The sequence below is a fragment of the Tachyglossus aculeatus genome, chromosome 17, assembly GCF_015852505.1.
Source record: "Tachyglossus aculeatus isolate mTacAcu1 chromosome 17, mTacAcu1.pri, whole genome shotgun sequence".
NCBI classification, from domain to species: Eukaryota; Metazoa; Chordata; class Mammalia; order Monotremata; family Tachyglossidae; genus Tachyglossus; species Tachyglossus aculeatus.
The window spans coordinates 14,874,169-14,976,949 of NC_052082.1; the positions used below are offsets into that span (position 1 = coordinate 14,874,169).

General features: G+C 46.1%; 2 protein-coding genes across 2 annotated transcripts; one reads left to right on the forward strand and one right to left on the reverse strand.

Annotated features, from left to right (window-relative positions):
• Nucleotides 1-2,946: 2,946 nt before the first annotated feature.
• SLCO4C1 (solute carrier organic anion transporter family member 4C1) lies at nt 2,947-91,426 on the reverse strand. Its single transcript, XM_038758792.1, has 13 exons — nt 91,183-91,426; nt 81,333-81,596; nt 40,789-40,983; nt 38,924-39,020; nt 36,847-36,968; nt 34,272-34,387; nt 31,939-32,083; nt 31,307-31,502; nt 27,610-27,763; nt 24,918-25,108; nt 18,240-18,304; nt 4,998-5,135; nt 2,947-3,374 (listed from the first exon to the last, which is right to left on the reverse strand). Exons 1-13 carry the CDS (start codon nt 91,424-91,426, stop codon nt 3,223-3,225), a joined length of 2,079 nt encoding a protein of 692 aa, XP_038614720.1. The 3' UTR covers nt 2,947-3,222.
• Nucleotides 91,427-91,667: 241 nt separating this feature from the next.
• Nucleotides 91,668-93,212, forward strand: LOC119939012 (proline-rich protein 2-like). The gene is made up of 3 exons (XM_038758793.1): nt 91,668-91,759; nt 91,849-93,055; nt 93,102-93,212. The coding sequence occupies exons 1-3, from the start codon at nt 91,668-91,670 to the stop codon at nt 93,210-93,212; spliced, it is 1,410 nt and encodes a 469-aa protein (XP_038614721.1).
• Nucleotides 93,213-102,781: the final 9,569 nt, after the last annotated feature.

Below are 102,781 nucleotides of genomic sequence, written 5' to 3' on the forward strand. Positions count from 1 at the left end.
ACTGAGGCACAGAGAAGTGACTCGCCCAGAGTCACACGGCTGGCAAGTGGTGAAGGCAGGATTAGGACTCACCACCTCTGCCTCCCAACCTCGGGCCCCTTCCACTAAGCCACGCTGCTAGGCCATGCAGCTTCTCAAGAACGATTGGCATCCAGCGCTTAGAACAGTGCTTTGCACATAGTAAGCGCTTAACAAATACCATCATTATTATGATTATTATTCTGTTATCGGCTTTAAAACGCAGAGGATGACCTGGAGACGTTTTGGGCTTAGCTTCCTACCTTGGGAAATGATCCTGGCTGATTGACAAGTCTCCATTTCTTCCCTTGGTGTTATGCAGGCTGGCGTTGAACCAGTGTGCCTAGGCAGTGAGAGCTGGATTCATCATCATCATCAATCGTATTTATTGAGCGCTTACTGTGTGCAGAGCACTGTACTAAGCGCTTGGGAAGTAGAAATTGGCAACATATAGAGACAGTCCCTACCCAACAGTGGGCTCACAGTCTAAAAGGGGATTCAGCTGCCTGGCCTAACTGCTGTGTCTTCTGTGGATTTTTCCCTTCTCTCCAAAGTTTCCCTGTAAGCGCCCTCTCCACTAGCAATGTTATTTGGAGTGACTGGCTCCGATGAGGTATAAAAACCCTATGGTATTTGTTGACTGCTTACTAGGTGCCGAATACTGTGCTAAGCGCTGGGGTAGATACAAGGTAATCAGGCTGGACACAGTCCCTGCCCCACATGGGGCTCATAGTCTAAGGGGGAAGATGTGTTAACTCCATTTACAGATGAAGAAACCGAGGCCCATGTACTTCCCAAGCGCTTGCTACAGCGCTCTGCACACAGTAAGCGCTCAATAAATACGATTGATTGATTGATTGATTCAGAGACTTGTCCAAGAAGTAACATGACCTAGTGGGGAGAGCCTGGGCCTCGGAGTCAGAGGACCCGGTTTCTAATCCCAGCTCTGTCAAATGCCTGCTGTATGACTTAAGGCAAATGACTAAAAGTCTCTGGGCCTCCGTTCTCCTGTTCTCCCTTCTACTTAAACTGTAAGCCCCACGCAGGGCAGGGCCTGTGTCCAACCTAATCAACTGGTATAATAATCATCATGGTATTTCTAAGCACTTACTATGAGCCACGCACTGTACTGAGCGCCGGGGCGGATTCAAGCAAATCAGGTTGGACACAGTCCCTTGTCCCACGCGGGGCTCACGGTCTCAATCCCCATTTCACAGATGAGGTAACTGAGGCACGGGGAGATGAAGTGACTTGCCCAAGGTCACGCAGCAGGCAAGCGGCAGGACCGGCATTAGAACCCAGACTCTCAGGCCCCTGATCTTGCCGCCAGGCCAGGCTGCATCTACCCCAGCACTTAGAACAGTGTTGGACATATAGTAGATTCTTAACCTGATCACCTTGTAACCTCCCCAGTGCTTAGAACAGTGCTTTGCACATAGTAGGCACTTAACACATGCCATCATTATTATTATTATTGTGAGTTCAAATCCCGGCTCTGCCAACTGTCTGCTGTGTGACTTTGGGCAAGTCACTCAACTTCTCTGTGCCCCTGTTCCCTCATCTGTAAAATGGGGATTAAAACTGTGAGCACCCCTTAGGACAACCTGATCACCTTGTAACCTCCCCAGCTCTTAGAACAGTGCTTTGCACATAGTAAGCGCTTAACAAATACCATCATTATTATTATTATTATTATTATTATTAACAAATACTTTAGAGAAAAAAAAGGCCACACAGCAGGCAAGTAGCAGAGCCGGAATTAGAACCCAGATCCAGTGGCTCGCAGGCCCTGTGCGCCACATTGTAGAATTGTAGCTCCAGAGGGATAGTTCGGTGGTTGTTTTTTGCTTTCTACCCCAGCAAACCAGCCTGACTTGAGGCAGCACGGGGCCGCCAAATGTACTGAGCGTTTCTGGCAACATAAACCACTGCCTCTAAAAACGATTGCCCAAACAAAGGGGAAACTGACCCATGGCCCACCCAAGAATATTCATTCATTCATTCATTCATTCAATCGTATTTATTGAGCGTTTCCTGTGTGCAGGGCACTGTACTAAGCGCTTGGGAAGTACAAGTTGGGAAGCACAATAGGAAGTATGAAGCCGCGACCTCTCCTCTCAGCTCCAGCTAGGCACCTATGTGTGAGCCAGCTGTACACATTTGTGGGTTGGAACATTATTATTATTATAACAAATCTAGACGGTGAGCCCGTTGTTGGGCAGGGACCGTCTCTATATGTTGCCAACTTGTACTTCCCAAGCGCTTAGTCCAGTGCTCTGCACACAGTAAGCGCTCAATCAATACGATTGATGATGATAACAAATCTAGACCGTGAGCCCGCTGTTGGGCAGGGACCGTCTCTATATGTTGCCAACTTGTACTTCCCCAGCGCTTAGTATGGTGCTCTGCACACAGTAAGCGCTCAATAAATACGACTGAATGAATAAGAATAATGGCATTATTATTATTAACAATAATAAAAAAAATTGTTGAATTTTTTAAAGCGCGTACTACGTACCGGGCATTGTACTGAACGCTGGAGCGGATACAAGCAAACTGGGTTGGACTCAGTCCCTGTCCCACATGGGGCTCCCAGTCTTAATCTCCATTTCACAGTTGAGGTAACTGAGGCCCAGAGAGGTGAAGCGACTTACCCAAGGTCACACAGCAGATAAGTGGCGGAGCCGGGATTAGAAACCCTGAGCTTCTGACTCGCAGGCCGGTACTTTGTCTACTGGACCACTCTGCTTCTCCAATTGAGCGCTTAATTAAGTACTTATAAACAGATTAGGCACCACAGTACATTCAGGGTTATCAGGTCGCACTCAGTCTGTATCCCACATGAGACTCACGTGCCGCCTTACCCCCATTTCACAGAGGAGGAAAGTGAGGCACAGAGAAGCTAAGCGACCTGCCCAAGGTCACACACAGCGGGCCGGTGGCAGAGCCAGGGCAAGAACTCAGGTCTCCTCATTCCCAGCCCCGACACATCCCTTTAAAATAAAAACGCGTACTCACGGGTGCTCCGTTTGGCTCCTTATATTTGAACGCAAAACCCAATGTCCCTTAAAAATTTGAAGAACCTAACCAGCTGCTACGTAGAAAACCTCCCCCTGCGGCATCGAAATCTTTCATTTCGGTTGATATTGGCGACGTGCCCCGTTGGCGCATCCGTCTTGCAAGACGCCTTACACGGTTTCGCCGTCACCCTGTGGGTGGTTGCTCTTGCCTTGGAGCTTTGGTGGGATCGACCTCCCCCGGCTGGGAAGCCGTCGCATTGTCCTTTTTGGGCGGGGGTCTGTACACGAACAGGGCGAGTCCGTTGAAACAGAGAGTGATCACTTTGCAAGCAGCGCCTGGATCGACAGACAAGCGCGGTTATTACGGCCGAGCGGCCAGAGCCCCGGGGGTCTGAAGGTCCCGGGTTCTAATCCCGGATCCGCCACTTCTCTGCTGTGTGACCTTGGGCAAGTCACTCGGGAGAAGCAGCGTGGCTCAGAGGGCGTGGGTTCAAATCCTGCCTCTACCAATTGTCAGCTGGGTGACTTTGGGCAAGTCACTTCACTTCTCCGGGCCGCAGTCCCCTCACCTGTAAAATGGGGATTAAGACTGTGAGCCCCACGTGGGACAACCTGATCTCCTTGTAACCTCCCCAGCGCTTAGAGCGGTACATATTTATTACTCTATTTATTTGACTTGTACACATCTATTCTATTTATTTTGTTAGTATGTTTGGTTTTGTTCTCTGTCTCCCCCTTTTAGACTGTGAGCCCACTGTTGGGTAGGGACTGTCTCTATATGTTGCCAACTTGGACTTCCCAAGCGCTTAGTACAGTGCTCTGCACACAGTAAGCGCTCAATAAATATGATTGATGATGATGCTTTGCCCATAGCTCTTAGTAAATGTCATCATTATTATTAAGGGTGCAACCATCTCCAATATAATAGGTGATGGAATGATTTCAGGGAATGGCCCTTTTTTTGAATAAAGTGTAGGGAAACAAATTTACAAATTCTAAGCAAGCTTGCGCTTTTAGACCGTGAGCCCACTGTTGGGTAGGGACTGTCTCTATATGTTGCCAACTTGGACTTCCCAAGAGCTTAGTACAGTGCTCTGCACACAGTAAGCGCTCAATAAATATGATTGATGATGATGCTTTGCCCATAGCTCTTAGTAAACGTCATCATTATTATTAAGGGTGCAACCATCTCCAATATAATAGGTGATGGAATGATTTCAGGGAATGGCCCTTTTTTTGAATAAAGTGTAGGGAAACAAATTTACAAATTCTAAGCAAGCTTGCGCTTTTAGACCGTGAGCCCACTGTTGGGTAGGGACTGTCTCTATATGTTGCCAACTTGGACTTCCCAAGAGCTTAGTACAGTGCTCTGCACACAGTAAGCGCTCAATAAATATGATTGATGATGATGCTTTGCCCATAGCTCTTAGTAAACGTCATCATTATTATTAAGGGTGCAACCATCTCCAATATAAGAGGTGACGGAATGATTTCAGGGAATGGCCCTTTTTTTGAATAAAGTGTAGGGAAACGAATTTACAAATTCTAAGCAAGCTTGCGCTTTTAGACTGTGAGCCCACTGTTGGGTAGGGACTGTCTCTATACGTTGCCAACTTGGACTTCCCAAGCGCTTAGTACAGTGCTCTGCACACAGTAAGCGCTCAATAAATACGATTGATTGATTGCACTTAGGTGAAAACATCATTGTACCACTCCTATAGCTGAACGGGCAATAAATCCCACACTCTGGATGCTCATTTCTAACTATGGATCGCATCAGTTACAACGACTGAAGAAGCCTATGTCTGTCTCCTCACACAAGTATTTACTCTTCAGAGAACCTTTTTACAATCCCTTTCCGCTGCAGATACGATGAGGGGAAAAACAGCCCACCGCAATCACCGTTTAAAGGGCAAGTCTGGTTAAATCAGCGGTTTAAATGGAGAAGACTTCGCTTACTTATTCCTATCAGCATGTAGGCCATCTTGGTATTGTCGTAAATCCAGCAAGCTCCTCTCATTCCACAATTATTCAAGTCCCACAGGGTGCAAGAACTGTCTATCGCTGCTCCAAACAGAATCGGCCCGGGAATGGTGCCTGTGGAATGGAATTGCGAATGGATGTCATTAAGAGGAGTCTCCAAAATTCCCCCAAATTATCCACCCCGTTAAACTAAATGATGCATTTCTGAAGGTCCTGGAAATCCAAGGCTCTGTATTAAGTGCCAAGTGCCAAGGTAATCAGGTCAGGGCATAGGTCCTGTCCCCTGGGGCCCGTAATCCAAGGAAGAATTGACCCGGAGGATTAAAAGACCCCCTCCTTTGAGAAGCAGCGTGACCTCGAGGATAAAGCATGACCTAGAGGATAGAGATAGGATAAGGACCTGGGTTCCAAACCCAGCCCCGCCACTTGTCTGCTGGGCCACCATGGGCAAGTCACTTGATTTCTCTGTGTCTCAGTGACCTCACCTGTAAAACGGGGATTGAGATTGTGGGACGGGGACTGTGTCCAACCTAATTAGCTTGTATCTATCCCATAGCTTAGAACGGTGCTTGGCACTTAGTGAACGCTCAACGGACAACACAAAGAAAAGAGAAAAGGCTCCTGGTGTTGGGAAGCGGCGGAGTGACAGGCAGGTTTTGGAGTAACCAGAGGGGATGATCTCCAGGTTCACTACGGAAAGGATGCCTACAAGTGGATCTCTGGATCCACTTACTAAAAACACATCACCTTCAAGAGGCTTTCCCTGACTAAGCTCCCATTTCCCCTATTCACCTCCACTTTATTTGCTCTGCATTGCCTATGTAAATCAATATGCGCCCCTTAAGCATTGATTTTTACTCCCGCCCCATAGAACTTATGCACGGATCCTTAGGTTCAGTCATTCCCCTACCTGTAATTTTTTCTAAGGTCTGTTTTCCCCTTTATTCATTCATTCACTCATTCAATCATATTTATTGAGTGGGATCTCTGGCTCCCACTCACCCACCCATTCTACTCCTCCAAGTCAGCGGAAGAGGCAGTGCTGCCTAGTGGAAAGGAAGCGCTTAGTACAGGGCTCTGCACACAGTAAGCCCTCAATAAATACGATCGAATGAATGAATAAATGAAAAGGGGGCTGCGTGCTCTTGGACAAGTCATTTAACTTCTCCTCACCGCAGTTCCCTCATCCGTCAAATGGGAATGAAAAGCCCGTTCTCTCTTCCTCTTAGGGTAAGAGCTCCAATCATTCAATCGCATTTATTGAGCATTGACTGTGTGCAGAGCACTATACTAAGCGCTAGGGAAAGTACAATACAACAATAAACCGTGACATTCCCTGCCCACAACGAGCGCATAATCTAGATCTCCATGTGGGGCAGGAACTAGGCCCATCAGTGGGGCAGAAGAAAAGTGGCAGTGCCAGGATTAGAACCCAGGTCCTTCTGGCTCCAAGGCCCGGGCTCTAGCCACTGAGCCATGCTGCCTGGGCCTGGGAATCAGAAGGACCTGGGTTCTAATCCCGGCTCCGCCACTTGTCTGTTGTGTGACCTGGGGCAAGTCACTTCATTTCTCTGGGCCTCAGTTACCTCATCTGTAGAACTGGATTGATATTGTCTTCCCTAGGTGGCACATGGACTGTCTTGCATCTCATCCCAGTACTTAGTGCAGTGCCTGGCTCATAGTAATCATTTAACAAATCCCATTAACAACAACACAAATCACACCTTCACCAGGAGGGATGGGTGAAGAGGATGGACAAAATAGGATTCCCCCAAAACAGTTTTACGATAAGCTGAGTGGGGTAATAATAATGATGGTATTTTTAAAGTAGTGACTGTGTGCTAAGCACCATATGATGTGCTCCTGCCTTACATGGGGCCCACATGATATTCAGTCAATGATATTCAGTCAATGATATTCACTTTAAGGAAACTCTAAAGGAAAGGGCCATTGCTCTAGCAGTAGATAAGGAGAGGAAGCTAGGAAGGTACCCTTAGGCCTGTCTAGTGATGGCTGTCTTTGGGAAAACACAACAGAGATTAAGGCTTCCTCTTCAAGCCAAGGAGTTGGTGGATAGGATGAAATCAATCAATCAATCAGTCAATCAACCATATTTATTGAGCGCTTACTGTGTGCAGAGCACTGTACTAAGCGCTTGGGAAGTACAAGTTGGCAAATATAGAGACAGTCCCTACCCAACAGTGGGCTCACAGTCTAGAAGGGGGAGAAATGAACTATTCCTTCAAAGAACTATGCTTACTAAAAACACATCTCCTTCAAAAGGCTTTCCCTGACTAAGCTCCCATTTCCCCTGTTCACCTCCATTTTATTTGCTCTGCATTGCCTATGCAAATCAATATGCACTCCTTAAGCATTGATTTTTACTCCCGCCCCATAGAATGTATGCACATATCCTTAGGTTCGGTCATTCCCCTACCTGTAATTTTTTCTAAGGTCTGTTTTCCGCTTTAGACTGGAAGCCCCTTGTGGACAGGGATCCTGTCTACAAGCCCTATGGTATTGTACTCTCCCAAGTGATTAGCGCTGTGCTCCCCACGCTGTAAGCTTTCAATAAACTGTGAGCTCCTTGTGGGGAATCAATCAATTGATCAATTAATCGTATTTATTGAGCGCTTACTGTGTGCAGAGCACTGTACTAAGCGCTTGGGAAGTACAAGTTGGCAACATATAGAGACGGTCCCTACCCAACAGTGGGCTAACAGTCTAAAAGCGGGAGACAGAGAACAAAACCAAACATACTAACAAAACAAATAAATAGAATAGATATGTACAAGTAAAATAGAGTAATAAATATGTACAAACATATATACATATAAACAGGTGCTGTGGGGAAGGGAAGGAGGTAAGATGGGGGGATGGAGAGGGGAACGAGGGGGAGAGGAAGGAAGGGGCTCAGTGTGGGAAGGCCTCCTGGAGGAGGTGAGCTCTCAGTAGGGCCTTGAAGGGAGGAAGAGAGCTAGCTTGGCGGATGGGCAGAGGGAGCAGGGCATTCCAGGCCCAGGGGGATGACGTGGGCTGGGGGTCGATGGCGGGACAGGCGAGAACGAGGCCTAACAGTGAGGAGATTAGTGGCGGAGGAGCGGAGGGTGCGGGCTGGGCTGGAGAAGGAGAGAAGGGAGGTGAGGTAGGAGGGGGCGAGGGGATGGACAGCCTTGAAGCCCAGGGTGAGGACTTTCTGCCTGATGCCCAGATTGATTGGTAGCCACTGGAGAGAAGTGAAGTGACTTGTCCAAAGTCACACAGCTGACAATTGGCGGAGCCGGGATTTGAACCCATGACCTCTGACTCCAAAGCCCGTGCTCTTTCCACTGAGCCACGTTGCTTCTCTAAGACTGTGACCACCCCCCCGTGGGACAAGCTGATCACCTTGTAACCTCCCCAGCGCTTAGAACAGTGCTTTGCACATAGTAAGCGCTTAATAAAGGCCATTATTATTATCATTATTATTCTCCGGGATTCGGTTACCCCATCTGTAAACGGGGATTCGGACCGGGAGTCCCAGGTGGGACAGGGGCTGTGTCCAACCCGATGAACTTGCATCAACCCCGGAGCTTACCAAGTGCTTAACGAATACCATAAAACCTGTACTTCCCAAGCGCTTAGTACAGTGCTCTGCACACAGTAAGCGCTCAATAAATACGACTGAATGGATGAATGAATGAATACAAAAGAGATAGAGAGAAAGAGAGGGAAAAACACACCTCTTTCCTAATATACCTCTTATTATTTCTTGATGAGCTGCGTTATAAATACAAAGTGCCACTAGATGGCACTGCCTCCCACAATGTAGGATGGAGACCTGCTTTGTTCAAGTCCCCAGTGATAATAATCATTATTATGATATTTTTTAAGCACTATGTGCCAGGAAATGTACTACTACTAACAATAATAATAATAATGTACTACTACTAATAATAATAATGGCATTTGTTAAGCGCTTACTATGTGCAAAGCACTGTTCTAAGCGCTGGGGGGGATACAAGGTGATCAGGTTGTCCCACGTGGGGCTCGCAGTCTTCATCCCCATTTTACAGATGAGGTACTTGAGGCCCAGAGAAGTGAAGTGACTTGCTCAAGGTCACACAGCAGACGTGGCGGAGCTGGGATTCGAACCCATGACCGCTGACTCCAAAGCCCTTGCTCTTTCCACTGAGCCCCGCTCCTTCTCTACTACTACTACTACTACTACTAATAATGGCATTTATTAAGCGCTTACTATGCGCAAAGCACAGTTCTAAGCGCTGGGGGGATATAAGGTGATCAGGTTGTCCCACGTGGGGCTCACAGTTGTAATCCCCATTTTACAGATGAGGGAACTGAGGCCCAGAGAAGTGAAATGACTTGCCCAAGGTCACACAGCAGACATGTGGCGGAGCTGGGATTCGAACCCATGACCTCTGACTCCAAAGCCCTTGCTCTTTCCACTGAGCCACGCTGCTTCTCTACTACTACTACTACTACTACTACTACTACTACTACTACTAATAATAATAATAATAATGGCATTTATTAAGCGCTTACTATGTGCAAAGCACTGTTCTAAGCGCTGGGGGGGATACAAGGTGATCAGGTTTCCCACGTGGGGCTCACAGTCTTCATCCCCATTTTACAGATGAGGTAACCGAGGCTCAGAGAAGTGAACTGACTTGCCCAAGGTCACACAGCAGAACATGTGGCGGAGCCGGGATTCGAACCCATGACCTCTGACTCCCACTGTTGGGTAGGGACTGTCTCTATATGTTGCCAACTTGCACTTCCCAAGCACTTAGTACAGTGCTCTGCACACAGTAAGCGCTCAATAAATGTGATTGATGATGACTCCAAAGCCCTTGCTCTTTCCACTGAGCCACGCTGCTTCTCTACTAAGCACTTGAGCAGATACAATCAATCAATCAATCAATCGCATTTATTGAGCGCTTACTGTGTGCAGAGCACTGTACTAAGTGCTTGGGAAGTACAAGTTGGCAACATATAGAGACGGTCCCTACCCAACAGCGGGCTCACAGTCTAGAAGGGGGAGACAGAGAACAAAACCAAACATACTAACAAAATAAAATAAATAGAATAGATATGTACAAGTAAAATAAATAGAGTAATAAATATGTACAAACATATACACATATATACAGGTGATATACATATACACAGGTAATTGGGTTGGACACAGGCCAAGTACAAGTAAAAGAAATAGAGTAATAAATATGTACAAACATATATACATATATACAGGTGATATACATATATACAGGTAATTGGGTTGGACACAGTCCCTGTCCCCCTGGGGCTCACAGTCTAAATCCCCATTTCACAGATGAGGTAACTGAGGCACAGAGGATACGTGACTTGCCCAAGGTCACCACAACAGTGGGAAATCGGCAACGGGTCGGAACTGCTTTCTCTCAACACGATCGCTGTTCTAGACCGTGAGCCCGTTGTTGGGTAGGGACCGCCTCTGTATGTTGCCAACTTGGACTTGGGGAAGCAGCGTGGCTCGGTGGAAAGAGCCCGGGCTTTGGAGTCAGAGGCCGTGGGTTCAAATCCCGGCTCCGCCACTTAGCTGTGTGACTTTGGGCAAGTCGCTTCACTTCTCTGGGCCTCAGTTCCCTCATCTGGAAAATGGGGATGAAGACTGTGAGCCCCTCGTGGGACAACCTGATCGCCTTGTATCTACCCCAGCGCTTAGAACAGTGCTTTGCACATAGTAAGCACTTGACAAATACCATTATTATTATTATTATTATTATTATTATTATTATTATTATTATTCTCTGGGCCTCAGTTCCCTCATCTGTAAAATGGGGATGAAGACTGTGAGCCCCTCGTGGGACAACCTGATTACCTTGTATCTACCCCAGCGCTTAGAACAGTGCTTTGCACATAGTAAGCGCTTGACAAATACCAACATTATTATTATTATTATTGTTCTCTGGGCCTCAGTTCCCTCATCTGTAAAATGGGGATGAAGACTGTGAGCCCCTCGTGGGACAACCTGATTACCTTGTATCTACCCCAGCGCTTAGAACAGTGCTTTGCACATAGTAAGCGCTTGACAAATACCAACATTATTATATTATTATTGTTCTCTGGGCCTCAGTTCCCTCATCTGTAAAATGGGGATGAAGACTGTGAGCCCCTCGTGGGACAACCTGATTACCTTGTATCTACCCCAGCGCTTAGAACAGTGCTTTGCACATAGTAAGTGCTTGACAAATACCAACATTATTATATTATTATTGTTCTCTGGGCCTCAGTTCCCTCATCTGTAAAATGGGGATGAAGACTGTGAGCCCCTCGTGGGACAACCTGATTACCTTGTATCTACCCCAGCGCTTAGAACAGTGCTTTGCACATAGTAAGCGCTTGACAAATACCAACATTATTACATTATTATTATTGTACTTCCCAAGCACTTAGTCCAGTGCTCTGCACACAGTAAGCGCTCAATAAATACGATTGAATGAATGAATGAATGCTGCTGTTCTCCATTGCAAATCTGTCATTTGTGGGCAAGGAATGTGTCTATGCATTTTACTTTCCCAAGCGCTTAGTACAGTGCTCTGCACACAGTAAGCGCTCAATAAATACAATTGAATGAATGAATGCTGCTGTTCTCCATTGCAAATCTGTCATTTGTGGGCAAGGAATGTGTCCATGCATTTTACTTTCCCAAGCGCTTAGTACAGTGCTTTGCACACTAAGCGCTCAATAAATACGACTGAATGAATGAATGCTGCTGTTCTCCATTGCAACTCTGTCATCTGTGGGCAAGGAATGTGCCTTATGCATTTTACTTTCCCAAGCGCTTAGTGCAGTGCTCTGCACACAGTAAGTGCTTAATAAATACTATTGATTCATTCATTCAATCGTATTGATTGAGCACTTACTGGATGTGGAACACTTACTAAGCTTTGGGAAAGTACAATGCAACAGAGTTGGTAATAATAATAATAATGGCATTTGTTAAGCGCTTACTATGTGCAAAGCACTGTTCTAAGCGCTGGAGTCCCTGCGCAAAACGAGTCTATAGTAACTGCAATCAGAAAGATGGCTGGGCTCCTGCATTGCAATTTTAGTAGAGTTTCTGTGTAGAACCCTGTCTATTATTATCATTATTATGACTAGTAGTAGTATTTTTAAGCTGTTATGATGTGCCAAACACTGCACTAAGCACTGGGATAGATATAAGATAATCAGTTAGGACACAGTTCCCATCCTGAATGGGGCTCACGGTCTAAATAGGAGGGTGAACAGTCATTTATTTATGTGTACTGGGTATGTGTGTGTGACACTGAGTTTGTGTAGGCATGTGTGTTGGGGGCTGGATGTCCAGGGGCAGGAATTGAGAGGAGGAGGAAGGCGGGAGGAATTTTAAAAAGCGGGGGTAACGTTTTTAGAACAGGTTGAAAAGGTTATAAATCCCTGATCTGAATTTCACTTGACAACACAGTCCAAAGGAGAAGCAGAGTGGTTTAGTGGACTGACCATGAGCCTGGGAGTCGAAAGGACGTGGCCTCTAATCCTGGCTCCGTCAAGTGTCTGCTGTGTGACCTTGGGCAAGTCTCTTCACTTCTCTATGCCTCAGTTATGTCATCTGTAAAATGAGGATTAGGAATGGGAGCCCCATTTGGTCCATGGACTACGTCCAACCTGATAGCTTGTATCTACTCCTGGACTTAGTACGGTATATGGCACATAATCATCATCATCATCATCATCATCAATCGTATTTATTGAGCGCTTACTATGCGCAGAGCACTGTACTAAGTGCTTGGGAAGTCCAAATTGGCAACATATCATCATCATCATCATCATCAATCGTATTTATTGAGCGCTTACTATGCGCAGAGCACTGTACTAAGCGCTTGGGAAGTACAAATTGGCAACATGTAGAGACAGTCCCTACCCAACAGTGGGCTCACAGTCTAAAAGGGGGACACAGAGAACAAAACCAAACATACTAACAAAATAAAATAAATAGAATAGATATGTACAAGTAAAATAAGTCGAGTAATAAATATGTACAAACATATATACATAGATACAGGTGCTGTGGGGAAGGGAAGGTGGTGAGATGGGGGGGATGAAGAGGGGGACGAGGGGGAGAGGAAGGAAGGGGCTCAGTCTAAGCACTTAGCAGGTACCATAAAAAAAAATCACCTTACTGACCTGCACTAGTGATCTACTCTACCCTAGTAACAATAGCTAAAGTACTGAGCTTGACTATTACGTGAATAGACATAGCTGCTTTCAGGTTGAAGACCAAGTCATATGACGCTGATAAGATCTTGAGCGACTGACAAGACTAGAACTCCCTTCCGCCCTGTGGGTGTCAAGATCGCCCCTTTCTGCACTCCTGTACTTGTTACGGAAGTTGCTGGGGTTTTAGTTCCTTCCTCTCGATGTCAAAATCCTCTCAGAGCCGCTGCTCCGAGATGGCCTATTTCTCGGAAAGGGACGTCGTTGATTTTAATTCCGAGAGAACCTGGTCCCGAAGGTATAGTGGGAGAACCGGTCTGAAATCATGACCACAATTCATTCTAGACCGTGAACCCGTCTTCTAGACTGTGAACCCGTCGTTGGGTTAGGATTGTCTCTATTTGTTGCCGAACTGTACTTTCCCAAGCACTTAATATAGTGCTCTGCACGCAGCAAGTGCTCAATGAATACAACTGAATGAATGAATGAATGAATGAATTAATTAATTAATTAAAACAGTTTTTTAAAGCAGCGTGGCTCAATGGAAAGAGCCCGGGCTTGGGAGTCAGAGATCATGGGTTCAAATCCCGGCTCTGCCAATTATCAGCTGTGTGACTTTGGGCAAGTCATTTCACTTCTCTATGCCTCAGTTATCTGTAAAATGAGGATGAAGACTGTTTTCCCTCCTGTGGGACAACCTGATCACCTTGTAACCTCCCCAGTGCTTAGAACAGTGCTTTGCACATAGTAAGCACTTAATAAATGCCATTATTATTATTATTGTTATTATTATTAAAAATGAGAATATTTGCCAGGAAAAAGGCTGAATAAAGGGTCTATAAAAACCTGTCAAAAGCCAGAAGACGGTTAAAATTTGCCCATTAGAATCTCAGGGAGGATTGGGATCCCAGATCAAAAATGGAGAAAGAAAATGTCCATGGCAAGGAGCTGCAGCGTGGCCTAGTGGATAAAACCTGGAAGGATCTGGGTTCTAATTCTGACTCCACCACTTTCATTCATTCATTCTTTCATTCAATTGTATTAATTGAGCGTTTACTGTGTACTAAGCGCTTGGGAAGTACAAGTTGGCAACATATAGAGACGGTCCCCACCCGAAGCAGGCTGACGCTTGTCTGCTATGTGATGTTAGGCAGGTCACTCTGCTTCTCTATGCCTCAGTTGCTTCACCTGTAAAACCCACTCACTGTCCCTCGATCTCGTCTCTCTCGCCACCAACCCCTGGCTGACATCCTTGCTCACATAAAGCAGCATTGTGTAGCGGGTCGAGCACAGGCCTGGGGCTCGGAAGGTCGTGGGTGCTAATTCCAGCTCCATCACTTGTCTGCTGAGTTAAAGGAGTTATTAGGAACGGGTTGAAAGAAAGCTCTCCCCTCCCATGCAGACCACAGGCTCTTGGGATCAAGGACGTGATGAGTAATCTGAGCTCCACCGACTGACAAAGCGGGAAGTCCAGCCCAGGGACAAAGCCCCCTTTCTGGAGTTTGTGGGGGGGGGCTAGAGAGGGATGGATTCTGATCCTGGCTCTGTCACTTGTCGGCTGTGTGACTTTGGGCAAGTCGCTTCACTTCTCTGGGCCTCACTTCCCTCATCTGTAAAAGCGGGATGAAGACTGCGAGCCCCACGTGGGACAACCTGATCACCTTGCATCCCCCCAGCGCTTAGAGCAGTGCTTTGCACAGAGTAAGCGCTTAACAAATACTATCATCATCATCATGGATGGGGAGTGGGAGCGGTGAGGTGGAAGGAGGGAGGGGAATGCAGCGAAGGCCAAACTGGTGGCAGATCCTTGGGGAAGAAACCCTTTACCTTGACCTCCCTGAGTCTGGGAAGATGCAGCGTGGCTCAGTGGAAAAGAGCCCGGGCTTTGGAGTCAGAGGTCACGGGTTCAAACCCCGGCTCCACCAATTGTCAGCTGTGTGACTTTGGGCAAGTCGCTTAACTTCTCTGTGCCTCAGTGACCTCATCTGTAAAGTGGGGATTAAGACTGTGTGCCCCCCGAGGGACAACCTAATCACCATGTAACCTCCCCAGCACTTAGAACAGTGCTTTGCCAATAGTAAGCACTTAATAAATGCCATTATTATTATTATTATAAGCCAAGCTTTCCCCACGCCAGATATCCGCTGCTGCTGCTCAACAAATGGCTCAAACTCAGGCTGTGATTTGTCCCTCCCAATCAATCCATCCATCAATCGTGTTGCCAATTTGTACTTCCCAAGCGCTTAGTACAGTGCTCTGCACATAGTAAGCGCTCAATAAATACGATTGATTGACCAATCAGTTCGATTTATTGAATGCTTACTATGTGCAGAGCACTCTACTAAGCGCTTGGGAGAGCACAGTATGACAGAGTCGGTAGACACGTTCCTTGCCCACAACGAACTTACAATGTAGAGGGGGAGAAAGACAGCGATGTAAATAAATAAATTATGGGTCTGGACATAAGTGCTGCGGGGGTGAGGGAGGGGAGAATAAAGCAAGCAAATCCAAGCGCCAGAGGGATGCAGAAGGGAGTGAGAAGAGGTGATGGGGGCCAGGTCGGGGAAGGAGATGTGCCTTCAGTAAGGCTTGGAAGGTGGGGAGAGGGATCGTCTGTCCGATATGAAGAAGGAGGGCGTTCCAGACCAGAAGTGGGACGTGGGCGAGAGGCGAGATAGACGATATCGAGGCACAGTGGATGACATTAGAGGAGTGAAGTGAGCAGCCTGGATCGTAGTAAGAAAGCAGTGAGCTAACATGGAGACTCAAAAACGTTATTAAGTGATAACCCTGCCAGTGTCTCCAGAGAGGGTGGCAAACCAAAGCGGAGGTTGGGCTTTGTGTAGCTGAGGGAAGCACAGCCTTTTACCACCTTTTCATTTCTTAGCCGCTGGCACTGTCTTTAAATCATCATAATAATAATGATAGCATTTATTAAGCGCCTTTTCATTTCTTAGCCGCTGGCACTGTCTTTAAATCATCATAATAATGATGATAGCATTTATTAAGCACTTACTATGTGCAAAGTACTGTTCTAAGCGCTGGGGAGGTTACAAAGTGATCAGGATGTCCCTCAGGGGGCTCACAGTCCTAATCCCCATTTTACAGATGAGGTAACTGAGGCCCAGAGAAGTGATGTGACTTGCCCAAAGTCACACAGCTGACAGTTGGCAGAGCCGGCGTTTGAACTTATGACCTCTGACTCCAAAGCCCAAGCTCTTTCCACTGAGCCACACTGCTTCTCTGCCGCTGGCTCGGTTTATGTTCCTCTAGACTGTAAGCTCGTTTTGGGCAGGGAATGTGTCTGCTAACTCTGTTGCATTGTACTACTCTCCCAAGTGCCTAGTACTGTGCTCTGCATGGGGTAAGTGCTCCAAAAACGTCACTGATTGACCGAATGACGTTCCTTTCCGTGGTAACATTGTTCTTTTTGTTGTCCAAATGCACAGTAGTTGCCGAGGGAAGATAGGGAAAGCAGAAAGGAAATTACCAGAAAGGAAAGGATCAGTAGATTTCCTAAAATGTACCTCTTACATCTCTGGACTGAACCGTGTGGATGTTCTGTAAATATTTATTGCTAGAGAACAGGAGGAACCTTAAATAATGAATTGTCAATTGAGTTTCATGAATCTGGACATTTGATTAAAAAAGCTATCTACTGCAAATAAGCCATTTTACATTGGAAAATCTAGTCTCTTTTGCTCTATTAGCAAATTGACTGGTTTGGCATTTTGGCATTGTTTTTCTACAAACCAGTTTTTTGTTTTTAGAGTGTAAAATTCAACTCTAACCAGGTTTGATTTAGGTGATCTTTCCATCAGGTGATGGAAAAACTAAACCCCAGATAATTTTCTTCCAAAATTAACAATTAGGAAACTCGATCTTAATTCACTGGAGCTTGAATGATGCCACTATTCACATTATCATACATCAATCAATCAATCAATGGTATTTATTGAGCACTTACTGTGCTGGGAGAATACAACACAACACAATACAAGCACAATACAATGTCCTGCCTTCTAGGAGTTTGTGATCCAGAGAGGGAGACAGACATATATGTATATATGTTTGTACATATTTATTACTCTATTTTACTTGTACATATCCTATTTATTTTATTTTGTTAATATGTTTGGTTTTGTTCTCTGTCTCCCCCTTTTAGACTGTGAGCCCACTGTTGGGTAGGGACTGTCTCTATATGTTGCCAACTTGTACTTCCCAAGCGCTTAGTACAGTGCTCTGCACACAGTAAGCGCTCAATAAATACGATTGATGATGATGATAATGATTAAAATAAATGACAGATACATACCTAAGTGCTATGGGGCTGAGGGTGGGGTGATTATCAAGTGCTTAAAAAGGTTCAGGGGCCTAGGAGATGCAGAAGGGAGAGGGAGTAGGGGAAATGAGGACTTGGGTTCTAATTTGAGGACCTGGGTTTTAATTCTGGCTCCACCACTAGCCTGCTGTGGACCTTGGTCAAGTCACTTAACTTCTTTGGGCCTCAGTTACCTCACCTGTAAAATGAGGATTAAGACCGTGAGCCCTACGTGGGACAGGGACTGCGTCCAACCCGATTAACTTCTCTCTACCCCAGAGCTTAGTACAGTGCCTGGCACATAGTAAGTACTTCACAGATACCTTAAAAACAAATGAGGGACAGGGAAGACCTCTTGGAGGAGATGCAATTTTAGTAAGGCTTTGAAGGGGGGAGAGTAGTGGTCTGTAGTAGTACATAAAGGGTAAAGGGAGTTCCAATTCAAAGGAGCGGGTGGCAATCTAGACAAGACTGAAGTACAGTGAGTAACTGGCATTAGCAGAGCAAACTGTGCGGGCTGGACACGGGAAATCAGTGAGGCTTGGTAGAAGGGGAAGAGCTGATTGAGGCCTTTAAATCCGACAGTAAGGAGTTTCTGTTTGATGCGGAGGTGGATGGGCACCTGAAAGAACAAACTGATACAATAAACTGCTGCCAACGAATGAGAAAATTGGCCTTACCCAACAGTCGTAGAAACACAAACTGCACACCCAGGGCAAAAGAGCGCTGTTTGTCAGGCACACACCTGGAGGAAAATCAACACCAGTGATGCAATGGGACAAGTCGCAACACATTTTTCCACCCAATCCAAGGTCATTCCCCATCAATCACTTTTTATGGGTCATAACCAGTTACCGTTCAGATGAAAAAAACGTTTCAGGAAAATCATTAGAAGAGCCAAGAGGACGTTCTTTAGTTTGAGACAACAAGGAAGTGCAACAGAAGAAACTGGTTTGTACTTTAAGCTAAATGGATAACGCAGGAGAGGGTATTCATTCTTGGACGCTTTGCAGCATCTCAAACACGGGTCCCAAATTTGTACAGTTACACAGTTAGCCAAATTAACAATAATTATACAGTTTAGCAGAATCTGCAAAAATGTGCCAGGTGAGGAAATTCATTCATTCATTCATTCATTCAATCGTATTTATTGAGCGCTTACCGTGTGCACGGCACTGTACTAAGCACTTGGGAAGTACAAGTTGGCAACATATAGAGACGGTCCCTACCCAACAAAGGGCTCACAGTCTAGAAGGGGGAGACAGGTAACAAAACAAAACAGGTGGACAGGTGTCAAGTCACCAGAATAAATAAAAATAAAGCTAGATACACATCATTAACAAAATAAATGGAATAGTAAATATGTACAAGTAAAATAAATAGAGTAATAAATCTGTACAAGCATATATACAGTTGCTGTGGGGAGGGGAAGGAGATAGGGCAGGGGGGATGGGGAGGAGGAGAGGAAAAAGGGGGCTCAGTCTGGGGACCCAGACTTTCAGAGTTACCAGAAAGTGCGTTGCAATGACTCATTTTCCAGGCCTCTGACAGACCCTAAAGACAGTGGGTTCTCCATTCATTCAATCACTTATTGAGCACTTACTGTGTGCAAAGCACCGTACTAAGTGCTTGGGAGAGTATGATACCACAACAGACACATCCCTCAACAACAGACACATTCCCTGCCCAAAACGAGCTTATTGACATGGGCACCCCCAGGTCAAATCACTGGGCAGGATCCTTCATCCCGGGGAGGGGGTGGTGTGGGAAGGAAACACTTTTCAAAACATCCCAGAGTGGGGAGGAAAGGGAAAAGAGAAAGGACACGGGGGAAGGGGAGGGGCTGTATTTTCATTTTTCATCTTTCTCACAAGGATCTCTGTATTCTAGACAGAACTTCAGCCCCCAAATTTCAAGTCCATCTGAGTGCTTACCCAGAACACTACCAAAGAATCTTTGGAAACTGAAATGATGTCTCATAACAATACTAAGATTAGGTCTTCATTAGCCTAATATTTAATGATTCAGGCTGAAAAGAACCCCTTTGGGTCCTGTTGGCTGGAGATTTCAGGCGAGGCTATTTTCTTGGCTTTGTAGAAGCCCAGAGCACAAATTTTTCATCTGAATTAACCAGAGAATTTCCCAACCAAATCTGACCTCTGCTTAGGGACATCTGCAAAGGTTTTAGACGTGCAGGGCTAGAAATCATTAACTTTGAAGAAGAAGTAGAATTGGTAAGTACAAAGTAAGTCTGGCAAAAACTGAAGATATTCAGAAATTTACGGATACTCATTCTATTTAAATGGGCAGCAAGCAGCAACTTAAAAAGAATCAATCAATCCTATTTATTGAGCACTTACTGTATGCAGAGCACTGTATCAAGCATTTGCGGGAGTACAAGATAACAATATAAAAGAGTTGGTAGACACATTCCATGCCCACAGTGAGCTTACAGTCTAGAGGGGAAGACAGACATTAATTTAAATATATAAATTACAGATACGTACATACGTGCTGTGGGGCTGGGGAGTTGGGTGAATAAGGGGAGGAAATTAGGGAGATGTAGGAATGAGTGGGAGAAGAGGAAATGAGGGCTTAATCAGGGAAGGTTTCTTGTAGGGGAAGTGCCTTCATGGCTTTGAAGGTGGGGATAGCAACCGTCTGTCAGATATTAAGAGGGAGGACATTCCAGGGCAGAGGCAGGACGCGGGCAAGAGGTTGGCGACGAGATAGACAAAACTGAGGTTCAGTGAGTAGGCTGGCAGTAGGGGAGCAAAGAGTGCAGGCTACATTGTAGTAAGAGAGCAGCGAGGTGAGGTAGGAGGGGGCAGGGTGATTGAGTGCTTTGAAGTCGATGGTAAGAAGTCTCCAGATGTTAAAAAAATTGGATTAAAAACAAAACAAGGCTCTGTCTAAACAGGCCAAATGCACAGCTTTCAGAAAAAAATACACACAAAGTGTTGCTTATGCGACACGCTGAGGGAATAGGATATCCTAGTTGTGCCTCTAGACTGAAAGTTCTCTGTGGGCAGGGACCATGTCGACCAACTCTGTTATATTGTTCTCTCCCTAATAATAATAATAATGATAATGATGACATTTATTAAGCGCTTACTGAGTGCAAAGCACTGTTCTAAGCGCTGGGGAGGGTACAATGTGATCAGGTTGTCCCACGTGGGGCTCACAGTCTTCATCCCCATTTTACAGATGAGGTAACTGAGGCACAGAGAAGTGACTTGCCTGAAGTCACACAGCTGACAAGTGGCGGAGCCAGGATTTGAACCCATCAAATCACTCTGTACAGTGCTCTGCACTCAGTAAGCACTCAATAAATACCATTAATTGATTCCAACTGTGGGTGGGGGGAACAAAAAAGTCAGGATTAGCCAACAGGGGAGCTTCCCCACTAACACAGAGGACTACAGTCTTCCCCCTCCCCCTAAGCCCTAGAGGGGCAGGAAGGACTGTTTGCTAATCACATTAGCAGAAGAGCAAACCCTGTTTTGACTCGAGGACTCCAGGGGATTTGCTTAATCACTGCTTGCTGATCAAATTAGTGGGTAGATTTTTCCTTCAATGGAGCTGGATGGAGAAAAACTGTAATTAGCTTCAGGGGCTAGGAGTCAGATCGTGTCCATGATTGTGACTTGAACAGGTAGCAAATCCTGAATGTGGAGGAAGAGGTATTAGCTGGAGAAACAGATATTAGGCGCCTTGGGGACAGGGAGCTCACTGACTGGCTGGAGGAAGCTGTTTGCTAATCCCATTAGCAGAGAGTTTATGCAGATGTCCCAAGGAATAAACTTCAACCGTTTGGACTTCCCAGGGATCAAATGGCCAGGATTAGCTTTGAATAGGATATCTCTGAAAGGTTAGTAGAGTTTGATGGTAAGGTATTGCATAAAGAGTTTTACTGCACAAAGTATTCTTTTGGAGGGGGGGCGGGCAGAAACACCATCTGTTGTTACTTAATCTGTTATTTAATGGCCAGCCTCATTGGGAATTTAATAATAATTATAATAATAATGGCATTTATTAAGCGCTTACTATGTGCACAGCACCGCTCTAAGCGCTGGGAATTTATAGTGCCCGCCTCACTGGGAATCCAATGAAGAGGAAATCAATCAATCGTATTTATTGAGCGTTTACTGTGTGCAGAGCACTGGGAAGTACAAAGTTGGCAACATATAGAGACAGTCCCTACCCAACAGTGGGCTCACAGTCTAAAAGGGGGAGGCAGAGAACAAAACCAAACATACTAACAAAATAAAATAAATAGAATAGATATGTACAAGTAAAATAGAGTAATAAATATGTACAAACATAGATACATATATACAGGTGCTGTGGGGAAGGGAAGGAGGTAAGATAGGGGGGATGGAGAGAGGGACGAGGGGGAGAGGGAATGGACCACAGGTACTTTCTCCAAGCGAGCATAGACCTTGTATGTTCATTCAATCGTATTTATTGAGAGTTTACTGTGTGCAGAGTACTGTACTACAGCCTTGGGAGGGGACAATACAACAATAAACGCACAGCTTCCTGCCCATAACGAGCTTACAGTCTAGAGTCTAAAGCTTACAGTCTTACGGTCTGTTTTAATGGGCCTGAGCCCCTGTATGACGGTCAGCCAGCTAATAATAATAATGATAATAAAGGCATTTATTAAGTGCTTACTATGTGCAAAGCACCGTTCTAAGAGCAGGGGAGTTTACAAGGTGATCAGGTTGTCCCACAGGGGGCTCACAGTCTTCATCCCCATTTTCCAGATGAGGGAACTGAGGCCCAGAGAATCAATCAATCAATCAATCGTATTTATTGAGCGCTTACTATGTGCAGAGCACTGTACTAAGCGCTTGGGAAGTACAAATTGGCATCACATAGAGACAGTCCCTACCCAACAGTGGGCTCACAGTCTAAAAGGGGGAGACAGAGAACAGAACCAAACATACCAACAAAATAAAATAAGTAGGATAGAAATGTACAAGTAAAATAAATAAATAAATAAATAAATAAATAGAGTAATAAATATGTACAACCATATATACATATATACAGGTGCTGTGGGGAAGGGAAGGAGGTAAGACGGGGGGATGGAGAGGGGGACGAGGGGGAGAGGAAAGAAGGGGCTCAGTCTGGGAAGGCCTCCTGGAGGAGGTGAGCTCTCAGCAGGGCCTTGAAGGGAGGAAGAGAGCTAGCTTGGCGGACGGGCAGAGGAAGCAGGGCATTCCAGGCCCGGGGGATGACGTGGGCCGGGGGTCGATGGCGGGACAGGCGAGAGCGAGGGACGGTGAGGAGATTAGTGGTGGAGGAGCGGAGGGTGCGGGCTGGGCAGTAGAAGGAGAGAAGGGAGGTGAGGTAGGAGGGGGCGAGGTGATGGACAGCCTTGAAGCCCAGGGTGAGGAGTTTCTGCCTGATGCGCAGATTGATCGGTAGCCATTGGAGGTTTTTGAGGAGGGGAGTAATATGTCCAGGGCGTTTCTGGACAAAGATAATCCGGGCAGCAGCATGAAGTATGGATTGAAGTGGAGAGAGACACGAGGATGGGAGATCAGAGAGAAGGCTAGTGCAGTAGTCCAGACGGGATAGGATGAGAGCTTGAATTAGCAGGGTAGCGGTTTGGATGGAAAGGAAAGGGCGGATCTTGGCAATGTTGCGGAGTGAAGTGACTTGCCCAAAGTCACAGAGCTGACAAGTGGCAGAGCCGGGATTTGAACCAATGACCTCTGACTCCAAAGCCCGGGCTCTTTCCACTGAGCCACGCTGCTAGTGGATGGGCTGTATTCACAGCCTCCCTACTTTCCTTTCCTCCTTTCCCTCCCTCCCACCCCTGGATGCCGGCTTGCCTGGATTCTGGAAGGCGCTGCTCTACCCCAGAAGGGCACCAAAGATGGGAACAGGGAATGCGGACAGGAGGACGTCTCTAGACTGCCAGCTCCATATGGGCAGGGAACATGTCTTCCAACACTGCTTCCAATACTTCCCCAAGCAGCATGTAAAAGCAGCATGGAGTAATGGATAGAGCACAGGCCAGAGAGTCAGAAATTCACAGGTTCTAATCCTGGCTCCACCGCTTGTCTGCTGTGTGACTTTGGGCAAGTCACTTTACTTCCCTGTGCCTCGGTTACCTCATCTGTAAAACAGGGATTGGGACTGTGAGCCCCAAGTGCGTCAGGGACCGTGTCCAACCCAAATTGCCTGTATCCACCCCAGTGCTTAGTACAGTGCCTGGCACGTAGTAAGCGCTTTACAAATACTATAATTATTAATATTACTATTATTGAATGCTAAGTTCAGTGCTCTACACACTTTAAGCGTTCAATAAATACCATTGATTGATTGGTTGATTGACACCTGCCCATCAGAGCAGCCTGGGGTGGGCTTGCAGGGTGTGGCGGATGGAGTCTGCCCACCCGGAGCTCCCAAAGGCTGAGAACCTGCACTAGTCATGGGGCAGCCCAAGAGGGGGGTGCTGTGGTTTACCCAGATAATGATAATAATAATTAATAATTATGGTACATCGTAAGTGCTTACTGTGTGCCAAGCACTGTTTTAAGCTCTGGAGCAGGAACAAGTCAAATCAGGTTGGACACAATCCCTGTCCCACCAAAGGGCACACTCTTAATCCCCATTTTACAGATGAGGTAACTGAGGCCCAGAGAAGTGAAGTGAATTACCCAAGGTTACACAGTAGACACCTGGTGGAGTTGGGATTAGAACCCAGGTCCTTATGACTTACCAGGCCTGTGCTCTGTCCACTAGGCCAACACCACCTAGATGTTTCCCCTATGCAAACAGCCTCCTAGAATAGACAGGAAAGCAGTGTGGCCTAATGGATAGCGCACGGGCTCCACCAATTGTCTGCTGAGTGAGGTGGGGGCAGGTCGCTTCACTTCTCTGGGCCTCAGTTATCTCAGTTACCCTGTAAAATTGGGATTAAAGACATGAGCCCCATGTGAGACAGGCATTATGTCCAACTTGACTAGCTTGTATCTCCCCCAGTGCTTAGTACAGTGTCCAGCATAAAGTAAATACTTTGCAGATGCCATAAAAAAAAAGCCATGGCTGAAGAACCACCCACATAAAACAGAGCATAGACTATATGACAAATGCCCACCTTGTAAGATCCCCAGCGCTTAGAACAGTGCTTTGCACAAAATAAGTGCTTAATAAATGCCATTATTATTATTATTCTGTAACTTGGATTCCCTGTAGCCTTAAACAAGAGACTTTTACCAAACAAACGGGTACACACTCTCCAAACAAATCTGAACACCTCTTTCCAATGCAATTGACACTTTTTATGGAACATAGGCACAGGAGAATGGAAAACTACAGTCCGCATGAGAGATACATACCTGAGGACAGCCACTGTAATTGGAGTAGCTGCCATAAAGGTAAAAACCACGGTAAAAAAGAAAAAGCCAAGGAATAACGGCAAATTCTTGCATTTTGTTTCACATTTCCCAGCTTTAGCTTCATAGGTTTCATTTTCTGCACTCTCTAACACAGGATCTGCTTTTCCAACACAGGAGCAGTTATAATACATCTAGGAATATTACAAAAAAAAAAAAAGACATTCACCAACAGCCGTCACAGGGAAAGATTCATGAAATAGTACATTTTGAAGACATACAAATAGGCCAAACAGTTTCTAGTCCTAGAAATAAACTAGGAAGGAAGTTAAGGTAAGGAAAAATGGCAAAAAAAATTAGAGATTTTTCCCCCGCCCCAGAACCCTTCCTTATTTCCTGGACAGAACTTGCTTTAGCCAAGCTTTGGTGTTCATTGTACCTTTCTTCCAAGAAACTGGCAAAAAGCTCCCTCTCTGAGCAATTCTATTTCTTGATGCTTGGAAGGACCACAGGGTGATCATATTTTGACAGAGCTCAGAGTATGTCAGGAGGCAAGGCCCAGGGCTCATGAGCCCAAGTGGGACTGAAATGGAGAGAGGTTGCTGGGGGTGGAGGGGGGCATAGGGAGAGTGAGAGACAGAGAAAGACAAAAATGGAGAGAGAGAGGGGAGATAGAAAGAATGTGAGGAAAGGGGATGAACAGAAAGACAGAGACAGAAAAAGAGAAAAAGACACAGAGACCGAAAGACAGAGAAAGGTGGGGGGTGGTGTCTGGGGGACAGAGAGAAACAAGGAGCGAAAGAAAAGGGATAGAGAAGCAGCATGGCCTAGTGGACGGAGCACAGGCCCAGGAGTCTGCTGTGTGACCCTGGACAAGTCTCTCAACTTCTCTGTGCCTCAGCTACCTCATCTGTAAAGTGGGGATTAAGACTGTCAGCCCCGTATGACACAGGGACTGTGGGCAATCTAGTTAACTTGTATCTATTCCAGAGCTTAGTACAGTGCCTGGCACCTAGTAAGCACTTCAAAACTATCCTTAGAAAAAAAAGGTTGGGGAGGAACTAAAATACACACGCACACGCACGCACTCGATCTATCATTTTATCTTCCATGCTGCCACTGCTTGGGTCAGATGGGGATTGGGGTAAGGGGGAAGAGGGATGTTCCAGATGCCAACACCACCCAGATTTTGGTGGTGGGCCTTCAGACAATTCTACCAACTTGTGAGCTGAATCTTGGATGTTTCCGGTGTAGCTGAAGCGGTGACATGTTCATCCTTGTCCCTCCAGAAACCTCCTGGGACTAGCCAGGTAGCAGGAATTTCAGCCACATGGCTGGGGGTGGGGAGGTGCAGGGAGGCAGTGAATTAGCGTGGGGATAATTGGGGTGTGGGGATGATGAGGGTTGTAGAATTGAAGACCAGACCCTCTGCAGGCCTGGATCACTGCAAAAGGTAACTTTGGCTGAGAAAATTTCCAGGGAATGGACCTCAACTGATATAGTCCCCGCTTGCAACCTGGACAACTCAGCTTTCCCCAGTGTTGTAATTGAGACTCTTAGGGCATTTCAGTTTTGCACGTGTCTATGAGAATGAGCAAAAAGGTATGGCGGTGGGTGGGTGGAGGAGGGGGGAGAGACACAGAGAGAGAGAAAAGGAGAGACAGGGACAAAATTCCTTGTCAACTTCATAATACACGGACGTCACTCAAAAGCTAAACAAAATATTAAGCTGGGTGCATTGGGCAATTCCCCAGGTGGGGGGGTCTACCGTCCTGGGAGTCAAGGGGGTGAGGAGGGACAGATGAAGGGGCTCAACTACTTGCAGACTACTTGGTCTTTAAACTGCCTCCTCCTCCAAGCCCAGGCTTGGGAGTCAGAGGTCGAGGGTTCAAATCCCGGCTCCGCCACTCGTCAGCTGTGTGACTTTGGGCGAGTCACTTCATCATCGTCATCATCATCAATCGTATTTATTGAGCGCTTACTGTGTGCAGAGCACTGTACTAAGCGGTTGGGAAGTGCAAATTGGCAACATATAGAGACAGTCCCTACCCAACAGTGGGCTCACAGTCTAAAAGGGGGAGACGGAGAACAAAACCAAACGTACGAACAAAATAAAATAAATAGAATAGATATGTACAAGCAAAATAAATAGAGTAATAAATATGTACAAGCATATATACATATATACAGGTTCTGTGGGGAAGGGAAGGAGGTAAGATGGGGGGGATGGAGAGGGGGACGAGGGGGAGAGGAAGGAAGGGGCTCAGTCTGGGAAGGCCTCCTGGAGGAGGTGAGCTCTCAGCAGGGCCTTGAAGGGAGGAAGAGAGCTTCACTTCTCTGGGCCTCAGTTACCTCATCTGTAAAATGGGGATTAAGACTGTGAGCCTCACGTGGGACAACCTGATCACCCTGTATCCTCCCCAGCGCTCAGAACAGCGCTTTGCACATAGCAAGCGCTTAACAAATGCCATCATTATTATTATTATTACTCCATCCCCAGAGACAAAGCCTTTTAAACCCCTGAGCGATAGCTCAATCAACTATCTCTGCCTCTTGCCAAGTGAGACAGGGCACAGACTCCCATACCCCCAGGGGCCCGGGACCCGGGCCAATACCCTGCTTCACCCTAGGCAAGCTCTGGCTTTTGATCACGTGCCTTACTGAAATGAAAAGCGGAGGAATGAGAACCGCATACCCTTTGGTGATCGCTCGTTATCTGATTGGTGCAGCCTGCAGTACACGGAGAGAAATACTGGACATCGTCTTTCCCACAGACGGGATAGTAAAAGGAGCGAAGGCAGCTGCAGTTGGCATTGCACGGGGCCTCCAGCTTTCCCAGCTTTCCTGTTCTGTAGGAAACCAAACGAACACGTTATACACGTATCTTTCGTCATCATCGGGGGTCACTTGTTGAGCGCTCACTGGGTGCACAGCAGCACTTGCGAGAGTACAGCATAACAGAGTTGGTAATCTTGTTCCCTGCCCACAGTGAGTTTATGGGCTAGAGATGAGATTACCTAGTAGCACGCTTGGAAGAAACCGCAAATTTCCTTCTACCGGTAAAATCGTTACTCGGCATTAGTGCCAACAACTTTACCCTTGTGTACTACAAAAAAAAAAAAAAAAAGGATTGCAATGGGAATGTGCAACGTTCTTCATTTCCATTTTCCTCTGTTATTTGCCATCTTGGGTAGGTGGTAGAAAATCCAAATATAATAATAACAATAACAATAATAATAATAATAATTGTGTTTGTTAAGTGCTTATCATCATCATCATCATCAATCGTACTTATTGAGCACTTACTGTGTGCAGAGCCCTGTACTAAGCGCTTGGGAAGTACAAGTTGGCAACATATAGAGAAAGTCCCTACCCAACAGTGGGCTCACAGTCTAAAATGCTAATCATGTGCTAAGCATTGTTTTCGGCATTAGGATATATATATATATATATATATATATATATATATATACAAGATAATCAGATCAGACTCAAGTCCCTGTCCCATTTGGAGCTCACAGTCTAAGAAGGAGGGAGACCAAGTATTGAATCCCCATTTTACGGATGAGGAAACTGAGGCACAAGGCAGTTAAGTGACTTGCCCAAGGTGACGCAACAGGCAAGTGGTGGAGCAGGATTAGAACCCAGGTCCTCCAACTTCCAATGTGATACATCGCCAGATAATTTATTACTAATTTGCCACTTTTTCCCCCGACACCTGGCCCCTGAATGCACAACTGAGAATGGGGCTGGTCCTCAGGAACGAGTTTCACGTGCCAGATTGGATGAGCTTTGTAAATGCAAAGTACGTCGCATATTTCAGCTGCTTACCGTAAGCAGGAAAACCTTTCACTGTTTTCTCAGACCGTCTTTGCAGGACTCTGGCCTTATTTACAGGTAAACCTGAATTGACCTGAAGACCGCCCAGCTATCGGACAGATCGCATCCCCGAGCGTCTGCTGATTGCTTTAGGCTAAAACTTATCCTAGTTGGCTAGTGCCCAAGGTTCCGCTCCGAAGGCTATTAAACGCCCTGCATGTTTTGAATGGAGAAGAGAGACGCGGGTCAAGCACGTCTTTGAGATGATGGTCAGTGATTTGCACAAAGGCACGTAGCTGCATGGTGGTTGGAGCTGGGACTCGAACCCAGATCTTTTCTTTTTTTTTTTTTGAGCACTTATTGTGCGCAGACCACTGTACTAAGCGCTTGGGAAGTACATGTCGGCAACATATAGAGACGGTCCCTACCCAACAACGGGCTCACAGTCTAGAAGGGGGAGACAGACAACAAAACCAAACAAGTGGACGGGTGTCGTCATCACAATAAATAGAACTAAAGCTAGATGCACATCATTAACAAAATAAATAGAATAGTAAATATGTACAAGTAAAATAAATAGAGTAATAAATCTGTACAAACATATATACAGGTGCAGTGGGGAGGGGAAGGAGGTAGGGCTGGGGGGGACGGGGAGGAGGAGAGGAAAAATGGGGCTCAGTCTGGGAAGGTCTCCTGGAGGAGGTGAGCTCTCAGTAGGGCTTCCCAGTCCTGGGCTCTTCCCATGAGACTGCCTACAAGGAATCAATCGATCAATCAATCATATTTATTGAGCACTTACTGTGTGCAGAGCACTGTACTAAGCGCTTGGGAAGTACAAGTTGGCAACATGTAGAGATGGTCCCTACCCAACAGTGGGCTCACAGTCTAGAAGGAAGCCACATGGTGTAGTGGATAGACCCCGGGAATGGGAGTTGGAAGGTCCCGGCTTCTAGAGAAGCAGCGTGGCTCAGTGGAAAGAGCCCGGGCTTGGGAGTCAGAGGTCACGCATTCTAATCCCGGCTCCGCCACTCGTCAGCTGTGCAACTTTGGGCAAGTCACTTCACTTCTCTGTGCCTCAGTTTCCTCATCTGTAAAATGGGGATTAAGACTGTCAGCCCCATGTGGGATGACCTTGATTACCTTGTATCCCTCCCAATGCTTAGAACAGTGCTCAGTAAATAGTAAGCACTTAACAAATACCAACATTTCTAGACTGTGAGCCCACTGTTGGGTAGGGACCGTCTCTATATGTTGCCAACTTGTACTTCCCAAGCGCTTAGTACAGTGCTCTGCACACAGTAAGCGCTCAATAAATACGATCGAATGAATGAATGAATTATTATTATTATCCTGGCTCCGCCACTTGTCTGCTATGTGACCTTGGGCAATTCACTTCACTTCTCTGTGCCTCAGTTACCTCATCTGTAAAGTGGAGGTTAAGACTTTGAGCCCCTCACGGGACAGGGACTGTGTCCAACCTGATTTGCTTGTAATCCACCCTAGCGCTTAGAACAGCGCTTGGCACATAGTAAGCGCAATCATATTTATCGAGTGTTCACTGTACTCTTGCAAGTGCTTAGTACAGTGCTCGGCACATAGTAAACACTCAATAAATATGACTGACCAACTGACTTCCATTCTCCCTCTTACTTAGACTGTGAACCCCATGTGGGACAGTGACTGTGTCTGACCTGTTTAACTTGTATGTACTCCTGTATTTAGAACAGTCCTTGACACATAGTAGACATTTAATAAATGTCACAGTAATAATGATGATGATGATTATACTACTACTACTACTACTACTACTACTAATAATAATAATAATAATAATAATGATAATAATCATCTCAGCAACAGCCAACAGAGACCAAACCGGGAGAAGCTCCAGGGTCCCAATGAGGAGGTTGATCCCTCAATCAATAAGCAGCACAGTAACTGAGGCACAGAGAAGTGAAGTGACTTGCCCACGGTCATACAGCAATCTACTGGATAGAGCATGGGCTTGGGAGTTAGAGAACTTGGGTTCTCATCCCAGCTCCACCACTTGTAACCTTGGGCAAGTAACTTCACTTCTCTGTGCCTCAGTTTCCTCATCCACAAAAATGGAGATTGAGACAGTGAGCCCCACGTGGGATATGGACTGTGTCCATCCTGATTGGCTTATATCTACCCCAGCGTTGAGTACAGTGCCTGGCATATGCTTAAAAAATAGATTAAAAAATACAAACCAAACAAAAAAAAATAACTCAGCTGAGATCAAATCCCGCCGGCCAAATGAGAGGGCTGTCTGGAGGCAACTTTGCAATCTCTCCTTCCCCTCATGGGTCATGCGATCATGGAACACACATACTTGCCCACTTCAAAATTAGTTCTCCCTTGTGCTAAATCATGCCCGTTCATCTTCTCCCCCATCTCGCCCTCCCTCTTTCCACGAGAGGGAAAAGCTGAATGATGCGGAAAGACTGATTTCATTAGGGATCACGGTTGGATCTCAGTTGCGTTTTTCTCTACCGTACAAACCCACATGTCGGGGCTCTGATGGGATCACATCGGCAGTAAAATATATTTACCCATTATATGCTTCGGAGACGCCGGCAAATGGCTCGTTTCCACATTTAGCGAAAAGAAAAACAAAACTCAACAGAAGCGACATTGCCGAGGAAGCCAGTGCAAATTTCATCACGTTCTGACAGTTCATTTTGCTCTTGGAGGCGATGGCACCACCCAGAACTTGCCCAAGAGCTGCTCCTGGAATTAAAACCAGCCCTAGTGAGGAAGAGAAAAGCCACTGTCAGAAGGAGGTTCGAGATGTAACGAATCACGGAATCCTGTGTTGCGCAGTATTGCTGACAAAATAACCAAAAAACAACTACAAAACTATATGTGTTCTGACAAGCTGAAGTCATTTCCCTAGTTGGGGAAGCTGGGAATTAACTATGTAATGCGTTTCAAAACAGCACAATTACAGCAAATGAAGACTTGGAGGTACTGAAAGATTTGTGAATTTTTGATTTTCTTAATTATCTGGGGTTTGTATAACTGAATCTCTTATTCACTAAACCTTTTAGGATTTCCAGAAAATAAGAAGATGGTGGCAAAACCAATGGGGCTTGGGCTAAGAGATTGAAGGGTTCTAGAGAATCTCATTGCTTCTAGAAAAAAACTCTAAAGGGAAGTTTAGTTTTGGGGAAGAGGAAACTACCTCCAAGAGTGGCAGCGGTGCTGGATGACTTTCCAAATTGGTTTTCTATAAATTTGGGTAAAAACGTAGCAAATCCAGTAGTAATTAAGGCTTCTGTGGTAGTGGATATAACTAAGCTCACAAACACAGGATTTTTCAGCAGGATCTGGAAAAAAAAACCCAAGACAATAAATCTGTTTATTTATTGAGCTCTCACTGCTTTTAAAAATAAAACCTATTTGTTAATACGTACTAAGTGCTGGGGTAGATACCAGCTAATCAGGTTGGACCCAGTTCATATCCCACGTGGGGCTCGCGGCCTTAATCCTCATTTTACAGATGTGGTTACTGAGGCCCAGGGAAGTTAAGTGACTTACCCAAGGTGATAGAGCAGACAAGTGGCAGAGCAGACAAGTTGGTAGAGAAATTTCCCGCCTACGAGGAGCTTACAGACTAGAGGATTAAGTAGTTCCTTTTTTAAGAAGAATAACTGGATTACTGCTCTGCTGGTAGATACTAAAACCTAGGGAGAGCTCAGTAAACATCAACAGTCTTCCAAAGAGATCTAATCCCTAAGGTAGGGAAAAAGAGGAGAGGGAGGAGAACCTTGTGCACCTCAAAAGCTGCTCAGCTCGGTCTCCAGAAGCCAAGCCCCAGAGGACTCCCTTCCCAGCTCCATTCTCAGTCTCCTTCCTGGACTCCTCCTCTGCCTCCTTCCCCCTAACTGTGGGTGTCCCTCAAGGTTCAGTTCTGGGTCCCCTTCTAATCTCCATCTACACCGACTCCCTTGGAGAACTCATTCGCTCCCATGGCTTCAACTACTACCTCTATGCTGATGACACCCAAATCTCTATCTCCAGCCTTGATCTCCCTCTCTGCAGTCTTGCATTTCCTCCTGCCTTCAAGATGTCTCTTCTTGGATGTCCTCCCATCACCTCAAGCTTATCATGTTCAAAATAGAACTCCTTATCTTCCCACCAAACCCTGTGCTCCCCATGACTTTCCCCCCATTGTCGACGGCGCCACCATCTTTCCTGTCTCACAAGTCTGTAATCTTGGCGTCATCCCTGACTCCTCTCTCTCATTCAACTCGGATATTCAATCCAACACTAAATCCTGCCGGCCCCACCTTCACGACATTGCTAAAATCCACCATTTCTTCTCCATCTAAACTGCTACCACGTTAATACAATCGCTCATCACTCATTATTATTAGTATTACTTCATTTGGGCAGGTATGACAATGCACATCTACAGCTGAAGCAGCCACTGGTTGGGAGAAGACAGGGGCTTCCATTTCAACCTGAACTACCTGCCCATCCATGGCACATTCCCAGCCATTCCAAAGGGCTTTGGACACTTCCACATTTTCTCTGATCATTCAAGGTCAGCCCCTCCTCAGCCTTTTTTCTATTTCCAGATACCTCACCTCTAAATCAAGTTTTACATACACACACACTCTCTCTCTCTCATTGCCTGCCATCACTGTTCCTGACAACCCACATAGAATCAGCCAGAGCTTCCATTATTGTCTTAACTGGTTGGAGATTAGTGGGTGGAAGGGGAGAAGACCAAGAAAGAGAAGGGAAAGGAGGAAGAGAGAAAGGAAAATGAATAATGAGGAGGGGGAGAAGAAGAAAAAAAGTACGGAAGAGGAGGGAAAAAGAATGAGGAATGGGTAGAAGGGAGGAAGGAAGGAATGACGAGGAGGAGAGGAAGGAGGGGGAATAGAAGTATATAATGGCCAGACTTCCCTACAATAGATGGGGTGACCACAAATTGGGGGATTCTGTCCTGCCAACTGCAAAGTCTTAGGTGGGTCTCAAGTTAGCTGGGGCACTGGAAGAAGACAGTCCAGTGTTCTCCTCTCTTCTTTAATGGCATGAATAGCTGGTCATCTTCATCCAGACAATTAGGTGACTGTTATGTCAGTGTGTGGTCCGGGGACAAGGATTGCTGAGTAAAGACACTAGAGGAGATTGGAGACAAATAGCAAAGGAAAGAGCCTGAAGAGAAAGGAGGAAGAGAGACTGAAGCAAGATGGAGGATGGGAGGAGATTCTGTCAGCCCTTGGCCTCTCAATTCACCAGAATTTGGGGGTTCAGTATCATGGGCCCAGCATATGGATGCCCCAAGAGTTTGAGCTGGACCAGTGGTTCCCCAAGGACTTGCTGCCAAGACTTTTGGGAATTGGAGCCCATCCCTCTCCACAAAGACTTCCCGGTGTCCTCCAGGACAGGGGGACCTCCCCATCGCCAAAAAACTGGCGTTTCATCGGTGCTGATTGTGCAAAGGAAGAAATCCACTAGGAAAGAAGCTTGTATCAGTCTCAGTCTGAAATGGTTTTACTTTACCAGAAGAGCCATTGGAAAATCTTTAAAACTCTCCCCAAAATTCTCATCTGTGACCATGGTGACGCTTCTGTCCTGATGGGTCTGAGAAACTTTGGCAGCCTGAATCATCGCCGTACCTACAGAACAATAAATGCATCTTACCACATGGGCATGAGACAGAACTCAAGGTAAACACTCTGCTTTATTAACCCAGCCTAAGTTCCCTTGAGAGATGAGTTCTCAGAGCCTTGAGAATGAGCCAAATGTGGAGGAAAGTTACAGTAATGTGGAGGCCTTAGCAGGGGCCACTCAGGAGTCAAGGTGGCTAATCTAGAAGGAGATGAGGCTCTCTAGGTGTATGAGAAAGGACTTAATAATAATATAATAATGATGGTATTTGTTAAACACTTACCAAACAGTGCCAAGCACTGTTCTAAGAGCTGAGGCAGATACAAGGTAATCAGGTTGTCCCATGTGGGGCTCACAGTCTTACTCCCCATTTTACAGATGAGGGAATTGAGGCTCAGAGAAGTTAAGTGACTTGCCCAAGGTCACGCAGCAGATAGGTGGCGGAGCTGGGATTAGAACCCACGACTTCTGACTCCCAAGCCTGGGCTCTTTCCACTAAGCCACGCTTGTTCCCTAGGACTTCACAGGAGTGGCGTGGCCTGGTGCATAGAGCATGGGCCTGGGGGACAGAGAGATCTGGTTCTAATCCTAAATCTGCCACTTATCTGCTGTGTGACCTTGGGCATTCAACTTCTCTGGGCCTCAGTTACCTCATCTGTAAAATGGGGATGAAAACAGTGAGCCCCAGGTGGGACATGGACTGCGTCCAACCTGATTCACTTGTATCCACCCCAGCGTTCAGTGCAGTGCCTGGCACAAAGTAAAGACTTAAAAAATATCATAAAAATTAAACAAAACTTCTGAGCTGGTGAACATTAGCTGTAGTTCGGTCCTTTCCTCTATAAGGGTGTTCCGTGAATCCAACTCTATGCTTCATCTACTTCCCATCCTTCTCTTGCTCCTCTCTAGAAAAGATAATCCCTAATGAAAGCTCATTACCATCCTTCCTTAATAACTTTGGTCCTGCTACAGGCAATGATATTCATGCACTGGGAATCCATAATTCTCCTGCTAGCAGTACAGTGAAGCAAACAGAAGACCACTTAGTTCAAAAACAGTGATTCAGGGTTTGGTTTTTTTTTGTTGTTGTTGTTGTTGTTGTTAAGAACTTACTATGTGCCAGGAACTGTACTAAGCACTGAGGTGGATCCAAGCTAATCAGGTTGGACACAGTCCATGTCCCACATGAGATTCTTAGTCTTAATCCCCATTTTACAGACAAGGTCAGTGTAGCCCAGAGAAATGAAGTGGCCAAGGCCACAGAGAAGATGAGTGGCAGAGCCTTCTGACTCCCAAGCCTGTGCTCTAGCCTCTGTGCCATGTTGGGTTTTCCAAGAAATGGCTCAAAACCACCCAGTCAACACTGCCTGAAACAGACTTGCTAGACTGGAGCTTCCCCTGTTCAGATACATTAAGCTCAGTAAGATTTGGAACCATAGAGGGAAAAATCAAACTTTTCATAGCTTTTTGGAAAGCCAATGTGGGGATTTGGTAAAAACAAATTTGTGATGATTCCAGCAGGTTGTAAAACAATTGAGAAATCCAATAGTGTTTGGGTTTTCTATTGGAAGTTGAATTTTGCTAAGAAGATTCAACTATAACCATGAGGGAGTGACTGAGTGTTTCTGAGTCCTGGGCATGTATAAAAAGCAGTAGTCCAGAGAAGCAGCGTGGCTCAATGGAAAGAGCACAGGTTTTGGAGTCAGACGTCATGGGTTCATATCTCGGCCCTGCCAACTGTCAGCTGTGTAACTTTGGGTAAGTTACTTAACTTCTCTGTGCCTCAGTTACCTCATCTGTAAAATGGGGATTAAGACTGTGAGCCTCCCATGGGACAACCTGATCACCTTGTAACCTTGCTTTATTAAGTAAGTGCTTAATAAATGCCATTATTATTATTATTATTATTAAAAAGCAGCCAGAGCAACAGCATCAAATTTACTAATGAAAAATTGATGAACCAGTAGAGTAATTCTTAGCATCTATAGAGTAATTCTGTTAGTCACCTTTTAGAGGCAAAAGGAGTGAGGAGAACAATAAGAAGAAGAAGAACTGTGGTATTTGTTCAGCACTGACTTTGTGCCAATCACTGTACTAAACATTGGGGTGGATACAAGCAAACTGGACGCAGTCCCTGTCCCACATGGGGCTCACAGTCTCAATCCCCATTTTACAGTTGAGCTACGGAGGCACAAAGAAATGAAAGGAGTTGTCCAAGGTCACACAACAGACAAGTGGCAGAGTCGGAATTAGAACCCATGACCTTCTCACTCTCAGACCTGTGCCCTATTCACTACGCCATGCAGCTCCACGTACAGAATGCCGCACAGTTTTCCTCCAGAGATCACGGTTATGGTCTTATCCCACCTGGGAGACAGAAGCAGTGATCCTAGGAGCCACAGCCCCAGAAATAGCCCATGCCTTGCCTCACGAACGATTCAAAGTCACGACTCTCTTCTACACTTACCTGGTAAATGCTTGGGAAAGCAAGAAAAGGGCACAATCAGAGACCAGGCCAAGATCCAGGACAGAAGAAAGGCTATCCACCAGGCCCCCAGCCACCGGGGATCATCCTCATTAATGTCAGTTCTGTGATAAGAAAATGGCCAATCATTCCAGATCCAACTCTTCAACAGAAAAACTCAACATGTAAGAAGAAAGAAAAAACAACCCTGGCTTTATTTTGATTCCCCTGGAGGGAAAAGAAAAAGAAAGGGCACCTTCCTGAAGGAATCTTTCATTCATGGATGGAAACATGGATGGCTAGGAGTCACCAAAGCGTTCTGGGATTGCAATCCCTCTCTAATAATAATAATAATGATGATGATGGTATTTGTTAAGTGCTTACTATGTGCAAAGCACTGTTGTAAGCACCGGGGAGGTTACAAGGTGATCAGATTGTCCCACAGGGGGCTCACAGTCAATCCCCATTTCACAGATGAGGTCACTGAGGCACAGAGAAGTGAAGTGACTTGCCCAAAGTCACACAGCTGACAGTTGGCGGAGCCGGGATTTGAATCCAATACCTCTGACTCCAAAGCCCGTGTTCTTTCCACTGAGCCATGCTGCTTCTAAAGGCGAGCAACCCAGTGAAAATGTTACAAACGCGGGAAGCAGTGTGGCCTAATGGAAAGAGCACAGACCCGGGAGTCAGAGGACCTGGCTTCTAATCCCTGCTTTGCCACTTGTTTGCTGTGTGACCTTGGGCAAGTTATTTAACTTCTCTGTGCCTCAGTTTCCTCATCGGTAAAATGGGGATAAAGACAGTGAGCCTTATGTGGAAGAGGGACTGTGTCCAAACTGATTATCTTCTATTTACATTGTATTTACAGTGCCTGGCACATAGTAAGCGATTAAGAAATACCATAATTACTAATTAACGAATATGTATCTTTCTGACCCAACCTTGGCTTCCTTTTTGGATCCTGCCTTCCCCAAGTATTGCATTCCTTGAGAGTGATTTCCCCTGCACACAGCGCATGTACAAATCTACTGAGATAGTGGAACTGCCATTGTTAGAAAAGGTTTGAGTGTGGTTTTTTATGGCATTTGCTAAGTGCTTACTATATGTCAGGAAGCAGCATGGCATAGTGGCTAGAACACGGGCCTGGGATTCAGAAGGCCATGGGTTCTAATCCTGGCTCTGCCACTTCTCTGCTGGGTGGCCTTGGGCCAGTCACTTGACTTCTCTGGGCCTCAGTTACCTCACCTGTCAAATGGGGATTAAGACTGTGAGCCCAATGCAGGACAGGGACTTTGTCCAACCTGATTTGCTGTTTAAGTGCTTAGTACAGTGCTCTGCACACAGTAGGCGTTCAATAAATACGACTGAATGAAGTGCTGGGGTAGATACAAGTGAATTAGGTTGGACACAGTCCCTGTCCCGCATGGGGCTCACAGTCTAAGTAGGAGGGAGAACAGGAAAACCGAGGCCCAGAGAACTGAAGTGACTCACCCAAGGTCCTACAGCAGACATGTGGCAGAGCCAGGATTAGAACCCACATCCTTCTGACTCCCGGGTCTGGTCTCCATCCGCTACGCCATGCTGCTTCCCAGACTTCTAGACTGTAAGCTTGTTGTGGACAGGGAACCTATCTACCGACTCTGTTACATTGAACTTTCCCAAGTGCTTAATACAGTGCTCTGCACACAGTAAGTGCTCAATAAATATGATTGATTGGTTGATATTTCTACCTAACGGCGATGTTATGGCATGATCTCTGTTACCTTAAAACCATCGCCTCACTACATATTTTTCCCTGGGAAAGCAATGGTCAAAAGCACGGGAGTTGATCAAACATTAAAAAAGTGAGCAATGCTTTTGAAATAATAAAATAAAGGAACTGGGTCCCGTCTTGGGATTTTCTTCGGGATTAAACCTCCGGATAAGTAACTGATTGAGCACTAGCACTCGACTGCGATAGGGTTAGTAGATAAAATAGGGGGAAGGGCTACTTTAGGATAGTGAGTGCAGAGCTCTGGGAATTGACCCCGAGAGGCCCGAAGGGAAAGAAAAGAATGGAAAAAAAACCCATGTGGCATGCCTTGTACTTCTATTGATATCAATATACAGGGTGAGCAGCTGTCCTCCCAGTACATAGCCGATCGCCGGACCCAGGATCGACATGGCGTAGCCGATTCCTACAAGGGAAAACGAGCAGAGTTTGACTTTAAAGCTTTTCTGCGTAGTTGATATTTGCCTCGGGAATCTCCTTAATTGAATCTAAGGGGACCGTCAACTGAAAATGTGGGCTATCGCACTAGTTGCCGTTCATTTAGTGCTCTTGAAAATGACAGATTGTCATCAAAATTCGTGAAAGTACAAGTGGGCCTCACTGAGGTTGTCTAAAATTGCATGAGCTGACTAGCAACGTTAAACAGCCGAGTCGTTTAGATGTAGAGAACAAGTGTCGAGCTGAAGTAGACTGTGAGCCCGCTGTTGGGTAGGGACTGTCTCTATATGTTGCCAACTTGTACTTCCCAAGCGCTTAGTACAGTGCTCTGCACACAGTAAGCGCTCAATAAGTACGATTGAATGAATGAATGAATGAAAGTGGAGAAACATAGCGGAAGGCCGACCCGAGGCTGGATGAGATCTAGAGAGAAGCGGCCTGAGACTTCTCTTCTGGGGGCGGGGGGGTCCTGGGGTCTGTGCAGCAACATGGCCCTCCCTCTCCCACCCCCATTGCAACATGGGGAAGCCCCGGGAAAACTGCTAGAGAGGAGGAAACTGGGCCATAGTTGACCCCGATGGAGGGCTGAAAAACCTAGAAACTTCCTGTAATGGTAACGTCCTGCAGTCCCTCCTCTTTTGGGGGTGCGAGTCTTAATTGACTGTTTGATCTTTGTCTATCAGGTTGTTTCTTTTCTCGTGTGACTGTTGCCGATCCTCCTCTTCCTCCTCCTCCTCTGCAGCCATGGTGAGAACCCAACAACCCCCTGCGGCCCCCACGGTGCCTCTGGGCATCTATATTCCTCTCCCCCTCGTCCCCCTCTCCATCCCCCCGACCTTCCCTCCTTCCCTTCCCCACAGCACCTGTATATATGTTTGTACAGATTTATTACTCTATTTATTTTACTTGTACATATCTATTCATTTTATTTTGTTAGTATGTTTGGTTTCGTTGTCTGTCTCCCCCTTTTAGACTGTGAGCCCACTGTTGGGTAGGGACTGACTCTATATGTTGCCAACTTGGACTTCCCAAGCGCTCAGTACAGTGCTCTGCACACAGTAAGCGCTCAATAAATACGATTGACTGATTGATTGATTGACCCTCTGTGGGCTGGCAGTTGGGGAGGTAGGTGAGGGGCCTTAGAGCTCTGGGAGTTAGAGTCCAGGGAATTTTCAGGGTTACGCCTCACGGGAATGCCAGAGACATCGGATGGGGCCCTAATGAATCCCCTCGGGGTCTAGGACAGTCTTCCCAGATGACCTGTGGCAGACCTGTAAGCTCACTGTGGGCAGGAAACGTGTCTGTTTATTGCCCCAAGTCATTAGTACAGTGCTCTGCACACAGGAAGCGCTCAATAAATACGATCGAACATGTCTGCCGCCAGTTCTAGCCTTTGATGGAGTGGAAGTTCTCCAGTTTATCAAGCCAGGCTCGGAGATGAGGTCCCAGGATCGCTTCACTCTTAGGTCAGGGTCCGTTGTGGCCAGTGGCTACTCAGCTTCCTCAAACCCCTCTAATGGTACCCAGACACTCCAGTACTAGAGCCACATTAATGGAGGCCCAGCAAAATCACCACCGGTCCACAAAATAGTACAGCATTTCGTCCCTCTAGAAAGAAGTGCCCGCCAAAGCCATCGACTGGCTGACGGTAGGGTTTTGCAAGATCGAATCTAAAGAAATTAAGGTCCAAACCCGATAAAGAGGCTGCCCGGTATCATCGCAGGAAGTGATCTCACCTATGTAGAGGGAGGACTTGTGAATGGCCACGCTGTCGTCGATGAAGGCCGTCCCGAGCGTGTAGAGTGGAGTCCCGCCCACCCCCAGCATCAGCTGCCCCAAGACGAAGACGTACAGGTAGCTAGAAAGTGATGAGGTGATGCTGCCTGAACACTTGTTTTGGCTGCTGCTATTTACCGGGGCTGGACAGGTATCTTTGGGGGGGAAAGAAAGGAAAGTTTGGAATTAGTTGGGTCGCAAACTTGAATCGGTCACATGCAGAACTTATTTGGTAGGCATATATACTTTGACTGCTCCCTTCACTGATTTATCTTCTAGTAAAAATCAGTCATTTGACGCTAGGCTTAGAGCTCCTACCATCTAATGCTTTTCAAAAGCCACGAGAATCCAGCGGTCACGGTGGTTGTAAAAAATTGTCCACGTAGTTTCAACCAACATTACCCTCCACTTCTCTTTTCGGAAGAGAGTCATATCCTAACCCCGAAATAAAAGGAGCCTCCTCCCCCACCCCCATACACACATCCCACGCACGAATTGTCATCCTGCCACATGACCTCTCTTCCAATTCGGCTTTCTGACCATGGCGGGAGCAATATGGCTTAACTTTTTCATGACCACTGACCTGAGGCATACTAGTCAGAGAGCTAAGGCACAGCACTGATCTAAGACACACAGATCTCTATATAGCCCGGCCTAGTAAAAGGAGTTCAGGCTTGGGAGTCAGCCTATTCACTGTACCTTGATATCATCAACCCCCCACCAACCTCTCTCCCACATCCTGCCTCTGTCGTGGAACAGCCTCTCTCTTCATATTTTTTTTTATGGTATTTGTTAAGTGCTTGCTATGTGCCAGGCACTGCACTAAGTACTGGACACAGTCCCATGTCCCACATGGGGCTCGCAGTCTTAATCCCCATTTTTCCGATGAGGTAACTGAAGCACAGAGAAGTGAAGTGATTTGCCCTAGGTCAAAGAGCAGACAAGTTGTGGAGCTGGGATTAGAACCCAGGTCCTTTGTCTCCCAGGCTCTCGCTCTATCTACTAGGCCATGCTGTTTCATATCTGACAAACCATCACACTCTCCCCACCTTCGAAGCCTTATTGAAGGCATATCTCCTCCAAGAAGCCTTCCCCAGCTCGGCCCTTATTTCCTCTTCTCCCAGGCCCTTCTGCTTCACCTTTACACTTGGATTTTCACCCTTTACTCACCCCTTCCTCAGCCCCACAGCACTTATGTACATATCCGTAATTTAATTATTTCTATTAATAGCTACCCCCTCTAGACTGTAAACTTGTTGTGGGCAGGGAACGTGTCTACCAACTTTGTTATATTGTACTTTCCCAAGTGTATAGTACAGCGCTCTGCACACAGTAAGTGCTCAATAAATACGATGGATTGACTGATTTAGCCCGAGGATCAGAGTTTTAACTTTACTCCCCTACTTGTTTCCTGTGAAACCTGGATCCTAATCCCAGCTCTGCCACTTGCCCGTGGGGTGACCTTATTTGTTTATTCATTCGTTTTATGGTACTTGTTGAGGGCTTTCTCTGTGTCCAACACTGTCCTAAGTGCTGGGGGAGACACAAGTCAATTAGGTCAGACACAGTCTCTGTCCCATGTGGGGCTCAGTCTTCAGTAGGAGGGAGAATAGGTATTGAATCTCCATTTTACAGTTGAGGAAACTGAAGCACAGAGAATTTAAGTGACGTTGGGCATATTGACACATAGTGAATGTTTAACAGATACCATAAAAAGATGGTTTAAGATCAAGGCTGCTGGACTCAGTCTAAAATTGATGACATTTAAGAAAAGCATTTTGCATCACTATGAACACCTCTGGAGAGACAGTCTTCTCTTTAAAGAGGCTGCAGTTCAGCTGAAAAAAGACCCACCGGTTTCCACCCTAAAGGACAGCAGAACCTTCAGTGGGTACTTTATTAAATGATGAGAAACAGAAAAAGAAACCCTGAAGCAATTGTATTTGGTTCTCATGAAATCTATGTCTACAATAATTAACTATAGCCCAAAGTCCAAATTAATTTAGTAAAAATACTGATATAAAAGTTACTGGTTGTCTTTCAGTCACCTCTCTTTTGTGCCTCAAGCTTTGAACCAGCAATCTGTGACAAGTGAGACACCAATATCCATTCTTATTTTGCTGCAGGCAATCCTTAACTTCTGATGCTTCTGAGTTAAGGAACAGCAGTTACCACATTTCTCAATTTACAGCTGTTTCAGCTTTAAAACACCTTGATAGCAACTTCACAACACTAGCTTTGTTTTCGGCACTAGCATTGGGGATGAGGTGAGTGGGGGATCTATGGGAGCCAACGGAATAATAATAATAATAATAATAGCATTTATTAAGCGCTTACTATGTGCAAAGCACTGTTCTAAGCACTGAATTATCTTAAATTCTCTAAAAAGCCGTGATGTGGGGACGGAAGAGGAAGTTGCATTACCTGACTGCCAGACAAGAGTCACCAGGAAGGCTCAGCACAACCATTATACTTCAGATGAAGTAAAAGTTAGCTATCTTGGAACCTCTCAGATTCAATAAATACATTAGTCTGGCTACATTATGTGTCCATAATTTCAATGGGGTCAAACTTCCAAGTAATTCTGAATAGAGTATTTAACCTTGATTCAGGTCCCAGGGCCCCCTTCATAACGAGGCAAGGAGAAGGAAGAATTATTTTATTTTACAATGAGGAAACAGAGGCACAGAAAAGTTAAGCAACTTGCCCAAGGTCACCTTTCAGGCAAGTGGCAGAGTTGGAACTAGAACCCAGGTCTCTTGTCTCCTAAAACTGAGTTATTTCCACTAGGTCATGTTGCCTCAATGCCTGTCAATCGATCAACCAGTAGCATTGGTGAGCACTTACTACGTGCAGAGCACTGCACTAACTGCTTGGGAGAGCACATTACAAAAGAATTAGCAGACATGTTCCCTGTCCATAATGAGCTTATAATCTAGACAACCAATGTACTTAGTACTACATAACATCTCCTCTAGACTGTAAGCTGTCTGTGGGCAGGGAATGTGTCTACCAACTCAGCTTTATTGTACCCTCCCAAGCATCTGGAACAGTTCTGCACACAGCAAGCGCTCAATAAATACGACTGATTCGTAGCACTGTTCCTATGAGAAAATTGGTTCTGACTTTCAAAGTGTTGACTTTTAAGATGCAATTTTCAGGAATCAATTGTGTCACATGTCCGAGGACCGCTGGACTTTTCTCGTGAAGTGGCTGAACCACAAATCACAAAGGTCATCTGCCTAAACGTGAATTACCGATCAATTAATCTTTCAACCTTCCACTGACAATCAGATTGCCAAGAAAATAATAATCCTATCCTATGATCTCCAGTGCTTTCATTTTCAATCATTTCATTTTATCCAAACAACATCACTGTGAGGCAGGGCGAGGGAGGCATTATCTCAGTTTACAGATGTGGAATTGGAGGCACAGAGAGGTTAAGCAACTTCCCTAACAGGCTGGTGGCAGAGCTGGGACTAGAATTCATGTCTCTTGTCTTCTAGAATCAATTAATGGTATTTATTGAGTGCTTACTATGTGCAGAGCACCGTACTAAGTGCTTTATTTCTAGAACCGAGTCATTTCCAATAGGTCATGTTGTCTTACGGCCTATGAACTTAGTAGTATATAACATCAGTCTTCTTGAGGCTAACTGTCAATCGATAGTCCTTTGCTGGCTGAGAAGTGGCTCTTAATCATCTGTATGTCTCTGTGTGTGTGGCTCCCAATCAGTCATCACCAAATATGTGCTCCTTTTTGAATGATGGAATTGTTGTGATGACATTTTTAGCCTCCATCTGCGTGTTCAGATAGGAGAAAAGTTTCAGAGATGTGTCTTCTGACCATTATTCTCTAATTGATGTTGGCAAACATGGTTGGAAAGACCAATGCATGATTTGCGATCCCCTCCATAAAGCGTGTAGATTAAGATTATCATTCCATGTTGCATTCGTTCATTCATTCAATCATTTATTGAGCACTTACTGTGTGTAAAGCACTTTACTAAGTGCTTGGGAGAGTACAGTATGCTGCTGCATGTGCTACCCGTGGTGTCTGGCTTCACTTCTGAGTCTGCCTTTGATGGTGTGCTGTGAGTCCTCCGCTCTAAGGGACTCATCCCTTTTCAGATTGCTTTACACCACGCTAGTTTGTCTTCTGCTGTGTCTCCCGGCTCTCCAATGCTAGGCTACAACACCTGAAATTTTGATTTTCCAAGTTCTACGAACGTTCTTTCACCACCCCCATCATCAGATCCTCTATTTTGGCATCCAGAAAGCAGCTGTTGGGATATCTGGCTGTCACCTACTTTTTTAGTTTGATAGTATTTGTTGAGCACTTACTGGGGGTCCAGCACTGTTCCACAGCACCTGTATATATGTATATATTCTTGTACATATTCATTACTCTATTTATTTATTTATTTATTTTACTTGTACATATCTATTCTATTTATTTTATTTTGTTTTATTTTATTTTTATTTTGTTTTGTTTGTATGTTTGGTTTTTGTTCTCTGTCTTCCCCTTTTAGACTGTGAGCCCACTGTTGGGTAGGGACTGTCTCTATATGTTGCCAACTTGTACTTCCGAAGCGCTTAGTACAGTGCTCTGCACACAGTAAGCGCTCAATAAATACGATTGATTGATTGATTGATTGATTCCAAGCTCTGAGCTTTGGGGCAGATACAAGTTTATCAGGTTGGACACACTCCCTGCCCCACATGGGGCTCACAGTCTAACGTGGGGAGGAGGATTAAACCCTCATTTTACAAATGAGGTAACAGACTCAGAGGAGTGAAGTGACTTTTCCAAGTTAACACAGCAGACAAGGAGCAGAGTCGGGATTAGAACCCAGGTCCTTCTGACTCCCAGCCTGTGCTCTATCCACTAGGCCATGCTGTTCTTCCAGGCATAATATTGACACTATCAGAGGCAGAGTACTGGGCTAGAAGGACTACTTCTTTGACCCTGAAGATGGGCTGATGGTCTAAGACAATTAAACAGACCAACAGAACAAAAATCGGGGAGAAAAATCAGTGACATAAAATGGAAGAAAGGAAAATATCTTGAGAAGAGAGAAAAAAGCAGTGTCTATTCCAGGTAAATTTCTGTAATAATAAATAGATATGTATGTATATAAAAATACAGATTGAGACTGCAAGCTCTTTGTGGACAGGAAACATATCCACCAACCTTGTTGTACTGTACCCTCCCAAGCCCTTAATAGAGTGCTCTGCACACAATTAATGGTATTTACTGAATGCCTACTGTTTGCCGAGCACTGTACAAATCGCTTGGAAGGGTACAGTACAACCAAGTTGGTAGATACCTTCCCTGCCCACAACGAGCTTACAATCTAGAGGACTATCTGGTGAAATGAACAAGCTTCTGCGTGTCAGACATTCCCCTCTCGTGAGCATATACGGACAGTACTTGGCCACGCTGTTGTGACTGCCGCTTGAAAGGCTTGTTGCTGTTTACTAATCTTTCCGCTCCCTCAATCTTTCTGAAATCACTGGGAAAGATGAGTAATCCTTCTCTTGCTTTCTGCCTGCCTGCTTGTTTATTAGATCGGTTAATAGAGACTGAGCTTTGAAGGCTTGTAGGCCTAACCTGTTGTAAGAAGAAAACGAAATACCTTTGTGGGTTGATTTCCTTCCTGGTCCCTCGGCAACGAGGTGAATGTTCAGAGCTGGGCCAGAAAAGGGAAGGAAGCCCGGGGTGCATTCGGCAACGTTCAGGTCACGGCTAGGGTTGCCCTCTCCTACCTGCCCAGTTGCCACATGAATCGAGAGAGCAAGGAGGATGGGGAAAAGACCCTCCTTCCTCCCCACCAAGGGACAAGCCACTTGACCATGGGCAAGTCATTTCGCTTCTCTGGGCCTCAGTGACCTCATCTGTAAAATGGGGATTAAGAGTGTGAGCCCCATGTGGGTCAGGGACTGAGTCCAACCTGATTAACTTTTATCTACCAAGTGCTTGGCACATAGTAAGCACTTAACAAGTACCATAATTAATATTACAACACTACAACCACCACCAATCTGCCCTTCCAAAAGGGTCCCTCAAGGCAAACAGGAGAACTGGGCCCAGCTCCGGGACAGCAAAGGTGGGAACGTAATGGCAATGTCTGCTTTGGGGGCTACTGTTAACCAGTCAGTAATATTTATTTAGACTGTGAGCCCACTGTTGGGTAGGGACTGTCTCTATATGTTGCCAACTTGTACTTCCCAAGCGCTTAGTACAGTGCTCTGCACACAGTAAGCGCTCAATAAATACAATTGATTGATTGATTATTTAGCACTTACTGTATGCAGAACACTGAGCTAAGCACTTGGGAGAGTACACTGCAACAATATAACAGACACTCCCTGCCCACAATAAGCATATAGACTAGAGGGGGAGACAGACATTAATCTAAATAATTACAATATTGATAATAATAATAATGGCATTTATTAAGCTCTTACTATGTGCAAAGCGCTGGGGAGGTTACAAGGTGATCAGGTTGTCCCACAGGGGGCTCACAGTCTTAATCCCCATTTTACAGATGAGGTAACTGAGGCCCAGAGAAGTGAAGTGACTTGCCCAAAGTCACGCAGCTTGCAAGTGGCGGAGCTGGGGTTTGAACCCATGACCTCTGACTCCAAAGCCTGGGCTCTTTCCACTGAGCCACGCCGCTGCTTCTCTAATTACGTACACAAGTGCTGTGGGGCTCGGAGCGGGGATGAATAAAGGGAGTACAACAGGGAGACAATTCAGAAGGGAGTTGAAAAGGAGGAAAGGGCTTGTTCGGAAAAGGCCTCTTGAAGGAGATGTTGAGATCTTGAGGCTTTGAAGTGAGGGAGAGTCGTTGTCTGTTGGATATGAGGAGGGAGGGTGTCCAGGCCAGAGGCAGAACGAGGGCGAGAGGCCAGCGGTGAGCTAGATAATAATAATAATAATAATAATGGCATTTGTTAAGCGCTTACTATGTGCAGAGCACTGTTTTAAGTGCTGGGGGGGATACAAGGTGACCAAGCTGTCCCACGTGGGGCTCACAGTCTTAATCCCCATTTTACAGACGAGATAACTGAGGCTCAGAGAAGTTAAGTGACTTGCCCAAGGTCACACAGCAGACACGTGGCGGAGCCGGGATGTGAACCCATGACCTCTGACTCCAAAGCCCGGGCTCTTTCCACTGAGCCACGCTGCTTCTCTAGATGAGATGGAGGTACAGTGAGAGGGGTGGCATTAGAGGAGCCAAGTCTGTGGGTTGGGTTGTAGTAGGAGATTAGTGAGTTAGTAGTGAGTTTAGCCCACACTAAACTGATTGGCGAAATGAAAGGCCACTGGGCTGGAGATAAACACAGCAGCTGTTGTCTGGTGCCGGGATTTGGGGACAGCTGCCCAGATACCAGAAAGAGCAAACAGTTTGTAGCCCAACTGGGCCAATATCTGACCTGTGGCAACCTTACCGCATCAAGGAGGAATAAGTCAGCGGATTCCAAAGCAGCATGTCGCCGTGGATAGAGAATGGATGGGCCCGAGAGTCAGAAGGTCGTGGGTTCTAATCCCAGCATCACCACTTGTCCGCTATGTGACCTTGAGTAAGTCGGTTCACTTGTTTGTACCTCAGTTACCTCATCTGAAAAATGGGGACTGAGACTGTGAGCCCCATTACTCTATTAATTTATTTTTTACTCTATTTATTTATTTATTTATTTATTTTATTTGTACATATCTATTCTATTTATTTTATTAGTATGTTTGGTTTTGTTCTCTGTCTCCCCCTTTTAGACTGTGAGCCTGCTGTTGGGTAGGGACTGTCTCTATATGTTGCCAATTTGTACTTCCCAAGCGCTTAGTACAGTGCTCTGCACATAGTAAGCGCTCAATAAATACGATTGATGATGATGATGATGTGGGACAGGGACTGTGTCCAACTTGATTTGCTTGTATCCACCCCAGTGTTTAGTACGGTGCCTGGCATAATGTAAGTGCTTAAATACCACAATAATAATAATTATCACATTAACGGTTCAGCGGAGTGGGGGATTTTTTAGAAAATTTTGAAATGGTAGATGTTTTGTATAGAGAAGTAAAGGATGCTAAGTACTTGCTTTAAAGAAACTTTTACAATTTACGCAGGGTAACCCAATACAATCTAGTTCATTCTGGACAGCCCTTACGAGCCATGCAATCAAATTCTGTATCCTCATAAAGGGCCACTCTCGGGTCACTAATATGACTCCTGAATTCATTTTTTTTAAATGAAGAAAGTAAACAGGTTGGCTCTATGTTTTAAAGGAAAAGAAACAGTAGATGGCCTTAATCCTTATCTTAATAATAATGATGGTATTTGCACAGCAGAGTCTTGATACATGGGCACAAGGGTAGAAAAGGAAAAGGATTTTCTCTCTCTGCTGTCCAAAAACAATTGCCTTCACTAAATCTCTTTTGCAAATACAACTTAGAGGCCAAAAGGTGTAGTAAACTCCGGTTAGGAGGAAGATGTAATTTAATAATTCCAATTTGGGGATTTTGTAATAAAACGAATGCAGGGATGGCTTTCTTCACCATACCAATCGATTTTTTCAGAGCGCTGCTGAGTTAAACAAACCCAATCTTTACAAACTTCCTTCTGGTGTTTTTATTTGACTGCATGCTGACATGAAATCACTTCTTTTGAACCATTCTAGGTTCCTGGAGAAAAAATATTTCTGATTCCCCCTAACAATCTTTTGACAACGCCATCCATGTCAAAACCCAATAACAGTAGTAATGGCATTTGTTAAGACCTTAATAATAATAATATAATAATAATAATAATAATAATAATGGAATTTATTAAGCACTTACAATGTGCCAAGCACTGTTCTAGGCATTGGGGAGGTTACAAGGTGAACAGGTTGTCCCACGGGGGGCTCACAGTCTTCATCTCCATTTTACAAATGAGGGAACTGAGGCCCAGAGAAGTTAAGTGACTCGCCCAAAGTCACACAGCTGACAAGTGGCAGAGCTGGGATTTGAACCCATGTCCTCTGACTCTTTCCACTGCGCCACACTGCTTCTCTTAATGTGTGCCAAGAGCTATTTATACCATATAATCAGGTGGGACACAGTCCCTGTCCCCCATGGGGCTCACAGTCTAAATAAGTACTTGGGAGATAGCGACGTCGGACTTCTAATATCTTCGGGGGCAGGCCAAAGGAATCAACTTTCGAAACAGGAAAAAAAAAGTGCTACCGTGAATACTGTCAAGAATTTTAACCACCATTTCTTCCCCAAAGCTATCCTAACATTTAAATTAGGACTCATCTAATTCCAGCTCGCTATAACTATATGATAAAGCTTCAAATCCCAACCCGTGATTTGTATTTTTCTTCTTCTATTTCATCATTTTAAAATGAAAAAAACCTACTCCTTTAGAACCCCTAATTGGATGAAAGTAATAACCAAACCCAAACATATTCCCATTATTACCTATTTGGTTCCATGTCATTACTATTGTTTGGTCTTGTTCATTAATAACTGAGGTATTTGTTAAGCGCTTACTATGTGCCAGGCACTGTACTAAGCACTGGGACACAGTCCCTGTCCCACATGGGGCTCAGAGTCTCAATCCCCATTTTACAGATGAGGTAACAGGCACAGAGAAGTCAAGTCTCCCCATCCCCCCTGCCCTACCTCCTTCCCCTCCCCACAGCACCTATATATATGTTTGTACAGATTTATTGCTCTATTTTACTTGTACATATTTACTATTCTATTTATTTTATTAATGTGTATATAGCTATAATTCTATTTATTCTGATGTTATTGACACCTGTCTACTTGTTTTGTTTTGCTGTTTGCCTCCCCCTTCTAGACTGTGAGCCCGTTGTTGGGTAGGGACTGTCTCTATATGTTGCCGACTTGTACTTCCCAAGTGCTTAGTACAGTGCTCTGCACACAGTAAGCGCTCAATAAATACGATTGAATGAATGAATGAAGTGACTTGCCCAAGGTCACATAGCAGACAACAGATTGGTATCATTATTCCTTTACTTAAAATGCATTTTTAAATTCACAGGCCCAAAAGCTTACCAGAAAACAGTTAAAGGATGGAAAGAGCGCTGTGAATAATGGTGACTTTAAGCGGGATTGAGGGTAGTGGAAACACACATGCAGTCCAGTGTCAAATGTCGAAATTTCATAAACCGTTGTTTCTTCCTACCAGCGGCTGGGCTTCCTTTGTTAGGAAATAGAAACCTTGCTGATTCATTTGAAAAAGCCCAGATCCATTTTGTAAGGATAACTGAGAGTTGCATACAGGAAGACGCTCATTTGAAGAGCAACGAAACACAAAAAGCAAGCCCCAGGACCCCGCAGGTCATTTTCCCGTCGGATTTTCTGGCTTCGATGACTTCACTCGTCCTGAAGTCCCAGTAGCCCTGCCAGCCAAAAGCTGATGGCTGCCTCGATTGTTTGTTCCTCAGAGCAGACATCATCAGCCCTCCAGTGGGATGTGGGGTGCGCTCCCCTCGCCCTCAAGATGCGAGCCCCCCTCGAGAGACAGGGCTCATGCCTAATTCCCTCCTGTGTATTCTTTCCCCACTTCTTAGTGCTCTCTGCACTCCATAAACACTTAATAAATACTATTACTAAATCAGTGGACTTGGGTTCTAATCCCAGCTCCACCACACGTCTGCTGTGTGACCTTGGGCAAATCACTCAACTTCTCTGTGCCTCATCCGTAAAGTGGAGATTCAATCCTACACCCTCCTACTTAGACAGCCCCATGTCGGACAGAGGGTGGGTCCTATCAGATTCTCTTGCATCTACCCCTGCGCTTATTAGAGTGTTTGGCACAGTATAAGTTCTTAACACATTCCATAATTGTTATACGGTGTCTGTGGTAGCCTCATGACAAAAAAAAAAAATAATTCAGTCAAAAAAAAGCGGGGAATCTCAGTTTCTTGGCATGCCTTCGGTTTAAGGTGAACCTCAGGGCCGTAATGGCCCCTTAACTCTGTGACGGAACCTGCAAAAGCCTTCATGATCAAACTTTCTACCTCCTTCTCTAGCTGAGAATCATTGTTCCCAGGTAACAGAATCCAAAGAAAACATTTAACTCTATTTATTTATCTTACCTGTACATATCTATTCTATTTATTTTATTTTGTTAGTATGTTTGGTTTTGTTCTCTGTCTCCCCCTTTTAGACTGTGAGCCCACTGTTGGGTAGGGACTGTCTCTATATGTTGCCAACTTGGACTTCCCAAGCGCTTAGTACAGTGCTCTGCACACAGTAAGCACTCAATAAATACGATTGATTGATTGATTTAACTGTGTCTCTGGACTGTACACTTGATGTGGGTGGGAAAGTGTCTGCCAACTCTCTTCTACTGTACTTCTCCAAGTGCTTTGTACATTGTTCTGCAAAGAGAAAGTGCTTAATAATAATAATAGTGGTATTTGTTAAGCGCTTACTATGAGCCAAGCACTGTTCTAAGCACTGGGGTAGGTACAAGCTAATCAGGTTGTCCCACATGGGGCTCACAGTCTTAATCCCCATTTGACGGATGAGGTGACAGGCCCAGAGAAGTGAAGTGACTTGCCCAAAGTCACACAGCTAATAAGTGGCAGAGCCAGGATTAGAACCCACAACCTCTGACTCCCAAGCCCAGGCTCTTTCCACTAACCCACGTGATGGTGATGTCACTGATTTAGATGGATGATTAGGGGTCGGGTTGACCACATTCAGGCTGATGATACCTTGTATTTGCTTAGCGCTTTTGTTACTCCAGAGCACTTGCACATCAATTACTTCATTTTAATCTTACAACATCTTGAGGTGCTGAGTTCACTGAATTGCCTCATACCACAGCAAGCCCACGGTGGAGCTGGGACTCGAATTCGGGTCTTCTGATTTCCAGACCCGAGCTCTTTCCACTAGACCCAGTCACCTTGGGGTTTAGTAATAGTAAAATAATCGTTATTATCATGGCATTTGTTAAGCACTTGTCCTACGCCTTCGAGTCGTTTCCAATCCATAGCGACGCGACGGACACGTCTCTCCCAGACCGCCCTGCTCTCCATCTGCGATCGTTCTGGTAGTGGATCTGGAGAGTTTTCTTGGTAAAAATACAGAGGTGGTTTACCGTTGCCTCCTTCCGCGCAGTGAACGTTGAGTATATGCCCTCGACTCTCCCGTGCTGCTGCTGCCCAGCACAGGAGAGTTTTGACTTGTAGCAGACTGCCTTCCACTAGCTAGTCACTGCCCAAGCTAGGAATCGGATGGTTATGCCTCTGCCTGACTCTCCCTCCCATAGCCGAGACTGGTAGAGTGCTGGAAACTCTCCAAGTGCGACCCTGAAAGGGGTATTAAGCACTTACTGTGTACCAAACACCGTACTAAGCTCTGGGATAGAAATAGTATATGCAGATTGGGTAATAATAATAATAATAATAATGGTGTTTGTTAAGTGTATATATATGTATATACATGTATATATGTTTGTACATATTTATTACTCTATTTATTTTACTTGTACATATCTATTCTATTTATTTTATTTTGTTAGTATGTTTGGTTTTGTTCTCTGTCTTCCCCTTATAGACTGTGAGCCCACTGTTGGGTAGGGACTGTCTCTATATGTTGCCAATTTGTACTTCCCAAGCGCTTAGTACAGTGCTCTGCACATAATAAGCGCTCAATAAATACGATTGATGATGACTAAGTGCTTACTATATGCCAAGTTCTAAGCGCTGGGGTAGATACAAGGTTATCGGGTTGTCCCACGTGGGGCTCACAGTCTTCATCCCCATTTTACAGATGAGGTAACAGAGGGCCAGGGAAGTTAAGTGACTTGCCCAAAGTCATGCCGCTGACAAGTGGCAGAGTTGGGATTAGAACCCATGGGCCTCTGACTCCCAAGCCCAGACTCTTTCCACTAAGCCACGCTGCTTCTCCCAAGGCAGAGACCTTGTTCCTCATGGGGCTCAGTCAAGTAGGAGGGGGAAAGAGGTATTGATTACAGATGAGGAAAATGGGGCACAGAGAAGTTACCTGATTGGCCCAAGTTCACACACAGCAAGCAAGAAGAGGCAGAGCTGGGATTTGAACCCAGACTCAAGCTCTTTCCACTAAGCCCCCCTGCTTCCCTACTTACAATCGACCATTGTTATTTGGTCGATTATTTGTTATTTGAGTGCTTAGTGTGTGTGCAGTGTACTATATGACCTGCTAGGGAGAGTAAAATACAATAATGATGGTTAAATTTGATTCCTAACTTCAAGGAGCTCAAAATCTAATGGAGGAGCTTCCAGCCTGAAGAAGAACATAATCTCACTCTTCTTCAGGCTGTCAACCCACAGTGTTTTGCTGGTTCTGAAAGGTGATTCATAATTATCTGGATGTCTTGGGTGTGTGCTTTCAAAGTCATCAATGTAAAGGAGTTACTACATGAGTGATTTAAAGTCTTTGGATGATGCACACTCTAGAGTCTGTTGAGGTTTTTAAAAAAGAAAAAAAACTCCCAGAGGCCTGGTACTGCATTCTGACAACACCTTGCAGAATCCTTGTTGCAAAGAGTGGATTGAAAAGGACTCCCCAGTTAAACCCTCTTTTCCCCTTACTCCCTCTCCCTTCTGTATCACCTATGCACTTGGATCTGTACCCTTCAAACTACTTGAGCCGGGCTCCATCACCTATCTGCTGTGTGACCTTGGGCAAGTCACTTAACTTCTCTGGCCACACGGTGACTCTGGGACAGCATCGCTGACGGTGTCCTTCAGCAGCCCGTCGAGGACGACTCCAGCTAGAACCTCGCAGGCAACAGAGAGCAGGGTGACGCCGCCACGATTTAGTCTCCCCTTTCTTCTCGTAGGCAGTCATAATGTTGGCATCCTTCAAATCCTGTGGCGTTCCCCAGCGCTCCATACTTTAATTGTGGCGTTTTGAGGAAGACCCTGAAGAGGTGACTGAACAGCAGGCGTCAGCTTGTTAGCTTCAGCTAGCTCCCATCATAACTGGGACTTTAGTCATTCGGCATTGGCTCTGACTGCAGTGGTGACTTCAAGAGTGAAGTATTACCCTTGTCTTCTCCCTTCGGCGGGCCAACTATGCTTTTGAAGTTCATCCTCCTTCATAAAGGCAGGAGATCATTAAGGTGCTCTTGTCATCTTTTTGGGATTACTTCCTTGTCACAAGGGTGGAACCTTCTCTATCATGATAGTCTATCATTTAGAGAACTAGGGTTTAATTCTTCTTGTACTAGAATCAATTTAGCTGTGCATGACATCATGTTTTGACTTATTCAGGATTTAAACCAGCATATCACTGGTTTCCCTTATACTAGCCCTTCCCTCCCACTGGCTCAGCCTAAACTGTCTTCCTCCATACACAATACTGTTATACCCCAGCACTCGGTACAGTACTCTGCACACAGTAAGTGCTCAATAAATGCAATTAACTGAAACAACATTAGCTTCAAGCAGCCTTAATTCCACACAGGATTATGAAACCAAGCTAATGGAAGGTCCTGTCCGGGTCTGGGAATTCTAACCCCCCATGTTCTCCTGACCAAAATATTTCCCCGTTTAAAACTGCCAAGTTTGCCAAGTTTCTGGTGTCCTTTGGGGACCTAAATGTCCAATGGGGAAAGCATTAAGAGGCCTGTCTTCTCGCTGACCCCCAATCAGGAGGAACAACGGCCATAAAACTCTGAGGAATTTTCTACTAGTGGAGGGAAGCACACAACATCTTGAGATGAATAAGTAGTATTACCAAGCTAGGGAATGTGTTTCCCTAGTTAATATACAACATGAACTATAACAGTGCTATAGTTTGCTATGAAACCACCGTTTGCATCGGAGAATCTAAGTGGAATTAATATGTACAGGCATATATCCCCTCCTGTTTTTTTCCATAGTATTTGTTAAGTGTTTACTATGTGCCAGGCACTGCGCTAAAGCGGTGGGGTAGAATCAAGCTAATCAGGTTGGAGACAGTCCCCTGTCCCACATGGGGCTCACAGTCTTAATCCCCATTTTACAGATGGGGTAACAGACAGAGAATCAATCAATCAATCGCATTTACTGAGCGCTTACTGTGTGCAGAGCACTGTACTTAAGCGCTTGGGAAGTACAACTTGGCAACATATAGAGACAGTCCCTACCCAACAGTGGGCTCACAGTCTAAAAGGGGGAGACAGAGAACAAAACCAAACATACTAAAAAAATAAAACAAATAGAATAGATATGTACAAGTAAAATAAATAGAGTAATAAATATGTACAAACATATATACATATATACAGGTGCTGTGGGGAAGGGAAGGAGGTAAGATGGGGGGGATGGAGAGGGGGATGAGGGAGAGAGGAAGGAAGGGGCTCAGTCTGGGAAGGCCTCCTGGAGGAGGTGAGCTCTCAGTAGGGCCTTGGTAGAGAAGTAGAGAAGTGAAGTGACTTGCCCAAGGTCACAACATGCAGCAGAGCCGGGATTAGAACTCAGATCCTTCTGACTCCCGGGTCTGTGTTCTTTCCACTAGGCTGTAATAACTTAAGCATTTGTTAGTACAGTGCTCTGCACACAGTAAGCGCTCAATAAATACCATTGATTGATTGATTAAGCACTTACTATGTGCTAGGCACTGTGCTACAATATCCCCTGATTCCACTGGAGCAGACAAAGGCAACGACTGTAGAAGCCAACCTTTTCCCTCTGACTGCAAGCTCATTGTGGGCAGGGAATGTGACTGTTTATTGTTACATTGTACCCTCCCAAGTGCTTAGTACAGTGCTCTGTGCACAGTAAGCGCTCAATAAATATGAGATGCCACGTCTAACTTCTAGAGCAGTTCACTCAGCTTTGCGACATTAAACGGCAAGATGGGATCACAAGCAAAAAGCAGAAGCAGTGCGGCTTAGTGGAAAGAGCATGGTTGGGCCTTGAAGTCAGAAGGTCATGGGTTCTAATCCCAGCTCTACCACTTGTCTGTTGTGTGGCCTTGGGCAAGTCACTTCTCTGGGCCTCAGTTACCTCATCTGTAAAATGGAGATTAAGACTGTGAGTCCCATGGGGGGCAGGGACTGCATCTAACCTGATTTGCTTGTAATCCACGCCAGTGCGTAGTACCGTATCTGTCATATGGTAAGCACTTAAATGCCACAAATTATTATTATTATTGAAGCCCATTGCCAGAAGTTTGTGCTTGGTGCAGCGGGAAACTGGAATCCATTGAAGGGCTTTGAGGAGAGGGGAGATGCATAATGTTTTTCAAAGATGATCCACACAGCAGTATATAGGATAGACTGCGGAGGGGTGAGGGAAGGGGGAGGTGGGAACCAGTGAGATGAATGATATAATAGCCTAGCCCAATATGAGAAGCACATGGACCAAGGGAACAACAGTGAGTGGAGAGGAATGGATGGAGGTGGGAATCAATCCACTGTATTTATTGGGTGCTTCCTGTGTGCACAGTATTGTACTAAGCACGTGGGAAATGTTGTGTACAATGTCGTGGACAGGGAAGAGGCAAGATTTAGCAGTAGCTTGAATATGAACCGAGAAGCAGCGTGGCTTAGTGGAAAGAGCACGGGGTTGGGAATCAGAAGTCGTGGGTTCTAACACCAGCTCTGCCACTGGGTGACTTTGGGCAAGTCATTTAACTTCTCTGTGCCTCAGTTACCTCATCTGCAAAATGGGGATTAAGTGCTTACCATATGGCAGACACTGTACTACGCACTGGAGTGGATCACAAGCAAATCGGGTTAGATGCAGTCCCAGCCCCACGTGGGGCTCATAGTCTTAATCTCCATTTTACAGATGAGGTAACTGAGGCCCAGAGAAGTGAAGTGACTTGCCCAAGGCCACACAACAGACAAGTGGTAGAGCTGGGATTAGAACCCATGACCTTCTGACTTCAAGGCCCATCCATACTCTTTCCACTAAGCCACGCTGCTTCTGCTTTTTGCTTGTGATCCCATCTTGCCATTTAATATCATAAACCTGAGTGAACTCTCTAGAAGTTAGACATGGCATCTCACATTTATTGAGCGCTTACTGTGTACACGTGGGACAACCTGATTATCTTCTACCACAGCACTTAGAACAGTGCTTGGCACATATTAAGCGCTTAACAGATACGATTATTATATGAGAGTCAACTGACTACAAGCTCATTATGGGCACTGAATGTATCTACTAATTCTACTGTACGCTCCCCTAAGCACTTAGTACAGTGCTCTGCACATAGTAAGCACTCAATAAATACCACTAACATTGAAAGGTAGTGAGTAGCTTCACTGGGCAGCCTAAGTTAGCAGAATGGACAGCCGCAAAATACACAGAGCTGTTCTACGGTAACCATATTCCAAGAACCACAGACTGGAAGGAGAGAAGACAGATTTTAAAGACAAAAATAAATAAACCTACATGTAGACAGCAGTAGGTGACAGACCAGGCTGGCAAACAGGCAATCAGAAATGGAGAGACACATGCATACAGGTTCCAAGAAGAATTAAGAAGCAGAACCAAAAACAGAAGGAAGCATTCTGAGTAGCTAACTGGACAGTGCATCTTTCTTGCAGACAATGCAGAGGGATGATGTACCAACTTTATCAGCCCCAAGAGCACATTGAGAAATTCCCACCCTTAGTAACATGATCTTCAAGACCTGAAAAGTGGTTAGATATTCTTTAGATGGTCACCTCCACCAGCATTTTTCCCACCAGCTGAATGACTTCCTCAAGGCTGCCGTCACCCGGCAATAATTTCATGTTGTTTCCCAACTTATCATTCGTCTTCACATTTAATCATTGTCTTTCATTTTACATTTCTTATTCTTTTAGGAGAACGTCTGTTGAAATTTCCCCTTAACTATCCTGCTGACACCTTCAACTCGGCATGTCCAAAACTGAATTCCTCACCTTACCCCCTAAACCCACACCCCGCCGTGAATTTTCCATCTCAGCTGCTAATACCACTATCTTCCCCAGCCCAGAAGCTTACAGCCTCGGTGTCCTGCTCAACCATTTGCCCTCATTCCTCATATCCAGTCCACTGCCAAATCCTGCCAATTTTTCCCACATAATACTTCCCAGTTCGGCCCCTTTCTCTCCACCCCAACTGCTATGGTCTTGCCGCAGTTAAACCATGGTATTGACCTCTTTGCTTGTATCCCAGACTCCAGTTTCTCCCCACTTCAATCCATACTACATGTTGCCACAAGGATCAACATCCTGATGGATCACTCAGTCCACATCTCTCCTCTATCCAAAAAGCTTCCAATGGCTCCCCATGTCTCTTCATATCAAACAAAAACACCCAGTTGGCTTGATTGAGTTGGTTTCAACCTCTTGGCCCTTTGGCTCCACCTTATCTATCCATTCCCCAACTCACTCTCTTCTTTCTCCACAATTCTGTCCCCCCAATTCTGAACTCCCTCCCCATATCAGCGTGGCTTAGTGGAAAGAGCAGGGGCTTGGGAGTCAGAGGACGTGGTTCTAATCCCAGCTCCGCCACTTGTCTGCTGTGAGACCTTGGGCAAGCCACTTAATTTACAGATGAGACAAAAGGAGGATTAAAACTGTGATCCCCACATGGGACAACCTGGTTACCTTATATCTACCCCAGCACTTAGAACAGTGTTTGGCACGTAGTAGACACTTAAAAAAGTCATCATTATTGTCATTATATCACAGTTCTCCCCATATCCACACACTTCCTTAGTCCCACTTCCTCCAAAGAGTTTTCCCCCCAATTAATTTCCCAGCACCTTAAGGTATATCATGCTTCCAATCAGCTCTAGCACTTATGGACTCTCTACTTGCAAATAGTTTCATATTTGTCTCTCCCGTTAAGAGTGAAATCTCCTTGTGGGCAAGGAACATGCCCTTGGTTATTCTGTACTTACCAAGTACCGAGAAGTACGGCAGTGCACCAAGTGAGAGATTTTTAGACTGTGAGCCCACTGTTGGGTAGGGACTGTCTCTATATGTTGCCAATTTGTACTTCCCAAGCGCTTAGTACAATGCTCTGCACACAGTAAGTGCTCAATAAATACGATTGATGATGATCAGTAAATACTAGTATTACAACTAGGATACATAACTTTTTTCAAGCATATGCAACAGAGCCCATGAACATGATCCAGTTCTAGCAGCCTGAATCCCTCTTCCTAAAAGAGAGGTGCAAAAAAATAACCCTGACAGAAATAAATGAATAACAATAATAATTATGGTATTTGTTAAGTGCTTACTATGTGCCAAGTACTGTACTAAGCGCTGAGATGGATAAAAGCAAGTTGGGTTGGACACAGTACCTTGTCCCACAGTGGGGCTCACAGTCTCAATCTCTATTTTACAGCTGAGGTAACTGAGGCACAGAGGAGTTAAGCAACTTGTCCAGCAGACAAATGGCGGAGCCAGGATTAGAACCCATGACAGTCAAATCAGTAAACTCCTGAATTTCACCTCCCAAAGAGAAGATGGAGCTTCCACAAATGGGCCACTCCCATGCAGACTCCCACTTTTCCATAACCCTTACACCTAGGAATACGGGCGACCGCAGGAATACCAGGAAAAACCATGCTAATAAGTAGGAAACTATTTTGGAAGTTATTGTTTTTAAGGTTGGGAATTCTTGGCCTAGCACCAAAAATAAAAAAAAAAAACCAACCTCTCACGGGGATATGGAAACACACTCTCAAGGTCTCAAGGTTTAAGATGAGTGGGCAAACAAACTCAAGTGCAGAATGAATCATAAAAAGAGCTAGCAACAGAGCCAGGCAGTTCACTCAAGAATGCCCATCAGTTATCCAAGGACCCAAGGTTCACAGTGTTCCAGCTTAGAAGCTCTAAGGTTTTACAAAAGTTACATTCCAGTATGTAACAATTTACAGATGAGACAAAAGGAGGATTAAAACTGTGATCCCCAGTTGGTCAAAGCCAGCCAAAGCCAGTCAAAGCCAGTATGATTAGCGAGACATAAGCAAACTTTAACCAATGTACTTCCCTCTGGAATTAAAGTCGAAGTCATTTTGTCTAGGGTAATGAGCTGCATAATAGTGCTGCCATCTACTAAGTGCTCCCAATGTGTGAAACATTGAGCTAACCCATTATTTCTTTTCTTTTGTCTCTATCCTCCTTATCTCAGCTCCCCAACCCCTTTAATTAAGAGGGTGATCTCCAGGGGGTCGGGGCCAGAGTCAATACTCTTGGACCTTTCTCTAGTATTTAGTTCAGTGCTTCACACAATGTAAGCTTAGAACATGTCATCACTACTACAGTGAGAAGCAGCGTGGCTCAGTGGAAAGAGCTCAGGCTTTGGAGTCAGAGGCCATGGGTTCAAATCCCAGCTCCCCCAATTGTCAGCTGTGTGACTTTGGGCAAGTCACTTAGCTTCTCTGGGCCTCAGTTTACCTCATCTGTAAAATGGGGATTAAGACTGTGAGCCCCCTGTGGGACCTGATCACCCTGTAACCACCCCCAGGGCTTAGAACAGTGCTTTGCACATACTAAGCGCTTAATAAATGCCACCATCATCATCATTACAGTGCACCAGTGTACTAAGCGCTTAATAAATGCCATTATTATTATTATTATTACCAAATGGGCACTAAATAAATACTACTACTATTACTGCTATTACCACCACCAGGGCTGTGCTAATTGTGAAACAACTTCAGCAGTCCTGAAAAATCTACAAAGAGCCAATATGGCTCTTGTTCAACCCAGATATTTGATTTCACTAAATCCTGTCAGTTTCATTATTGCTAAAATCTGGCCTTTCCTCTCCATCCAGATTGCTACCATACTGGTCCAAACACTTAGTACAGTATTCTGCACACAGTAAGCGCTCAATACGACTGAATGAATGAATGGTCATATCTCAACTACTGCACCAGCCTCCTTGCTGACCTTCCCTGCCTTTTGTCATTCCCCACTCCAGTCCATACTTCATTCACTCTACTGCCCAGATCATTTTTCTAAAGAAAAATTCAGTCCATGTTTCACCATTCCTCATGAGTCTCCAGTGGCTGCCCATTCACCTCTGCATCGAATAGAAACTCCTACCACTGGCTTAATCAGCTCACTCGCTCCTATTTTACCTGATTTCCTACAACCAAGCATGTTCACTTTGCTCCTAAAAAACCAACCTACTAACTGTACTCATTCATTCACACATTCAATTCTCTTTATGGGGCACTTACTGTGTGCAGAGCACTGTACTAAGGGCTTGGAAAGTACAGTTCGGCAACAGATAGAGACAATCCCTATTCAACAATGAGCTCACAGTATAGAAGATCTCGTTCATCTCGCTGCCGACCCCTCATCCACTTTCTGCCTCTGTCCTGGAACTCCCTTCCCCTTCTTATCTGACAGTCCACCACACTCCATAGATTCAGAGCCTTATTGAAATCACAACGCCTTCAAAAGGCCTTCCCAATTAAGCCCTGATTTCCTCTACTCCTCCCTTCTGCATCACTCTTGTACTAGGATTTTTTTGTCTAGGCTCAGTTTGACCCAACACCGAGTCCATACTGGCAGATGCCCAGGCCTCTAAAATTTACTTGCTTCAAGTTCTGGGGAACACATGGCCGCTTCCCAAGGTGTGCTGCCTCTCTCTTTGGACTGCCCCGACTCAAACCTTCCCAAGCTGTTCAGGACCCCTGAAGCTTTGCCTGCACAGTGGCCTTAGAGACTCCAAGATTTCTGGGGTGCTCTAGGTTCCCTATCTACACCACTAGAACTGTGGCACAACCTCCTGTCTGTGATCTTTAAACATTTGATAGTCGCCCCTCAGGACTGACGTACATATCTTTACATTCTACTTTATAAATGATGTATTCATACTAATGGCTCCCTCGCCTTCTACACTGTAAGCGCATTATGGACAAGGAATGTGTCTGCTAGTTCTATGGTACTATATTCTCCCAAGAGCTTAGTATAGTGCTCTGCACATAGGAAGCGCTCAGTAAATACCATTGATTGATGGATTGAGGTCATTTGGGATTACTAGAATGAGGAGCCCATCTGGGCTTGGTCTATCAACTAGGGGCTAAGAGTCCAGGCTCTGTTTTGTGGAACACGGGCACTAGAACAATAATAGACTTCCCAATACCAAGGACTAAAATGCTCAAAATAACAGTATTCTAGCTCAGTTCAATCCTATTTACTGAGCACTGTCTATGTGCAAAGCACTGTACTTTGTGCTTGGGAGAGTACAATATATCAACGGACACATTCCCTGCCGACAAAGAGCTTACAGTCTAGAGGGGGAGACAGACAATAATATAAAGAAATTACAGATGTGTACATAAGTGCTGTACATTCATTCAGTCGTATTTATTGAGCGCTTACTGTGTGCAGAGCACTGTACTAAGCGCTTGAGAAGTATAAGTCGGCAACACATAGAGACGGTCCCTACTCAACAACAGGCTCACAGTCTAGAAGGGGGAGACAGACAACCAAACAAACCATGCAGACATGTACATCAAAGGCGTCTCATCTCATCGGCATCTCGAAGCTTTGTGTTCATCATTGTTCCTAAATTATTCATCATCATCAATCGTATTTATTGAGCGCTTACTATGTGCAGAGCACTGTACTAAGCGCTTGGGAAGTACAAATTGGCAACACATAGAGACAGTCCCTACCCAACAGTGGGCTCACAGTCTAAAAGGGGGAGACAGAGAACAAAACCAAACATACCAACAAAATAAAATAGGATAGATATGTACAAGTAAAATAAATAGAGTAATAAATATGTACAACCATATATACATATATACAGGTGCTGTGGGGAAGGGAAGGAGGTAAGATGGGGGGATGGAGAGGGGGACGAGGGGGAGAGGAAGGAAGGGGCTCAGTCTGGGAAGGCCTCCTGGAGGAGGTGAGCTCTCAGCAGGGCCTTGAAGGGAGGAAGAGAGCTAGCTTATGAGTTGCTACTTCTAATTGCCCCTTCGAGGGCTCAGTGTACAAAAATGGTTCGAAGGAATACACAGGCCCCCAAAACAGTGATATAACATCTGCCCTCACGTCAAGAGCATACACTGCCAAGCTGTCCCGCTGACTGTTGACAACTCCAGAACACTGAGCCAGCAGGAAAATGAAGAGGACGGGTGCACGCTGAGGAAATCCCACAAGTCCTCTTCGCTGCTCTACTGCTTGGAAAAGATTTTGCCACCTGAAACTGGACATTCCTAGGAGATCTGGGTCAGGTGGTTGCATGGTTGCATGGCCACTTGGGGGTTGAGAAGACCGGTTGCCTTGGTCCGTCTTGGGAACCAGTACACAACGCGGCCACTCCTGGGAGATGGGCGGTTGGAGGCAGACCCTAAATGGCGGCTCCATGGGAGATGAATCCTGTCTTCAACCAGGGAAAGGCGGACAGTAGCACAGGGGGAGATTGAGGGATACAGATCAGCCATCTAGCTGAACCTCTAGCGTCACATCCTCCCCGGCACTAATTAATCCATTTACTCAATTCATCCTGGTCCTTGCTGAAGCTGCCGTTGGGCAACTCGTGAAATGATAAAACCTAATCACTGGTGCGGCCTTGCGTGATTTCAAGGTCTCAATAATTGTGTTAGCCTTGCTCTGTGTCACTGAGGCCGGTATGACAATCCTACCATGACACTGGAGGAGCAGCGGTTAAATCACATCATACAGAGTGCGAGCCCCATGTGGGACAAGGTCCAACCAGATTAACTTGTATCTACCCCAGCACTTAGAACAGTGCGTGACACATGGTGCTTAATCTAACAACAAGAAGAAGAAGCTTCTAGTCTAGAGGGGAATACTGCTTCTGACTGGAAAGTTTTTAAAAAGGAATTTGACTTTGAACAGGTGGGTGAATGGGACAAGGCAGGATGGGGGAGTGGAGAATTATAGAGAAGAAGAAGAGGGGCATAATAATAAATAAATAAATAAATAAATAATAATGATGGCATTTGTTAAGCGCTTACTATGTGCAAAGCACTGTTCTAAGCGCTGGGGGGGGATACAGTGTGATCAAGTTGTCCCATGTGGGGCTCACAGTCTTAATCCCCATTTTTACAGATGAGGGAACTGAGGCTCAGAGAAGTTAAGTGACTTGCCCAAGGTCACACAGCAGACTTGTGGTGGAGCATAATAATAATAATAGGTATTTGTTAAGCACTTACTATGTGCCAAGCACTGTTTTAAGTGCTGGGGTAGATATAAAGTAATCAGGTTGTCCCATCTGGGCTCACAGTCTTAATCCCCACTTTACAGATGAGGGAATTGAGGCCCAGAGAAGTGATTGGCCCAAAGTCACCCAGCTGACAAGTGGCAGATTTGGGATTAGAACCTATGACCTCTCACTCCCAAGCCCGGGCTCTTTCCACTGAATTCTCCGCCTTGCTCTGACTAGTCTTACCAGAAAACCGTCCTTTACTTGGGGCTGCAAACAGAAGCCAAATGCAAAACACATGACAATCACATTATGGGACATTAGAACGCCCGCGGCTATGAGATCAGCAGTACTTGTGGCAAATGAGCTAGTTAGATCAGGAGTCGATACCGCAGCAATGAGCAAAAACACCTTGATGGTGGTGGCTCCTTTCACTGGTGAAATCCTTCCTCTGAAGGAAAGCTCAGAGAAGTAACTCAGAGAACCAGCGTGGCTCAGTGGAAAGAGCCCGGGCTTTGGAGTCAGAGGTCATCGGTTCAAATCTTGGCTCTGCCACTTGTCAGCTGTGTGACTTTGGGCAAGTCACTTCACTTCTCTTTGCCTCAGTTACCTCATCTGTAAAATGGGGATGAAGACTGTGAGCCCCACGAGGGACAACCTGATCACCTTTTAACCTCCCCAATGCTTAGAACAGTGTTTTGCACATAGTAAGCGCTTAATAAATGCCATTATTATTATTATTAAGTAGGCTTTGCAATCAATTACGGACTCCAGCCTTCTCAACGTGGGACATTTCAAAGACATTAGCAAGCATATAGACTCTATGCCTGCCTCTTAAACACAGGCAGTGTGGTCTAGTGGATAGAGCATGGGCCTAGGCGTCAGAGGGACCTGAGTTCTAGTACCGGCTCCGCCACTTCTCTGTTGTGTGACCTTGGGCAAGTCGCTTAACTTCTCTGGATCTCAGTTTCCTCATCTGTAAAACGGGGATTCGATTCTATTCCCTCCTGCTTAGACTGTGAGTCCCATACGAGAGAGGGACTGTGTCTGATTATTTTGCGTCTACCCCGAGGCTTAGGTACAGTACTTGGCACAAACTAAGTGCTTGACAAATACCACAATTTTTATTATTGTAAGAATCTAAAAAGACTCACCACGGCAGTGCTGATAATCAACAAGCTGACTGTCACGGGAGATTTAAACCCATGAGAGATAGTGATACTGAAACAGATAAAAATCACCTAATATCAAAGTTGAAAGCTGAATGCCAATGGTCTTTACTAAACTCTTAATCAGCAGTGCTACATTTGCCTACTGAATAAAAACTGGACACCTAAGCCCAGGCACACTGAGTCTCCTGAAGGAGTTCTCGTTCCTGCTCATCTGTGGGGACTGAATGGTCAGCTGACTATCACTTGAAACATTACAAAATTATTCAGTACTAAAACCACTAAGCTATAAAGGCACGTATTTCAATCCCATAGGCAGCTAAATGTCAAACATGGAGACAAAGAAGAAATAAACAAGGAAATGTGCCCTCTCAGAGTAAGTTTGCTTCTATCAATCAATCAATCAATCGTATTTATTGAGTGCTTACTGTGTGCAGAGCACTGTACTAAGCGCTTGGGAAGTACAAGTTGGCAACATAGAGAGACAGTCCCTACCCAACAGTGGGCTCACCGTCTAAAAGGGGGAGACAGAGAACAAAACCAGACATACTAACAAAATAAAATAAATAGAATAGATACGTACAGGTAAAATAAATAAATAGTGTAATAAATATGTACAAACATATATACTATACAAACTATATATATATATAGTTAGTTCTACTAACTAGATTGGGAAATGGGCATTCCTACAAGATTCTGTCAACCCAGGAAGCTTGAAGGGAATGACTCAGAAATAAAACTAATTTCACCCAAGCCAGCAATGCCTCAACACATTATAGATTCTCATAACCCGAACCAAAAAGGGCCTTATTGAAAACCCCGCAGTAATATTGCAGAAAGCAGTTAGACCACTGGCTTTAAAGGAATGCTGCAGGGCAGAGCAAGAGAACCATGGATGAGAGCAGGCTACCAATCAATGATGGAGAAGAAAGTGGGAGAAGAGGGAAGGAGGGTCTAGTCAGGGAAGGAGGGTTTAGTCAGGGAAGTCTTCTTGGAAGAGATATGCCTTCAATAAGGCTTTGGAGATGGGGACAGTGATTGTCTAACAGATATTAAGAGGGAGAGCATTCTAGGCTGGAGGCAGGACTTGGGTGAGTGGTCGGCAGCAAGATAGAAGACATTGAGATACAGTGAGTAGGATGGCAGAGGAGCAAAGTGCACCGGCTGGGTTGGAGCAGGAGAGTAGTGAGGTGAGTTAAGAGGGGGCAAAGTGATTGAGTGCGAGGAGGTTTTGTTTGATGCAAAAAGTAAATGGGCAACCCCACTGGAGGTTCTTGAGGAGTGGGGAAAAAAGGACTGAACGATCTGTAGAAAAATGACCCAGGTAGCAGAGTGAAGCATGGACTGGATTGGGGAAAGACAGGAGGCAAGGAGGCCAGCAAGAAGTCTAACACAGTAATCAAGGTGGGATAGGATAAGTGCTTGGATTGCTGCGGTACCAGTTTGAATGGAGGGGAAAGGGCGATGTTGTGAAGGTTGAACAGACAGGATTTAGTACTAAACGGACTATGTGGGACGAATGAGAGAAAGGAGTCAAGGAGAAAGCCAAGGTTACGGGCTTGTGAGTCGGGAAGGATGGTGGTGCTGTCTGCAGTGATGGGAAAGTCAGAGGGAGGACAGGGTGTGGGTGGGAAGATAAGGAGTGCTGTTTTACACATATTAAATTTGAGGTGATAACAGGACATCCAAGTAGAGAAGTCTTGAAGGCAGGAGGAAATGCGAGACCGAAATAGAGAAACCAAAAAAAAAGGGTGGATGGAAGAAGCACTTCAAAGACCCTGTGAAGCAAATTCTAAAACAGATGCTGTAGCAATGGGGCAAGTGGCAGATCAGTAATCTTTAAATAAACACACAATGTGAAAGATATTGTTACTCACTCAAGAACTGTTACTCACAGGCCTTATCAGCCTCACCCCGACCCCAGTAAAAATTTCACGAAAGTAGTGTCATCTTTAAACCTGAAGTACAGCTATACATATATTTCATGGAATATAAACAAGATAAGAAGTTGTATTATGAACGACGGACTTCCATTCATTCATTCATATTTATTGAGCACTTACTGGGTACAGAGCACTGTACTAAGCTCTTGGGAAGTACAAGTTGGCAACATATAGAGACGGTCCCTACCCAACAACAGGCTCACAGTCTAGAAGGGGGAGACAGAAAAAACAAAACATGTGAATAATAATAATAATAATGATGATGATGGCATTTGTTAAGCGCTTACTATGTGCAAAGCACTGTTCTAAGCGCTGGGGGGGATACAATGTGATCAAGTTGTCCCACGTGGGTCTCACAGTCTTACTCCCCCTTTTTACAGATGAGGTAACAGGCTCAGAGAAGTTAAGTGACTTGCCCAAGGTCACACAGCAGACTTGTGGTTGAGCCGGGTGAATAGGTGTCAAGTCATCAGAATAAATAGAAGTAAAGATAGATGCACATCATTAACAAAATAAAATGGAATAGTAAATATGTACAAGTAAAATAAATAGAGTAATAAATCTGTACAAACATATATACAGGTGCTGTGGGGAGGGGAAGGAGGTGGGGGGTCGGGGGGGATGTCCAGGGGATCCAAAACTACGCATACTGAAACCAAACCAAGGACTTTAAAATATCCTTTCTGGTCCCTCATCCTCCCATCTCTCCCCGCTTTAGTCTACACTTCACTCTGCTGCCCGGATTATCTTTCTACGGAAACTCTCTGGGCATGTCATTCCCCTCCTCAAAAATCTCCAGTGGTTGCCTATCAACCTTCAAATCAAGCAAAAACTCCTCACTCTCGGCTTCAAAGCTCTCCATCACCTCGTCCCCTCCTATCTCACCTCCCTTCTCTCCTTCTACAGCCCAACAGGCACACTCCACTCTTCTGCCACCAACCTCCTCACTGTGCCTCGTTCTCACCTGTCCCGCCATTGACCCCCGGCCCACGTCCTACCTCTGGCCTGGAATGCCCTCCCTCCACACATCCACCAAACTAGCTCTCTTCCTCCCTTCAAAGCCCTACTGAGAGCTCACCTCCTCTAGTAGGCCTTCCCAGACTGAGCCCCCCCCCTTTTCCTCTCTTCCTCCTTCCCTCCCCATTGCCCCCCTCCCTCCCTCTGCCCTACCCCATTCCCCTCCCCACAGCACTTGTGTACATCTGTACATATTCATTACTCTATTTTTTAATGATGTGTATATAGCTATAATTCAATTTATTCTGATGGTATTGACACCTGTCTACTTGTTTTGTGGTCTGTCTCCCCCTTCTAGACTTTGAGCCCGGTGCTGGGTAGGGACCATCTCTATATTTTGCTGATTTGTACTGCCCAAGCACTTAGTCCAGTGCTCTGCACATAGTAAGCACCCAATAAATACGATTGAATGAATGACAATATCTCTGAAGGGTGCATGTGGACCCAAACCCTTGGCCACAGCACCAAAGAACCTGTTCAACAGATGCTTAGTTGGCTGTTTTTCCCAGAGCTTCTTCCTCAATGGTTGAAGCCAGTTAGAGAAATTCAGAAGTATTGTTGCAATTGCTTTAAAATTCCCTCTTTGTTTTTTGATGAAGATGAGTTATCTACCATCTGCCCTCAATAGTTTAGTTACTCACCAGCCTGCAGGCAGGGGACTGGACACGATCTCTCGTGCTCTAGAATTTTATCATCGTTGCCTTTCATGTCTTCATTTCCTTCTCTTTTTCTGTCTATCTCTCTTCACTCCTTCTCCTGGTTTCCTTTCACCTTCTTTTCCCTTAGCCTAAGCATGTTTGGACAGACCAGTACACACATAATGGGACTGTGGGATTCAATCATCTAGAGGCGGCGGCGGGGGCGGGGGGGGGGGGAGATAAAAAAAAAAAGACAGAAGGAGGAAAGATAGGAAGCAGAAAGAGGATAGGAAATAAGAAAAGGGAATGAGGTGATGAGTAAAATAAAGGAAACCTAAGAAGGAAAAGCAAAAACTGAAAAAATCCTTGTGGACGGGAATTATGTTTACCAACTATTTTATTGTACTCGCCCAGATGCTTAGTACAGTGTTCTACACACACAGACACACACACATGGGAAGTGTTCAGTAAATACCATCGACTGAAAACAGGTAATTACATGGGGGAGAAAAGCATAAAAGGAGAAAGGTATCAAAAGGTAAACCCACAGGCAAAGTCTCACAAGCCTGAAACCCTGGCATTATTCTTGATTCATCTCCCTCATTCCAACCCTCATATTCAATCTGTCACCAAATCCTATTGGTTCTCCCTTCACATCTCTAAAATTTGTCCTTTCTTCTCCAGACTGTTACCATGCTGATCCAAGCACATATCATACCCCTCCTTGCCTACTGCCTCAGTTTCCTGGCTGACTTCCCTGCCTCATTGTCTCCCCTCCCTCCAGTCTACATGCTACCTGGAACCCTTTTCTTAAACAAAAACAAAGAACATTGAGTCCATGTCTCCTCACACCCCAAGAACCTCTAGTGGATATAATAATAATAATAATAATAATAATAATAATAATAATAATAATAATAACGATGGCATTTATTAAGCACTTACTAGGTGTAAAGCACTGTTCTAAGCGCTGGGGAGGTTACAAGGTAATCAGGTTGTCCCATGTGGGGCTCACAGTCTTAATCCCCATTTTACAGATGAGGGAACTGAGGCCCAGGGATGTGAAGTGACTAGCCCAAAGTCACACAGCTGACAATTGGCAGAGCCAGGATTTGAACCCATGACCTCTGACTCCAAAGCCCAGGCTCTTTCCACTGAGCCACGCTGCTTCTCCAATGGTTATCCATCAACCACTGCACCCAACTTTTTACCAACGGCCTGAAGGACTCAATCATCTCACCCCCTTCCTGGAACTCCAGATCTACACACTGTACCTTAATCATCTCTCTCACCACCAACCTCTTGCCCATATCCTCCCTCTGTTCCGAGACCACTTCCCATTTCATGTCACTTTACTTCCTCAGGCACTTAGTACAGTGCTTTGCACACAGCAGATGCTCAATAAATACCATTCATTGACTGATGGACTGAGAAAATAAGGAAATAAAAGCAAAAGGCAGCACCAACAGAAGAAAAAGTCACTGAAGGAAAGAAGGGATTTGGGAGAGAATTCGTAAACTGAAAAGGGAAAGAGAGTGGATGGGCAGGAGAGAGTAGAGGGAATGAGGAGGGATGAGGGGTTTGTGACGGTAAATGGCTTATGATTTATCCCAGTAGATTAATCCCTGGGGACTTAAACAAATCAGCCTTATTACGGAGGCACCTATTCCTTCAGCCAGAGAGAACTGGTTTTATAGAATCCAAAATAACGAGAAACAAACTATCCACCACCACCACCACCACAAAGTCCCACAGAAATCTTTAGGTTGTTTTCTTCAATTTTGCAGCCCTTCACTGATCCTCAGGGTATCATCTGTAATTTGATATCATCACTCCTTGGAAGCGGCTCACTCCCAGCCCCACCACAAATACGCGGTTCTCTCCGATGGTCAGAATGGAAACCCAGCACCCATGCTAAAAGCTGGATGAGAGAAATGAAGAAAACTGGGCTGGCAAAATTCTAAGCTACCAAATTTTGGAGAACCAAGGTGGAACAGACATTTTTTCCATAGCTAAGGTAATTGTGTTGAAGTATCATTCCGAGAATCTCAGTGACTCCTTGAGTTCGAGAGCTATTTAATCAACTCTAGACCAAAATACTGGGTCAAAATTCACTCTTGAAAACAATTAAAGGGGTTCAAGCTATTGAAATAGCCAGTCTCTGTGCCAACACTCCAGGATGCCAGCGCTACTCAGTTGTATTTATTGAGCACTTACTGTGTGCAGAGCACTGTCCTAAGCACTTGGGAGAGTACATTATAACAGACACATTCCCTGCCCACAATGAGTTTACAGACTAGAGGGGGAGGCAGACATTAGTATAAATAAAATTACAGATATGTTCATAAGCGCTGTGGGGCTGGGAGGGGGCAATCAATCATATTTATTGAGTGCTTACTGTGTGCAGAGCACCGTACTAAGCGCTAAGTCAGGGTGATGCAGAGGGAGTAGAAATTTTACTCTTTCTGGAACAAAACAATGTCCAGTACAAAAAGCAATACTCAAAGATGGCCAGACCTAGAATACACTTAACGGTAAGAACACAGGAAAAACAAATGGACAAATCATGACTACTTGAAAATACTGTAGTGAAATGCAGGGAATATGAGAAATGAACGGGAGGAAGTGAGAGTCTTCGTTCAGGATCCATCTAATTGGAATAAATAATAATTAGGACACCCCTCCTATATGTAAAGGCGGGCTTAGAAAGGTATCACTTTTTGAGGAACCGCAGGCAAAGTCAAACAGGGAAGTGGTGCTTGCCTTGAATTGCGAAGAGAGTTTCACATGCTCAGAGGCCTAGAATTCAGAAAAAGGACAATGGGATGAGATTTCATGGGTTAAGGTAAAAGGGGAGAGGTGAAAGAAATAAAGGCAATATTAATGCAGGAATTTATTCTAGTCCTCCAAATTAGGAAAGGGAACAATATTATCTTCTTTGGTCAACTCAAAGCAGCATTGGGTCAGGACCTCATGGGAAAGGGACTGTAAGCTCCTTATGGGCACAGAATGTGGCTGCTAATTCTGTTGTATTGTAATAATAATAATGGCATTTATTAAGCACTTACTATGTGCAAAGCACTGTTCTAAGCACTGGGGATGGTACAAGGTGATCAGGTTGTCCCACAGGGGGCTCACAGTCTTTAATCCCCATTTTACAGATGAGGGAACTGAGGCACAGAGAAGTAAAGTGACTTGCCCAAACTCACACAGCTGACAATTGGCAGAGCTGGGTTTCGAACCCATGACCTCTGACTCCAAAGCCCGTGCTCTTTTCATTCATTTCTAGACTGTGAGCCCACTGTTGGGTAGGGATCGTCTCTATATGTTGCCAACTGGTACTTCCCAAGTGCTTAGTACAGTGCTCTGCACACCATAAGCGCTCAATATATACGATTGATTGATTGAGCCACGCTGCTTCTTTTAAGAGCTTAGAACAGTGCTCTACACATAGTAAGTGCTCAATAAATACCACTGATCCGTTGATCTCTTGGAAAAGCAATAAAGCAGGCCTAACTTTTGACAAATTAGTGGAATTATATAAGCATCACTTTGATGCAAAACAATAATTGTTTTAAAGTGGGAGACCATCTCTACAGTTGGAGGGTGTGTAGGATCCAGACCCACTGCAAACAGCAGCTCATTGTGGGCAGGGAGTGTGTCTGTTATATTGTTATTTGTACTCTTAAGTGCTTAGTACAGTGCTCTAGACACAGTAAGCTCTCAATGAATATGACTGACTGATTGAAAAAAATACCGAGCTCAGCACATGACCCTGGGCAGCAGCGGTATATCTTGAAAGCCACTTAGAAGTGGAACAAGAAGTTCCACGTATTCTTCCTTTCATCAAAACCACACTTCTAACCCTCTAAAGGAAGTCACCAGCAAAGTTGCTCAATCCATTGCTACACTTCAGGCTGCACTTGGTTAGACCTGGCTGGGTTGGCCGACTAAATCCATCAGTTAAACATTAAAAACTCAATGTCTTGGAGAAGCAGTTCTGTCTCAACTGGTAAATTAGCTGAACTGTCGAGGCGTTTTCGACTCTGAGGCTAGGGCTGTGTGCTTCATGGTGGTGCTCTTCTGGTCTTCCACATCTGGGTGGGCTTTTATTTTTATTTTTTGGTATTTGTATAGCACTTACTATGTGTCAAGCACTGTTCTAATTGCTGGGGAAGATAAAAGCGAATCAGGTTGGACATCGTCCCTACCCCAAATGGAGCTCACGGTCTAAGTAGGAGGAAGAAAGGGGATCCCTGTTTTGCAGTTGAAGAAAATGAGGTACAGAGAAGTTAAAGCAACTTGCCCGTGGTTGCAGAGAAAGCAATTGGCAGAGGTGGGATTAGAATCCAGGTCCTTCTGACTCCCAGGCTGCTAGGCCATGCTGTTTCTGCACCTTCCTCTCAGATACGTCCATCTGCAGGGCAGCTAGAAGTTCTGTTATGCTCTGAGTGTCTCTCCTTACTGTCCACTTGCATAACCTCTTCCCCTCTTCCCCCACACCAGGAGCTTTGTTAATCCCAGTGTAGGTTAAAGGCATCTTTCTTTGGATCTAAACCAACTTTCCTTGGGTAGCGGTAAAGAGTACAAAGGAAGGAAGGCGGCACTGGGTAAATCCTGGGTCCAAATGATCACAAATTCAGCAGACATGGGGTTCCATCTCTATGTGTTGCCAACTTGTACTTCCCAAGCGCTTAGTACAGTGCTCTGCACACAGTAAGCGCTCAATAAATACAATTGATTGATTGATTGATTTAATCAGCTTTGGATGTAAACCCAAGTCTGTTGGGGTTCTTTGCTTTTAATGCTACTTGCTGAGCATTTTGTACCAAACACCATACCAACTGCTGGGGTAAATCCAAGAGAACCGAGTTGGACACAGGCCCTGTCCCATTATGGGGCTCACAATAAGTATGAAGGAGTAGGACTGAATCCCCATTTTACAGATGAGGGAACTGAGGCACAGGAAAGTGACCACCAAGGGCACACAGGAGACAAGTGGTGGCGCCGTAATTAGAACTCAGGGCCTCTCTCTCCCGGGCCTGGGGTCTTTCTACTAGGCCACGCTGCTTCCCCATCTGCGTGGAAGATAGATGATTGTGAAGCCCCCCTACAAAGCAGGATTCCTGCCCACCCAGGGCTCTGAGGGTCACACATCCTCGGCGCAGGTAAGCCCCGAGGCTGCTGATACCTAGATTCCTGGCTGTACCTTGAGGTCCCTGGGAGTGGGAGGGCTGGCAAGTGAGAGAAAGGCTCTAACCCTACAGCCGACCTGCATACAGGGCACTTTAAGGTCCTGGGTCAAAGCAGACTTCTTTGTTCTCCCTCCCACGTCAGCCCCAAAGGGGTCACAGACAGCTGAGGCTGCCTAAGGGCCGGCAGAAGCAGCACGGACTAGTGGATAGAGCACGGGCCCGGGAGTCCGAAGGATCTGTGTTCCAATCCCAACTCTTGTCTGCTGTGTGGCCTTGGGAAGTCTTTTCACTTCCTTGTGTCTCCGTTTTCTCATCTGTAAAATGGGGATTAAGACTGTGAGCCCCACACGGGACACGGGCTGGGTCAACGCTCATTAACTTGTACGTACCCCAGCACTTCGTATAGTGCCTGGAACGTAGTAAATACTTAAATGCCATTTAAATAAAAAGTCGAGATTTCTGCTCTAATTTCTTATAGTTATGGACCAGAGTTATTTCACCATAATGGAATCCTCATTCATTCAATTGTATTTATTGAGCACTTACTGTGTGCAGAGCACTGAACTAAGAACTTGGGAGAGTACAACAAACAGAAACACCTAGAATCCTAGAAGCCTACAATGAGTTTATGTCTAGATGAAGGGAGACAGACATGAATACAAATAAAGTTACAGATTTGTACATAGTGGATTTGAGAAGCAGCGTGGCTCAATGGAAAGAGCCCGGGCTTGGGAGTCAGAGGTCATGGGTTCTAATCCTGGCTCCGCCACTTGTCAGCTGTGTGACTTTGGACAGGTCACTTCACTTCTCTGTGCCTGTTACCTCATCTGTAAAATGGGGATTAAGGCTGTGGGCCCCACGTGGGACAACCTGATTACCTTGTATCCCCCCAAACCCCCCAGTACTTAGAACAGTGCTTGGCACGTAGCACTCAACAAGTACCACCCCCTTCTAGACTGTGAGCCCGTTGCTGGGTAGGTACGGTCTCTATATGTTGCCAACTTGTACTTCCCAAGCGCTTAGTTCAGTGCTCTGCACACAGTAAGCGCTCAATAAATACGATTGATTGAATGAATGAATGAATGAATAAGTGGTGTGGGGCTGCAGGGAGGAGGAGGAAGAACAAAGGGAAGTCAGGGCAAAGTAGAAGGGATTGGGAGATGAGGAAAGGTGAGGCTTAGTCTGGGAAGGCCTCTTGGAGGAGAGGTGTCTTCAATAAGGCTTTGAAGATGCGGGGGAGTAATTGTCAGATTGGAGGAAGGAGGGCATTCCAGGCCAGAGGCAAGATGTGGGCGAGGGGTCGGCGACGAGACAGGCGAGATCGAAGCACAGTGAGAAGGCCAGTATTAGAGGAGCCAAGTGTGTGCCCTGGGTTGTAGAAAGAGAGAAGCAAGGTGAGGTAGGAGGGGGCAAGGTGATTGACTGCTTTAAAGTCAATGGTGAGGAGTTTTTGTTTGATGTGGAGATGGATGGGCAATGACTGGAGTCTTTTGAGGAGTGGGGTGACATGTTCTAAAGATTTTTGTAAAAAAAATGATGTGGGCAGCAGATTGAACTATGGACTGGAGTGGGGAGAGACAGGAAGCTACGAGGTCAGCAAGGAGGCTGATGCAGTAATCCAGGCGGGATAAAATGAGTGACTGAATTAACGTGGTAGCAGTTTGGATGGAGGGGAAAGGGCGGATTTTAGCGATGTTGTGAAGGTGGGACCGACAGGATTTAGTGGTGGATTGAGTGTGTGGTTTGAATGAGAGAGATGAGCCAAGGATAATGCCAAAGTTATGAACCTGTGAGACAGTGGTGCCGTCTAAGTGATGGGAAAGTCATGGGGAGGACAGGGTTTGGGTGGGAAGATAAGGAGCTCTGTTTTGGACACCTTAAGCTTGAGGTGCAGGCGGACATCCAGGTAGAGATATCTTGAACTCGGGAGGAGATGCGAGACTGGAGAGAGGGAAAGATCAGGGCTGGAAATGTAGATTTGGGGATCATCCGCATAGAGGTTGGGAGTTGAAGCTATGGGACCGAATGAGTTCTCCAAGGGAATGGGTGTAGATGGAGAACAAAAGGGGACCCAGGACTGAACCTCGAGTGCTAACGCCCACAGTTAGGGGGTGGGAAGCAGAGGCAGAGCCAGCAAAGGAGACTGAAACCAAACGGCCAGAGACCTCATGACATAAATCTGCATGAATAAAAGTAATCTTGAGTTAGATATCCCAGGATGAGGGGGCAACAATAAGTAAACGTCTCTCCCATCCAGCATCCACAGCAGCGGGCTTTTGCCAAATGGTCTTCATGAATCTATAGCCAGTCCATCCCCTCTTTGTTTTCTTCATGATGTCTAATCCACAACCATTTCTCAAAAAAAAAAGCCCTTCATTCATTAATACCTTCAGCAATTCCATCCAATTTAGATGCTCAACTTTTTTTGACAATTATACCTACATGCAAATGGATTAACCCTATTTAGAAAATTCTTTCCCAAGACTCTATAAATTCCTTCCCTCTTACAGTAAAGCAACCAACCTCTTTCAAAAACTTTGCTTTTCCACCTTTACAGAAGTCTTAATCCCCTTTATATGTTAGTCCCATTCCCCAGTGCTCATACATGGATATCAGATTACAAATCTTGTATTTTCTTCTCAACAAGTGTGAATACTCAGTTAATCTACCCATTCAGTCCATTTATCTCTGCTCTCTTCTTTGACGCAAGTTAGCTCAAAAAGAGGGAAAGAAAAAGAAAACAAAATGGACATTTCTGGGGGTGGGGGAGAAGCCAAGGGGGCAGAGTATACTTTATCTACGTACAATTTTCAAGGAGGAAAAAAATAAGGCCAAAAAAAAAAAAACCCCAAAAAACAGCTTCAGTTAAGCCAAACTAGTTCTAACCATGATTTTGCCCAGGGCTTAACTTTGCTCTCCAAACCATGGGCAAACTTGCATAGAGGAAGTTGTGGTTCCAGTTGCTTGTTAAATATCAGAAGTTAGAACAGTTTCTAATATGGCAAAATCCTACGGAGCATAGTAATGGTGTTCTCAGAGAAGACCTCATCTTCTAAAATGGTGTTTTCTGATCCCTGAATCTGATGTGGAATAGGGGTAGGTCCTCAGGGTCCTGTCCAGCCCAGATCGCAGGCATCTAACCCACCACCACACCCCGTCACCAGGGTTTTTTTATTGGTGGGTGGGGTAGGAAACTCAGTTCTGCCTGGTTCCTCTACAGTCTGCTTCCTGCCCAACAGTCAAATCTCTAGGGGAGCGTGATTCAATCTAGGGAGGGTAGGGAGATGGCACCCCAGGATCCTTCCAGCCCATTGCTACTAGGGTGGTATTGCTCCCAATTTGACATTGGGGCACTTTTCCTACCAACCTCAGAAAAAGACGGAGTAAAGTTATCCCGTTCTTGGCCGGGGGAGATCCCTGTCTAAAAGGCTGAACCTCTGGTCCACATTAACAGGGTGGGGGAGAGGAGATTGCTAAGACTCCTCCTTTCCCCAAGTCAACCCCACCTTTTTTCTAAATCACGGAGGCCTGTTCCATCCATCAAAATACTGAACTGCCAAACTGGAGAATGGACCGAGCTTAACACTGGTGAGGTAGTAATAGATGCCGAGGCACATGTAATCAACTGGGATTCTCCCATCCCATCCCTCTGAATTCAGTGGCCTATCTGGGTGCAGACTCAAAGCAACCCTGACCCAGGGCCACTTACCTGGTGGCCTAAACATATGCTTTCAGACGGTGCACACCAGTAAATGATACAACTGGAGGGGAAAAAAAAAAAGCCTAGGGCCAAAATTTTAAAAGGCTCTGGAAGTTCGTATTCCAAAATTAGGGAAGAGGAAACTGATGAGTTTTTCTAGGATGAGGAATTTTCAACTAGCCTTCATAAACAGTCAACCGGACTATAGACCTGCTCAGCTAAGTATCAAGAGTTTCCAGCTCACGACCAGATTTGAACATCTTTGTGGTTCTGGCAGAGTCACTTAGTACAGAACAAACTGTCCAGAGATTTTAAAACAAAGAAAATGTTCCAGTTATCACGTTGGGAGGACACAAATTACCCACTATTAGAGTGAAAAGAAATCCAGCATAGTGGATACATTATGTTCATTTAGATTTACAGCAGCAACAAATTTATTCCCCTGCCAGTGAAACTCTAGTGTAGCGCAGTGTAATAATAATGAAATATTTCTTCAGGGTGCTCTAGATCATGCACTGTGCTATGGGCTGGGGTAGATACAGAGTGATCAGGCCAGAAAAAATTCCTCTCCCATACAGAGCTCACAACCTAGGAGCAAACGACTAAGAAAGCTAACGTGAGCCCATTAGGCAGAATGAATTATAAAGCTGTAAAAGGTAAAAGGATCTAATGGCAGAAGGCTAATCTTACAGGCAGAAGGCTAATCTTACGATAATAAGATTATTGTTAATCTTACGTTAATGATCCATAATAATTATGGTATTTGTTAAGCACTGACTATGTGCCGGGCACTGTTCTAAGCGCTAGGGAAGATACAAGTTAATCAGTTTGGACACAGCCCCTGTTTCACATAGGGCTCACAGTCTTAGCCCCATTTTACAGATGAGGGGGCTGAAACCCAGAGAAGCTAAGTGACTCGCCCAAGCTCTCAAAGCAGACAAGTGGTGGAGTCAGAATTAGAACTCGGGTCCTCCTGATCCCAGATCCATGCTCTAGCCATTAGGCCACACAATTAATAATGATAATAATAATAATAATGGCATTTATTAAGCGCTTACTACGTGCAAAGCACTGTTCTAAGTGCTGGGGAGGTTACAAGGTGATCAGGTTGTCCCACGGTGGGCTCACAGTTTTAATCCCCATTTGACAGATGAGGTCACTGAGGCCCAGAGAAGTGAAGGGACTCGCCCAAAGTCACACAACTGACAGTTGGCAGAGCCAGGATTTGAACCCATGACCTCTGACTCCCAAGCCCGTGCTCTTGCCACTGAGCCACGCTGCTTCTCTGTGGGTAAACAGGGAATTAGAGGTGACGAGATATGAGTTTGTCTGGACTCTTTATTAATAAATGCCTCAGGTCACCACTTTGGTTCCTCTGTGGCTCAGCCTGCCAGGTTTACAAATGGACAATCCCGTGTTTCAACAATCTTAATTTATAGGTCTTAATAAGATGAAGAGAAATGTAGTAGGGGGCAGGCAGACAGGCGTGAAGGAAAGGTCAAGGATCCAATCACTCCGCCTTTGTTGCCTGTTAGACCTGGGAGTACAGGCTTGGCACTCCAGATTTCTAGCCTATTCGTAGCCAAATTAATTTTTTTTTTAATCAGCGTTCGACTCTCTGATCCCCTCAATCCCCAAACCTTGGTACGTTTTCTCGTCTGCGAACTTTATCCTGGCTATTTTTTCTTCATCTCTTCAAACCTGGCTGTTATTTCTAGACTGAAAGAAGTGCTTAAGGTTTTGTTGTATTATCCTCTCCCAAGCACTTAGTACAGTGATTTGCCCACGGTAAGCACTCAATAAATACGATTGAAAGAATGAATTAGCGAGCCCCAGTTTGATTGGTACTGGTGCTGCCAACCTAGGGGAAAGGCGGAAAATCTCCCGGGACTCAGGCAATGACTTGGAAGGTCAGAAAGGTGCTAAACCTACCGCTCGGTTCTTAGAGCATCAAAGATACTTTGAACTTCCCCCCCAAAACCTTGTCTCGCCAACTCTTCCCTCCTAACGCATACCCAGGAAATCTGGATAAGATGCCCTAGTCACCTTATAATAATCATACTGACATCACTTTATAATAGACATCACAATACTCATAATAATTGTATTTGTTAAGGCCTTATTCTCTGCCGAAAACTGGGCTAGATACAAGATCATCAAGTCAGGCACAGTCCCTGACTCACACAGTCCATACATAGTAAATAAGAGGAAGAATAGGTTTTGAATTCCCATTCTCCAGAAGAGGTAACTGAGGCCCAGCAAAGTAAAGTGACTTGTCCAGGGTCATTCAGCAGGCAAGCGACAGAGCCAGGCTTGGAGCCCAGGCCCTCTTTCCACTAGCCCAGTCAGCATAGACAAAGCACAGACTCAATTCTTGGAATCCATCCTTTAATAATAATAATAATAATAATAGTAATTGTTAAGCGCTTACCATGTGCCAAGCACTGTTCGAAGCATTAGCGTAGATACAAGTTAGATTGGACACAGTCCCTGTCCCACACTGGGCTCAAACTCTTAATCCCCATTTTTTTTTACAGATGAGGTAACTGAGGCCCAGAGAAGTGAAGTGACTTGCCCAAGGTCACAAAGCAGGCAAGAGGGAGAACCGGGATTAGAACCCATGACCTTCTGACTCCCCAACCCATGATCTATCCACTACACTGTGCTGCTTCTTTATGTCCATTCACACGTTATATGTAAGGAAAATGGCAACTTACCTTCGAATTTCGACCCATACTCATACGCTCCGGTCGTAAAATGCGGCAAACAAAATACAAGCGATCCCAGGCCTATCATGAAGGATGAAAATGCCAGCCATCTCGGTTTGTGCCCTCTTTCTCCATAGAAGGACACGAAGAGTGACAGCACACAGAACGAAATGTCGTAGCTTGAAGACACAAGGCCAGTCAGGGAACTGTTCAGTTCATACCTCTTCTCAATGGTGGAAATGCTAATGTTTACCAGTCCATTTACCACAATTCCTAGAGGAGGAAAAGGACAATTTATTCGTCTAGATTCTGCAGTCAATATGGAAACAAGTCAATGAAACTTTATAACCACTCAAATGACGAGGTATTTCATATCACCAATCCAAACTTCTAGATATGGACCTATTGAGTCGTGTTACCCCACAAGGCTTTCCTGAACATTGAAAGACAGGACCCCCAACATATTTAAGTTTACTATAGTCTTGGGTTGAACTGATAAAACTACTTCACCCAAGCCGCCTGCTAAATTGCAATCCCTAGAACTTTATACTTTATATGGACCAAGGTCATTTCCCAAGACTTTACATTCTTCAGGTGGGGGACAGAACTTACATTCAGGAAGGAACAATACCTTCTCCCAGGATCCAAGTAAATGTTAAAAGAAAAAAAAAAAGGAGGCCTCATCTCATCTTTCAACTAATCTTTCATTACAGGTACAAAGCAAAACAGTAACAGACTGAAATACTCTGCCAGTTACACCACCAACCAATGGTGGGAGCATTAAGTACATGTGGTCATGGACCATGGACTCCTTGGCCTGAAAAGACTTTTCTTTATAAATACATTTACGAGGTTTAAAACTTAAAATTTAAATTTAAAACTTAAAATGTGCATTTATCACCAGAGAAAAAGGTCAGAGAAACAGCGAGGCAAGAGTCTTTATGTCTTTATCCTTTAATTCACAGGAATCACTATGAAGTTCTTAGTCTTCAAGAAGTTAAAAATTACTGTTAGTAAGAATGATAAAAATTGGCGAGGGATAAAGTCTCTGTCTGCTTTGAGATTGGATTCTAGACTGCAAGCTCATCTTCTAGGCTGTGAGCTCCTTGTTGGCAGGGAACACTATTGTATTCAGCTCTCCCAAGTGCTTTGTACAGTGCTCTGCACACAGATAGTGTTCAATAAATACCATTACTTGATCATTCAGTTTGGTTGTTCCAAGGGCGGAACATCTCTCCCATCAAGAGACCTGGGAGCAAAGCCCTTCCTCATTCACTTCTTAGACCCAATTTTTTAACTGGGTAACAAAATTTGAGTGGGTTAGTTTTAGGGCTGAAAGTCAAAATGTCTTGGCTACCTCTCCCCAATGCCCCTTAAAAAGTATAATTTTCCAGGTCTTCGACTCTACCACCTGTCTGATTTAAGTCCTTACCTTAGCCCCCAGTGTGATTTAAACTTTTAGATCCTCATTGACTAGGGACTCACAAAGAATTTGCTCTCCATCAGATCCAGGCAAAGACTGCGAAAATATCATGCCCCCGTCCCTGTGCCAACCTCAGGCCTACCCACGTTCCTTTACGTGGCAATCTAGAAACGGGAAGCCGGGGTGGATGGGTTGGAGGATTTCTGTGGCTCACTGAGAGTGCTCTGACACGGAGGAGGCCTCTGATGAGGACCCCAGAGCTCGCTGGCCTCCCCACAAATTCAGCTAGAGACCCGCGGTGGCCTGGAGAGAAGGCCTGGGCCAGGCGGCTCCAGGGCCAGGGATGCAGGAAGATCAGCCCTGGGGGTGCTGGCTCTCTCCCCAAGTGACCCATAGCCTCGCTCTTCAACCCCAGGGGTCCTCTTAAATCTTGTCAGCCCAGCAGAAGGAAGAACTCTCATAAACTGGGGGCATGCTGCAGCAGAAATAATCACAATAAGCATAATCGTAATAATAATAATAATAATGGCATTTATTAAGCGCTTACTATGTGCAAAGCACTGTTCTAAGTGCTGGAAGGTTACAAAGGTAATCAGGTTGTCCCAGAGGGGGCTCACAGTCTTCATCCCCATTTTACCGATGAGGGAACTGAGGCACAGAGAAGTGAAGCGACTTGCCCAAAGTCACACAGCTGACAAGTGGTGGAGCCGGGATTTGAACCCGTGACCTCTGACTCCCAAGCCCGGGCTCTTTCCACTGAGCCACGCTGCTTCTCTAAGAATAATCGTAATAATGATAACAATAGTGGTATTTGTTATGCACTTACTATGTGCCAAGCACTGTGTTGGGGTAGATGCAATACAATCAGATTGGTCATAGTCCCCGTCCCACAAGAGGCTCACAGTCTAAGGGGGAGATAGAATGGGAAATGAATCCCTTCATTATAGAAGAGGAAACTGCTATCCTTACCTTGGCCTTTCCCTACCCACACGGGAAGCAGCATGGCCTAATTCATTCATTCAGTCGTATTTACTGAGCGCTTACTGTGTGCAGGGCACTGGACTAAGCCCTTGGGAAGTACAAGTCGGCAACATCTAGAGACGGTCCCTACCCAGCAACGGGCTCACAGTCTAGAAGGGGGAGACAGACAACAAAACATGTAGACAGGTGTCAAATGGATAGAGTGCATGCCTGGGATTCATTCATTCATTCATTCAATCGTATTTATTGAGCGCTTACTGTGTGCACAGCACTGTACTAAGCGCTTGGGAAGTACAAGTTTGCAACATATAGAGACGGTCCCTACCCAACAGCAGGCTCACAGTCTAGAAGGGGGAGATAGACAACAAAACGTATAAACCAAATAAAATAGAATAAACATGTACAAGTAAAATAAATAGAGTAATAAATACGTACAAACATATATACATATATACAGGTGCTGTGGGGAGGGGAAGGAGGTAAGGCGGGGGGGATGGGGAGGGGGAGTAGAGGGAGAGGAAGGAGGGGGATAGAGTCAGAGAACTTCTATCCCGGGCTCCTCACTTGCCTGCTCTGTGACCTTGGGCAAGTCGTTTAACTTCTTTGTGCCTCAGTTCCCTCATCTGTAAAATGGGGATTAAATCCTCTATCAATGATATTTACTGAGTGCTTACTATGTGCAGAGCACTGTAGTAAGTGCTTGGGAGAGAACAGAGTCAGCAGATATGTTCCCTGCCCATAATGAACTTACAGTCTAAATCTTCCTCCCTCCGACTTGAGCCCCATAGGGGACGGAGACTATGTCCAACCTGATTATCTTGTATTTATCCCAGCGCTTAGTACGGTGCCTGGCACATAGTAAGCGCTCAACAAGTACCATTAAGATGCCTGTGGGATTCCAAAGCTATCCAGGCCAGGATGAGGAATATAAACTGGGTTTTGGCTGTCAGGCAACTAGCCACCCTCAGTGAGTTGCCATCAGACTGAGGCAGCCAGAAATTCTGATTATCATCAAGGAAAGGAACTTTTGACATCCTTTCAGCTGAGGCCACAGATGATAAGCAGCCAATTTCAAGGTTTTAAAATTAAAAACTGTCCCAAAGAAGGGACCATTTATAGGAGCATCCTGCATCATTAGAACCAAAGTTAAACAACAGATCCTTTGGGCATTTAACCCCTAAAAAATAAGCCCTTCCTTCAGTTTTGAGCTAAATGCATACACTCTTGGGCACAGCAGGGACTATGTTTATTGTCGTATTGTACTCTCCCAGGTGCTTAGTACAGTGCTCTGCCAACAGTAAGCACTCGATAAATATGTTTGAATGAATGAATAATGGCACGTTAGTTCAATTCCCGGAAATTGACAATCACAGGCTTGGAGAGATGGTCCTCTTTTCTTGGCAATGTGGTACAGCTTCAGAACAGGACAGAGTTAACATTCATTCATTCAATCGTATTTATTGAGCGCTTACTGTGTGCAAAGCACTGTACTAACCGCTTAACAGCGTGGCTCAGTGGAAAGAGCCCGGGCTTGGTAGTCAGAGGTCATGGGCTCTAATCCCGATTCTGCCACTTGTCAGCTGTGTGACTTTGGGCAAGTCACTTAACTTCTCTGTGCCACGTGGGACAACCTGATCACCTTGTATCCTCCCTAGCGCTCAGAGCAGTGCCTGGCACATAGTAAGCGCTTAACAAATGCCAGCATTATTATTATTATTAACACAAACTGCACGTGTGGTCTTTGAATTAGGAAGTGACAGTTATTGAAGGCAAGTTAGGGAAAGGAGGAAAGTTCAGAGAAGGGACACACGCCTCATCTAGAAAGTTCTAGGAGAAGCACCATGGCCTAGTGACAAGAGCAAGGGCTTGAGAGTCAGAGGATGTGGATTCTGATCCCAGGTCTGCCGCCTGTCTGCTGTGTGACCTTGGACAAGTCACTTCACTTCTCTGTGCCTCAGTTCCCTCATCTGTAAAATGGAGATTAAGATTGTCAGCCCCATGTGGGACAGGGACTGTGTCCAAGCTGATTACTTCGAATCTGCCCCAGGGCTTAGAACGGTGCTCGGCACATAGTCAGCACTTAACAAATACCATAATTATTATAATTAATTATTATTCTGGCCGGCATGGAATTCATTCTCTGTTTAGACCAGCCATTAGACTGTGAGCCCACTATTGGGTAGGGACTGTCTCTATATGTTGCCAACTTGTACTTCCCAAGAGCTTAGTACAGTGCTCTGCACACAGTAAGCGCTCAATAAATACGATTGATGATGATTAGTGGAAAGAGCCCGGGCTTGGGAGACAGGGGTCATGGGTTCAAACCCCGGCTCTGCCACTTGTCAGCTGTGTGACTTCAGGCAAGTCACTTTACTTCTCGGTGCCTCGGTTACCTCATCTGTAAAACAAGGATTAAGACTGTGAGCCCCAAGTGGGACAACCTGATAACCTCGTATCTACCCCAGCGCTTAGAATAGTGCTTGGCAATCAATCAATCGTGTTTATTGAGCGCTTACTGTGCAGAGCACTGCACTAAGCGCTTGGGAAGTACAACTTGGCACATAGGAAGCTCTTAACAAATACCATCATTATTATTATTATTATTAGGGTAAAAATAGAAAATTTCTGAGCATGTTAAACATTGAATCTATTAAAGCACCTTGGAAAATGCCCCAATGTTGCACTAGAATCAGCTGTTTCTTCCAGACAACAAAACATGTGGACAGGTGTCAAGTCAGCAGAATAAACAGAAGTAAAGCTACATGCATATCATTAACAAAATGACCGTGCGCCCGTTGTTGGGTAGGGACCATCTCTCTATGTTGCCGACTTGTCCTTCCCAAGCGCTTAGTACAGTGCTCCGCATGCAGTAAGCGCTCAATCAATACGATGCAATAATAATAATAGTGATGGCATTTATTAAGCGCTTACTATGTGCAAAGCACGGTTCCAAGCGCTGGGGAGGTTACAAGGTGATCAGCTTGTCCCACGGGGGGCTCGCAGTCTTCATCCCCATTTTACAGATGAGGGAACTGAGGGCCAGAGAAGTGAAGCGACTTGCCCAAAGTCACCCAGCTGGCAATTGGCGGAGCCGGGATTTGAACCCACGACCTCGGACTCCAAAGCCCGGGCTCTTTCTGCTGAGACACGCTGCTTCTCCAATGAAAGCAGCTTCTAGACTGTGAGCGTGCTGTTGGGTAGGGACCGTCTCTATATGTCGCCGAGTTGTACTTCCCAAGCGCTTAGTCCAGTGCTCAGTCAATACGATGGAATGAATGGATGACTTGTCCTTCCCATGCGCTTAGTCCAATGCTCTGCACAGAGTAAGCGCTCAATCAATATAATGGAATGAATGAATGACTTGTACTTCCCAAGCGCTCAATAGGATGGAATGAATGAATGAATGAATGAATGAATGAAACCCCATTTTACGGCTGAGGCCCAGACTTGCCCAAGGTGTCAGAGCAGGCTGGGGGCGGGATTAGAACCCAGGACCTGCGGCTCAGCAGGCCGGGCTGTTTCCACGAGCCCCAGTACTTAGAGCAGGGTGGGAGCGGAGGGGCGGGGTGGGGGGGGCGGTACCTGGAGTCAGAGGTAATGGGTTCAAATCCCGGCTCCGCCAATTGTCAGCCGGGTGACTTTGGGCAAGTCACTTCACTTCTCTGGGCCTCAGTTCCCTCATCTGTAAAATGGGGATGAAGACTGTGAGCCCCCTGTGAGACAACCTGATCACCTTGTATCCCCCCCGTGTGCTTAGAACAGTGCTTGGCACATAGTAAGTGCTTAATAAATGCCATCATCATTAGTAGTAGTAGGAGTAGTAAGCGCTTAATAAATTTCATCATCATCATTAGTAGTAGTAGTAGTAGTAAGGGCTCAATTAATTCCATCATCATCATTAGTAGTAGTGAGTGCTTAATGAATTCCATCATCATCATCATTAGTAGTAGCAGTAGTAAGCACTTAATAAAGTCCATCATCATCATTAGTAGTAGGAGTAGTAAGCACTTAATAAATTCCATCATCATCATTAGTAGTAGTAGTAGTAGTAGTAAGTGCTCAATACATTCCATCATCATCATTAGTAGTAGCAGTAGTAGTAGTAAGTGCTTAATGAATTCCATCATCATCAGTAGCAGCAGTAGTAAGCTTAATAAAGTCCATCATCATCATTAGTAGTAGTAAGTGCTTAATAAATTCCATCATCATCACTAGTAGTGGCAGTAGTAAGTGCTTAATAAATGCCATCATCATCATTAGTAGTAGTAGTAAGCGCTTAATAAATACCATCATTATTATTATTAGTAGTAGTAGTAAGCACTTCATAAATGCCATCATCATTAGTAGTAGTAATAAGTGCTTAACGCCATCATCATTATTATTAGTAGTAAGCGCTTAATTCCATCAACATGATCATTAGTAGTAGTAGTAAGCGCTTAATCAATTCCATCATCATCATTAGTAGTAGTAGTAAGCGCTTAATCAATTCCATCATCATCATTAGTAAGAGTAGTAAGCGCTTAATCAATTCCATCATCATCATTAGTAGGAGTAGTAAGCGCTTAATCAATTCCATCATCATCATTCGTAGTAGTAGTAAGCGCTTAATCAATTCCATCATCATCATTCGTAGTAGTAGTAAGCGCTTAATCAATTCCATCATCATCAGTAGGAGTAGTAAGCGCTTAATCAATTCCATCATCATCATTATTATTCTTATTATCATCAATAAATAGGATGGAGTGAGTGAATGAATGAAGCCGCATTTCCGGGCCGCGGCCCAGAGTTGTCCAAGGTGTCGGGGTGGGCTGATGGGGGCTGTTGGGGGCACAGCGCTCAGCGCAGGGTGGGAGCGTCTGTCGGGTCCGTCCGTCCATCAATCAACAGGCTCTACTGGGCGCTCCCTGTGTGCGGGGAGCACCGTAGGAAGCTGTTGTGTGTCGTGGCTCAGTGGAAAGAGCCCGGGCTTTGGAGTCAGAGGTCATGGGTTCGAATCCCGACTCCGCCACATAGCTGTGTGACCTTGGGCAACTCACTTCACTTCTCTGGGCCTCAGTTCCCTCATCTGTAAAATGGGGATGAAGACTGTGAGCCCTCTGTGGGACAACCTGATCACCTTGTATCCCCCCCGGCGCTTAGAACAGTGCTGTGCACATAGTAAGCGCTTAACAAATGCCAGTTATTACTATGATCATCATCATCATCATCATCAATTGTATTTATTGAGCGCTTACTATGTGCAGAGCACTGTACTAAGCGCTTGGGAAGTACAAATTGGCAACATATAGAGACAGTCCCTACCCAACATTGGGCTCACAGTCTAAGAGGGGGAGACAGAGAACAAAACCAAACATACTAACAAAATAAAATAAATAGAATAGATATGTACAGGTAAAATAAATAGAGTAATAAATATGTACAAATATCTATACATCTATACAGGTGCTGTGGGGAAGGGAAGGAGGTAAGATGGGGGGGATGGAGAGGGGGAGGAGGGGGTGAGGAAGGAAGGGGCTCAGTGTGGGAAGGCCTCCTGGAGGGGGTGAGCTCTCAGCAGGGCCTTGAAGGGAGGAAGAGAGCGAGCTTGGCGGAGGGGAAGAGGGATTGGGGGCATTCCAGGACCGGGGGAGGACGTGGGCCGGGGGTCGATGGCGGGACGGGCGAGAACGAGGGACGGTGAGGAGATTAGCGGTGGCAGGGGAGCGGAGGGTGCGGGCTGGGCTGCAGAAGGAGAGAAGGGAGGTGAGGTAGGAGGGGGCGAGGGGATGGACAGCCTTGAAGCCCAGGGTGAGGAGTCTCTGCCTGATGCGCAGATTGAGCCCCTTCCTTCCTCTCCCCCTCTCCATCGCCCCCATCTTCCCTCCTTCCCTTCCCCACAGCACCTGTATAGATGTATATATGGTTGTACATATTTATTACTCTATTTATTTATTTATTCATTTTATTCGTACATATCTATTCTATTTATTTTGTTAGTATGTTTGGTTTTGTTCTCTGTCTCCCCCTTTTAGACTGTGAGCCCACTGTTGGGTAGGGACTGTCTCTAGATGTTGCCAATTTGTACTTCCCAAGCGCTTAGTCCAGTGCTCTGCACATAGTAAGCGCTCAATAAATACGATTGATGATGATGATGATATGTTTGTACAGATTTATTACTCTGTTCATTTATTTATTTTACTTGTACATATGTATTCTATTTATTTTATTTTGTTAGTACGTTTGGTTTTGTTCTCTGCCTCCCCCTTCTAGACTGTGAGCCCACTGGGGGGTAGGGACCGTCTCTCTATGTTGCCAACTTGGACTTCCCAAGCGCTTAGTACAGTGCTCTGCACATAGTAAGCGCTCAATAAATACGATTGATGATGATGATATGTTTGTACAGATTTATTACTCTGCTTATTTATTTATTTTACTTGTACCTATCTATTCTATTTATTTTATTTTGTTAGCACGTTTGGTTTTGTTCTCTGTCTCCCCCTTCTAGACCGTGAGCCCAACTGGGGGGTAGGGACCGTCTCTCTATGTTGCCAACTTGGCCTTCCCAAGCGCTTAGTACAGTGCTCTGCACACAGTAAGCGCTCAATAAATACGATTGATGATGATGATGATATGTTTGTACAGATTTATTACTCTGTTCATTTATTTATTTATTTTACTTGTACCTATCTATTCTATTTATTTTATTTTGTTAGTATGTTTGGTTTTGTTCTCTGTCTCCCCCTTTTAGACTGTGAGCCCACTGTGGGGTAGGCACCGTCTCTCTACGTTGCCAACTTGGACTTCCCAAGCGCTTAGTCCAGTGCTCTGCACACAGTAAGCGCTCAATAAATACGATTGATGATGACGATGGGTTCGAATCCCGACTCCGCCACATGCCAGCTGGGTGACCTCGGGCAAGTCACTTCACTTCTGTGGGCCTCAGTTCCCTCATCTGGCCCTGCTGAGAGCTCACCTCCTCCAGGAGGCCTTCCCAGACTGAGCCCCTTCTTTCCTCTCCCCCTCGTCCCCCTCTCCATCCCCCCATCTTACCTCCTTCCCTTCCCCACAGCACCTGTATAGATGTATATATGGTTGTACATATTTATCACTCTATTTATTTATTTATTTTACTTGTACATTTCTATCCTACTTATTTTATTTTGTTGGTATGTTTGGTTCTGTTCTCTGTCTCCCTCTTTTAGACTGTGAGCCCACTGTTGGGTAGGGACCGTCTCCATGTGATGCCAATTGGTACTTCCCAAGCGCTTAGGACAGTGCTCTGCACATAGTAAGCGCTCAATAAATACGATTGATTGATTGATTGATTGATCTGGAAAATGGGGATGGAGACTGTGGGCCCCACGGGGGGACCACCTGATCACCTTGCGTCCTCCCCGGCGCTAAGAGCAGTGCTGTGCGCGTAGTAAGCGCTTCACAAATGCCAGTTATTATTATTATTATTATTATTATTATTACCTTGGACGAGGGCGAGCAGGCTGTAGTGGAGGAGGTAGCCGCGCGGGTTGTTGCAGCGCTGCAGCGGGGCCGGGGCGAAGCGGCCCCAGCCGCACGGACCCTCCTCCTCCGCCTCCAACCGCACCGACGACGCCGACACGGACACGGACGGCACCGACACGGCGGGCCCGAGCCGGGGCTCCTCCCGGGGCCGGTCCCTGCGCGGCTGGCCGGGGCTGGACGGCACGAAGGCGGGGTTGTCCATCGCCCCCGGCCCGCCCTCCTCACGCCCGGCCGGCAGACCGACCGACTGACCGGCCGCCCGCCCGCCCTCACTTCAAGAGACGCGGGCCCCGCCCCCGGAACGCCCCGCCCACCGAAACGGACCAATCACAGAGAGGACACGCCCCCGCCGCCGGGAGTCCCCGCCCCCAGGCAACGGACCAATCGCAGTGCGGACACGCCCCCCGCGAGGAGGCCCCGCCCCCCGAAAACGGACCAGTCACATGGCGGACACGCCCTCCTCGGCGAGGAGGCCCCGCCCCCGGAACGCCCCGCCCACCGAAACGGACCAATCACAGGGAGGACACGCCCCCCCGCGAGGAGGCCCCGCCCCCCAGAAACGGGCCGATCACTGATTGGACACGCCCCCCTGCGAGGAGGCCCCGCCCCCCGAAAACGGACCAGTCACAGGGAGGACACGCCCCCCCACGGCGAGGAGGCCCCGCCCCCGGACACGCGCCATGCACTGAGCGGACACGCCCCCTGTCGAGGAGGCCCCGCCCCCCAAGCAACGGACCAATCGCCGTGCGGACACGCCCCCCTCGCGAGGCGGCCCCGCCCCCAAGGAACGGACCAATCACAGAGCGGACACCCCCCCGCGAGGAGGCCCCGCCCCCAAGGAACGGACCAATCACAGAGCGGACACGCCCCCCGCGAGGCGGACACGCCCCCCGCGAGGCGGACACGCCCCCGCGAGGAGGCCCCGCCCCCCGAAAACGGACCAGTCACAGGGCGGACACGCCCCCCACCGCGAGGAGGCCCCGCCCCCGGACACGCGCCATGCACTGAGCTGACACGCCCCCTCGCGAGGAGGCCCCGCCCCCAAGGAACGGACCAATCACAGAGTGGACACGCCGCCAGGAACGTCCCCACCTGCCGGAGGACCCGCCCCCCCGAAAACGGACCAATCACCGAGCGGACACGCCCCCCACCGCCAGGGGCCCCCGCCCCCCAGGCAAGGGACCAATCGTCGTGCGGATACGCCCCCCCCCGCGAGGAGGCCCCGCCCCCAAGGAACGGACCAATCACAGAGCGGACACGCCCCCCCGCGAGGCGGACACGCCCCCCGCGAGGCGGACACGCCCCCGCAGGAACGGGCCGATCACAGAGCAGACACGCCCCCGGGAACGTCCCCACCTGCCAAAGGCCCCGCCCCCCGGCAACGGACCAATCACAGGGCGGACACGCCCCCACCGCCAGGAGGCCCCGCCCCCCAGGCAACGGACCAATCGCAGTGCGGACACGCCCCCCTCACGAGGAGGCCCCGCCCCAGGAACGGTCCAATCACAGAGCAACCCCGCCCCCGGGAACTCCCCCACCTGCCGGAGGCCCCGCCCCCAGGAACGGGCCATTAAAAGAGCGAGCACGCCCCCACCGCGAGGAGGCCCCGCCCCCCTGGGAACGGACCCATCACAGAGCGGACACGCCCCCCAGAGAGGAGGCCACGCCCCCGGGAACGGACCAATCACGGGGCGGAGACGTCCCCTGGGAACGCCCCTACCTGCCGGAGGCCCCGCCCCCTGGGACCGGACCAATCGCGGGGCGGACACGCCCCCGGAAACGCGCCAATCACGAGGAGGCCACGCCCCCGGGAACGCCCCCCTGCGAGAAGGTCACGCCCCCAAAACGCCCCTACCTGCCAGAGGCCCCGCCCCCAGGAAAAGGACCAATCACAGGGCGGCCACGCCCCCAGGGAACGCCCCTACCTGCTGGAGGCCCCGCCCTCGGGAATGGACCAATCGCGGGGCGGTCACGCCCCCAGGAACTGACCAATCCCAGAGCGGGAACGCCCCTCCGAGAAGGCCACGCCCCCACGAATGCCTCTACCTGCCGAAGGCCCCGCCCCCCTCGAACGCACCAATCCCAGGCAGGCCACGCCCCCCGGGAACGCGCCGATCACAGGGAGGTCACGCCCCTGGGAACGCCCCCGCGACAAAGCCGCGCCCCAGGAACGCCCCTACCTGCCGGAGGCCCCGACCCCTGGAAAGCACCAATCGCAGGGTGGACAGGCCCCCCTGGATAGCGCCAATCACAGGGCGGACACGCCCCCGGGAGCGCCCCCCGCGCGAGAAGGCCACGCCTCCAGGAACGCCTCTACCTGCCGGAGGCTCCTTCCCCCGGGAACGGACCAATCACAGAACGGACACGCCCCAGGGAACGCCCCCATGAGGCCACGCCCTTGGAACGCCCCCAAGCAAGAAGGCCCCGCCCCCTTAGAACGCACCAATCACAGGGCGGACTCGCCCCCGGGAACGCCCACCGGCTATGAGGCCCCGCCCCCCGGGAACGGACCAATCACAGAGCGGCCACGCCCCCGGGAACGCGCCAATCACGGGGAGGCCACGCCCCCGGGAATGAACCAATCGCGGGGATGCCACGCCCCCGGAACGCCCCAACAAGAATAATAATAATGTTGGTATTTGTTAAGCGCTCACTATGTGCCAAGCACTGTTCTAAGCGCTCGGGGAGATAGAGACAAGGCAATCAGGTTGTCTCACATGGGGCTCACGGTCTTCATCCCCATTTTACAGATGAGGCAACTGAGGCCCAGAGAATGATGATATTGGTTAAGCGCTATCTTTATCATCAATCGTATTTATTGAGCGCTTACTATGTGCAGAGCACTGTACTAAGCGCTTGGGAAGTACAAATTGGCAACATATAGAGACAGTCCCTACCCAACAGTGGGCTCACAGTCTAAAAGGGGGAGACAGAGAACAAAACCAAACATACTAACAAAATAAAATAAATAGAATAGATATGTACAAATAAAATAAATATATAAATAAATAGAGTAATAAATATGTACAAACATATATACATATATACAGGTGCTGTGGGGAAGGGAAGGAGGTAAGATGGGGGGATGGAGAGGGGGACGAGGGGGAGAGGAAGGAAGGGGTTCAGTCTGGGAAGGCCTCCTGGAGGAGGTGAGCTCTCAGTAGGGCCTTGAAGGGAGGAAGACAGCTAGCTTGGCGGATGGGCAGAGGGAGCAGGGCATTCCAGGCCCGGGGGATGACGTGGGCCGGGGGCCCATGATCAATCAATCGTATTTATTGAGCGCTTACTGTGTGCAGAGCACTGTACTAAGTGCTTGGGAAGTACAAGCTGGCAACATATAGAGACAGTCCCTACCCAACAGTGGGCTCCCAACGCATTGAGCAACCAGGTTTAGAAAGGCACTGTGACCTATTTTCACTTGCAGTTTCTGGGGGGTATTGGGTTACGTTTTCTTCTTCATCATCTGGGAAAGAGGATAATAATAAAAAAAATAATAATGATAGCATTTATTAAGTGCTTACTACGTGCAAAGCACTGTTCTAACCGCTGGGGAGGTTAACAAGGTGATCAGGTTGTCCCACGGGGGGCTCACAGTCTTCATCCCCATTTTACAGATGAGGGAACTGAGGCCCAGAGAAGTGAAGTGACTTGCCCAAAGTCACCCAGCTGATAAGTGGTGGAGTCGGGATTTTGAACCCATGACCTCTGACTCCAAAGCCCGGGCTCCTTCCACTGAGCCACACTGCTTCTCCTCATGATAGCAGATGGAAATAAACAGCCGATTCTAGTGCAGCATTGGGGCATTTTTCAAGGTGCTCTAATAGATTCTATGTTTAACATGCTCAGAAATTGTCTAATATTACCCTAATAATAATAATAATAATAATGGTATTTGTTAAGTGCTTACTATGTGCCAAGCACTGTTCTAAGTGCTGGGGAGGTTAACAAAGTGATCAGGTTGTCCCACGGGCGGCTCACAGTCTTCATCCCCATTTTACAGATGAGGTAACTGAGGCCCAGAGAAGTGAAGTGACTTGCTAAAAGTCACCCAGCTGATAAGTGGTGGAGTTGGGATTTTGAACCCATGACCTCTGACTCCAAAGCCCGGGCTCTTTCCACTGAGCCACACTGCTTCTCCTAATGATAGCAGATGGAAATAAACAGCCAATTCTAGTGCAGCATCGGGGCATTTTCCGAGGTGCTTTAATAGATTCAATGTTTAACATGCTCAGAAATTGTCTAATTTTACCCTATAATAATAATAATGGTATTTGTTAAGCGCTTACTATGTGCCAAGCACTGTTCTAAGCGCTGGGGAGGTTACAAGGAGATCAGGTTGTCCCATGGGGGGCTCACAGTTTTAATCCCCATTTTACAGATGAGGTAACTGAGGCCCGGAGAAGTGAACTGACTTGCCCAAAGTCACCCAGCTGATAAGTGGTGAAGCTGGAATTTGAACCCATGACCTCTGACTCCAAAGCCCAGAGAAGTGAAGCAATCACTTGGGAAGCAGCATGGCTCAGTGGGAAAAGCACGGACTTGGGAGTCAGAGGTCATGGGTTCGAATCCTGACTCCGCCACATGGCTGCTGTGTGACCTTGGGCAAGCCACTTAACTTCTCTGTGCCTCAGTTACCTCATCTGTAAAATGGGGATTACTACTGTGAGCCCCACGTGGGACAACCTGCTTACCGTGTATCCTCCCCAGCGCTTAGAACAGCACTTAGAACACAGAGTAAGCGCTTAACAAATGCCAATATTATTATTATTATTATTATTATTATTATTATTATTATTAGTGAAATGACTTGCCCAACATCACACAGCTGACAATTGGCGGAGCCGGGATTTGAATCTATGCCTTGGTATAACCGCTGTAGTCTTCTTCACCCATATTAGCCAGCGATTTGGGGGGATTTCTCCCAGGTCTATCCTCCGGGAATTCCCAAAGCAATTCTTCAGTCGAAAAACCTTCACCTCTAAAGGCATAGAGCCAACAGGCATTTCCTTACTTTCAGGGTGTGAACTAGAACTCACATCTTCCAAATCCCTAATCTTTCCAAAGGGCCAACGGACGGGTACCAACGTAGAGAAAGAAATACAAGAATTATGGACTTTAATGGAGATAGTTAAGGATTACTCCATCCGACCCGTGACTTTTCCTGCTTAATGAGTTGTTGAGTCACCCGAAAATTTTGGACGTGTGCGTGGACACGCTCTTACAACTCCAGTGACCTTTCAGATTAGGTTAGTGTTAAACTGAGGTAATGATTTGTATCTAGAAAAGTTTGTTACGTAACAGGATAAATCACCGGTATGTGGTGATGCCATCCCTCCTCTAAGAATCACTGCTTTGATTTCTTTTTTGATAAATCACAGTCCTGTAACACCCGCCTAAGGCATTTAGGCATGAGGTAGGTCTTCTTTTCCCTTCAGTGAATCAGAAGACACGTACCCATTTCCTCGGGTCCTGTACTGAATCGGTGAACGAGTGTAGCAGTGAGCTTCTGGAGAGAATGAATCATAAATAAATAATAATAATAAATAATGATGGCATTTATTAAGCGCTTACTATGTGCAAGGCACTGTCCTAAGCGCTGGGGAGGTTACAAGGTGATCAGGTTGTCCCTCGTGGGGCTCACAGTCAATCAATCAATCGTATTTATTGAGCGCTTACTGTGTGCAGAGCACTGTACTAAGCGCTTGGGAAGTACAAGTTGGCAACATATATAGTCCCTACCCAACAGTGGGCTCACAGTATAAAAGGGGGAGACAGAGAACAAAACCAAACAGACTAACAAAATAAAATAAATAGAATAGATATGTATAAGTAAAATAAATAAATAGAGTAATAAATATGTACAAACATTTCTTCATCCGCATTTTACAGACGAGGGAACTGGGGCACAGAGAAGTTAAGTAATAATAATAATGGCGTTTATTAAGCGCTTACTACGTGCAAAGCACTGTTCTAAGCACTGGGGAGGTTACAAAGTGATCAGGTTGTCCCATGGGGGACTCACAGTCTTCATCCCCATTTTACAGATGAGGTAACTGAGGCACAGAGAAGTGAAGTGACTTGCCCAAAGTCACACAGATGACAATTGGCAGAGCCGGGATTTGAACCCATGACCTCTGACTCCAAAGCCCGGGCTCTTTCCACTGAGCCACGCTGCTTCTCTAAGTGACTTGCCCGGAGTCACACAGCTGACAATTGACAATTATTATTATCATTTATTATTTACTATCTTATTTATTTTGTTAATGATGTGCATCTACATATATATATATATTTATATATATATCTCTATGTATGTTTGTACATATTTAGACTCTCTTAGACTGTGAGCCCACTGTTGGGTAGGGACTGTCTCTATATGTTGCCAACTTGTACTTCCCAAGCGCTTAGTACAGTGCTCTGCACACAGTAAGCGCTCAATAAATACGATTGATGATCATGATGATATTTATTACCCTATTTACTTGTACATATTTATTCTCTAGGCCTCATCACTTCTCTGGGCCTCAGTTCCCTCATCTGTAAAATGGGGATTAAGACTGTGAGCCCCCCGTGGGACGATCTGATCACCTTGTAACCTCCCCAGCGCTTAGAACAGTGTTTGGCACACAGTAAGCGCTTAATAAATGTCATTAATATTAAATATATTAATTGGCAGAGCCGGGATTTGAACCCAGGACCTCTGACTCCAAAGCCTGTGCTCTTTCCACTGAGCTACGCTGTGTCTCACAAATGAGTGTAGTATGAGAAGAGGAGCTGGAATTAAATCTTGTTGGAGACCCACAGGTTTATTTTTTAATGGTATTTGTTAAGCGCTTGCTATTTGTTCTCAACGCCGGGGTAGGTACAGGTTAACTAAGTTGACAAGGTCTCTGACCTTCATGAGGCTCACAGTCTAAGTAGAAGGGAGAAGAGGTGTTTAATCCTCGTGTTATAGTTGAGGGAACTGTGGCAGAGAGAAGCCAAGTGACTTGCCCAAGGTCACACAGCGATTGATTGGTAGAGCTGGAATTAGAACCCAGGACTTCATCCATCCATTCATTCATTCATTCATTCAATCGTATTTATTGAGCGCTTACTGTGTGCAGAGCACTGTACTAAGCAGTTGGGAAGTTAGAGAAGCAGTGTGGCTCAGTGGAAAGAGCACGGGCTTTGGAGTTAGAGGTCATGGGTTCGAATCCTCACTCCGCCACATGTCTGCTGTGTGACCTTGGGCAAATCACTTAACTTCTCTATGCCTCAGTTCCCTCATTTGTAAAATGGGGATTAAGAGTGTGAGCCCCCCGTGGGACAACCTGACCACCTTGTAACCTCCCCAGCGCTTAGAACAGTGCTTTGCACATAGTAAGCACTTAACAAATACCATCGTTATTATTAGTTGGCAACGTATATATGTTTGTACATATTTATTACTCTATTTATTTATTTTACGTGTACATATCTATTCTATTTATTTTATTTTGTTAGTATGTTTGGTTTTGTTCTCTGTCTCCCCCTTCTAGACTGTGAGCCCACTGTTGGGTAGGGACCGTCTCTATATGTGGCCGACTTGGACTTCCCAAGCGCTTAGTACAGTGCTCCGCACACAGTAAGTGCTCAATAAATACGATTGATTGATTGACTGGTATAGAGACGGTCCCTACCCAACGGCGGGCTCACAGTCTAGAAGGGGGAGACAGAGAACAAAACAAAACATATTAACAAGATAAAATAAATAGAATAAATATGTACAAATAAAATAGAGTGATAAATCTGTACAAACATATATACATATATACAGGTGCTGTGGGGAGGGGAAGGAGGTAAAGCAGGGGGGACGGGGAGGAGGGAGAGAGGAAGGACTCCCGGGTCTGTCTTCTTTCCAGCAGATCATACTGCTTCTCTTGAAGGGAAAGGGGAAGATGAAGAGTCATCAGCAAAGGGATCGGGGAAGGAGAAGGCAAATAATTAGAAAGAGAAAGAGCAGAGTACAACTATCGACCAGAGAGGTTTTCGGGGAGCGGGACCTGGTCAGCAATGTCAGTGGCAAACAAGAGGTTAAGGAGAAGAACAGAATCGAAGCCACGTGGCTTAGTGGAAAGAGCCCGGGCTTGGGAGTCCGAGGTCGTGGGTTCTAATCCTGCCCCGCCACTTACCAGCTGGGTGACTTTGGGTAAGTCACTTCACTTCTCTGTGCCTCAGTTCCCTCATCTGTAATGATGAGGGAACTGAGTCATTCAAGTCTAGTCATCTTCTAGACTGTGAGCCCACTGTTGGGTAGGGACCGTCTCTATATGTTGCCAGGTTGGACTTCCCAAGCGCTTAGCACACAGTAAGCGCTCAATAAATACGATAGAATGGATGAATGAATAATGATAATGATGGCATTTGTTAAGCACTGAGGCCCAGAGAAGTGAAGTGACTTGCCCAAAGTCACACAGCTGACAATTGGCGCAGCAGGGATTTGAACCCATAACCTCTGACTCCCAGTGCCTTGGTATAACCACTGTAGTCTTCGTCATCTACGTTAGCCAGCGATTTGGGGGGGATTCCTTCCAGGTCTATCCTCTGGGAATGCCCTATGTGCAAAGCACTGTTCTAAGAGCTGGAGGGGGATACAAGGTGATCAGGTTGTCCCACGTGGGGCTCACAGTCTTCATTCCCATTTTACAGACGAGGTAACTGAGGCTCAGAGAAGTGAAGTGACTTGCCCAAGGTCACACAGCTGACAATCATCATCAGTCGTATTTATTGAGCACTTACTGTGTACAGAGCACTGTACTAAGCGCTTGGGAAGCACAGGGGAGCCACGCCGCTTCTCTAAAATGGGGATTACGACTCTGAGCCCCATGTAAGACAATGTGATCTACCCAGCACTAGGAACAGTCCTTCACACATAGGAAGCGCTTAACAAATACTATTTATTGTTATTATTATTATTATTATTATTAGAATAGAACCCATTAGACTTACCTAGAGGAAGATCATTTGAGACCTAGATGACTGTGATCTCGGTAGAGTGAAAGGGAAAAAGCTCAGATTGTAGGGGGTCAAGCAGAGGGTTGATGAAAAGGAATTGGGAGTGGGGGGTATAGGCAGATGGCTCAGTGGAAAAAGCACGGGCTTGGGTGTGGCTCATAGTCACAGTATTTGTTAAGTGCTAACTATGTGCCAGGCACTGTACTAAGCGCTAGGGTGGATACAAGCAAATCGGGTTGGACATAGTCCCTGTCCCACATGGGGCTCATAGTCACAGTAGTTGTTAAGTGCTAACTATATGCCAGGCACTGTACTAAGCGCTGGGGTGGATACAAGCAAATCGGGTTGGACACAGCCCCTGTCCTACGTGGGGCTCATAATCACAGTAGTTGTTAAGTGCTAACTGTGTGCCAGGCACTGTACTAAGCGCTGGGGTGGATACAAGCAAATCGGGTTGGACATAGTCCCTGTCCCACATGGGGCTTATAGTCACAGTATTTGTTAAGTGCTAACTATGTGCTAGGCACTGTACTAAGCACTGGGGTGGATACAAGCAAATCGGGTTGGACACAGCCCCTGTCCCACGTGGGGCTCATAGTCACAGTATTTGTTAAGTGCTAACTATGTGCCAGGCACTGTACTAAGCGCTGGGGTGGATACAAGCAAATCGGGTTGGACACAGCCCCTGTCCTACGTGGGGCTCATAGTCACAGTAGTTGTTAAGTGCTAACTGTGTGCCAGGCACTGTACTAAGCGCTGGGGTGGATACAAGCAAATCGGGTTGGACACAGCCCCTGTCCCACGTGGGGCTCATAATCACAGTAGTTGTTAAGTGCTAACTATGTGCCAGGCACTGTAGTAAGCGCTGGGGTGGCTACAAGCAAATCGGGTTGGACACAGCCCCTGTCCCACGTGGGGCTCATAATCACAGTAGTTGTTAAGTGCTAACTATGTGCCAGGCACTGTAGTAAGCGCTGGGGTGGCTACAAGCAAATCGGGTTGGACACAGCCCCTGTCCCACGTGGGGCTCATAGTCACAGTATTTGTTAAGTGCTAACTATGTGCCAGGCACTGTAGTAAGCGCTGGGGTGGATACAAGCAAATCGGGTTGGACACAGTCCCTGTCCCACATGGGGCTCATAGTCACAGTATTTGTTAAGTGCTAACTATGTGCCAGGCACTGTAGTAAGCGCTGGGGTGGATACAAGCAAATCGGGTTGGACACAGCCCCTGTCCCACGTGGGGCTCATAATCACAGTAGTTGTTAAGTGCTAACTATATGCCAGGCACTGTAGTAAGCGCTGGGGTGGATACAAGCAAATCGGGTTGGACACAGTCCCTGTCCCACATGGGGCTCATAGTCACAGTATTTGTTAAGTGCTAACTATGTGCCAGGCACTGTACTAAGCGCTGGGGTGGCTACAAGCAAATCGGGTTGGACACAGTCCCTGTCCCACTTTACAGATGAGGTAACTGAGGCACAGAGAAGGTCACACAGCAGACAGGTGGCAGAGCCGGAATTGGAGCCCATGAGCTTTTGATTCCCGGGCTAGTGCTCTATCCACTATGCCAGGCTGTTTCTCCTGGAGAGCACTGCGGTTCCAGAGAGCTTCCGGGAGAGAATTTTCCAGAGAAAACTGGGCTTCAAGAAAAAGGAAAACTCTCTCAGCTGAGGATTTTTGAGACCAAGATAGAGGCTGGTGGGTATCAGCATTCATTCATTCATTCAATCGTATTTATTGAGCGCTTACTGTGTGCAGAGCACTGTCCTAAGCGCTTGGGAAGTCCAAGTTGGCAACGTATAGAGACGGTCCCTACCCAACAGTGGGCTCACAGTCTAGAAGACACTCCCACCCCCAGCCTCTCCCACAAGGATCGCTCCCCTGTGCATTTTTAATAATAATAATAATAATAATAATAGTAATAATGGCATTTGTTAAGCGCTTACTATGTGCAAAGCACTGTTCTAAGGGCTGTTTTTCCCAGTGCTTAGCACAGTGCTCTCCACATAGCAAGCGGAAGGGAAGCAGCGTGGCTAAATGGAAAGAGCCTGGGCTTAGGAGTCACAGGTCATGGGTTCTAATCCCGACTCGACTTTGGGCAAGTCACTTCACTTCTCTGGGCCTCAGTTCCCTCGTCTGTAAAATGGGGATTATGACGGTGAGCCCCACGTGGGACAACCTGATCACCTTGCAACCTCCCCAGTGCTTAGAACAGTGCTTTGCACATAGTAAGCACTTAATAAATGCCATCATCATCATTCATTCATTCAATCGTATTTATTGAGCGCTTACTGTGTGCAGAGCACTGTACTAAGCGCTTGGGAAGTCCAAGTTGGCGACATATAGAGACGGTCCCTACCCAACAGTGGGCTCACAGTCTAGAATCATCATCATCATCATAGTAAGTGCTTAATAAACAATCAATCAATCAATCAACCAATCGTATTTATTGAGCGCTTACTGTGTGCAGAGCACTGTACTAAGCGCTTGGGAAGTACAAGTAAACACTATTACAACTTCCACTACTACTATGGGTGGGATCTTGAGGATCCCCTAGTCCCACACTCCCTCCCTACTGT

Coding starts and splice junctions, on each gene's coding strand:
- LOC119939012 (XM_038758793.1), top strand. CDS start 91,668: ATGGCGGACACGCCCTCCTCGGCGAGGAGGCCCCGCCCCCGGAACGCC. Junction 91,760..91,848: donor CAGGGAGGACACGCCCCCCC/GCGAGGAGGCCC, acceptor AAAACGGACCAG/TCACAGGGAGGACACGCCCC. Junction 93,056..93,101: donor GAACGCCCCCCTGCGAGAAG/GTCACGCCCCCA, acceptor CCCCGCCCCCAG/GAAAAGGACCAATCACAGGG.
- SLCO4C1 (XM_038758792.1), bottom strand. CDS start 91,426: ATGGACAACCCCGCCTTCGTGCCGTCCAGCCCCGGCCAGCCGCGCAGG. Junction 31,503..31,938: donor CACCGCTGCCACTCTTGGAG/GTAGTTTCCTCT, acceptor CTTCCTCACTAG/GGCTGGTTTTAATTCCAGGA. Junction 18,305..24,917: donor ATTACAGTGGCTGTCCTCAG/GTATGTATCTCT, acceptor ATTTTCCTCCAG/GTGTGTGCCTGACAAACAGC.